General features: G+C 42.8%; 1 protein-coding gene across 2 annotated transcripts; it reads right to left on the bottom strand.

Moving 5' to 3' along the window:
• Positions 1-23730: 23730 nt before the first annotated feature.
• On the bottom strand, positions 23731-63298 carry LRP12 (LDL receptor related protein 12). Of its 2 annotated transcripts, XM_084864552.1 has the most exons (7): positions 63055-63298; positions 45343-45399; positions 33980-34115; positions 29596-29798; positions 27058-28162; positions 25623-25755; positions 23731-24621 (listed from the first exon to the last, which is right to left on the bottom strand). In XM_084864552.1, the coding sequence occupies exons 1-7, from the start codon at positions 63134-63136 to the stop codon at positions 23752-23754; spliced, it is 2586 nt and encodes an 861-aa protein (XP_084720678.1). In that variant the 5' UTR covers positions 63137-63298; the 3' UTR covers positions 23731-23751. The 2 variants fall into 2 exon arrangements, with proteins under 2 accessions (XP_084720678.1, XP_084720677.1); XM_084864551.1 differs by lacking the exon at positions 45343-45399 and having other exon boundaries at positions 63055-63265.
• Between the last annotated feature and the right edge of the window lie 50124 nt (positions 63299-113422).

Below are 113422 nucleotides of genomic sequence, written 5' to 3'. Positions count from 1 at the left end.
CAGGAATTCAAGGATGGTACAATATCCGCAAATCAATAAATGTGATACATCACAGAGATAAAAATCACATAGTCATATCAATTGATGTAGAAAAAGCATTTGACAAAATCCAACACCCTTTCCTGATAAAAATTGTCAACAAGGTGGGAATAAAAGGATCATACCTCAACATAATAAAAGCTATAGATGATAAATCCACAGCAGATATACTCAATGGGCAAAAACTAAAACCATTCCCTCTAAGAGCAGGAACAAGCCAGGGATGTCCACTCTCACCACTCCTGTTTGGCATAGTACTGGAAATATTAGCCATTGCAATTAAACAGGAAGAAGAAATAAAAGGCATCCAAATTGGAAAAGAAGTTGTCCTTATTTACAGATAACATTATAGTGTACATAAAAAACCCAAAAGACTCCATCAAAAAACTAATAGACTTAATACATGAATTCGGCAATGTAGCAGGATACAAATTAATGCCAAGAAATCTATAGCCTTTCTATACACCAATAGTGAACTTACAGAAAGAGAGACTAAAAAAGCAATCCCAATTATCATCACACACACACACACACACACAAAAAAAAAAAAAAAAAAAAAAAAAAAATTAAGATACCTAGGAATAAACTCAACTAAGGAGGTAAAAGACCTATATGCGGAAAACTACAGGACACTGAAAAAAGAGAGGAAGATGTAAACAGATGGAAGAATATACCATGTTTGTGGACTGGTAGAATCAAATCATTAAAATGTCCATACTACCCAAAACAATCTATAGATTCAATGCACTTCCCATTAAAATACCAACAGCATATTTCACAGACCTAGAAAGAACTCTCCAAAAATTCATCTGGAATAAAAAAAGACCCCGAATAGCCACAGTAATCCTGACAAAAGAAGAATAAAGTAGGAGGGATCTCAATACCAGATTTCAAGCTGTATTACAAAGCCACTGTTCTCAAAACAGCATGGTACTGGCACAAGAACAGACATGTAGATCAATGGAATAGAAAAGAGAACCCAGATATCAACCCAAATCAATATGCTCAATTAATATTTGACAAAGGAGGCATGAACATACAATGGAGTCAAGACAGTCTCTTCAATAAATGTTGTTGGGAAAATTAGATACATGAAAAAAAAAAATGAAACTAGACCACCAACTTACATCATACACAAAAATACCTCAAAATGGATACAAGACTTAAACATAAGAGGGGAAACCAAAAATACTAGAGGCATCCACAGGCAGCAAAATCTCAGATATATGCCAAAAGAACTTCTTCACTGATACTGCCCCTAAGGCAATGGAAGCTAAAGAGAAAATAAACAAATGGGACTACATCAAAATAAAAAGCTTCTGTACAGCAAAAGAAACCATCAACAAAAAAGCCCACTGTATGGGAGAACATATTTGCAAATGTTATCACTGTTAAAGGTTTAATCTTTAACATCTACAGGCAGCTTATACAACTTAATAAAAGGAAGATAAATGATCCAATTAAAAAATGTGCACGGGACCTAATTAGAATCTTTTCAAAAGAAGAAGGAAAGCAAGAGACACATGAAAACATACTCAAAGTCACTAATTATCTGAGAGACGCAAATCAAAACGACAATGCAGTACCATCTCACACCTGTCAGAATGGCTATCATCAACAAATCAACAAATGACAAGTGGTGGCAAGGATGCAAACAAAAAAGGAACCCTCGTGCACTGCTGGTGGGAATGCAGCCACAGTGGAGAACAGTATGGCGTTTCCTCAAAAAAACTGAAAATGGAACTCCCATTTGACCCACTGCTAGGAATATACCCTTAGAAACTAGAACCACCAGTCAGAAAGGATATATGCACCCTATGTTCATAGCAGCACAATTTACAATAGCTAAGATTTGGAAACAGCCTAAGTGGCCATCAATCTGCAGATGATTGGGTAAGAATACTGTGGTACATCTACACAATGGAATACTATGCTGCCATAAAAAAGAAGGAATTCTCATCATTTGCAGCAACCTGGATGGAATTGGAGAACATTGTGCTGAGTGAAATAAGACAGTCAATGAAAGAGAAACACTACATGACCTCACTCATTTATGGATAATAAAGAACATTATAAACGGATGAACAAAAAGATAGACAGTGAAGCAACAGACTGTCAAATTACAGCAGGGAGGGTAGGAAGAGGTGAGGGAGATAAGAGATCAACCAAAGCACTTGTATGCATGCATATAATCATAACCAATGGACGCAAAACTCTGGGGGGTGAGGGCATGTATGGGAGTGAGGGAGGGGCAATGGCAAGATATGTACACATATGTACACCTTAATAAAAAAAATGAAAAAAAAATAAAGTTAATAAAGTTAGTGATGACACAGGCACATGTCCCACGGCAGGGACACTGCACAGGCAGAGCCTCAGACCCCCCATCCAACCACAGAAAGGGCGGAGAGGCACAGAGGCCCATGAGCTGATTTATATGAGTGACTGAAGCAGAAACACTGATGTATTTAATTCCCACCTTTAAAAACTGACGGTTCGATAAATGCCATTCCAAAACCATTTTGTGCTTGAAAGGAAGAGACGCGACGTGCTGCATCTTTGGGGGCTGAATCGTGTCCCCCAAATATGCGTGGGAGCCCTGACCCCCACGACCTCAGGGGGAACTGTCGTTGGAAACAGGGTCTCTACAGAGGTCATCCAGTGACAAATTAGGTCGTTAGCATGAGCCCCGAGCCAACAGGACAGGTGTCCTCATACCAACAGGAAATTGGGACGTAGAGACACACACCACAAAGGAGAGATGGTGTGAAGACGCGGGGAGCAGCCAGCGGGCTCCAAGCCGAGGCTCCCTGAAGCCCAGGCCCGGCCCTCAGGAGGGAGGGAGGGAGGGAGGGAGGTGGCCAGCCCTGCCCACACCTGGACCTCAGACCCCTGGCCACCAGGATGTGAGACAATGCATTTCTGATGACGTGTCCCCTGGTGTGGGACTCACTGCAGCCCCCCTTGCAAGCTAACAGGGACTCTGTCTCCTCCGCTCCCAGCAGGGGCCCTGCTCCGCTGGGAAGCATCTGGTGCAGACTTTGCCCTCCCCACCAGTCTGCCGTGAAAGCTGAGAAGCGAGACTCCCCCCCGCCCCCCTCCTCCAGCACCCGGAGACCCGAGCATGGGGCAATTCCGAGGGGATCTTTTTGCCATGAGCAATGGTGGCACATCCCACACACAGTTCTGACGGCTCCAGTAGCTCCACCCGGCGCTTGCCAGGGCCTGGCCATGGCCACAGGGCCAGCCATTTGGTTTCACTTGGTTCCTGTCCCCTCTCCAAGCCTGAACCCCCTCTTCCCACTGGGTCTGCGAGCCCCCCAACAAACAAAAGGAATATTTGCAAACCCACAGAAATCTGAGCATGGCCACTGCACCTTGGCCAGCATTCCCACCCCTGCGTGGCCCCTGCACCCCAAGCCTGCTCCTCTCAGTGTGCTCAGAGGCCCGCTTTGCCTCCCTCTTCTCCCTTTCTGCCTCCTCCGTCCCAAACTTCTGTGAGCAGCATCTCGTGCTCCCTGTGCCCAGGCTGGGCCTCAGGGCGTCTTTAACTCCTCCTGTGGCTGACACCGGCCACTCCACAGTCAGCTCTAACCGGTCTCCCAGCATCCCACACACCCTTTCCCCTCCTCCCAGACCCAGAGCCTCGGCCTTGTCTCAGGTCCTAACCTCCCCCCAGAAATGCTGCCCCGGCTCCCAGGGTCTCTGCCCCCTCAGCTTCCCCTGTGCACTGGGGGCTGAGGCTGGGGAGTCAGCATGGAGAAAAGCCTGGCTCCATCTCTACCTTCCCTGCCTTCCAGCTTCGCCCAGGCTGCAAGTCCTGCCTGCCCATCTCCCAGCCCCTGCTCCCAGGGGACTCTGCACCCCTCCAAGCCCGTCACATGAAGTGATGTATCAGCCAGGCGTGCTTCTTCCTCGGAACCTCTACTTCTGCTTCTGTGCCGCCCTCAGGTTCCTGCACAGTGAGGGCCAGCCACCTGCATGCGCCTCTGACTCCTGGTACGGACCCACGTGCAACTCCGTATTGAACAGGATCGTCCCTGGTCTTGTCTCCACCTCCGCTGCCACCAGCATCGTCCCTCGCTGGGTGATCGCTGTGGCCTTCTAGCCGGTCATGCAGATGTCCCAACATGGCCTGATTGCCACAACCTCTCTGCCCTGAAGGCCCCTCCTCCCTCCTCCTCTCGCTCCCCACCAGCCTCGCTGCTGCCGCCTCCCTCTCTGTAGGCACTGCCTCAGGGCCTTGGCACGAGCTGTTCTCTCTGCCAGGCTAATTCCTGAAACGTCTCCCCGTCTTTGCTCAAAGGGTACCTCCTGGGGAGGCCTACCGACGACTGTATGTGACACTGCAGCCCACACCACCCCCACCCACCACTCTTAGCCCATTGCCTCTCTCTCCCTCCCGTGGCTCCTAACGCTCCGTGTCATCTATGTATTTATGGCGGTCACCGTCCACTGTCTGCCTGTTCGCCCCCACCTGCCACAACGTGAGCCCCTCAAGAACAGGGGTTTCACGTGATCTCACTCATTTATGGATATTAAAGAACATTATAAACTGATGAACCAAAAGACAGATATAAAGACAGTAAAGCAACAAACAGACTGTCAAATCACAGCGGGGAGGGGAGAGAGATCTGGGGGAGATAAGAGATCAACCGAAGGACTTGTATGCATGCATTTAAGCATAACCAATGGACATAAAACTCTGGGGAGGGAGGGCATGTATGGGAGGGGGGGGGTAAGATATGAACACATATAATACCTTATTAAAAAAATGAAAAAAAAAAAGAAGAAGAAGAAGAACAGGGGTCTCTGTCTGTTATGCTTTTAATGTATTCCAGGTGCCTGGTGCATGTCTGAGGATCGGCAAGTCCTTGCTACACAGATGAATTTCTGGATTCTGCACACATACAGCTATGGCAATCACTAGGTTCCCAAATCAGGCTACATTAAAAAAAACAAACAAACAAACAAACAAACAAAAAACCCTAACTGCCTGGTTGCTTAGCTGCTCATCCCAGTGTTGCTATGGAAACCAACAACCCAGGGACAGGTTACCTCTGGTCCAGCCAGGCGGCTGGGACGCCCCCCCTCGGAACACAGGGACATGCGCCCACGCCCTCCACCCCTGGGGGCCGGCCCCGGGGCCAGTCAGCGGAGGCACCCCGGCCGCTGGGGCCATGGGACCAGCACCCTCCCCACCCGGGCGGCCCTGGGGGTTCCCGGAGCCTCCTGCCCTGAGCGGGGACTCCCCGGGGGTCCGCCCCGATGGGCGTGCTCCCACGCGGACACGTCCGCTCTCAGAGCCTCAGCCCCACGCGTCCCCTCTGCCGCTCCGTCCGGGAATAGCACCCCTGGAGCCCGGCGATGGAGACGGCGCTGCACATGGTTATCTCCACGCTCACAACACGCGAAGTAACCATGGTTACCCGCCCTCACGGCGAGGGGCTGAGCTCGGGAGCTCCGATCAGCCTCGGCTTCCTTCACAGAGCCCGCCTGGGTGGGTGCGTTCGAGTCCAGGCATCAGATCGAGCAGCCTTCCACCCTCTGCCCTGCCCTCCCCTGCCCTTCCCACTGCCCCTTCGCAGGCCCTGTGTCCGAGGAGGGGGCGGAGGGAGGGCAGAAATCACCGCAGGGGCCCTGCAACACCCACCTGTCCCACACACACTCACACACACACTCACACTCACCCACACTCACACTCACACCCCCACACACTCACACACACTCACACACACTCACACACACACACACACACACACACACCCACACACCCCCACACACACCCCCACACACACCCCCACACACACTCACACACACTCACACACACACTCACACACACACACTCACACACACACTCACACTCACCCACACTCACACTCACACACACACACACTCACACACACACACACACACACACACACCCACACACTCACACACACACCCCCACACACTCACACACACACACACACTCACACACACTCACACACACACTCACACACACACACACACACACACTCACACACACACTCACACACACACACTCACACTCACCCACACTCACCCACACACCCACACACACACACTCACACAACACACACTCACACAACACACACTCACACACACACACACACACACTCACACTCACACTCACACTCACACTCACACTCACACTCACAGCCAGCAGCCTGAGGCAGCCTAGGGAACATTGTGTCACCAGAGCTGTCCCTGGAGGTCATTAACATGTAGCAACAGATAACAGGTAACAACAGACAAAAGGCAATCCCTTCCCTCAGGAATGACACAGGTGTGGCCTGGCTAACAGCAGGGAGGAGCTGACCCCTGAGCCCCAGCTGGCTTCCTGAGCTTGAGGAGGCCTCACTGGGCAGCAGGCTCCCTGCGGGAGCATCACACCTGTTTTCACTAACATCGCAGCCCAGGACGGAACCTGTGGCCGTGGCCGAGGTGAAGGCCAGCATCACAGCGGGGGCGGAGGCGGGAGAGAGGGGCCTGCCTGGTGCTGAGAGCCACAGCCCAGCTGGGGGGCCGGAGGGCCGGGTCTGGGTCAGGGGAAGCCCCCGGAATAAGGGAATGCCAAGGAGACATGGCAGAGCCGCCGGGGCCACAGCCCAGCGTGGGGACTGCTCAGGAAAGGGGCACAGACACCCGTCATGGGCGTGCACACAGCATGTGTACGTGTGCACCACAGACACACGGAGAGCCCCTGAGATCACAGACTACACCACATGTGTCAAACACAAGGCCCGCGGGCCAAATCCAGCCCGCCAGGCCTTGCAATGTGGCCCGCACCGCGCTGTCATCACTGCACTCCGCTGTCAGTTTATGACTGTTCAGTAAACCATTCGGCCCGCGATTTAGGCTGGATTTTAGATTTTGGCCCCTTCTCTGATTGAGTTTGACACCCCTAGTCACTACACTGTCTTAGGCCACCTACGGGGGGCAGACACCTCGCTGACTCAGACACCGAACTGAAGGCCCACCCCGGCCACAGCTCTGGCAGGAGCTGAAGAAACCAGTCGGGCTGACAGGGGACACCAGGACACAGGACCGCTGTCCCCGAGCTGCCAACCAGGGCACAAGCGTGACCAGAGGAGCAATGGGGGGCAGGCTCTCAGGGGGCAGGGTGGCCGCGGGCCCAGCGCCAGCCTCCCCGGGAATCACGCTGGGTGGCCCCGCCCCCATCACCTCCCCCCTCCCCTTCCCCATCACCTCCCACCCCACCTGTTCCAGTCGGGCAGGAGGACCAGCTGATGGGGAGGGTCCTGAGTGAGCACTCAGACCCTGAGCGCCACGCCCGGGGCCGCTGGGGGCCAGTCCCGGTGCCCCGGTTTTCACAAACTGGAGATGAGGCCGCGGCCCTGCGCCTGCCCAGCACCTGCCCGGGCCCAGCCCAGAGCGCGGACGGGAGACTCACCTGGTGCTCCCACGCGGCTCGGCACGAAGCGATGGGATAGTCCCGGCTCCTCGCGGAGGCGGAGGCGGAGGTGCAGGTGGAGGTCCGGGGCTGGAGCACAGAGACCTGCCGGGCTGCAGCCCTCCCCGAGCCCGGGGCCTAGAAGCACCCCACCGGAGCCCCGGCTGCTGCTTAATGGTTAGAGCGGCGGCCTGCACGCTGGTGGGGCATGGGTTCGATTCCCGATCAAGGGCACACACCAGGGTTGCAGGTTCAATCCCCAGTTCCCGTCGGGGCACATGCAGGAGGTAACCAATTGATATGTCTCTTTCACAACCATATATACTTCACTCTCTCCTCTCCCTCCCTCCTTCCCTCCCTCCCCCTTCCTTCCTCCCTTCCACTGTCCCTAAAAATCCATGGGAAAAGAATCCTCAGGTGAGGACCAACAAAAGTAAAAAATTCACCCCCCAGTGCACCCCCCCCCCCCCCCCGGGAAGGAGGGCTGAAGACCCTACAGGAGCAGATGGGGCTGGAGCTTCAGGTGCCTGTTGCCACCTCCGAGGGGACATTAGGGGCCGGAGACCCCGGAGAGACCTCGGCAGGCCGTCCCCTGCAAGAAAAGGCTCCCCAGCTTACTCAGAGCACCTCCTGCTTCCCCTGGCCCAGCACCTCGGTCTTCTCCCCCCACTACCCCCCCGCCCCCAGCCTCGGTCCCCTCTACCCTTGTGCTGCTCACACCGCCCCACACACACATGGGCTTTGGTGCAAACTCCTGGTGCTCCCGCCTCGGCCCTGCCTGGACATCCTTCCCGGAATCCCAGGGCTCTGGGCCGCTCCCCAACACCAGCGGTGCGGCCGGACACCTCACCCCAGAGGGCTGACCCAGCCGCGCTCCGTACTCCTGGTGCTGGGAAGCCAGCTTATTGACGCCATTACAGCAACCTCTCTCACCTGGCTGGGAGCACCGACGGCTGTGCCGGCTGACCCGGAAAAGCAGTAATGCACCCTCCTCCTGCCTGCAGGTTTCAAACGATCCTATCTTGGTGCAGGTGAAATCTCAAGGCTTTCTTGTGTGGTCTTCCAGGAATCCTGGCAGCTGTCTCCCTCGCTCTCCCACCCCAGGCTGCTGGCTTCTCTGCTTAGGGAGTAAAAGTGCCCTCTCCCTCTCCCCACCTCCTCTACCTGCCTTCCTTTCCGCATTCGTTCATTAGGGAGGTCTTTATTTGCCCCAGGAGCGTCCTCGGCTGGGGGAGAGAGCGGGTTGGGGTCGTGATTGGCAGGCCAGCTGCAGGTGGCTCACAATGCTCGGCCTTGTCCTCATTCTCCTGCCTCGGTTTCCCCTGTTCCTCCTGCCTGGGGTCCTGGAACAACAAGCCCGGCCTCCAGGCTGCCACCTGCTCACAGGAGCACGGCCTGACCTGCAGCCATGGCCCGACACCCTCTCCCTCGTCCTTCTTTCCCCTCATAGCACGTCTCGCCGTCAAACATCCAACTGAGCACGTTGTACCGGTTGGGATTATTGTCTACGCCCCCAACGAGAAAGCAAGTGAAAGATGAAACGGAGAGGGCCGGAGACTGGGATGCCAGGACACTGGCTTGATGGAAGAGAAGAGTACCCTCCCTTCCTCCAACTGATGGACGGAGAATGACACAAACTCCACCTGCAGCCGGACATCCCTGAGCACTGGACCACCCATCAGCACCTGCCAAACACCCTACGCCCCCGATTCCTGAGTCCCCAGGTCCCTAATCATAGGCCTTACCTCAAACCACCAATCAGCGTGTGCTGAGTGTCCTAAGCCCCGTGCCCTCTCTTTCCTCCCCTTAAAGGTGCCTGAACCCAGGCCCTCTCTCTCTCTCCTCTCTCTCTTTCTCCGGAAGGCAGCCGGCAGTGGTACCCTTCTCTTCCATAAAGCCTGTGTCCTGGCCTCCCGGTCTCCGGCCCCCACACTGTTTCCTCTTTCAGTGAGCTCTCTCTCCATTTACTGTCTGCTCGGTCCCTGCTTTGTCTCCAGTGCTCACCACCGGCCTGGAAGCCAGTGCTTACACGTACATAGTGTAGGGGAGGGAGGGAGGAAGGAAGAGGAGGGAGAAGCCACGCAGTCCCTGCCTCCAGCTCCCTTGCCACCAGGTTGAGTAGGTCCTGCTGCTCAGAACCACCCAGGAGCAGCACAGCTCGTCTCTAAGACGCTCTCACATGGCCCAGCAGCCCTGCCCCCACCCCCACCCCCCATCCTGAGCAGGAAAGCCCCTCTCCCTCCGCCCTTCATCCCAACACAGCATGGCCCACGCCGGACTCCGAAGGACTCGGGAGAAGCATGGGTTGCTTTGTGGTCCTTACCCACCAGCCGGGGCCCAGGCAGGGTGCTGAGCACCGGGCAGGAAGGACTGAGAGCCCAGCAGGGCCTGAGGATGCCGGCCGCACCGGGATGCTGCAGGGCAGGGGCTGGGCCACAGCCAGGAGCACATGTGGCAGCAAGATGACCTACCAGCCGAAACCGGTTTGGCTCAGTGGATAGAGCATCGGCCTGCAGACGGAAGGGTTCCCAGGTTTGATTCCAGTCAAGGGCATGTACCTTGGTTGCGGGCACATCCCCAGTGGGGGGTGTGCAGGAGGCAGATGATTGATGTTCCTCTCATCGATGTTTCTAACTCTCTATCCTTCTCCCTTCCTCTCTATAAAAATTAATAATATATATATATATATATATTTTAAAAAACTCATTACTTTAAAAAATAAAAAAAATAAAAATAAAAAAATGACCTCCCAATGCCCCAGGCCACCTGGGGCAGCTCACTCCAGGAAGGGTCTTGATGTGGGAAATGCTACCATTTGAGTCCTGTCTGTAAAACAAGTCACTCGGATTCTTCAGAGCCTCAAACACAGAGAAGCACTGATGGCCGGCCTCATCCTGAGGGCCGGGACGCAGGGTGGTTCGGCGGCAGCTCTGGCACAGGGTGCCACGGGAAGTTCCGGCTGGGCACCAGGTGTGGCGCAGCCTCTACAGGCGGGGCTGGGGCTGGAGGGTCCGTTTCCAAGTCAGCTCACACGACGACCGGAAAACACGCTGGCCGTGGCCAGGCCCTCTGCTCCCACCCGCGGCAGCTCCACAGCACTGCCCTGCCTGCCCCTGGGTGGCCGTGCTTTCCCCCAGAGCACCTGCCGGGACCAGCGCCATCTCACCCCCCGTGGAGGTCACCGCAGTCACCGCCCCGGGTCCCTGCACCCAGGCCAGTCCTGGGTCAGCGTGCTGAGGGCTCCCCAGGGGTACACACCAGAGCTGAGGTTCCCTGGGATCTCTCTCTCTCTCTCTCTCTCTCTCTCTCTCTCTCTCTCTCTCTCTCAGAGGCATGGCTCACAGTGGGCGCTCCGGGGCCTCTGGTGCTGAGCAGTGACACCCACCCCAGGCCTGGTGCCCCAGTGCCTTCGTGTCCCAAACACGGACCCCGCCCCCCCAAGGCAGGGGGTGGGGGGGAGACCCATCAACACCAAGGGCTTACAATCTTTGCCCTTCCTTTTTCCCCTTTAAGGCATGTGTATTGCTGGAATTGGCCCACATGTGTTAGTTCCCACAGAGAGGTGTCGCCTCCAGTCTCCTCGATGTCAGAATGCCACGGGGGAACCGCCCCGAAGTCGCGATTCAGCCATCACCACCCACGTGAGCGGCGAGGCTGTGGGAGTGAGCTCCTCCTTACTCCTCCTCTCTCTCTCTCTATCTCTCTCTCTCTCTCTCTCTCTCTCTCTCTCTCTCTCTCTCTCTCTCTCCCCCTCCGTGCACAATAGGTAGAAGAAATAAAACAGTGCTCTCTGGGCTCAAACCCAGCCTTGCCAACAGGATGTCTTGCTGCTGCCGCTGTACGCCAGCCAGGCAGGCCCGCCTCCAGCCCTGTCATCCTCAGACACAGGAGCATCCTCATCCGAGTCACCCTGGCCCGCCCATCATTATGTTCCCCCCTGAGCATCACGGTCCTATCTAATAAAAGAGTAATATTCAGACTGACCACCACCCCAACACACAAGATGGCTGCCCCCATGTGGTCAAAGATCCTGCCCCCATGTGGACATAGATGGCCGCCACAAGATGACCAGCAGGGGAGGGTAGTTGGGAGGGACCAGGCCTATAAGGGAGGGCAGTTGGGAGTGATCAACCCTGCAGGGGAGGGCGGTTAGGGGTGACCAGGCCGGCAGAGGAGGGAAGTTGGGGGCAAACAAGCTGGCATGGGAGTGGTTAGGGGGTGATCAGGCTGGCAGGCAGAAGCGGTTAGGGGCAATCAGGAAGGCGGGCAGGCGAGCAGTTGGGAGCCAGCCACCCTGGATTATGAGAGGGATGTCCAACTGCCCTTTTAGGCCCGATCCCACCCACTGGGATCAAACATCTCTCGAGGGGTCCCAGATTGGAGAGGGTGCAGGCTGGGCTGAGGGACGCCTGGTCTGTGTGTGACACAGACACACACACACACACACACACACACACACACACAAACACACACCTGTGGACAAGAACCTCATCCGGTTCCCCGGCTTCAGCACTGAACAACGAACCAAAAGCCCCATCCTGAGGTCACATGCTGAGTCTCCCCATAGATTTTCCTACATCCACCCCAAGGAAGCTCCTTCCCAAGGCCTCTGGAAGCCCCTGTCGGTCCACAGCGCCACCACGTGGCGTGTCTGAGAACTGCACCGTCACGGGCTGCACCTGGAGGCCTTCTCTGAGGCCATCGGTTCCCAGGATTTTAAGGAAAGAGGGGATCCTGGCTGGTTAGCCTCAGCCCCTCCTCCTTCCCCTAGGAAGCCTCTGTGAGTGGCCAGGCAATGCTTAGCCCAGGGCTGTTTGACCCCTGTTTTCCAAGAGCCTGTTATTATCTGCACTGTGAGCGCCCAGAAGGCTGGTTAAGGATGTCAACAGATGCGGTGGGCCCCAGCTAGCTGGATGACCAAGGGCAGTAGCCTCACTTCCCTGGGCTTAGTGTCCCTCTCTCTAAAATGCAGACTGTAACACTCACAGAACTATAAAACTCATAGGACTGTTGTGAGGAGGAAAAGACATAATCCATATACAATAAGCTAGGGCTCGCTGAGTGGCCCATAACAAGAGCTCAATCAATCTAAGTACAAAGCACGTTTGCTTCTATAGCCCACCGAGTCTTGCTGCAAGATCCTGAGTGGATTGCCCGGCTCATGTGGCTCCGTGGTTGAGAGCATCAGTCAACCCATGAACCGGGAGCTTACCATTAGATTCCCGGTCAGGGCACATGCCTGGGTTGTGGCATCGGGCCCCAGTGTGTGTGTGTGTGTGTGTGTGTGTGTGTGTGTGTGTGCAGGAGGCAGCCAATCAATGATTCTCTGTCATCGTTGATGTTTCTATCTCTTTCTTCCTCCCCCTTCCTCTCTGAAATCAGTAAAAGTAGTCTCTATATGTTTTAAAGATACTGAGGGGGCATCCAAGTTATTTCCATTTTAGTGGTCAGATCGCCTCAGTGGGCTGCCCAGGGCTGCTCGGCTGGGGAGGGCAGAGTCACCCCCCGGAGAACAGCTGGGGACATAACAGGAATAAAGGAGCTGCCTGCAGAGCTCAAACCCAGCACAGCCACCTGCTCTCTTCCTGGTGGACAGAGACTCTCCCTAAAAAGTGTGTGTTTGTGTTTCCAAAATCAGCCTATGGACTGAAGGGTCCCAGGTTCGATTCCGGTCAAGGGCATGTACCTTGGTTGTGGGCACATCCCCAGTTGCGGGCGTGCAAGAGGCAGCTGATCAATGACTCTCTCTCGTCGATGTTTCTAACCCTCTATCCCTCTCCCTTCCTCTCTGTAAAAAAAAAAAAAATCAATAAAATATATATTTTTAAAAAGTGTGTGTGTTTTGTTTGTTTGTTTGTTTTGAAAGCTGGTCCTGAGCTGCCTGCCTGTCAGGGGAAGCAGCTGTGTGGCCGCGTGGCTGGACTCAGGCCCTTCTCTGGGGCTCAGCTTCCTCCGCAGCAAAAGGAGAGGGGTCAGGCCTTCCAGCCCCAGCCTGTCCCTCACCAGGCTGCCCCTTTCGGACACTGGGTGCGAGAGCTGCCCGCGGTCACCCTGCACAAGTCCCTGCGCGGGGTGTCCCCACGGGCCCCCAGAGGCCTCTGGGGAGGAGGGGCCAGGCCAGAGCTCTGCCTGCGGGGTGGCGGGTGGAAAGAATAACTTGACTCGATCGCATTTGAGCGGGAGATTAGTGCTAATCCTCGCTGGGAAGGGAGGACCGTGCCCAGAGGCCAGGCTCAGCCCAGCGCAGGCTGGGGAGCCAGCCCGCTGACGGATGGGCGAGATTAAAAGCATTAGATGAGCAGGGGCGGGGGGGTTGGAAGAGCCAAAGGGGCACGCGGGAGGAGATGCTGTGCAGTGTGCCCACTGCTGTCTGGGCCGAGGGGCGTCTGTGTGTCTTGCTGTTTTGGTTTGGGCTGATGTTTTATTTATTTATATTTTATTGATTTTTTTTTTTTTTTTTTTTTTTTTTTTTTTTACAGAGAGGAAGAGAGAGGGATAGAGAGTTAGAAACATCATCGATGAGAGAGAAACATCGATCAGCTGCCTCTTGCACACCCCCTACTTGACGGGAATCGAACCTGGGACCTTTCCGTCCGCAGGCCGATGCTCTATCCACTGAGCCAAACCGGTTTCGGCTGGGCTGGTGTTTTAAACACGAAAGGGCCACGTAGGAGACATAATCGTGGCCATTCCTAACACCCGGCGACGGCAAGATGAACAGTTCTGGGTGGTGCTCGCAGGGCGAACAGCAGCGGCCTATCAGGGCCGGGCAGCACCCCGACGAGAGAGAGCCCATGGAGTCCATCGGATGGGGACTCGGGGCCACTTTCCTGGGGAAGCAGCGGGCGGGAAGGAGCCCTGCCCCGGGCCCCAGGCCACATCCTCTGCGTTCTTCCCGTGGCACCAACGCAGCCAGCTGCTGACCTTGAACTGCTCCAGGACAAGGGCATGCCCGATTCGAGCTTGTTTCCGCCCCTCCCGGCCTGCCACAGAGCAGCCCACGCGCCTCCCGTGGCCTGGCGAGACGTGTGTCATGAGCTCAGCCTCAAGCTCCTGCCTAGGATATTCAGCACCAGAAACCAGTTCTGTTTTTATAAAAGAGAGAAAAAAAAAAAAAAAAAAAAAAAAAACCTTAGGCCTCACAGTTACACTCCAAACAGAGTGGCACTCACCTGTGTGAGAAGCCGGTGGTGAAACTATCAGAATTTTAAAAGTAGGAAACAAACCCCAAAGATGCATACTCTTGGTGGTGCTCAGACGCGACCCTGTGAGTGGCCCGGTTTGGAATCACGAAGGGAGGGTAACAGAAGTGACAGGTGTCAGGGCTGCAGAGGCTCAGAGGTGTGTTGTTCGCAAGCTCCCCAGACTCTCCCGCTGGCAACAGGCTCAGAAACCACCGGGGCCCCCTGCTCCTGCCGCTGCCCTCCGGCACGAACCCCCCACCCGCGACCTTGTTCAAATGCACACCCCTCCCGGGAGGGCTGGGGTGCAGCCGGGACCCTGCTTTTCTCACACAGAGGCTGCTGGTCCAGGACCACAGTGTGAGCTGCAAGAAGGCCCCGCCTGCCCTAGCCAGTTTAGCTCAGTGGATAGAGCGTCGGCCTGCGAACTGGGTCCCGGATTCCATTCTGATCAAGAGAACATGCCTGGGATGCAAGCTCGATCCCCAGTAGGGGGCGTGCAGGAGGCAGCCGATCCATGATTCTCTCGCATCATTGATGTTTCTGTCTCTCCTTCCTCTCTGACATCAATAAAAAAATATATATATATTTTTAATATATTTTATTGATTCTTATACAGAGAGGAAGGGAGAGAGATAGAGAGTCAGAAACATAGATGAGAGAGAGTCATCGATCAGCTGCCTCCTGCACACCCCCTACTGGGGATATGCCCGCAACCAAGGTACATGCCCTTGACCGGAATCGAACCCGGGACCCTTCAGTCCCCAAGCCGACGCTCTATCCATTGAGCCAAACCGGTCCCGGAAAAAAAAAAAAAAAAAAAAAAAAAAAAAAAAAAAAAAAAATATATATATATATATATATATATATATATATATATATATATTTTTTTTTTTTTTTTTTTTTTTTTTTTTTTTTAAAGACTGCCCCACTTCACTGAGGAAGCAGGCGACTGAGCTGCAGGCGCAGAGAGGATGGGTGGGGGTGAGCCGGAAGGAGGATGGGAAAGCCAGCCCGGAGCCCCAAGAACATGCCCACGGGGGTGATTTCTGACCAGACAACAGTCTTGGGCCTTGTTTCCTCGTGACGGAGGCGCCACCCAATGGGCAATATTCTCAACTGCACCCGGCAGAGCCCACCAAAGGCAGGACAGAGGCCCTGGCCTGAGAGCTTGCTGGTGCTGGGCCACAGCTGCTCCCCGCTTTGGCAAGATCGCCTTTACACTGTACATGCCAACGGCTGGCACTTACCCCAGAGGTCATCAGGCACCCCTGACACCCCCCCCACACACACACACACACACTCCTGTCCCTAGGGCTCTGTGCTAGACCTCTCGCCTCCCCGTCTCACATTCCCTCCGCCAAACTTTTGTTCAGCCCTAACCTCAGCAACCTGCTGGGAACAGGTGCAGCCCAGCAGCACATTGCCTCAGCTCAGCGGTCGGCAAACCACGGCTCTCGAGCCACACGTGGCTCTTTGGCCCCTTGAGCGTGTGGCTCTTCCACAAAACACCACAGCCTGGGAGAGTCTATGTTGAAGACGTGGCGTTAGAAGAAGTTTAAAAAACGTGGCTCTCCAAAGAAATGTCAATCGTTGTGCTGTTGATATCTGGCTCTGTGGACTGATGAGTTTGCCGACCACTGGCTTAGATCATCGCTTCCTAAAACAAACCACTCGCACATGGCCGTCCAGGGCTGCTGCTGAGGGACACCACGTTCACCCCGGCCCCAAGCAGGAGCAGCAGAGCGAGGGGCGGGAGGCTGGGGACCTCAGAGGGCCCACTGCCTCCCAGCACATCCCAGGCTCTCCCTACACCGGAGGCCCCTACCCGGGCTCACGCAGCCCTGCAGGGCTGTTCTGAGAACAAAGGATGTCTTGTCCGAAAAGGCATTTAAGGTCCTCTGGGAGATGTCGGACAAGAGAAGACAAGCTAAAGAAATGAGGCTTGTTTCTCGGGGGGAAGAGCAAAGCAAAGGCCTCATGACTGGCCTCCTAGGACTCAGAGCTGCTTCTCCCTGTTCGCCCATCGGATGCTGTGCCCCGGGAGAGACGGCAGCCCCGGGCGAGGGGATGAGCTCCCTGTCCTTGGAGGCATGCTGCTCCTGATGGGCGGGCCAGTGAATTGGGGATAGTGTGGGTGGGAATCCTTCATTATAGGAGTTTTAAAAGCTGCTCCTTCTCTAGTCCCCTCTTTAAAAATCGCAGAGCCTTTTCAAATGAGGGTTTGGGTAGGATGGGTCTGCCTCCAAAGAGGGGGTGGTGATGGATCGGTAACCTCGTAAAATCACCCCCCCCCCCCCCCCCATTCCAACCACATAACACACCTGACTTGTATTTCGGTTCTGATCTTTCCCCAGCGCAGGCTGTTTTCTCGTGGGATCTTGGCACCACCTAGTGGCCAATGCATGTATTGCACCACCTGCCTGTGCTTAAAGTCCTATTGTACCTTTTTCATACAAAACACCAGCCAAAGCGATTCGTGCGCCCGCAAACATATATCGAACACAGGTTACGGGGCAGGCACTGCGCTAGACCCTGAGGAACCACGGTGACCACATAAGACACCGTCTCCCCTTCAGACGCTCACAGCCTAACAGAGCGGACAGTAAACAAGTAACAACAAAAGAACGGTGACCTACTGTGATGTCACCGGGAAGTAAGCCCCTGGGGACGGACAAGAATGTAGGCAGGAGGCTCCCTGAGAAACACAAAGCTGAGCTGGGAAGGATGGGGTGGGAGGGGACAGGTGTGCAGGAAGTGGGGGGGGGGCGGGGGGAGCGAGAACATTCCATGGAGGCACCAAAGCCGGCCAGCGTGTCCCAGCACTGGGTGAGGCTGAGAGGGTCCCAATGGGATGGAAGAGGTCCTTAACCGGTTTGGCTCAGTGGATAGAGCCTCAGCCTGCGGACTGAAAGGTCCCAGGTTCGATTCAGGTCAAGGGCATGTACCCTGGTTTCAGGCACCTCCCCAGAAGGAGGTGTGCAGGAGGCTGGGTAATCGATGTTTCTAGCTCTCTATCCCTCTCCCTTCCTCTCTGTAAAAACATCAAAATATATTTTTTAAAAACTAAAAAACACACACACACTTCCTGTAGTGAAAGCACACAGGTAGGTTCTCCCAGAACAGGACCTGGTTGCGTTTTAACTTTTAACAAGACGGAGAGGGGAGATGCCAGTACGTGAACGTGGCTGTTTTTTTCAGACCAGCAGGACCCCGTCTATCCATCAGGGCCAGCGACGTGCCCACGCAAGCAGCCTACATCTGCTCCCGCCCTGCAGGGTGCCCATGACGGATCCGTTTCTGTGTCCTGGCTCATGGCAACGGACCTCACACTCAACACTTGGAGCCGAGGGTCTCACCTCGGGCTGCGAGCCCCCTGGGAGCTCTCACAGCCCTGACCAGTCACTCCATCAGCATCCTGGGCAGGGACGGGGGCACCTGGGCTCCGGGCTGGGAAAGGGCCCAGGGGACCAGCCAAGGTGAGCTGATCCAGAAGGACACCGCCCCGGAGGACACAGACAGGCCTCACTTTGTACTCCTCAGTGGTTGTGTCCTGCCAGAGCTGAGCCAGGCCTCTCCCCAGGTGCAAGTCCCTGCTCTGACCTCTGACCAGCAGTCCCTGCCGCCTGCTCTCATGCAGCGCCCACCTGGCTGTGCCACCACAGCCGGCCGGACAGCACGAGAGTGGCAAGGTTTCCCTGGCCTCCTTATGCATTCACGCTTTCCCGAAGTGCAGCCATCCCCAGCCCAGGCCTCACATCAGAACAGCCTGGAGCTCCTCATACTGCTGCGTGGCCCAGCCCGAGCCTGGGAGAGGCGTGGGCACCAGGGATCCTCCTGTGCAGCCAGGGAAGACCGCCCTGCGGCCTTCGTGTTCGGGGTGACCGGGACCGGGGGTGCGTGGCTGGGACCGCTGGGACCGCTGCTCCCAGTGAGCACAGTTGCGTGTCTTTGCCGCCTTCTGCCATCTGCTGGGCAGCCCGGAGCTGGGCCGGCTTCTGGGCTCCGCGGGCCTCCGATGGGCTGGCCACGGGACACCCATGCAGGCCTCACGGAGGCCGCCCAGCCACCCCTGCCCACCTCACCCCCCGCCCGCCCGGGAGAAGGCACTCACCTGGGCGAGCAGCAGCAGGCAAGACAGCAACGCTCCACGGAGCTCCAGACACGCCTGCCGACTTCCTGTTTCTGCTGAGAGAAGCGTGGACACGAGGGCTCCTCCCGCCAATCAAGCTCCACGAGGACCTGACAACAGGCGCTCACGATGCACCTGTACCGCGTGGGTGTTTATAGGAGCAATGGCTGATGCTGTTTTTCTTAAAAGGAAACTGCGAACCACACCTATCCAAGCCTAGAAGGGTGTGTCCAGGTGAGGACCAGGTCACCCCCTCGGGCCCAGACGTCCCTCCCTGGCCCCAAAGGCCCTCCCAGGACAGAGACCTCCTCCCGGGCCCAGACCTACCTCCTGGTCGCAGACCGTTATGTCGAGGACCAGAAGGCCATTTCCGGGAACCCATACTAGAAGCCAGAGTCTATTCCTTTATTGGAGTCTAAATATCCAGGCTAGTCCTGACCACCATTTCATCATCCATCTGAGGTCCTGCCCTTGCCCCAAACCTCACACCTGGGCCCATCACGCCCTCTAGTGACCACACCGTGCCTAGGCACCCGGGGCTACATCCGGGTCCAGACCTTCATAGCGGGGTCCAGTTGGCCAATCCGGGGCCCAGGCCACAAACCTGGAACACAGAGTTGTATCAGGGGAAGAGATCTCTATGTGTAACCCAAACAACTATTCCACAACCCAGATGCTCAGGTGAGGGACCAGACCACCCCTTAGGCTCAGACTTCCCTCCAGGCCTGAACTGCCCTCACAGGACCCAGAGCTCCACCTGGGGCTCACACCTGCATCTGGGACCCAGACTATCATGGCGGGGCCGAGAAGATTTTCATGGGGCACAGGTTGCAAACACAGATTCCAGACTTGTAACAGGGGTGTAATTCTCAATTTGTAACCAAGACCACCATTTCTGTAACCCAGAGGGCCAGGTGAGGTACCGGACTGCCCCCAGGGGCCCAGACGACCCTCCCTGGGCCCAAAGGCCCTCCCAGGACCCAGACATCCGACTGGGGGGCCCAGACCTACCTCTTGGTCACAGAACATTATGGCCAGGACCAGAAGGCCATTCTGGAGACCCCTAGTAGATGCCAGTGTCTATTCCTTAATTGGAGTCTAAATAACCAGACTAGTCCTGACCACCATTTCATCATCCCTAGGTCCTGCCCTTGCCCCAAACCTCACACCTGGGCCCCTAGCGCCCCTAGTGGCCACACCATGCCTAAGCACCCAGACCTCCGTCTAGCTCTAGCCCTCAGACCTACCTCCTGGTTGCAGACAATTATGGCGAGGAGAAAAGGCATGTGATAAAATTTAACATGCAGCCGAAACCGGTTTGGCTCAATGGATAGAGCATCGGCTTGGGGACTGAAGGGTCCCAGGTTTGATTCCGGTCAAGGGCATGTACCTTGGTTGCAGGCATATCCCCAATAGGGGGTGTGCAAGAGGCAGCTGATCAATGACTCTCATCGATGTTTCTAACTCTCTCTCTCCCCTCCTCTCTGTAAAAAATCAATAAAATATATTAAAAAAAATTTAACATGCATTCTTGGTTAAATTTTAAAAAAAGAAAGAGTTTAATGGATGTTCCTTAACATGACTAAATGTATCTATTTCATCCCAATTCATTATAGCCAATATGTTCAACATTATTTTAGATGTACTAACTAGACAATGCAATTAAGACAAAGAGGTTTGCAAATTGGAAGACATGATTATGTAACTGGAAAACACACAAAAATGAACTGAAATACTATTATAAATTACAAGAAAATGGGAGTTTAGTAGCTGGGTAGAAAATTAACATAGTTAGCCTTCATATATATCAAAATCAGACTAAAATATAAACAGAAAGAACTTCCTTAATAATGGTAACAAAATGATTAAATTCTAAGAATAAACTAAAAAAATGGACAAGATATCTATAAAGTAAAATGTAAAACATATCTGAAGTAAAGAAGAAAAAGACTTAAAGAAATGGGCACCTTTGTAAGATATGGCACCATCATTTAGACAGATTTAACATAGTTATCTCAAATTTCACTAAATTAATATATTAAAAAAAACTGTGTAAAAAATAAATGTACCAGTGGATTTGTTTTGTGGAAATCAGCAAGTTGATTCTATCTAGTTAAGATGAAAAATAAGCAAGAATATTTGAGACATATAAAATTATTAAAACAGTGTAGGACTGGTATAAAATAGAAAGGCAAATCAACTGAAGGGAACAGAATTTGAATTTAAAAGCATAGTCAAATAATGTGGAAATTTACTGTAAGATAAAAAGGTCATTTCAAATAGTAAAGAAAGAATGAATTTATTTGATAAACAGTTTTCGGATAACTAGGATAACTTGGGGGAGGGGGAGGAGGTGACTTAAATTCAGGCTGATCAATGATTTAATATGAAAAACAAATCCAATAATAGAAATACCTAACTTTACTTTTAATATTAAAATTTTAATATGACCTGGCCAGTGTGGTTCAGTTGGTTGTCCCATACACTGAAAGGTCTTGGATTCAATTGTGGTCAGGGCACATACCTGGGTTGCAGGTACAATCCCTAGTGGGGGCACATATAGGAGGCAACCACTGTGTTTCACTCTCAAGTTTCTCTTTCTCTCCTCCTCAATCAATAAAAGCATGTCATCGGATAAGGATTTTAAAAAAGGAAACAAAACCTGCAACTCCAATAGATACCTATTTTTGAAAAAAAATTAAAGAAAAAGTATGCATAGTAAAATACAATTTGATATATGATAAATATCACCTATATATGGATATATTCCTCTATCTGGTATTTTGGAGGGATATAGAAGAATCTGGTATTGGTATCTATTTCTCTGAAAGGAAACTAAAAGATGGATGGCAGGGAGAAGAGAGACTTCTTTTTTTACTGTTCGACCCAGATTCAATAACTAAGAAAAAACTTAAAATATGTGTAGGGTGGAAACCAGTTTGCTCAGTGGATAGGGCGTCAGCCTGCAGACTGAAAGGTCCCAGGTTTGATTCCGGTCAAGGGCATGTACCTTGGTTGTGGGCGCATCTCCAGTGGGGGGTGTGCAAGAGGCAGCTGATCAATGATTCTCTCTCATCGATGTTTCTAACTCCTTATCCCTCTCTCTTCCTCTCTGTAAAAAAAAAAAAAATCAATAAAATATATTTAAAAAACAAAACAAAACAAACAAAAAAAAGCATGTGCTAGGAAAAAAACCAATGCATGGCAGTATATTCTATAGGGGTCTGAAATGCATCCAAACATAATATTAAAAGAGAACTGATTGGGTTACTGCGACTTTGAAGATACATCAACCAGAGGTAGTTTTTCAAAGGCAAAGAACATTCAGGTCCGTAGAGAGTCTTATCCTCCAGTGCTGGTATAAACAACTACTTCACTGTGAAGTAGACAAGGAAAAACTCCCAGCCCCCCGTGTTGTTTCTTCTGGATAGACATATTACATATTTTAAGGCCTGAGTTTGTATATGCACCAAAATGAAACAAAAAAGAGCAAATTTGATTTAAAAAGTACCCCAAAGCAATACAAAAAAAAGTCATTTTAATTTTGATACATATTAAAACATTTCAGTCAGTTTCTCCTGACAGCATAACACGACAAATACACAAGACCTCAAACATGCTTTAAAACGACATTCAGCAAAGTATTTAAAACTTAATAAATAGCAATAATCACACACAAATACATATTTCATACTCATTAAGCTACGAAAACAGACAACTAAAGAATAAATAAACAGGAACTGACAATAAAAATAATATGTGAGATTTGCAAATCACTCTACTTAAAATAGGGGCTGATCTAAATGATTTCTTAATTTGTTTCTTTTCAACATGTAGCATGATCCCCCCTCAAGAATAAAATATAGTGAAAAAGTCACTTTCTTATAATGCAGTCTTTAAATACAACAAATAAATATAAAACCAGCAAAGAAATTTCAAGTTGTAATAAAAATGCCCCCTTCACCTCCCCCCACCCCGAAAGCTATGGAAATATATAGTTATTGTGGTAGCAAATAATAGAATTTAAAGTGATAGTGCTTATGCACTAAACTCATCTGAGATTTTTATATGATTTTAGTGCAAATCCCTAGGGTCCAATGCAAGCATAACCCTATACCAGGGAAAGACATTACCAGTTGGAACTTATCTTGTACCATGTTTGTACATGTTTTATAAAGTTCAAGATTTACTGCATAGTAAGAGTATCTTCATCCGCTCAATCCTGTCCCTAAATAGAGATGAAAAAGAAATGACGTGTAATTTTGCCATTTGGTTTAATACCATATCAGAGTATTAAAGTCAAGAGTAGAAAACCTATAAAAGTTTCATTTTTGCCATTAGTTTACCTAACTCTATCTAAATTTCACATCACTGCATGTTCAACATAAGAGAGAAAAAATTTAGACTAAGTTTTTTTTTTTCCCTTTAAACAAGTTCTTATTATGGTGAAATCCAATAATATTTAGACAAATGATACATAAATAAAAGCACACGTGAGTATAAGAGTCCTCACCCTGCATTGGGAGTACATTAACAACCTTGATTTCTAGTATATTAAGTTGCAAGATGTATTGGCAAAAGCAGCAAGGGTTCAATTAAAGCAAGGTATTTTGTACAAATAATAGTTTTAACATAGGATAAACTGACATCAAATGAGGTTCAGCAGCCATATTTCTAACGTGAACTACAGTACCAGGATAAACACAACGAGAAACAAATGGAGGAACATCGGTGAACAATACGAATACATAATGCATGTGTAGCTGCTAAAAACAGCAAACGCTAAAGTTACAAATCGTTTAATTTAACCATGCAGGCTAACGTACAATAATAGGAAATCACCCTGCATCTTTTTTCTTTTTCTTCTTTTTAAATGAATATTAGTTTAATTGCAAAGTTACAAAAACAAGGACTGGATATTGCTCCAACTTGCGTATCATTCATTTCCTTTATGTGATTCGTACCTAACACAGTAACAAAGCCTCATCATCGCTCGTTTCGCTCTTCAGGGCCGCTTCCAGGCAGGAGTCCGGGACCTGGGCGGTGTGCACCATGCCGCAGCGCCCGCAGGGCCCGTCTCGGCCGCCTGGCCTGGCGCCGGGGCTCGGTGCGGGACGTGGCTGCCTGGCGCCGGGGCCTGGGTCCGAGGCGAGATCCAGAAGAGGTCTAGAGCAGTCGTTCACATCCAGGTCTGAAGCTCCGTCCGAAACCGGGATGAGCATTTCCACATCGTCATCTTCCTCTCTCCCACCGACCCCGTTGTCCAGCTGTCTCAAGGGGCTCTGGTTCTGGCTGGCGGGGCTTGAGCGGCCTAACGTGAACCGCACCCACCGCAGCCCCTGGGTCATGCGGCTGAGCGCGCTGCTGAGCTGCTGCCGGGCCGGGCTCACACCTGGGGGCTCCCCGCCGGCGGCCGCGTCCCTCCCGCTATCCGCGTGGCCTCCCCGGGCGCTCGGAGCGGAGGAACTCCCACCTGCTCCCACGGGGGCTTCCACGGCGGTGCTGGGAGGGACCTTCTGGGGCAAAGGAGCGGCGACCCCCCCAGACGCGCCGGCTGTCTCTCTCCTCTCACTTTCCGTGTCGGTGTCGTCCGACTCCACGGAAAACAAACCTCTGTGAGTATGATTCCGCTCAGGTTCTCTGCTGGCGCCCTGGCCGGGGACAACCTCGTCACCGTCGGCCGAGACCAAGGCCAACGACCCGGAATGGCGCGATCTTGCAAAGCTGAAGATGCGGTTCCAGATGTTGCTGGATCTGCCCGCCATGGGGAGCCTGATGGAAGTAAAGCCCAGCTGGGATCGCACGGCGAGCCTCAGGTTTTCCAGAACGGAAGCCTACAAAAAGGGGAGATCTTTAAGAGAGCGAACACGGAAGTACAAAGATTGAAAACACCCTTCTAATAAGAGTGTGCTGTGGCAGGAAATTCTATTACTTGTATTTTACATATTACATACATTTGTAATGTGGCACAGGAAACAAAAAGCTAAAGAAATTAATTTGTTGATAGCACTTACACAAAGGTATCTGAGACATTTGAATTCCTCCGTTATCTTTAAAGATGAAGCTTTAATTTCCAGTTTAGTATTAAGTTATGCCCTTATTCTTTGCAATTGGTGATTTTTAATTAGTACCTATGGTCCAACTGAAAAGGAAACTCTACTTTTTTTCTAGATGAAGAGTTTACAGATTATGAAAAACAAAAAACAAAACAAAAAACAAGCCTACCGCACAGTCTTTAAGCTCCATCTAGTGGTTATTAAAAAGGAATATTCCAATGTGGGACAAACATGGCTTTATCAATCTGGCATTTAGTACTGGAATTTAGGCATTTCCAGGAAACAACAGTGAACTGGCACACTCCTTCCACACTTCTTTGCAGGTGAGACCAGGAAGAGGTGACAGCACACGTACTCTGTCACCCTTTGTGATGGATTAACATGCTAGTAATATATTAGCAACATGCTGGAATAGCTTAATATATTTAGTATTCCAGCATGTTGCTAATATATTACTAGCATGTTAATTTTCATATTCATTCTTAAGTTGAAGTTGAAAACTATTTGAGAAATTTTACTTTGGGTTTTAATGTATAAAATTAACCAAAAGAGTATCATGCTTAAGACCCATGGAACCAAGTCAGAAGAATGCAAAGTATACTTTTGTATGCTGTGGTTATTTGTTAAGATACAATGAAACGATTATGCTTTCAAATTCTCCATATACAATCCTTGACTTCTCTGCAAAAATGTTGAGAGTCATGGGTCCGTCATCATACATACAAGTACAGGTTTCATTTTAAGAGGCACTGAGACAGAAATCATGAGTTGCAATATACCTGGTTGGGTGAACACACAGGAAAATCCTCGACCGGCGGGATTAAGCCCTGAGCAATCAACTGTCCATATGAGGGAGGAGCTTCTCTTCTGAGCAATTCTGCTTCCACTCTAGACAGCTGTGTTTCAAATGATCTTTGAGAAGAAACAAGAGATTTACAAGGATTAGAGAAAAAGGCAAGTCAATTTTTTTTTGTCACTAGTAATTAAACTATGAATTTTAATATATTTGATAATCTTAAAAGCTTAGTCAACCAACACTTACTGATACCTATGCTACCCCTACGCTGAGAACAGAGATCAAGCAGTGTCCTCAGGGGCTTTACGCTGGCAGCCTGGATCATTGATTTTTTATTTTTATTTTTAATCCTCACCCAAGGATATTTTTCCATTGATTTCCAGAGAGAGAGAGTAGAAGAGAGAGGGAAAGACAGAGAAATACCGATGTGAGAGAAACACATCCATTGGTTGCCTCCTACACAAGCCTGACCAGGGCCTGGGCTGGGGAGGAGCCTGCGATTGAGGTATGTGCCCTTGACCGGAATGGAACCTGGTACCCTTCAGTCTACAGGCCGATGCTCTCTATTCACTGAGCCAAACAGGCTAGGCCATTGAGTTTTCATACATTAAAAATCCCTGTGAAAGGAAAAGGTACTAGATGCCTGCTGCAATGCTCAGCCACTGAGCCACGCCGGCCGGCTCCTATTAGCTCTTTACGTGTAGCTTAGCTGCGGACAAACAGAACTATGCGGCTCTCTGAGCACTGCGGGCATTCCTATGTGTTTTCCCAGGCTGATTTCTTACTATCCCTTTTCCCCATCTACATTCTACTCACAGATTTCAAATGGCACTTGTTCAATGAAAACCTCCCCCATCCTTCTTATCAGACCGGGCATCTCTGCACTTTTGTACCAGTTTGTTGTATAGCTCTTACAACACTTAACATTTTTGCCATCTTATTCTATCCACTTATTCCTTCCTCCTAATTGTAAACTACCTGTGAGACTGTCTTATTCATTTCTCTATTCTTCTGTATAGCGCCTTGAACAGAGTAGGTTCTCAAATATCTGAAATTACCGAATTACTATTGACAAAAATACAGGTTATAAAACACAACTCGGTACTGCAGCTTCTAAAATTCCTACAAAACAGACTAACCTGCAAACGGGAACCGGTAAATACAGATCTACTATTTTCACATCATAATTCTAAGTGCTGATTCACTTTTTTTTTTTTTTTTTTTAAATGGTTAGCCTTTCGAGTCTTCAGCTTTTCACACTAATTTCTTAAACCTTAACAAGATGTATTTATTTTATCTAAAATAAGATGAAGCAAAGACATTTTGCTAACCACGGGAAGGTTACTTGTTGTCAAGTATCTGGGCCATAGTTTTATGGTAGAGGGCGTTCCCAACTGCGGCTTTGTCTTGATACTGACCTCCGCTCAAACATCCTCAGAGAATAGAGCTTACAGGTGCAGCCCAAGGCGATGACGAGCAGCAGGCCGCAGATGAGGCTGCCGATGACGGCCGCGGTGATGACCCGGGTGGGCACGATCACCGGGCAGTCCTCCTCGTCGCTGCCGTCCCCGCAGTCGTCCTGGGAGTCGCACACCCAGCTTTCGAACACGCAGCGGTTGTTCTTGCAGTGGAAGTTCCCGGGCTGGCAGAAAAAGCAGTTCTTCTCGTCCGAGCCATTGGGGCAGTGGTTCTGGTAGTTGCAGCGGTCGGAGCGCGGGTAGCAGACGCCGTTTCGGGAGCACGGGAACTCCTCCTTCTGGCACACGGTGCAGTTGACTTCGTCCCTCCCGTTGGGGCAATGCCAGTACCCGTCGCAGCGCTGCTGCTCGGTGTAGCACCCCCAGTTGCCCCCGCAGGGGATCTCCCAGGGCAAACAGAAGCCGTCCACTTGGTAAGTGGCGTTGAATCCCCTGGCGGCGTTCACTTTATCCGCGCAGAAATGCACCCGGATCTGCCCGGAGGAAGAGACCACTGTCAGGGGCGCGTGCGAATCGAAGGCGGTCAGCACACGCAGAAGCCTGTGCGGGTTCTCCTCCAGTCCGTCGTATATTTTGACGTAGTCACCGTAGCCGGTACCGTCCAGTTTGAAGTCCGTGAAGCGTAAGATGACTTTGCGATGGTCACCCGTATCTATGAGCCAGGTGCAGTTGCTGCCGGGAGGGTAAAAGTCTGGGTAATTGGGAGAACTGAAAGTACCGTAAAAATATTTCAGCCACTGCCCACAAGTGGGCACATCACAGTCTATTTCATCTCCGAGGTCCAGGCAGTCAATGTTGCCATCGCACTTCAAAGACTCAGGGAGGCAGGTGTAAACTTTGGTGAAGCGGGACAGACACTGGAACTGGTTGTAAGCACAGGGCTGGAAAGCAGCGGGTGTGGGAGCACTAGCTTCCTGAGCACAGACCTCCTCGTCGGAGCCGTCTCCACATTCGTCCATGCTGTTGCACTTCCAGGCTTCTGGAATGCACTTTCCATTTCCGCAGCGGAACTGGTCACAAGCACAGTTTGGCTCCTCAGATTTCCCTGGGAGAACGTGGGGAGGGACGGAGGGGGCCGAGAGGTAAGGAGAAAAGAACATAATCTTTAAAATAAAAAATACCTAACAGCGAGTGATATATTTATAATAAATGTTGATTAAGCCCAAGTGACAGGGTTTCATAAATCTTGTTTTAAAAAGTAGGTTAAGCTCTAATGGCAAATTAATATTAGCTCACTAGTTACTCAACAATTTATTAAAAACTTGGGATTTGTTCCATAAAGATCTTTGCAGTTTGACCTTAAAGAGAAGAAACCAATTCTGTTTTTATAGAAAGCTATTTTACTGCAGAACATCTGGTAAAATAATGTAAGACACATAAACCAAGAGGATATATTGCCTTTAAATTTTAAATAACCTATCGCACAAACATCAAAATGATGGTAGACATTTTGAAATAAAGAGAAACTCATTCACAGGATTCACCTTTTCAAATCAATTTTCTCATATTCTTTTTTAGTTGGTTATATAGATAACACAATATTTTACTATCTGTATTATAGTATATTTTGTAGGCCCATTAACTTAAATTTTTGCTAAGATTATATGATCAGCTTTATAATGTTTATAGCATTTCATGTAATTATAATATAGCACTTGCATTAAATAATTTCTATTGTTTTAATCTAACTGCAAAATATTGCATGAATCTGAGCTAAAGGTATAAATTTAATCATCATAATAGGGGGAAGGAGACAGAAAAAAAATGGGAATTGCTCATATAATTCTACCTTAGTGTACCGTCCTGTATATAACACAAGTGAACATTAGATCCCTATAGTCCCAAAACTGACAATACTGGGCCAGTGCTACCCTCTTCACTAACAACTTGTGTATTGGTGAATAGGTGACAGAGAATGTGCTTCAGAACCTAAATAGTACAAAGATAATGTTTTTAAGAAAAACAATAAGTAAAAATGAGCATATGCTTGCTAAAAAAGACCAGGTGCTTTCAGAAGATGTAATATTATTTTCAGCAAAACATATACATTGCTCCAGTGCTGAGTTGTTCACATTTGTATGATCTGGTCACTCTTTTTGGATACAGTTTTAAAATAGCCAATACACTAGAAACCATGAAGGTGAACCTGAGTGTGTCTTTATTTGTAAAGACAATGGTAATTCACAAACAAAAATATATTCGGAAGTTCCGGAAGAAGAAAAAAGTTCTTTTAAACTACATGTATCTAAAATATTTAAAAGAAATTTGGCCTTTGTTTATAAAATTAACCGTTTTATTAGGATGATACAAAACACCTCTCAAAGACCTAGTTCTAAGGACCCTGGACCGTTAGCTGCTAACTGCTCCCTCACAGCCGCCTGAGGCACGGTCTTAGGACATGAACCCTGCCGGAAGACTGGCTCCCAAGTGACTGCTGTCGGATTCCGTTCGGCACCTTTCTCCGGATTAAAAATGCACCTGAAAAGTACGCCAGCCTGAAACCCTTCCGAGAGACACTGTTGTCGGAGTGGAAGCGGATCCAGACGTGGTCTTGGGAAGAGATGTAGGGAGGTGGGATTGTGGAGCCGCAGGCTCGGTAGCTCTCCATATTCTTGTATGTTTCTATTGTCAGCCAGTCCAAACTGCATCGTCTGGACCCCTGGATGTCAAAATCCTGGAAACTACAAAACACACACAAGTGTCAGGAAAGGCTATTCGATAGAGTAATTAGAATACAATGTGTAATCTCCTTGGTTTTCCAGACATACAACCATATCAGCAAATAATAATGCTGCCCACTGTTCCTATATTCATCTCTCTCTCAGATTCCAGAGTAAGGCTTCTTTCTAAGTAATGTCAGATTCCAAAAACAAGTACAGCTGGTACGTTTTCCATCCTCTTCTCTCTGTATGTATGTGATTAGGAAAGACTACTGCTAATCCAGAGTATCCTAAATTATTCTGTGTTTGAACCCAAAACACCTCCCTGTAATCTAACACACACAGAGAAAGCCAGCTGTCCCTTAGATTGCTTCATCTGTTTTGCTTAGTGAAAAGTTTATAGTTTACTATTCAGAAGAGCAAATAGCACAAATCTTAGCAAAGCATAAAGAATTAAAAATGAAGAAAAGTTTCAATGAAAAGTCCCAGAGTTTGAAAATACCCCCTTTTTAACGTAAGTTACTATATAGTTAAATATTATCCTGTAGTTCACAAAATGTGGGCATGAGTAAAGAGCAAAAAGTCAAGTAAATAAAAGCACGAACATAATTAGCCACTGCTATGAAAAAAACCCCCAAAATATCATTTTCTAACAACATACCTCGCCAAAAAGTGAAGATCTGACTTTATCTCCTTGCCTCTGCCTTCAACTAAGTTATAAGAAAGTTAATTATCCAAGATTATTATACCAGGATATTTTCTCTCTACATATTCTGAATAACTATAAGGAAGGCTGGCAGGCAATTTGATTATTTCCACTTTTCACTATTATGAACAATATTTTAAAGAATCCTTATATATGCACCTCTCTCTATACACATGAACAAGTATTTCTCTAGGATGTATTTTTCTGGAAATAGAACTACTAGGTGAAAAGCTTCAATTCCACTTTCAATGACGTATAGACAGTGAGAGAAATCTTTATCCCAACTCACAATTCCATGGAGTGTGTAGGAAAGTACCTTAGACTCCTTAACTCTGGCAAAAGGAGATGTTCTGTTTTTTTTTTTTTTTTTAAACGTGCTGCCAATTAGGAGGAGAAAAGTTTATCACTGCTCTATTTTGCATCTCCTTATTTACTGAGATTGAAACTTTTTTCCTTATGTTCACCAGCTATTTATTTTCCCGTGATTTGCCTTTTTATAGACATTAAATTTTGCTTATTTTTTTTTTAAAGAGCTCTTTATACATGTCCTACTTAGGGTATGCCTGTAATGGAAGATATATGTACATCCACACACGTTCTCTCTTAACAGCTGGTATTGTCAGTCTTATTTCTGTCATCAGTGGGGCAGAAAGTGGCGTCTCTCACTGTAGTTTTATAGACACGTCCCTGAAGACTAAATGACTTTGAACATCTTTTCATCTGTTTAGTGGCCATTCTCATTCCTCTGCAAAGTGTTCAAGACTTTGCCCATTTAAAAAAACTGGGTTTTCTTCTTCAATTATAAAAATTGCTTTTTATAAAAAAGTTCTTTGATAGATGTGTGCATCGCTAATATTTTCTTCTAGCCTGTATGGATTGCCTTTCCATTTTCTTAATGGTATCAAGTTTTGTCTTGTTTTTAAAATATATTTTATTGATTTTTTACAGAGAGGAAGGGAGTGGGACAGAGCTAGAAAAGTCGATGTGAGAGAAACATCGACCAGCTGCCTCCTGCACACCCCCTACTGGGGATATGCCCGCAATCAAGGTATCAAACCTGGGACCTTTTAGTCCGCAGACAGATCTCTATCCACTGAGCCAAACCGGTTTCGGCTTGGTATCAAGTTTTTAATTTCAGTTTTGATCAAGCCAATTTATTATTTTTTTCCTTTATGTTTAGTGCTTTTACTGTCCCCTCTAAGATACCTTTGCTTACCCCAAGGGCCCAAAGATATTCAACAATGTCCTCTTGTAACATTTTAGAGTTTTAGCTTTCATATTCATACTTAGGACTGACCTTAAATTAATGCTTGTGTGTTCTCAGGGATAGGCTGAGATTCTTATACTATTTTTGTTCTATCACGCAATTAAATCACTGTCTGATCACCCTGAGCTTGTGGAGGTTTGGTTTTATATTTGTTAACTGAGTTTATTCAACTTTGTCCTTACTTTATTCAACTTTGTCAATAGTCAGCAAACTGTGGCTATTTAGCCCCTTGAGTTTTTAGCAAAGGCCAGCTTAGGATTACCCTAATTAAGTTAATAATAATGTACCCACCTATATAGTTTAAGTTTAAAAAATTTGGCTCTCAAAAGAAATTTCAATCATACTGTTGATATTTGGCTCTGTTGACTAATGAGTTTGCTGACCACTGTCTCAGGTGAAGTCTTAGTTGAAGTCTTAGTTTTAGGACACTTTCTTTATTTATAAAGTATTTACCAAGCCCCTTGAACTCAGCAGGTTTCAAATTCTAATCTTTTGAACAATTTAAGATTTTACTTCACTACTCACAAGTGACGCTTGATTATATATATGTGCATGGGAAGTTTGGTATTACCATAATAATTTTAGTAAGAACTAGGACGAAAATCACTGTCTGATTCATTAGGCTATGTAAATCCATTCAGTAACTCCTTCCTTTAGATGTGGAGTTCACCTCTAATTTTATTCTGCATTTCAGTATTACGCTTGTTTTCAGGGTAGCTTACTTGTGAAATCTCAAGGATCCAACACATGATCACAACTAGATGGCAGTATTCCATGCAGCAGCTTCTGTGCTGGCAAGAAGTTCCAAATTTTACCTAACTGATCTGGGAGGCTGCAAACTCATTTTGGGACGGGATTTTTAGGTTAAAAAATTAAAATCTCTAAAAATTCAAGTTTTATGTTGAAAAAGATCCAATACTTTGGAACCCCTATGATAAAAATGTTCTTTTATATACACATTTATACTTAGTCATATTACTTGTAGAAAAATAGGCCTATTGCTCAGATTCCAATCTGGGTATTTTTGTAGAAAGATAACTCCATGGCACATCCCACCAAAGCCTGGAGCGGATCACACACTCCTCCCAGAAGGGGAAGACGTGGCCTGGGGCTGAGGGGACTGAAGGAAACACACCATATAGTTGGTCCCTGTTGTATGGCTTCCACAGATCAAAGGGAACAGACCACAGTGTGTGTCTCTGGAGAGAATGGTTTTCTCACTAATAAAAGGATGTAGAAAAGAGGGAAAAAGATACAAAAGGAGGCTACATTGACAATCTCCTTTTAATAAACGTTAAGTGAAGGGATTTAAGTCTATGACCTGCCAAGTTTCTTCTAATTCTAAAATTCCATGCTTCTTACCTACAGAAAGGAGATAATGGAGGGATGTCCAAGGCCCTCTGTGCTGCCTCTGCTCTGTGGCAGGAATGGCACTCATATTTGTGTGTCAGTGCCAGCTACAGTTCTTTGTTTAGGCACACTCTCTCTCCCTGCCCCCCTGCCCCCCCCCACCCGAGAACCTTGATATAATTTCCATAAGCAAGCAATATCTAGTTCTACTAAATATTTTCTCCTGAATATCTTATCCCCACAGTGTTGCTCTGCAATTTTAAATGTTTTTAAAACGAACCTTGATTTTTCTTTATTTATATCCTATTTATTCTCAGAATCATAAACTTCTAGCTATTTTCCCTAGGAAATATCTTTTCAACCTTGTACTCTTAACCACTGTTCTTTTGTTTCAAAGGGAAAGCAGGTTTGTTTTTCTAAACACTACATTTATCCACTATCAGCTTATTTCAAGTTTCGTACATACATATACACACACAGAAATCCCTATTATTGTTTTAACTCATTAAGGTAGAGGATTCTACTAATGAGACTACTCCAAGTGGACGAGTGAGTTTTGTGTATTTGTCCCATGGCCAAAAATTACACTCTTGAACCTAATAAGCTATTTTGCAAATGCGTACCTTTTGTTAAAAAGTGGCCTAGAAAAACATGAATGACTCAGTGCAAATCCATTCCTACCAGTAGGAGATCAAAACACATGTCCTAAGAGTAGGGAAAGGAGGGGCTATTATTCTGACCCTTAAGATGATACTGATAACAATAATTTATGACATTTCCTGAAAATCATCTTTTTGTAAATGTTGAGTGTTGATAACTTGGAAACGGAATTATTTTGTAATAAAAGTGCAGAATAATTCAGCAAGAGGCCAGAACTACCTTATAGTAATAATTTCCCCTGGGTTCGCCCTGATGAGCCAGCTGCAGTTGATCTTGGCGGGATATTCAGAGGGCCAGCCTGGACTGGTGATTATACCACTCGGTGCTCGAATCTGTTCGGGAGTTTCTCCACAAGCTGGAAGACAGCCAAAGCAATCTTAGCTAATTATCATACTTTAAAACAAAACATTAAGGAAATCAGTGCTCATTTTTAAAACACAAACAACAGTTCAGACATTAAATCATATACAGTAAAATATGGTATTAACTTTTAAAAGCTTTTATTATTCTAATGAGATACTTTCCTTTCCTTCCTTTTAGTCAAAGTATCTTAGCCTAATTAAGTACACATTTTGAGGGGGCAGGGAGGTTTTCAAAGTGGGTCTTTGAATAACAGTTTAATAGTCAGAATTGCTAGTTTTAGTCATGGAGATCAATCAATTGGGTGCTCCACCCACCACCCACCCACCCATCTTTTTTCAAAACTCACCTTTTACATTGATTTTCTTTATTATTAACTACCTAAAATTCAATGTTTACTGAACTACTGTGCATAGATCCTTAGGAGTACTACTTTGCTTTTTGGGCACTTTAAATAAAAGACTCTGATGTAAATAGTCTTAGGAATAAAATAATTAAGGGAGAGCATATATAAACATAATAATAAGCTGGACTGTTAAAAAGTTAGTGGATGATTGGATAAAGACAGCCAACATTATTTCAAAATTACTAAAAAGTAGTGAACCTATTCATAATACTTCCCATTGTATTACAGGGTCAAGAATAATTCCTAAATTATTTAAAAATAAAGGTTTGAAATAGTCTGTGATTAAAATATCATTATGTGATTAGATATCTGAATATCATAGAAAAATATAGAGTAAGTTCAAATGACTACCAATACTTTCCTGGATCATTCTCCTGGACTATCTTGAGCTCCCACAGTAATACACTTAACATTTTACCTATTCATCACTCAGCTCACAATCTGAAAACTTATTCTCTTTCAATTTAACAAATAGTCACTGGGCTACCAATATATATAATAAATGTTTCAGCCTTCAGTAAAATTTAATATGCTAGAACCTCTTAGTTGATATAATTAAGACAAATTGGATTATCTGATTTCTAAAGTAACAGATTACAAGTAGCAAATTAGAAGAGTACTGGATAGGGTGAGAGTCATCAGAAGTGATAGGTGGAATGCTCAGGAAAATAAAAAGTGTGTGCTGAACGCAAAAACCATGAGCGCTCAGAGCCTGTTCAATACCGCCTGTCTTCCCCAAGGTAAGAAAACACTCTCCTTATATCATAACTAGAGGCCCAGTGCACAAAATTCATGCATGGGTAGGGCCCCTAGGACTGGCCAGCAATCAGGGCTGATCTGTGGGGCGACTGATGGGGTGGTCAGGGGGCCCCCGCTGGCACCCACCTTGGTTGGCCTGGTGCCGCTTGCTTGCTGGCCCTGCCCCCCACCGCTGCTGCCAGAAGGAGGCGACACTCGGGTGATCAGGGGGCCCCCCGCTGGCACCTGCCTTGGCTGGCCTGGGGCCTGTGGGCTGGTGATAGCTCCTGTGTTGAGCATCTGCCCCTTGGTGGTCAGTGCGCATAATAGCAACAGGTTGCTCCTTCCGTTGTTCTGCCATTGGGTCGATCTGCTTATGAGGCTTTAATTATATAGGATTAGTCATACTTAGTTAAAGGAGTTGAGTGAATAAATGAATCACTGCAAGTAAAGGGCCTGACACAATATGTGGGTTGAAATGTCATGCTTTTTGGTTCTGCTGCTAATTTAAAATTTAGGTAACCCAATTTGTAGAAAGGCAAGTATCCCTATAAAATTATAATTTGAAATAATGACTTTCTTTCTTTCTTTCTTTCCTTCTTTCTTTCTTTCTTTCTTTCTTTCTCTCTCTCTCTCTCTCTCTCTCTCTCTCTCTCTCTCTCTCTCTCTCTCTCTCTCTCATAATAGAGGTTATTACGTAATAGAGGTTATAATCTGTTCCATTTAGGCTAGAATGCCAGGAAGTATACTATGAAGTTTTTATCCACAATGATCAAAATATAGAAAGATATATCGCTCAATTTAGTAATCCTTATTTCTACAGAATAACTCATTCTCTGAAACAAACACACACACATGCAATTAAGGTTTTAAAAGGTCATTTTCCTGCAGAAAAATGTTCATGCCTAAAATGGGTCTGTTCCTGGAGTTAGGGTACATTGCCAAAGGAATCTTGTTTTCAATCACTTTCAGAACAGAAATTCCTGGCACAGAACAAAAGGACATACAAAGAGCCTAGCACAATCTGATTGCCTACCCACAGTCGAAGCTTAGAATGATTTTGTGGTTGTTAGATTTCATTGATTAAAATTTCCCTTATAAAAATTTAATTTTAATATGACCCTTTAGAAAAAGACTAATTTTAAACAAATGCAATTCTATTTTAAGAGCTTAACAACAATGGGATGCTAGCATTTTGTTTCTAACTATGCTCAATGCAGAGATTTTCAACTTTTTTCATATCATGGCACACATTAACTACTTATTAAAATTCTGCAGTACACCAAAAGTACAACATTTTTTTCTGACAAAAGAAATAGGTATAATTTTGACTCATTCACACAAGACAGTGATTGTGTTGGCTGTTGTTGTTTTTTAATGTGGCAATCTAAGGGGAGAGAGGTCAATCTAAGGGATTAAATAGTCAGGTAGTGCATGCTTTAAAAATTCTTGCAGCACCCCGGTTGAAAATTGCTGCTCTAATGAGTTACCATCATAATAATTAATGAAAAGATATCCTAAGTTATTCATAAGACCTTTTTCTTTATATCTCTTGCCAAAGAATTCTGGAATTATATATTAAAGAATTCTTAAATTCATGAAGATACAAACAAGCATACAAATAAACAAGAAAAAAATCATCACCACTTCTCCCCAAGAATGTTGAAAATTGCTCATATTCATTAAATGATTAATTTACATTAAAGATAATAATTAATTCTGGATTCAATTATATTTAACTTAAAATTATAATACAGCACTGAGATATAAGTACACAAATACTTAATAGCTGATTTAACAGCAATGAGATACATCTAAAAACTAGGGGGAAATTTATGACAAAGCAGACAATTGTTAATTTTTAAATAAATGAATAGACAGACTAGTTATAGGGGAAAATGAGAAAATGTTTTATTAGGTTTGTTTAAAAAATTTCCCCCCTGAGAAACCCATAGGTGGTGCTCTTATATAAAAAATTAAAGAATTTATGTTCTGGTATGAATGCTCAAAAATACTGTTATGAATATTTTCACACAGTCGCCCAAGGATAGTAGTAAGAACCATCTCTCATTCTTATTTTATGAATGTAGTATTTTATCTTAAATGTAGTAGGTTATCTTAAAATGTAGTATTTTACATTTCTAATCCAATAAGTACTTTAAAAACAAAACTATATCATAATGTTTCTCCCATACCTGGTTATTCATATAGATTTTGATATGTTAATTTTGCATATCTGCAACATGACTGAATTTGGCATTTGGTTTCAGATCCAGCCAGTGGCTTTTTATCAACACATTTCTGATGTACAATACATTGGAGGCACGTAGATATTCTCTAGTACAGTCATAACTTACTCCCTTTTCTACCTGAGACAGAATAAATTCAAATGTGAAAATATTAAGATTAACATTAGAAACCATTAAAAATACTTCTTCCTCCTTTTTGGGTTAATCGTTTGCACCAATATACAAGTAGATTTAGAATCACAAAACCTAAATTTAGTGGTTTTGTCATAATGTAAACTACTAAATCTTTTTGGGCCTTGGTTTCATGTATCAAAATAAGGAATTGCTACTTGAATATCTCTAAGGTCTATTTCAGACCTTAAATCTTGCCCTCATTCCCGATCATACTGATATATTTCTACTATATTTCTGCTAGCTCATCAGGAGGCATTGATACATTTTTCCTTATTTCCTTACTTTGCATTTTCTCTTTGACCCAATGAAACTGAACTCCAATGACTAACTCTATAAAAAGTCTTGCTAGCAGGCAAAGGCCACTGCTGACCTCACTGCCAAATCCATTGGACCCTTAGCCCTCATGGTACTTGATCTCGCTGGAGCACTTGACAGTGATAATTTTTTCTTTGATATTTTGCTACCTTGACTTTGCTGACATCACCTCTGTTGGTTCTCCTAAATCTTGACCATGTTAGTTCTCTAGCATTAGATCTGCCTTCCTTAGCTCCTCATATGCTGGTGTTCATGGTTCATTCCCAACTTCTGCTCTCCTTATTTTCTATGGAAGATCTCATTCACTCCTATACTTACTGCTATATTTACAGTTCATGGGTTTAAAATCTCTAGCCCAGAGATTGTGCAGTCAAATGCCCACTGGGCATTCCAACTTCAATTCAACATGATCAGAACTGGGTGTTTCTCTAAACCTTATCTTTATATCGTATATATAACAGTTCCTCTCTTAACTGAGGTTTCACTTTCCATTGTTCAGCTATTCATGGTCAACCAGGATTCGTAGTTATTAAATGGAAAAACACAGAAATAAACAATTTATAAGTTTTAAATGTTGCACCATTCTGAATAGCATGATGAAATCTCATGCCACTCTGTTCTGTCCCATGTGGGATATGAATTTGTCCCTGTTTATGCTATCCTCTTGTTAGACATTCAGTAGTTGTTTCTGTTATCAGATCCATTATTAGAGAGAGAGAGGAGAGAGAGAGAGAGAATAAGTCTTATAACTTTTATGACAGTATCCTATATAATAAAAGCCCAATATGCTAAGTATCCGTTCGGCCGTTCAGCATTTCAACCAATCAAAGCATAACATGCTAATGACATGCTAAGGCCACTTAATTGCTCTCTATGACATGCACTGACCACCAAGGAGCAGACACTCTAACTGGTAGGTTAGCTTGCTGCTGGGGTCTGGCTGATCAGGACTGAATGAGACAGGCTGGACACGCCCTGGAGCCCTCCTGTGATCCCTCCACAGATGGCCAACCTTCCCCATTCCTCCCCAGCCCCAATGGTGCACCAGTGGGGTCCCCTGGCCTGGCCTGTGTCCTCTCACAATCCAGGACCCCTTGGGGGATGTCGGAGAGCCAGTTTCAGCCCGATGGCAGAATTGGTTGCTATGATGCGCACTGACCACAAGGGGGCAGATGCTCAATGCAGGAGTCCCGCTCAGCCAGAAGCCCAGCTCACAACTGGTGAGCACAGTGGTGGTGGCAGGAACCTCTCCTGCCTCCGCCTCAGTGCTAAGGATGTCCAACTGATGGCATTGGGAACGGGCCTAAGGTCAGTCGGACATGCCCCATGGGCTCCCGAATTGCAAGAGAGCACAGGATGGACTGAGTGCCCCCTCCCGAGAGCATGAATTTCATGCACTAGGCCTTTAGTACTGTTATAATTGTCCTATTTTATTAGTTATTGTTAATCTTTTACATGCCTAATAAAAATTAAACTTTATCACAGTTATGTATGTATAGATAAAACGGTATATATAGTGTGTAGTACCATCTACTGTTTCAGGCATTCACCAGGAGTCTTGGAATGTACCACCCATAAGGGGGCCTACTGTATTCTTAATCCTTCCTGTCTTAGGCATCATTTAGTTAAATAGTCACTTCATCTAACTCAAATAAAAAGGAAATCTACTTTAAGAATACCACAGGCAATCTCAAAGACTTTTCAAGCACAGGAAGTAAAGCAAAGCCAGGCCCTACAACGACTAAAACTCAAAATTTCCAAGTCAGAAATTGAGACCGCCTTCACCACTCCTTAGGCCTGTTTTATCTTTCACATCTTTGCCCCAATCTTCCAACTGGCTTCCTCTTGAGTCCTCTATTTTTTCGTTATTTCAGTTTTTTATAATAATTCCCAATTTATCATAACACTTTAGCTCCAGCACCTACCGTCAACTGTAATTTCATTTTTCTTAGTGCATTACATTTAACGTTATTTATATGACACCTTTTCATGTAAAAGATTTTTGATGATGCGTTGTATATAGTCAATTTGGTAATACTTAAGACTCCACTGTCTCACTTGTAAATGGGGATTAAAACACTACCTACTGCATAGAGTGCTACCAGGATTAACTGGGGTTATTTTGGTAAAGGACTTAGCACACGGCTTGGATTACAGTAAACTGTCAATGAGTAACACCATCTAAAACGCCAAGTCAGACCGGCTGGCTGGCAGGAGCAGCAGGAGTGTGGTACTGAGGCGGCTGGGAAGGCTGCGTGGGAAAGAACGCAGTGACTGTTCATCCAGCATGTAACTGGGCACCACTCTGCTCTGGGAAGATTGAGAAGCGATGCCGTGATTAACTGGTTCTCTGACATGGGGAGGAGCCAGGGGAAGAATGGGGCTGAGACACATACAAAACCTTGCTTTAGAAAACGAATCTCTTCTGTTCTAAACCACAATGTTGATATGGTTCTGCTAGTTTTGTGAGAGTTTCTCTATGGAACAAACCTCGCCCTGTTCATAAATAAAGGGTAGCAATGCCCTAACCGGTTTGGCTCAGTGGATAGAGCATTGGCCTGCAGACTAAAGGGTTCCAGTCAAGGACTTGTACCTTGTTGTGTGCACATACCCAGTGGGGGGGGAGGTGCAGGAGGCAGGTGATCCATGTTTCTCTCTCATCGATGTTTCTAACTCCCTATCCCTTTCCTTCCTCTCTGTAAAAAATCAATAAAAATATATTAAAAATATATATAAAGGGCAGCATTTACAGTCAATGGTGGCCCCTATCCTTTAGCCATCTTATTTTTCACAATATAGAGTGTTTCAGAAATATTAACTCGATTTTGGCTAATAAATAATTATGAGCACTCTAACAGCAATATTTACTACTCTAAGATAGGAAAGATTTCAATGATCATTTAAAAGGTATAAATGTGGCTCAGTGGTTGAGCATCAACCTACAAACCAGGAGGTCACGGTTGGATTCCCAACCTGTCAGGGCACAAGCCTGGGTTGAGGGCTTGATCCCTGGTAGGGGGCATGCAGGAGGCAGCTGATCAATGATTCTCTCCTATCATTAATGCTTCTGTCTCTCCCTCTCCCTTCCTCTCTGAATATATATATATATATATATATATATATATATATATATATATATATGAATCAGTGCAAGTATATACACTTACATGAATCTATTACTCATACTTAGGATTCTCTCTCATTACTCTCAGACCTGTTAGCAAAACCCACACATCTCTACTGCAAGCAGGGAATCCTATATCCTGCTGCTTAAAATTAAATGCAGATTTAATTATAATAAACTCTACATTAGCACGTTACTAAAAAATAAATGTAGCAACATTTATTTCTACTTTTATTTCTATTATTCTAAGTAATGTTTTTTTAAAGACCCAAATATCGCACTTGATCATTAACTCTAATCAAGGCAGATATTTCCTTGGTTTCTTGAAGGTCACTAAAGAAACAAGAATCAAGGTCTATATGGTAGTAAAATATTTTAAAAAGTCAAAAGGGGCAAAAGTATGGAAAATATGCAAGGGAAAATAGAAAAAAAAAAAAAACAATAACCCTAGTTTTTCTAGTTCCAACAGGGTCACAGCATACTATGAGTAAGATAGAAGAATAGTCTTAATGGAACTATCTAACCAGCTTTATTCTAAGTTTCCAAGGAGTAAGGATAAATTTGAATTTTGCTAGCAAAGCATAAGATAAGAAGAATATGAAGATTCAACCTTTTATACCTTTTTTTTCAGGTTAAAAAGAACAATGTTTTTCACTAAAAGGACATTAAATTATTAATATAATACCTACATTTTCCAATTTTAAGCACTACAAAAGACTAAAATGCTAAACGAGGTACTATTTCTGTTTGTGGAATGGTAAAGATGATTAATTTTAGAGGTTTACTGTGATTCTTGCTGGAAACATAGAAGAGGTAAGGCAGAAATCAGCACCTGAACAGACAGATGGCCTAACGGTGCACAATTTTCTAAGCCACCTCTATCAACTTTGACATAATTTTTAGTATATTCACATCTTGTTCCAAAAGTGTTCCAATCTTAGTGTCTGCCGTCAGGAATAAACACCACTCAGAAATAAACACTACTCAGAATATGTTTAAGGGAGGAGTAAAGAAGAACCATCATCTACTTTTCTGAAATACTGAATTTCTATCACTGCAGCTTAAGATCAAATCACCCCTAACTTCTATGGGGCTAACAGACAACTAAAATCCAAGTCCAGTTTGCTCACCTGCTAAATGACTGGTTTTTGCACAACAGTTTCACAGTACATCCAATTCAAATTCATGCCTTAACCAAGTTACCGGTAATTAAAATGCTACCACACTCAATAAATATTCTTAAAGTGAGAAAGGATTATTCTCAAAGTTACAGAGTGGAAAGTAAAATGTTAAATGTTTAAATACAACTCGTTTTTTATACCTCCGCTGGATCTGGCCCATTCACTCCAGCGGGTGGACTTCACTTTGCCAGCTAAGCACCAAATACTCTGTCACATTATGACCTGCTCTGTCTATGGCCCCAGGACTCACATTTACTGTTCTAATGTTGAATTCATTTACTGTTTGTTATAATAATCTATACTAATGAAAGCCTAGGTGGCCCCTCCCCCAGTGCACAAATTTCATGCACCGGGCCTCTAGTACAATATAAAATTATAATGCATAATAACTACGCTATACATATATAATTGTTCAAGAAATACTTGATAATACTTTAAATATCATCTATAATAATAAAAGTATAATATGCTAATTAGACTGGAGAGCCTAACGACCTTCTGGCCGTCCTTCCGGATAACCTTCTGGCCGAAGCCAGGGCTGCAAGGCCTGAGGCAGCCACTGCAGCTTCGAGGGCCAAGCCCCTTGCATGAATTTCATGCATTGGGCCTCTCGTAATTATGTAACACAGAAATATACTGCACAAAACATACTGAATAAAACATAAATAAGATGTAATAACGTAGCATAAAATATTAAAGTATAATATATGTAAAACTTACAATACAACCATTACTCTTCTTTCTGAAACTTAAAGGGAGCACTCTAAAAGCTTACGTGTCTCATAAATAAACTTTCTGGAGGCAGATAATGCCTTTAAAATCAGTAATATCCTAAACTAATGTGTGTGATCTTTTAAAAAAATGTACTGTTTATATTCTCTACTCACTTTCTTCATTTAAAGGATAGTTTCTTGACTTCATATCTTCTACTTCTATATTCTGAAATCCTAAAATCCTTCACGGATTCATTATCACTCAAAATACAATAAGCTTTCTTTCCCGTCTTCATTGAAACTCGGACAAAAGACACTCTGTGTGATATTGGTCAAAAGAACGGATGAGGAAGATGGCACCGAAAGCTAAGAAGGAAGCCCCTGCCCTTCCCAAAGCCGAAGCTTTGAAGGCAAAGAAAGCGTTGCTGAAAGGCGTGCACAGCCACCAAAAACAAGACCCACACGTCACCCACCTTCCGACGCCAAAGACACCGAAGCTCCAAAGACCCCCTACAATTCCTCGGAAGAGCGCCTCAGGAGAAACAAGCTTGACCACTATGCCATCATCACATGGCCCTGACTATGGAGTCAGCCATGGAGAAGATAGAAGACAACAACACACTGTCTTCATTGTGGATGTCAAGGCCAACAAACACCAGCTCAAACAGGTGGTGAAGAAGCTCTACGACACTGATGTGGCCAAGGTGGACACCCTGATCAGGCTGGATGGTGAGAGGAAGGCATATGTTTGACTGGCTCCTGACTATGATGCTTTGTTTTTTCTTTTCGTTTTTTAATATATTTTTATTGATTTCAGAGAGGATCGGAGAGGGAGAGAGAGTAGAAACATCAATGATGAGAGTGACTGATCAGGGTGTTGACCTTGGCCGCATCATTGATTGGATGCTTTGTGCACATACCCGCCTGGGATCAAGCCCACAACCTGGGCATGTGCCCTGACCGGAAATCAAACTGTGACATCCTGGTTCATAGGTTGATATTCAGCCACTGAGCCATGCCGGCTGGGTCAGTCTATGGTATTTTGTTATGGAAGCCCAAACGGACTAATATAGTTCTCAATATTTTTAAAAGCATAAAAGGGATCCTGAAACCAAAAATTTTGAAAATCACTGAATTAGACAATAACCATTTGGTTGTGTGAATTAAAATGTTGGTAAACAAACTTTTTACTTCACAGGTACAATTTGGAAAAGTAATTACAATTCTCAATAGCTATTTGAAATAGAAAGGAAAAGAATTAAAATCGTCTTTAAAATAACCTTATTTTTACTTGATATATCTAATTATATACCATTTGACAGCATATGAAAATAGTGAAACAAACTAAAGGAATCAATACAGGCTACTAAGGTACTTGCTTTGCTTTTTATTATAAGAAAACCAAGCTTGTTGATGTGTTTAGCTAGTGCACACTAACTCTTAGAGTATTTGTTAAATCTATTAACTTTCTGAATATAAAATCAAACATAAAAGAAACTTTCAGCTTTGCTTCATATGAGAAAAAACAACCAAACAAGTAACAAGATGACAGGAAGGAAACACACTAAATACACTAAGTGCAATTTTTTAAACTACAAAATTTATTAAAAAACATAGGGAAATAATAAAGTAACAGTGAAAAGCTATTTTAATATATGCAAAAATAAAAGATTTTGCTCTCCTAGTAATTGTAGTTGATAGCAAAAATGGTAACAAAACTGTGGAAGTCACTAGGAATGAAAATTTTAATAGTTATAGCCTTTCAGAATTAAATTATAAAAGCTTAGATGAGTGGGAAGATGTATTTACTTCAATAAATTTCTGAATTTCATGGACACAGATATATTGTAGTTACTTTTTAATGGCATATAAATTGTGATTTTTTAATGGCATATAAATTGTGCACTCAAATACAACAGTTTTATGTATAGTAGTAGTCTAATCTAAAAATCAAACCAAGTGCTTAGTTTTTAAGGCCTAATGCTCCATTCAAAATTACATTTTAATAAATCTAATTTCATATAACTTTGTATGTAAAGAAAATACTAATTCATTTTGAGCTAACCTCTCTTGGTTCAACGTTTTTATGAAAAATAATTACGCAGTCCATTTGGAAAAATATAATCAACCCATGGGCATGCAGATATCAATTTTATCTTATAAGAATTTCTCCATGTTCCAGTTACTTCATTCCTTATTACATGCTGCAAAAAGCAGTAATAATTTTTATAGCCAAATATCACTTCATAAGATACCAGGTGGCTTTCAATATTTACCATATAAGTCATGCATGAAATTTAAACATTACAGAAAATGACTTACCAGTTGACACTCCTGAAATATGCACATTTTCAGGATGTTCTGCAAGAGCACCATTTCCTAAAATTAAACATAATGGATAAACTAATTTCCAAAATAAAATTTATAACAATTTTCAGATTCTCCCTTTAAAAGAAACTAACCACATAGAGCTACGTGCAATATTCAGAAACTAAATAAAAGTGTCCTATATATCCTTCAAAACAATACAAAACCTAACATTTTAATGGTAGTAGGGAAAACACAATATTTTTGAATTCACAAAAATACAGTGTAATATATTATATATATATATATATATATATATATATATATATATATATGTCAAATATACACATGAGTAAAACAGAAAGAATTTCCTATCAATTTAATAGTCAAAAGAGAACCTCATATCACTACTAGAAAAGGAAGAATCATGCACTTTAAAAAACATATATTTTTATTGATTATAGAGAGAGCAGGAGAGGGAGAGAGATAGAAACATCAATTAGAGAGAATCATTGATTGGCTGCTTTCTGCACACCCGATTGAGCCAGCAATCCAGCATGTGCCCTGACCTGGAATTGAACTTGACCTTCTGGTTCATAGGTTGACATTCAATCACTGAGCCACGCAGGCTGGGTGAGAAGAATCGAGTTCTTTTAAAAAATCATATTCCTCTAAGACAGTGTTTCCCAAAGTGTGGTACGCGTACCCCCAGGGGTACGGGAAGAGTTTGGTGGGGTATGCGTTGCATCGGAGTTTGGTGGGGATATGCACTGCACCATGCTTAGCTGTGCCTAATTCTACGTTCTCATGAGTATGATGGGTACTCAGCGTTACGAAAATTATAGAAGGGATACACATATGTCAAAAGTTTGGGAAACACTGCTCTAAGAGCATGCTCAATCGGTCAACAGCGTGGCTATTGCTAGGGTCACACATGTTGGCACATTAAAAAAAAAAAAAGCCTTCATTGTCTCTTTCAATCTTATATCAACAACTCTAGTAGTCTTAAGACCATTAGGGGCAAATTTATATCTTATTTTTGGTATTTCCTGATTTTCTATACATCCTATCACAAAGCTGGGGACATGGAACCATTCAAATATACTTCTAGTAATACATGTGACCAGAGAACAGGAAAATTTGAAGGGTAACTATTGCATTGCTAGGAAGATTGTTCAAGTTTATTAGAGGTTCTATAATGGGAGCCAAGGACACAGTAGGTCTACAATCTGAATCCTGGAGTTCTTTATTAGCCCCTCTCTCTGTCCCCTTCATACCTCCCCTTTCTTCTGGTTCCTTTGTCTCCTCCTGATGATATATTCAGGTCTTTCTCTTCCATAAAAGAAAACTTCTTTCTTGCCAGTACACCTACCTGTTTCTGCTTTCCTATCTCGGTCTTTCCCTTCTTAGTTAAAACTCTTTGAAAGAATCTATACTCACTACTGGAGCTTCGTTACATGTCATTTGCTCCTGAACCTGCCTCTTTCTCAGCCTGGTAATAGGCCAGTGCTCTGCCACAAGTTACCTCTTCACTCCTTCCACTCAGCTCAGGAATAGATCTCCATCCACCTCAGGGTGCATTAGGAGTCTTTAATGTTCCCACCATACATCAAATTTATACTGCATCAGGAGCATACTGGAATTGAACCTGGAACCCTTCAGTCCACAGGCTGATGCTCTATCCACTGAGCCAGTGGATAAGGTTATTGTGTAAGGTTATTGTGTATCTTATTCATAATTTTGTGACCTTTTGTTTTAGGTAAATAACTCCCTTGAGTATTTCCTACAGTGGAGACCTTCTGATGATAAATTCCTTTAGCTTCTGTATGTCAGGAAAAATCTTGATTTCTCCTTCATATCTAAAGGACAACTTTGCTGGATATATTATTTCTGGCTGGTAATTTGAATATTTGGTTCCATTCTCTTCTAGCTTGTAGCATTTCTGCTAGGAAATCCAATGATAAAATTAATGAACTTCCATTTATAAGTTACTTTCTTCTGTTTCTTTGGCTGCCTTGAGAATTTTTTTTTTTTTTGTCATTAATTTTTGACAGTTTTAATACAATCTGTCTTGGAAAAGGCCCTTTTGGATTGACATGATTAGGTGTTCTGTTTCTTGGATCTCTTTCCATAGGTTTGGAAAGATCTCATCAATTATTTGTTTGAGAAGCTTCTCCATTCCCTCTCCCTCTTTTCCTCTTCTGGTATGCCTATTATATTTATATTGCTTTTTTTTTTTTTTGATGGAATCAGGTAGTTCTAGTAAAATTCTTTTTTTTTTTTTTTTTTAATGCTCAAATCTCTCTTCTTCCCTCTGTATCATTTCTATCTTGGATATCACTAATTCTGTCTCCATCTGGTTGGCTCTATTTTCTATACTTTTATTTATCCTTAATTATTTTTATTGAGTTCTGTATCTCTGGAATTTGTTTGGTTCTTTTTAAAAGTTTCAATCTCTTTGGTAAAGTACTTGTTTTATCTGCTGACATGTTTTCTGAGATCATTAAATTGCCTGGCTGTATTCTCCTGCATCTTGTTGATTTTTTTTCATAAATGTAATCTTGAATTCTCTGTCATTTATATCACATAATTTTATATCTTTAAGTTTGCTCTCTAGAGAGCTTTCATTTTCTACTTGAGCTGCCTCACTATCTTGGTTATTCATGGTTATGTCTAGGCATCTATGTGTGATACCTCTCTAGAGATTATTATGCAGAACCCTTTCTATTATTTTCCAGTAGGTGGCACTAAATAATAAGTGTTTAGCTATCTTGCACTTCTCTGGCTTTTCAGATCTCTGTGGGGTAGATGGTTTCCTCTACTGTGCACTGGTCCCCCCTGCTGTCTTGGGGAGCTATTCCACAGGGGAATTAGGAATCATGGAACCTCAGTGCTGTCCTCCGCAGCCAGACATTGCTGCGATTATAACAATGCCTGTGGGTGTGGGGGACCTGGCCAGCTTCTTTGCTGTTTTGCCCATCAAGTTATGGTGACCTTGGACTTCCGTGGGGTCTTTCCAGTGCTCAGAAACAGTCGCAGAGTGCACCCTTCACTCAGGGAAAGAATGATTCTGTATTACTAGTTCTCGAATTTGCAGATCATGTGCTACACAACATGACACCAAAGGCAAAGCACGCCTCCACGACGTGGTTTCGGAGTCAGGAATGCTGACTGCCAGGCAACCACAGCAGCATCTCTGACCTGTGTCTCTGCCCAGGTCGCTAGGCTCATCCACAGCTCATCCTGCTCACTCCTGCGGGAATGCCCACTGAATCTCTCTCCAGGCGGAGTGAGTGCCAGCCACAACCTGATACCTCCCCTCTCTGAGCCCCCCTGTGAACGCCCAGCTGTAGGGCTGCATCTCTGGCTCAGCTCAGCTTTTCTCCCCTCCTACCTCCCTACTTTGCTCCTACTTGCCCAGCTTAAGATGTTTCAATGTGCAGATCTTCCAGGAATATTGTGCATTGAGCAGGGAATTCTTTGTTGAGTTATAAGTGTTCAAAATGTTGACACTTCAAGGGGAGAGACCAAAGGAATCTCTCAAGCCACCATTCCTCTGACGCCTCTACTTATTACTTAATCAAAAGGACAATAATAAAAATAAAAATTAATAAAACACATTAATTACAGTATTTATAAATGTGAACATAACTAAAAAATCTAATGTTCAATATTAAAGAACAGTTTATGAAGAGAAAGTGATAGGACAAAGTGCCACGGATATATGCCAAGTAATATCAATAAAACTACCAAAAATTACAATTTCTAGTAGTCAAATATGAATGCTCATTTCATTACCTTCTAAACACATTTTTACTATGTCTTTATTGAAAATTATGAACACTTAATAGAACAGTTTGATTTTTACATATTTACTAAATTAGTATGTGGTATTTATTTGCATTTCTTTAAGTTAATTTTTGTTTCCAATTTTATTAGTCATCCAATTACTGTCCCTATAATTAATTATCTTTTGTTCATCTACTAAGGAAGAAAATTAACATTTTACATAGGAAGTATTTGTATAAGTTATTTAATAGCCTCACAAAAAACCTTGAAGATAGGCAGCAGAAAACCCAATAATCTAGCATCTTGCTATTTAGAAATCTCAAATAGGAAACCAAAATTAATTAAAAAGCATTAATGAGCCGGCATCTATGGCTCATCTATCAGTACCACAAGCAGATGTGTTCTAGTTATGAATTAAAAAAGCAAATGTGTCCTAGCCGGTTGGCTCAGTGGATAGTGTCGGCCTGTGGACTGAGGGGTCCCAGGTTTGATTCTGGTCAAGGGCACATGTTTGGGTTGTGGGCTCGATCCCCAGTGGGGGGCATGCAGGAGGCAGCCAAACAATAATTCTTTCTCATCACTGATATTTCAGTCTCTCCCTCTCCCTTCATCTCTGAAATCAATAAAAATATATATATATTTTTTAAAAAGAGCATATGTATCAGGAATTAAGCAGTGTGCATATAAACTACACTGAATTTAGAAATATCTAAAAATAAAACTACAAAAAAGCAATATACTGTTATGGTTAAGAGAAGAGACCAAACCACCCTTTCTGGGTTCAAATCCTAGCTCTTCTGCTTACTAATTATATAGCCTTAGCTAAGCTACTTAACTTCTCTGGCTTCTTATCTGTAAAGTGAAAATACTAACAGTATCTAGGCTGCCAGGGTTGTTACGAGTGTACATAAACATACAGTGATTAGAACACTGTCTAGCATACAGAAACTACCACCGTGTTTATTATTGTTATGAGTTTATAAAACAGTCCCTCCTTGCCTCTGCTCCTTCATATAGCACAGCTTGCCATTCAAATACAGTTAAACCTAGTTTCTCCAACATCTCCCATCTTGAACAATTTGATTCTTGACCAAGCTGTTCACAGAAAAAAAAAAAAAATGTTTTGGTTGTTGTTGAAGCAAACTTCGGTTTAAAGGACAACGTTTTCAAGCTGATACCTCAGCATGACAAAAATTATCTCTCAGACCACAAACAAAGGAGAGAATGTTTTTGCTGTTGGGGAAGTCACCAATTAGCACAATTTTAAAGCATAAAGAGGCCATCAAGAGTGCTAATGTTGCTTAGGGTGTGAGAGAAACACTGATCACAGCAACTGAAAAGGTAGCAAAACTTCTGCTGCTTGGTATAAAGGGAAAGCAGTTAGCCCAGGCAGGAATAGGTGAAAAATCAAAGAGGCTGCATGCTGACCTGAGACACCCCTGGAAGGAGTGCTGAAAGTGAGTCCTTTAAGGCCAGGAGGGGGTGGTTAGATAAACTTAAGAAGTGTTTATTTACAGAGTGAACAGTCCATTAGACATGTACTGTATGTAAGGAGTTTAAATAGGGAATCATTTGGGGGTCTCGAATGAATTAACTCAATTTACATTTTTTTAATGGGGGAAAAATGATTCAGTTTTTGAACCATTTGCTTCTTGAACAGTTTTCCAGAATGAATTAAGTTCGAGAACTAAAGTTCCACTGTACTGTACTGTACTGTGACTATTTCAAAATATTTGTGTTTTAATCCTAGCCAGGTGGGTCAGTTGGTTGGAGCATCATACTATATATTGGAAAAAAAAAATGTATTCCTATACTTTAGCGATGAAAAATACAAAAAAAAAAGAGAAAATAATTACATTTACAATAGCACACACAAAAAAGTAAATTTAACAAAGGAAATACTCTGAAACTATAAAACATTGTTGAAAGAAATTAAAGAGAGCCAACATAACTGGAAAGCTATCTCATGTTCATGGATCAGAAGGATCTAAATTGATAAGATAGCAATGGTCCTCAAACTGATCAACAGAATCAATTTTATACCTAACAAAATCAAAGCTGCCTCCCCCAATCACCCCAAACTGAGAAACTAATCCTAAAATTCACATAGAAATTCAAGTAACCCAGAATAGTAAAACAATCTTCATAAAAAATAATAAATTTTGAGGATTCACATTCCTGATTTCAAAACTTACTATAAAGTTACAGTAATGAAGGCAGTGTGATAACTGGCATAAGGATAGACAGGCATCCATAACTGTCAATCAAGAAATAAGCCCTTACAGTTAAGTCCACTGATTTTCAACAAGAGTGCCAGGATAATTCAATGGGGAAAGAATAATATTTTCATAAATTGGGATGAGGCAACTGGTTACCCACATGCAAAAAGTGATTTTTGATCTCCTACCTCACACTTTATATAACAACTAGAGGCCCAGTGCACGAATTCGTGCATGGGAGAGGTCCAGTTGGCTGACCCCAGGCCAGTTGGGAAGAACAGATGGTGGAAGATTGGCTGGCCAGCCCCACCCCCTGATCAAGCTGGTTCGCTGGTCGCAGTGGGCATCACAACAACTGGTCATTCTGGTTGTTATGGCGTTCTGGTTGCTGGCTTTTTATATATATAGATTACTCAAAATGGACCACACATTTAATATAAATATTTAAACTATAAAACTCTTAGAAGAAAACATAAGAATTAATCTTCATGACCTTGGATTAGGAAATGGATATTTAGATATAACACCAAAAGCACAAGCAACAAAAGTAAAAACAGGTAAATTGAACCGCCTCAAATCAAAGAAATACTTGTGCTTCAAAGGTCACCAGCAAGAAAGTGAAAAGTCAAACTACAGGATGGGGGAAAATATTTGTGAATCACATATCTGACAAAGGATTAATATCCACAATACACAAAGAACTCTTACAGCTCAACAACATCAAGACAAATAATCCAACAACTTAGAAATGAGCAAAGACTTTAAATAGACATTTCCAAAAACATAGACAAATGGTCAAAAATACATGAAAAGAAGAGCATATCATAACTCATTAGGGCAATGAAAATCAAAACTACAATGTGATACCACTTCATATGTGCTACATGCATGAACCATAACACTGTGTTATGTTAAGGAAGCCAGTCACAATAGATCAGTATGATTTCCATTTATATAAAATGTCCAAAATAGACAAATCCTTAATGATACAAAGTTCCTCAGTGGTTGCCAGGGAGTAGGGCAAAGGGAAAAGGGACAGCAATTGTTAATAGGTACAGGATTTCCTTTTGGGTTGAAAGAGTTTGCAATTAGATAGTGGCGATATTTGGAAGGCCCTCTGAGCATATTCAAACAACTGAAATGTATACTTAAAAAGACTGAACTTCGTTTATAAAAGTGTTATTTTTTAAAAAGCATAATAAATACACTATGACCAAGTGGTTTATCCTCCAAATAAAAGGCTAAATATTAAAAAAAAAAAAAATCAATGTAATCCATTATACTAACAAGTTTGATTCCTGACAAGGGCATGCGCCTAGGTTACATTCTAGATCCCTGGCTCCAGTGCGCAAGGCAACCAATCAGCGTGTCTCTCTCATATAGATGTTTCTCTCGCTCCATCCCACTCTCTCTAAAAATCAATGGAAAGGTATCCTCAGGTGAGGATTAACAACAACAAAAAGGAATAGAATATAACCAGCACCCCAAAAGCTACTCTGCACCCCTCTCAATTACTACCCCCCCATAGGCAATGATTCTTCTGTATTCTAACTTCTTTGATTGTAATCATACAGCACCTATAATTGAGTGACTGACTTCATTTGACCAACATGTGAAATTCACCCACACTATATCAGTCGTTCTGGGGGGTTATTTTCCCCCTTCCCATTATTGTGCCGCAAGTTATTCTCAAACCTGGTCAGTGGACTCCTTGGAATCCACAAAACCCTTTCAGAGTTTAAGAGAATACAGAAAGTTCACTGATACAGTTTCAGGTTCCATGTTGTAACTAAACTTTTTTAAAAAGAAGTATTACTTGTCAAGTTCTGGTATAGCATCAAAGAATACTCGTTTATCTGAAAAAGGCTACTTTACAATTACATATCTAATTGAAGCCAGATTTTCTTCCAAAACTTCAACCAAAACTTGTCACAAAGACTGACTGCAGAAGCAGGAATGAGAAATAGCTGTTTTCTGTTAAGCCAAACATTACAGTCATTTACAAAAACACATAGCAATGACACTCTTCTCGGTCAATTTTTTGTTTCGTTTTGAAAAATTTATCATCATTTGCCATTTTACATAACTTTTTAATGTATGTTATCTACGGTCACATGTAATGGGTTTCTTATGTCATTTTAAAGGAGTTAAATATTTTCACAATTCCTCAATTTTAATTTCTGTTATTTAAAAACATATACATCTCTCATATAAAGAGAGTCTTCTTCGGATTCCTCATAATTGTTGAGTCCTGAGACCCAAAAGTTTGAGAACTACTGCTATACACTTATCCTAGTTAATTCATCTATTCCGTTGCTGATGGACATATGGGCTGTGTCTAGTCAGGAACTATAACGAGTAAGGATGCTCTGAATCTTCTTGCGGATGTCTTTTGGCGAACATTATGTTCCCACTTGCAGGAGTAGAACTGCTAGATCACAGGGCCTGTTTATATTCAGCTGAACTAGACACTGTTGCCCAAAGTGGTTATTAAGCATTTGAAATGTGGTTACTCTAATTAAGATGGGCTATCAGTACATAAAATTCACACTGGATTTTGAAGACTTGGGGTGAAACATTATTTTCTATTGATTACATGTCAAAATGATATATGTTAGAGATACCGGGTTAAAAATATTATTAACACTAATGTCACCTGTTTCTTTTTGTATATACATAACTTACGTTTGAGGCACACATTACAGTATTCTTTCCAAGACCCCCAGTGGATGCCTAAAACTGCAGATAGTACCGAAACCGCTATATACTATGTTTTTCCCTACACATGCATACCTTTTCACTTAGAGGAAGAACGGTACAGCTCCTCATTAGCATATTCAAATCGCCAGCACCACTACTCTTGTGCTTGGGGCCATTAAGTAAAATAAGGATTACTTGAACAGTCACTCTGATAACCGAGATAGCTGCTAAGTGACTAGTGGGCGAGTAGCACGCACAGTGGAGATTTGCAGGACTAAGGGAAGAGTCCTGTCCTGGGCAGGATGGAGTGGGACAGCACGAGATGTCATTATGCTACTTAGACTGGCGCACAATTTAAAACTCATGAATTGTTTATTTCTGGAAAATTTTACTTAATATTTTCACACCATGGCTAACCATGGGTAACTGAAGCTGCAGAAGCAAAAATAACTGTGGAAAAGGAGAGAGGGCTAGTGTCTATATCTACTAGACAGCACTGCTCCAGAGGGGAGCAGAGAAGTGAAACGGGCCAATGCCAACACTGTATATAAGCACAGACTCACATGTTTATGAGAAGGGCACCTGGTTTTGATGAACCAGGAAGACTTCCCAAAAAAGGTAACATCTAGAGAAGAGCCAAAGAACAGGCAGGACTTAGCCTAGTTGAGAAAGTGTTGGAGGAAGGAAGATAGGGCTTAGTGAGTTATGCTTATATTTTTAAAATAGGGAACTACTGTAGGGTTTTAAGCAAGAAAATTACATCATATCTGTACTCAGAAAAGTCACTCTGGCTGCTACTGTATGTGGTCTGACTCAATCAGGATAAAACTAGAGTCAAAAGTAGGTGGGGGGTGTAACAACAATGTGGACAAAAAAATAGCACACCTCTACAAGAAATAAACAGCAGGAGAGGGCTGTGAATCTTGGGCAAAACCACGACCCTCAGCCTCAGCTTCCTGTAATAACACCTACCTCACCGAGTTCCATCAAAGGATGGGCATGGTCATTGGCACTAATTCAACAGCAATAGGAATCCCCAATGTGGGTGGATGAGGAAGGACACTTTATTCAGTTCAACAGCTCAACTGTGATATGGCAGGGCGAAGAGAGGGTCGTGGGGCAAGCCCCTCTCTGGGTACACGGCTCTGCTCTGCTCCATGTTGGTCTGCTTTGCCCTGCACTGGTCTGCTCCCCTTTACTCCGCTCCAGGGAGACATCGCCCAGGTTTCCGCTCCAGCTGGGAAAATAATCTTTGGTGGCTCTCAGAGCCAGAGGGAAGCTGGCTTAGACAGACAGAAGTCCCTGCTTCTGGTCCCGGACTGGTCTGTCCTCATACACATGAGGACTCCCCATCCTCACAGTTTGATGGATCCAAAAGGGACTGTCATCCTGATTGGTCGGAATGGAGCGGTTCTGACTGGTGGGTGGATGGGGGAAGTAGCTGTGTGGTTCCAACTGGATGTGGAGAGCCTCAGTGCTCTTGGCTGACACAGGATTCCAGGAACTCCTCTAGAAGGAATGGCTCAGATGGCAGAAACACACTGCACGTGTGCAGGCTTCTCCCTGCGTGCAGTTTGCAGGAGAGGCCCCTGTGTAGAATGGCCGCCAAGCTCTGGTTTGTTGTTTTAACTTGAGCCCAGTCAGCCACCAGGAACTTTTTTTAGTAGGTATATTCCTTCTCAGAACCACAGTTATTTTGAGGATTTAAGCCAAGCATTTCTGTTTGTTTGTTTTGTTAATCCTCACCAGAGGATTTTCCCCCCTCACTATTTTGGAGAGTGGAAGTTGGGGGAGAGAAACATCGATGTGAGAGAGACACATCGATTGGTTGCCTCCCACACTGAGTGCGGCCGGGGATTGAACCTGTAACCCCAAAAACAAAACAAAACACTTGTTGTTGTTGTAAAAGTTTAGTTACAACATGGAATCTGGAATTGACCTGGAATTGAACACCTGACCCTTCCGTGCTCAGAGCTGACTCTCCAACCACTGAGACACACCAGCCAGGGTAGCCAGGCATTTTTTTTTTTTTGTAAAGGAGTTCTGTATTCTAACTCTTGGTAAAAGGTTTTAGTGTTACTAGAACAAGCAATTATAATGTCAAGAAATTGAATTCTATTTCATAATATACCAGATACAAAGATTCATCTTTTCTCTACTCTAATTCACTAACGTAAAACCTAAATGATGCTTTAACAATCAATGAAATTAAGTCAATTAAGAACTTACCTTTTATTTGAAAGGCAAATTCCAATCACTAAATATATTGCTATGCTACATTTAATTTCAATAGTGAAGGATTAGTACCACTTTCCCTTTTTTTAAAAAAACTGAAATGTAAGTGAATTAAAGGTAGGTATCAAGTTACTCTCATTCAATGGTCAGAAACTGAGTGTAAAGCAGTTTCATTTCTTCACCAAACCAACAGGGCAGTGAATCATCAAACACTTTAGAAAACTGTTTTGTCAACTTCACTTATTTTAAAGTTTCAGGACTGTCTAAAGTGATATATTCTATAAATAAGCTATACAATCCAAGAGGAAAAGGTAAAAGGTCACTTTTATTTTTCCAAAATTTCTGAAGTTCTCCAATCCACCAATGCATTCTTGACTCTTCTGAGACATAAATCTTTAATTGATCACTTTGAACCAGGCATTTAACTTGGACAAAACGTCCTTACCATCTCTTTTGTCCCACCCTTTACCCCCTGCCCGAAGCACTATTGAACACTCTTGAAATACAGTAAAGTTATGTCCTGTACTTATTTCACTAACAAAAAATGGCAGTCCTTAGAACTGAGCTCTCCAGAGAGAACCTATGTCTCTCCCTTTGTAACTTAAACCCTCACCCTTCTTGTCACATGCTGTACAACTATTCATCGCGGTGCCCTTCTCGCACCGAGTGTTCTCCGGCTTCTCCTTGTCAGATTAAATAGAAGCTTAACTTCCTAAGGGCCTGAGCTGTTCTCCCGAAATGTGGCAACAGAAATCACGCCCGATCTCTCATGCCTCCTCTTCACTCTTTCCTGATGATCTCATGTCGTGTTACTCAGATCTCATGTCATGCCATCTTCCCACTCCAAAATCTACGGACCTACGTTCACCAATATGAACTCCTTCCCCTCTGTGACGAGAGAGAAAGTATCCTTTGCATCCCTACCAAAGGGGCATTCCGTACTCTTCTGTCTCCCCTATTACTACCTTGGTCCAAGCTCCTGCGTCTCTCACCTGGACTACAGCCAAAACCTAACCATCCTATCTCTACTCTTGCCTACTTCAGAATATCCTCCACACCCTGGTGAAAGTGACTGTTTTCAAAACATGAGTCACATTGTGTCACTTAAACTTCTTTATTAATTGCACTTAAACCCAAACTCTTTCCCATGGTTTTTCAAGACCCTTCTTCCTGCCTAAGATCCCAACGTTATATGTCCCTCTCCCTATGACCACTGTGCCCCAGCTACAATGACTTTATTCATTTACCTGCAACATGCCAGCTGTTATGCGCCAACTCTTTCGTGATTCTGGGGCTTCCCCATGTGTTTCCCGTGAGCAAAAAAGCTCTCTTATTCCAACCATAACATGGTTAGTTATCCTTTAGGTCTTATGTCTCCTTGGCAAATAAGCCTTCCTCTAATTATCCTGTGTCTGTTATTCTCTATTGCTGCCCCTTGTTTCTGTTACAGAGCTTATTACAACTTACTCACTAGCCTGTGAGTGTATGAGGGCAGAAACCATGCCCATTAGGTTGTGCCAGACATAATATGTGCTCAACGAGTATTTGCTAAATGAATGAATGAGGGAAGAACCAGACAGGATTAGGTTGCAATTTTGGCTCCACTACCTCCTAGTGATTTGATCTTAGTTAAGCCTCAATTTTCTCTTCTATTGAAAAAATAGTGCAAAAAAAAAAAAAACAAAACAAAAACCAAACCCTCAAATATAGGATTGCTAAGTGAGACCTAATGAAGAATAACTGACAGTGAATAAAGACCAAGCACCGTATCTGAATTTAAGGTTATAAACTTACACACACACACACACACTGTTGTTGGCATCCACATAAAAAGACTGATGACATGCATCTGAACGGTTTGTATTTGCGACTTGTGTCTGCAGGATCTAATCCTATAACTTAGAAAACGGTAATAAGTAGTGTACATCCTATTTCTCACCCCTCCCAAAAAGAGGCACGGGGCAGGTGGTGAGGAGAAAGAGAGGAGGAACAGGAGGAAAAGGTGACCTTAGAAACTGGAGATGATTAACTCAACTTTGATTCCTAAGTTTCGAACAACCTTCATTTACCTAGAAAGATCTGCAGCAAGCACAGGATTAATACTCATTCTAAAATTCTGAAATAAAACACTTTCTAATTGTTTAAATTTATATAAATCTCATCTATATTAAATGTTTACCTCCTTTTTTATCTTTTGTTCTTTAGACTGTAATAGCATTTATAAAATGTAAAACAAAACAAACCCCAACCACGAAAATACCTCAGATCAAAAACACACAGAGGTCTGTGTTCCCTTATTTTATTGATAAGTTTTAACTATTCTAATCACAAAAGTCAGTCTTTTCTTTCTAAACATTTTTTTTTTAACTGGTGCTCACTTTTCAGCCTGACATTACTTTTATGGTTTCTTTTGAGATTTTACTTTCTAGGTACCTTCTAAATCATTTACCATACTTCACCCAAATCTCCTCCATACTCTTCCTGGGACACAGTTACCTCTCTGAAAGTGGTCACTTAAAATTTCTGCCCCATAGCCACCTAGATTTTGTAGAATGTGCTGCATACTTTCATATTCTCCCTAGGCCATAGATATAACTTAGATTATAAACCCAAGGCAGAATTTATGCTGAGCAATTCAGTTTTATTCAACATATTTTACATAATCAAGCTTGACTCTTTTTTTAAAAGAATTGGAATCTGGTTTAGGTTTTTCTTTCTCATGTTCCAGTTATTCCTACAATCTTTCTAACTTTGGAACTGTTAGTCTATCCTTAAACTGAAAAAAAATATATAATGCTACAGAATGGTCCATAAAATTCATGGGAAAAGATTTACCCATTAGATATCAAATGCAAGAATAAAAAGAAATATTTTGTGGTACACAACATCTAGAATAGTACTGTGTACAGCAAAGACTTTTGACGATAATAAGCTGAAATGCAGCTTGAAGACTTTATCACAGGCCAGTCAGTGTATGCCAGGAAGAGTTCTTACTGCCACCAAATACTCTGGCACCAAGGAACCAACACTAAGCATCTCCAAGGCTATTGTAAAGGATACACAAGTACAACCAACATTTTAAATTACATGTTAAGGCTTCATCTAGGGCAGTGTTTTTCAAATTGCAGTTATGCATTTTAATCTATCAGTGGGCCCCAAATCATTTAGTCAGCCCACACCAGGAAAGGAAGAGTGAGAGAAGGAACAGTCACAGAATATAAAGTGTCAGGGTACATCGCAAGTAGTAAAGGTGTTATTTCATGACCTTTGTTCCGTATACTGGGGGTAACAGAATATGTATTTTGGGGGGGGAAAGTGAGAATATACTGATGTGGGAGACAAAACAAAAGTGGAAAAGGATAAAGCGACGAAACTGTTAACACTTACCAAATGATTGCTCTGCTAAAGAAAATCTTCTATTGACTAGGCAAACTCATTAGTCAACAGAGCCAAATATCAACAGTACAACGATTGAAATTTCTTTGGAGAGCCAAATTTTTACAACTTAAACTTCTTCTAACGCCACTTCTTCAAAATAGACTCCCCCAGGCCATGGTATTTTGTGGAAGAGCCACACTCAAGGGGCCAAAGAGCGGCATGTGGCTCGCGAGCCGCAGTTTGCCGACCACGGGCCTAGGAGACAGTTCTGAAAACCTCCATACATTTATAAAAGCCAGACTTCCCTCTGTGAATAATGAAGCAGCACATTCTTCCTTTTCAGCAGGCCTAAAACAACGCCAGGCAAAGCTCACGGTTGCCCCACTGATGTTTCAGCCTTCAAACTCCCAAATGAACCTTCACTCTCCACTACCTCTCAGGAGCATTCAAAGCAGCAGCTCCTGAGAGATAATTATTGGTCCTTGAACAACTACTTCTAGAGAACATATCACAATTTAGAGTTTCAAATTAGACTTTGGTATTCAGAAAAGTAAATTGGAGTATAATGGTCACATTATTCCACTAAAATGGTCACATTTAATAGTCACCTAGTCCATTAAAATGGCCATGGGAAGAGACTAAACATCAAAATAAAGAGATTACACACACACACACACACACACACACACACACAAACTGTTTCAAAGATTCAAGGTGTAATTTGTAGCCATTTAATAGTGTAGTTAACAGGTAATCACTCTGAAGAGTTGGTATTGAAATTGCCTAACTACTGACCAATCAACCTGCTTTTCCTTACTGGGTCTATGTTAAGAGTTACTCAGAACACTTGGTTGTTTTAACAGATCTTACTATTTTTGAAGCCACTTAAAACACACACACACACACACACACACACAACACTCTTTGATGTCTAAGGGACCGTTTTTATAAATTATAGCTAATATTTATTTGTATTTAATAGTATATATAGCTAATATTTAATAGCATTTCTCAGGATGAATCCACTACTCATTACAGCTAGTGCATATGCAAGTTCAACACACCCCACCCAATACTACCGCTGCAGCTTTTCTCTCTATATAAACTCACATCTGGTGGAAGAGACAGGGGAGGACAAAAGCTGTGTTATAAAGAGGATGTCCCCAGTTGCGGGGTAAAAGGTTTCTTTAATCTCTGCTCACACAGTTTTAATATTCCGCCTGGCTCACCACCTCCTTTGTTTCATTTACTTTGAAACTTGCTGTGGCTTGAGACATCAACCCTTGGCATGATCCCTTGCTAGTTTCATAAAAAGAAAGTTTCTGTCTTTGCCCCCTCACACTTCCTCCACTAAACACCAATTCCAAAGACATCAATCTTTGATCAGCACCTACCAGAAAGTTGCGCTGTGCACAAAAGAATGCACCGAGGCAAATTATGGGGTTGGCAGCCTCTTACGCCTGGAGTCACAAAGACTTGTAGTTCAAACACTAACGACATAGGTTTTAATGAGAGGAGAGCCGAAGAGCCTGTTTGTTTATCCACTCGAATCAGACACCACTACATTTCAAGTCTGATTATAGCAGAGGATAAAGCTGGACACTCCTAATCACCTTAGATGAAAGATCCCTCTCACTTTCTTCTCTCTCCTACACCAAACCGAGGGCAGAACTATATACACCACCTTCAGGCCAGAAAGAACAACATAATAGCTTATTGATCTCTGGTGTGGACTCACCCCCACAAGTCATCAGGCAAGGAGAGAGCTCAGAGCCGCTAGTTGCAACTCACAAGCAAAAGGCACGCCCTGGGGTTTTTCTGGTCACACACAGGCACACACAGCAATGAACACGTCAGCGGTGGACCCAACCTCTCCCCTCCCCAAACAAAAATAACCTGTGAATCGAGTCAGGCAGCAATACATTCTGCATCACGCCGGGAAACCATGTCTTTGGCTGTCAATATCAGTGTAAGTGCATTCAACTCTTCCCGTGCAAATCCCCGGGTTCCCAAAGTGACCACCCCACAGGCCAGCGCTTTCAAAGGAGTGAATACTGGCCCAGGAATGACATGTGGATGGAACTCCATCACCACCGCCATCCGTGTGACGTGTGTGTGTGTGTGTGTGTGTGTGTGTGTGTGTGTGTGGCCAATGGCTCAGACTCTTAAATGGTAACATTTCACTGCGGGATGGTAACTTTCTAACCATTTCCTTCTCAAGAAACCATGCCCCGCTCCTCCCCAAAAAGTCCAGGTTAATGAATGAACTGTGTTCTCTGAAAGCACCCGTGTGACCAACATGCTTAACGGAGACACTCCACCCGGTGAAGCCCGTGGTGGAACTTAAGATTCTCAAGCAATGCATGTTCTTTCCAATGAATTCCTCCGCCCGGGTCCGACCCCAACAAGCAATCTGCAGCTTGGTTCTCACCCCACATGGCCTCCTGCCTCCTCGGAGCCTCCAGGGAGTACAAAACCCGCAATCCTCAGATTGGAATAAAGACACAGTGACCATAGAAGCGCACCGCGATGGATAAAGGGGCAAAGGAGCCCGGAGTACGAGCAGATACGCGGTCCCGGAGAGGGGGAAACTGAGGCAGGGGCTGGGAACTCTGTCCCGGCCGTCTCCCGCGTGGCTCCAGGGGCAGGAGCAGGAAAGGACCCGGGGGCAGGAGCAGGCAGGGCCCCGCAGGCAGCGCTGGGGGGAACGCGGGGGGCTTGCTTTCCCGCGGAGGGGGCGGTGGGGCCGGAGCAGCGGGCATTTCCCGGGAAGAGAACTCCCTAAGCCCGGGGAGGGGTCCCGGGGCTGCAGGGGCATCCTGCCAGCGGCGGGGCGACTTCCCCTGCTGTTCACAGTCAGACATCGTGTGTGAGTGTGTGTGTGTGTGTGTTAGTGTGAGTGTGTGCGTGTGTGTGTGTGTGTGTGTGTGTGTGTGAGTTAGTGTGAGAGTGTGTGTATGTGTGTGTGAGTGTGTGTATGAGTGTGTTAGTGTGAGTGTGTGTGTTAGTGTGTGTGTGTGTATGAGTGTGTGAGTGTGTGTGTTAGTGTGTGAGTGTGTGTGTGTTAGTGTGTGTGTGTGTGTGTGTGTATGTGTGAGAGTGTGTGTGTGTGGATTGTGCAAGGGGCCCTCCAGCCCAGGTCGGGAAGTCCGCCCGCCACCTCCCCGGCTCCATCGGGGCTCCGGGCCGGGACCCCCAGGCCCCTCTCCAGCCGCCCGAGGGTCTGGGGGTGAGGGGGGCGCAGGGCGAGTGGGTGGAGGCGTCTCCGTGCGGGGCCACCCCCGCCCACGCCTCTGCCCCCCTGGCCGGGTCTTTGTCCCGCCGGCCCCGGAGCCTCCCCCGGCTCCCCGGAGAGGAGCCCGTCCCGGAGGCCTGGGGCCGGCGGGCGCGGGGCGCGGACACTCACCGGACACCCCGGCGAGGAGCAGCAGGAGCCACGCACACCTCCCCCGCGGCCGAGACTCTTTTGTGCTCCGGCGGCGGGCCATCCCCGCGGCAGATGGAGGGAGCGAGGAGATGGAGGAGGAGGAGGGGACGCGGGAGGAGGAGGAGCCGGGGCCAGACGCCGCCGCCGAGCCCCCGGCTGCTCCCTGCGCTCCCCGCGGCGGGAGGAGGCGGGGAGGGGCCGCCGCCGCCGCGCTCCCTCCCTCCGTCCGTCCCTCCCTCCGCCGCTGCCCCGCTCCCACCCCGGCGGCGGCGGCGGCGGCGGCGGCGGCGGCGAGAGAACCAGCCCTACGGCGGGCGGCCCTCCGCGGGGCCGAGGCGGGCAGCGCGCGCGGGCGCCAGGCGAGGGGGCGGCGGGCGCGCGGCTCGGGCCTCGCGCCTCCCAGGCTGGCACCGCCACCCGCCAGACGGAACGCGAGCCGCCGCCGCCGCCGCCGCCGCCGCGCGCATCCGTGCGATCGGCGATCCCCGGCCCGCCTGCCTGGGCGCCCGCCCCGCGAGCCGCCCGGCCCCGCCCCCCCACAGTTCCGGGCGGGCTTCCCCGCGGCTGCAGCCGGGAGCCAGGCGGCGCCAATCGATGGCCGAGCGCGCGAACGCCGGCCGCGGCTCCCCCGGGGTCCCGCGTGGGGCCGGCTGCGGAGCGGAGCGGAGCGGCGGGCAGTCCCGGCCCCGTGCTGCCCGCGCTGGGGGGCTGGGAAGCCAGTGGGGGGACTGAGGCGGACGGCGGACAAGGAGAGAGTAGGGGGGTGGGGCGGGGAAGAGGGTCGGAGGCTGGGAACTTGGGAGTTTGCGCTTTCCTCCCCCTGCGCCTCGCTCGGGGTCGCGCGGGGCTCGGGGCGCGGGTTAGCGGGCCGCACGGCCGCGGGGAGCTGGGGCTGCACCCCGCGCTCGCGGTGCCCCGGTCGGTCGGGCCCCGGTCGGTCGGTCGGGCGCGGGCTGGAGGGCGGAGCCTTTCCGTCCGGCGTGGACCCCGCGGGGGGCGGGCGGTGATGCTGGGCTGGAGGTGAAGTCATAAGCTTGCGGGGTTCATCCGATATCTCCTAATTTCCCTAAACAAATGCCCGGGATCCCATCCAAGTGTGACCCCTTCTTACCTGGGACCTCCTTTGCACTTTCTATTTGCACGTGTAGTGGTGACCTCCCGACAGGTATTTTTAAAGAGTTTGTCTCCGCTCCCCACCTCCCTTCCTGGATTTATCCCGGGCTCTTGCACCTCTTCTCCCCGTTGATGCACTGGAGACCTACCATGCACTACGCTGTCCTAATGACATAGGGTCACTCTTTAATCCCTAACAACTTTTTGAGATAAATACTAGTATCCACATTTTATAGATAAAAGAAAATGAGGCTCAGAGAGATTACCCCAAATGATGGAGCAGCTAAATTATTTGAAACAGTTTTTTTCTCATTCTAAATTCAAGACTGTTTTCCTGATACATGGCATGCTTTGTTAGTGCAATGCTTAGTGAATCACAGGTAAATGTTAAATTAAGACACTTTTTGAAGGTCCTTCTTCTCTAGCCCCTACCCCAGCGATTTTCAACCTTTTTTATCTCGTGGCACACATAATTACTGAAGTTCTGCAGCATACCAAAAAATACATTTTTTTGCTGATCTGACCAAAAACAAAAAGGTATAATTTGACCCATTTGCATCGGATGGCTATCGTGTTGGCTGTTGTCATTTTTTTTATTTTTGACAGTCTAAGGCAGTGGTCGGCAAACTCATTAGTCAACAGAGCCAAATATCAACAGTACTACGATTGAAATTTCTTTTGAGAGCCACATTTTTTAAACTTAATCTTCTTCTAATGCCACTACTTCAAAATAGACTCCCCAGGTCGTAGTATTTTGTGGAAGAGCCACATTCAAAGGGCCAAAGAACGGCATGTGGCTCGCGAGCCACAGTTTGCCGACCAAGAGTTTAAGGGAAGAGAGGTCAGTGTCCCTGACTGAATAGATACTGCATGGTTTAAAAATTCTTGTAGCATGCCAATATGTTCTTTGCGTGTGCCAGGGCACACAGGTTGAAAATTGCTTCCCTACCAACTTGTCCCAGGAAATGGTATTCCAAAAGGTTAAAGAATGTGTCAGCAAACAGTACAAAACCCAGTAATTAAATCTTGTTTCATCTGGGAAAGAACCACCCCCACCCCCAAACAACAATAAAAACTCAGAATTCCCAAAATATTTTCCACTCTCAGGAGCAATTTCTGTGTTCTTCATTCAATAACCCGTGGCCGTCTTTCTCTAGTTTTAGGATTCTAAAATGTATTCGCTTCTTTCTTGAGATCTTTTCTAGACGTGTGGCTGGCATAGGGTTGTTTTTGGGACATACCGCACACAAAATGGAAGGAGACTGGACTGCACCTCCTCTTACTGTGTTCCATTCAGGGACCCCGTCCCCAAGACACGACACCCAGGGTCCTTAGCAGTCCTTTGACCCCTTCATTCATGCCCCTCCCACACCTACACTTGGTGTCTTTTGGGACTTACCAAGTTCTCAAGCGTTTTGGTCTCTTGGCCCCTTTAAAAACACAATTTGGGAGGACTCTACAGAGCCTTTGTTTATGTGGGTCATATCTATTGATAGTTAGAAATTAAAACAGAATCTTAATACATTTGTAAATTTATTTAAAACAAAAAATGCAATTCAAGTTAACTCTGCTTTCCAAAATTACAAACAAACAAACAAACAAACAAACAAAAAAAGTGTGGCATTGTTTCCAGCTTTGTAAGTCTCCTGATGCCTGGCTTAATAGAAGGCAACTGGATTCTCATATGAGTTCTGCATCCAATCTGTTGCAATATGTTGTTTTGGTTGGAGTATGTGGAGAAAATCCAGGCTCAGACAGATATGTAATTGGCATAGGGAAGATCTTGTACCTAAGCAGGGTTCTCAGGCAAAACGTTGAGAACTGTTGATCAAGGTGTCTTTCTTTTTAAAAAATTTTTTTATTGAATTTATGGGGGTGACAATAGTTAGTAAAGTTATATACGTGTTAAGTGTGCAATTCTACAATACATCATCCATAGATTGTAGTGTATGACCCAAAGTCAAGTCTCCTTCCATCACCATTTATCCGCCCTTTGCCCTCTTTTAACTCCCCAACCCCATTTCCCTCTGGTAATCACTGGACTGTATTTATGAATTTTTTTCAAGGTTGTTTATCTCCTTCAAAATCCAGGTATTTTGTTTTTCGTTGGAAAGAATCTAATAAATATCCATTCGAATGTATTAACAGCTGAGCCATTCAGTGTTCACCAGCCAAGGATATTTATGTTTCATGAGGGAACGTTTTTATTTATACAAAATCTGATTCTAATGGAATGTCAGACATTGGTAAGCAACACGGTACAGATTAGGTATTCATTACTGTCCTTTTTCTTACCTCATGTGTCTAGCTGAGTACCTACATGTCTACTTCTGGGCTGATGTATCATAAAATAACTCATATGAGAAAGCACTTAGAAATCTATAAAACTATATAAAGAGGTTAGTATTGGTAACAGTGCTATTGCAGTTGGACTGCTGATTTAATGTGACCAGCCCTCTGAGCTGCAACCTAGAAAGCATAAAGAATGCTCCTGACCCAGCTGGGCGTGGCTCAGTGGTTGAGCTTCCACCTATGAACCAGGAGGTCACTGTTCTGATTCCCGGTCAGGGCACATGCCTGGGTTGTGAGCTTGATCCCTGATGTGGGAGGTACAGGTGGCAGGCGATCAGTGATTCTCTGTTGTCATTGATGTTTCTCTCCCTCTCTGAAATCAATAAAAAAATATTTTTAAGAAATGCTCCTGAGACTCGTGTGGTTCTCAATCTCGGTTCCTGGGTCGATAGATGGTTTTCAAGGAGTCTCTTCAGCCTCCTGAAATTATGTGAAAAATTGGTGCTCATGTATTTTTATAAGCAGAAGATTCATATTTTCAGCAAATTCCTGAAGGGATGTGTCAACCATAAAAAAAAAAAAAAGTTTAGGAATTCCTAGCCAGTTTGGCTCAGTGTATAGAGCATTAGCCTATGGACTCAAGGGTTCCGGGTTCGATTCTGGTCAAGGGCACATGCCTGGGTTGTGGGCTTGGTCCCCAGTAGGGAGTGTGCAGGAGGCAGCCAATCAATGATTCCCTCTCATCATTGATGTTTCTATCTCTTCCTCTCCCTTCAACCCTGAAATCAATTAAAAAAAAAAATTATTTTTAAAAAGTTGATGAAAAATGAGGCAACTATTTGAGTTGTTTCTTAATATTTTCCCCAAATAGTTCTCAAACTCCTCAAATGCATGTATTTGGGAGTGGGAGAAAGACATGGACTATTTCTTTTTTCCTTGACACATTGTGAAAGGGGCCACAGTCCTCCACTCTATGGAGACATGCCCTTAAATAATCCATTTGTTTTGATTTTAAACTTATTTTTCCTCCTTGTTTGGTTATCACCACATATAAATGGTTTAATTTTTACCCTTGTCACCCATAAAAAATCCCTTCCTGGTATTGACCCTGCTCCATATGGCATCATGTGAGAATCTCATTAAAACTGAGGTCAGACTGGGAATTGAAGTCGACCAGTCTGAGCGTCATTTTTTTTCTTGAAAAGAAAATTGATGATAGTGGTTTTACTGCTTGGCAAGCTGCCAGGCAAAGCTAAATCTTTTAACTTCCTCTCAAAGGAATACCATGTTTAAACAAGAAAAACAAACTTGGGAAACACATAGAAATAATTAAGAGATTTTTTTTTTAAAAAAAGACTGAAGTTAAAAATATCTTTGTAAGCAAATTGTAATTTCCATTGGAATGGAGTAATATAGTGTAGCATATGATATTCATCAATCCAGGGGATTTCTATATCAGTTCCCTAGCACATTTACTGTGGTTATTATTTATTATGTTCTGTGCTTGGTCAGCATACCTAGCATTGTACTAAGTAGTCAAAGACATAGTCTTGACCTCCATTAAATGGCCCCAATTCAAAACTAATCACATAGATTTAGTTTTGATCTCATAAACTCAACTTTTAATTGCAAAACCCAACTGTAGAGCATGTATGAATTTATAGTACTAAAAACATCTCTTGCGGACATGAATTATGTGCACCTACCAAGAAAGAAGGAGAGAGATATTCTCAGTGTCTTTGTTGTTTAATTTCTAGGTTTCAAAATGCACATAACTTTTTTTTTTTATTTCTTCCTATGAATGATTGAGGCTATGAACTGGTAATGCTCACAGGATAGAATCTCAAAAGAGCCTATTAGAAGTAAATTTGGCAACTGTGATGGCAACACAATGGCTCTTTATAGGAAAATATGGCTAATTTCTGGCATATATAACTTATTTATTTGTATTCTGCCCAAGTCCAAAACGGATTTGAGGTTCTCTGGTATATTTGGCAATATAGTAGACAAAAGTTGTTAACAGTATAGGACTTAAGATTTTAACAGGGCTGAGTATGACCTAGGTCATTAACCTTGGTCAAATAACCTAAAGTGTTGGACCTCATATTCCCACTTACAAAGTGGAGGGGAAAATGAGGCACTCATTAAATTATTTACGTGCCTTAAAAGAGATAATAATTGCTAATATAGCGTGCTTATAGTATGCTACCCATTTAATCCTCAAACAATCCTATAAAGTCAATACTATTATTACCCCATTTTTTTCAAATGAACAAACAGGCATAGAGAGGCTTAGTAATTTTTTCAGGGTCACACAGACAGTAAATGGTCAGCATTTAAACTCAGTCAGTCTGACTCCCAATCATGTACACATAATCATTCTACCATATTGTATATAGCACTTCATACAATGCCAGGCACTTAGTAGGCACACAGTACATGGAAGCTGCTATTATTAATCACATAAATGACACAGGCAAAACTGTGCTTATTCTCTAATATCATACAAAATTAAAAAAATGTATGATTAGCTTCTGTCTTTTGTTTTCTGGAAGTAAGTGATACTACCTTGAGTCTGGTTTAAGGAAGACATAAGCACCTTTACATTTCTTTTAAAAAATAAAAGCCATTTTTAAGGTTTTATTTTCCTGGATTTTGGAAAACATCAAGTGGGGTTCATTTAGCTGAAGCATGCTACGTCTGGCTTTCTGCTGCTTAAACCGGTTACCTGGCAGTCATTATTTATAGTTTCCTTTGAAGATCAGAGAGCATAGGTTTCTGATTGCCCTAATCTTTAGCAAAGACCTATGACAAATTTTTCTGATCCCCCAAAATACATCAAGTCATATGACACTGCTCCGTTATCAGCCCATGAATACAGAGGTCATTTCCACTAAAGAATAGATGACTCCAGCTTGATCATGAAAAAAATTCTCCTCCTTGGAAAAACCCAGGCAGGTTTGCATTTTGAGTATGTACCGGCTGTGGTGGGAAGGAAACAGTCTGATCCTTTTAGCTCCCGGAGACCATTGCTTCATTTGCACAGCAGGGGACGGGAAAGAAACGGTGTCAATATCCTCATACTTAAAAGAAAGTAATGAAGTCACTGAAAAGAGGTAACCACTTCAAGCACTACAGTTGGTTCGAGTCACCAGGGTACTTAACTCTCGTCACCACTACTTTTTTTTTTCACGTGATTACCACCTTTGCTTAAGTATAGGCTCTTCTGAGATGGAAACCCCAATTTATAAATACTCAAGCATACAAAATGTCATTCAATAGTTTCAGCCCTTTCAATGCATGATGTAAAGACACTAAATGGCAAGTCGTAGGCTGAGACCTAGCTACACGGAGGCTGCCTCAGTGGGCTCGAGAATGGGAAAAAGGGCACAGCTCCTGCATTGAGCGGGATTGGGCTGAAATTTGCTCTCCAACATTCCCAGAGGGGTCCTGGATTGCAAGAGGGCACAGGCCAGGATGAGGGACGCCACAGATGCACGATTGGGGCTGGGGAGGGACCACGGGAGGTTGGCCAGCTGGGGAGGGACCACTGGGGGGGGGGGGGGTGGCAGGATGTGTCTGGCCTTTCTCACTCAATCCTGATCAGCTGGACCCCAGTAGCAAGTTGACCTAATGGTCAGAGTGTCTGCCCCCGGGTGGTCAGTGCATGTCATAGCAACTGGTTGACTGGTCGACTGTCTTCCCCCTGGTGGTCAGTGCACATCATAGTGAGTGGTTGAGCGGCCTTAGCTTCTCATTAGCATATTATGCTTTGGTTGAACGGACGACTGGATACTTAGAATATTGGGCTTTTATCATATAGGATTGTATTCATCAGCCTATTGCCTATTAAATTATCAGTAAAGCCCTGGAGAGTGTTGCTCAGTTGTTGGAGAATCATCTAGTTCACCAAAGGCTATGGGTTGATTCCCAGTCAGGGCACATACCTAGGTTGTTGGTTCGATCCCTGTCAGGGTGCACGCAGGAGGCAATTGATCCATGTTTTCTCTCACATCGATGTTTCTCTCTCTGTGTCTCTCCCTTCCCTTATCTGAAAATCAATGGTCATGTCCATTTTGAGGATAAAAAAGGAATTCTCAGTAAACATTCATGGAGTGAATCAGGGTCCCCTGGAGGGAGAGAAGCAGCAAAGCTCTTGGTCAGGGTAACACAGGGAACAGAGGGCCCATGCCTGTGCCTATGTTAGTGCCCAGGTTGCCTGCAGATAATGCTGCTCCCTTTGGAGTCCAGGTACAACAGGACTTTTTTAGTGTGAGCCAGTGAAACTTCCTACAGGATATAACCCATGCAACCTTATGTGCTGATATGCAAGATATTGCTTAATGAGGTTTAACAACAACAAAAAATCTTCTGGTGTCGAAGTCATAGCTTTCTACAACTTTGTTGCTAATGTTTTAATATTTCTAGTGTAGTATAGATGAGATGGGATTTTTATGGTCTCAAGTGGCCTTAAATGACCTAAAAGCTGGGCACTACTTGTTTTATTGACTGTTAAAATAAACAGGTCCTTTGTTCTCTAACCCAGCAGGAACGCTTAGAAAAGAAAGCTTTCAAAATGTTCCTTGGAAAGCCATGAACCAAGCAACATCTTGCTTCAGGTGTGCAGAGAGATATTCTAATTCTGTGGTCTACAAAGTGAAGTTGTTCCTTAGCATCAGTCTAAGAGGTAATGAAATCAGTGCCCCGTGGGAAATAAGGAGTGGAGGGCAGAAAGGGTAACCAGATGGCCGGACCTTGGCAGTCTGAATTTAAGGCTTGTTCAATGTGTCATGAATTTCCGGGTCATCAGTTACTTACACATTAAAATGCAAATACAAAGAGCACCTTCCTACTTTCCAATTCCAAAGTAAATTATCCTGATTATGTATCATTTGTTATTATCAATATTGTCCCCTCTCCATTAATATGTATTTGCTAACATTGATTGTTCAGCAAAGTCAAGTCAAATTTCTAAAAAATTATCCATTATATTGTTGAGATTTTAATAATGATTCACTTTATATTTTTGAATACTTGAAATAGGTTAAAGATTGTAAAGTGAAGACGTTCACATTACCCGGCCCAATCACTTAAAGGTGTAGGTTCCATACTTCCAGGCGAGTCATTGCTGATACAAAGAAGCTGATAATCTAGCGGAGAAACAGATATACCAATAAATATAAGCAACGCTCATCATTCAACAAATATTTATTGAGCATTTACTCTGCACCAGTCATTTTTAACAGAAGCTGGGGTTGCTCAGTGAACAAATGTGGTAATTCCATGGTAGAGGTATATGCACATAAGATGCACTTCAGGAGAGAACTGGATATTTTGAGATAGAATGAGAGACCATATTCACACAACTTTTATTATACTATATTAGTTTAATTGTTCTATTTTATAATTAATTATTGTTGTTAATCTCTTACTGTGCCTGATTTATAAATTAAGCTTTATTATATGTATGTATGTATGTATGTATAGGAAAAAACATAATATAGATAGGGTTTGGTACCACCCAAGTTCCAGGCATCCACTGTAGGTCTTGGCAAGAATCCCCTGGAGTGAATGAGGCGGGACTCCTGAAGACAGAGAAAATGATGAGCTTAACTTTGAGCAACACACATAGGTAGAGAAGCCCAATAGGCAGTTGGATATACTATATATATCCAGAGGAGAAAAATGCTCGAGGGATTGAAAACTACTGGCATTAATAAGATTATCTTTGGAGAGGATGGGTTTTCCCTTGGAGAGCGAGGAAAGCCTCCCGCATGCCCCACAGGGGGGACCCATTCTGGTATTTCAGGGAGTGAGGTGGGAGAGGGAGAGGAACCAACAATACGCGTGAAAAGGACTGGCCAGTGGGTAGGAGGAGATGCAGAAAAGCCTGGTATCACAGCAACCAGGCGAAGAGAATTTTAAGAAGAAAGGCGAGGCAAAGAGTGCCAGAGCCGAAGAGAGCTCAAGCAATTCAAGGTCAGGATGTGAAGAGGAAGTAATACAATTGGCTACGAGAAAGTCGAATGTGCTTATCGGAAGGTTTCTGGAGATATCTGGCTGGCCTTTCCTTTAGTTCAAAGCTGAATTCTAGCACTCTGTCTAGTGTCTCATTTCATCCAGCATTTTACCTTTCTCTTTCTCGACCTATGAGGTCCCAACATTAGCCATTCTGAATTTAAACTTAAGGATTTCTAAATTCAGCATGGACCCTGGCCATGGATATGGAAGCACATAAAGTTTGTCCTCACCATTCGATATTTCCTTCTCCTCTCCCCAGCCTTGTTTACATTCTTTTCCTTTGACTTCAGACTCTTGACATGGTCATGCTTTGTCACCCCAACCTCTCTCCATAGAAATGCTTCTCAGGAAAGAACTTTATACGTGAATTTATCTTGAAGCCGAATATGGTTTCTCTCTCAGTACAGGGGAGAAAGTGTTAAGCATCCTTAGTGGGTTGGATGTTTGGGAGTGGAATGTCAGTGGATGCAAAGCAATTTTGGGCCAAGAAGTTTTTACCAAAGCCGATCAACGGTGACTTCTTACCGCAAGGCAATCCTTGCCTTCAGAAGGAGGTAAGGCAGTGCAAGAATGCCCATTTTCCCTTCCTAAACCATACTAAGCCTTTGGAAGGCTTAAAGGTCATAAACATTTATTACAGCCGTAATGTTCTTTTTGAAAATTATATTTTTGGCTTATAGTATTTCAATGTACTTAGTTGCTCACATAATAGCCAAGGAACACGTATCTTTTATCTTGTTTAATGCCAGTTACCCTGCCACTGTTTTGCTCGAAGCTATTGGAATGACTTCAAATATGGTTTGGGACAGACAAGTTCAACTCTACAGAGGCCATATATCCATGTCCATTGAAGCAGCTGTTTCCTATTGGATTTTTTAAAGCAATATTAATGACTGACTTCTGTACAGCCAAGTAGCTTGATGGTGCCTCTAATTTAATTCAGTTGTTTAGGAAAGGGAAACAATTTCATTAATCATTTTTTAAGAGCCAGTTTATGCCTGCAGTATAGACACCATATTTCCTGAAACAGTCTTTGCTGAAGTTCTTTGGGAAAAAAAGAGTATCTCCATAAGACAAAAATTTTATTGTTATGAATTTAATTTTTAAAAGTAAAGGTAAATGACAAGAGTATTTGCCTATTCTCACATGCAATGAAAAATGATGTTAATTTTTACTCAGTACATTATTTCAAATGTGTTATGCTTTCATGCATAGGTTTGTATTTTATAAATTAGTTTTGCTTTTTTTAAAAAATATATTTTTTATTGATTTCAGAGAGGAAGGAAAGGGGAGAGAGAGATAGGCACATCCATGATGAGAGAGAGTCACTGATTGGCTCTCTCCTGCATGCCCCATGGTGGGGATCCATCCCGAAACGTGGGAATCAAACCGTGACCTCCTGGTTCAAAGGTCGATGCTCAACCACTGAGCTATGCTGGCTGAGCAATTAGTTTTGCTCTTAATATTCCATTTTCAAGCCTCATGGAACAAGGGTCCTAATAAGTGTATTGTGTAAAAATATTCTTCTACCGAAAGAGAGGAGGAAGGGGAGAGACCCTAATATCTCACCAGCAAAGGCCCAGTACCGAAGGCATGGACGGGCCCTGGCCAGAAAGCTCAGCAGCAAGCTTCGGAGGGGTAGGAAGTCGTAATCATCAATGCTTGCTGTTCATGTACGATTCGTGTTGTGTAGGAAATGCAGAGGGGAGATCTTTAGCACATCCCTTTACAGCCTGGCTAGAATAGAATCATTGGGTGAACTGATGTTAACTATCGTATTTAGAAAAAAAGTACTCTCTTAAGAAATGGAAGCATTATTCCAAAAGAACGGTGAGAAATAAATCATCAGAAAAGAGAGATAGGCATAGAAATGTAGGTACAGAAATAATCTACCCAGGACCTGGTGCGATTTTTATTTCCCCTGAGGTGCTGTCAAGGACCATTAAATAGAAGAGCCATTTACTAGGATAGAATCATAAGACTGTCAGAGCCGAAAGGGTCATCTCTAGTCCAATCTCCCAATTTTACGGTGAGAAAACCCAGGATCATTTATACAGGTGCAATGCTCTGTGAATTCTGCTACAGGACAGGCATTCTGGGAGAAATGGGGGCCTTGAACTAGACCTTATGCCCTTGGATGGACATGGGGGAGTTAAGAGGGACTGGCTTGCAGGGCGGTGGCCTGATCTCATGGAAAGAGCGTGGTCTATGAAGGGTACAGCAATAGAGGAAAGGTCATATCCTGGAAGAAAAAAAGTAGCCTTGGCTGGAAGGGCTGAGGCAGCAGGAGTATCCTGACAGACAGATGGCACAGGGCTATTTTGGGGAGGCCAGCAGTTGGGACTGGGACATTCAAGGAGGTAGTGGGCCCTGAACAGGTAACTTTCATCTTCCTGATTCATCGTCAATCTAGAGCACAGGTGAGAAGTGATAGGTGCAAAGTAGACAAATGGTGTATTCTAAGAGGCGAGGCTATAACTTCCTAAATTCCTCTTAAAGGAAAGGGCTTTTCTAAGAAACTGTAGGAGGTGGAAATCCAGCTGTGAGGAGAAGAGGTTTTTTAAGTCCCGTGAAAATACATTTATTCTCTCCTAATATTGCAGACCCAGCTCCATTTAGAACACTTTTGTGCATTATCAGGCTACTTTTCAGTTTAATGGATGAACCTAATCTAGGGATTTTGCCCTAGCAATTTTCAAATATGACTTATATTAGCATCACAGGGATAGAGAAATAGAAGAAAATTTGCCCTTTCCTTCCTCATTAATAATACGGATTGTTCTCATGCTTGGATTTAATAATAGAACTTTGAATTGTGGGTCTTGCTTTTGTTTCCAGAAGGAAAAAAAAAAAAAAGAAAAAGAAAAAAAGACACCTGAAAGTGGAGAATAATGTAATTGGAATATCATGCAAAATTTCAGATGAGTGGGATAATCTTGCTGGTTGAGAATTAATATTATTCAGGTCAGCATTTACTGAGACCTTACCATGTGAAGGAGCTTTGAATTGAAGGATACTATAGTACAACGATTACCATTATATGTCAAGTTGGCTAGGTTATGGTGTCAAAATGTTTGGTCAAATACCAGCTTAGCTATTGCTGTGAGGAGAACTTGAGAATTTCCATTTTTGTATGTAATTAACACTTAAATTATTGATAGTAGACTTTGAATAAAGCAGATTACCCTTCATACCTGGATAGGTCTTGTTCAATCAGTCGAAGGTAAACAACAAAGATTGCGATTTCCTGAAGAAGGTACTCTGAGTTTTCTGCAACATCAACCTTTGCGTGAATTTTCAGCCTGTAGGCCTGCTCTACAAATTTCATACTTGCCAATCCCCATAATCACTCAGACATTTCCTTAAAACATATATCTATCTATCTATCTATCTATCTATCTATCTATTTAAATATCTATCTATCTATCTATCTATCTATCTATCTATCTATCTATCTATCATCTATTTATCTATCAGTTCTGTTTCTCTGGAGAACCCTGACTAACACATGGTCTCCTCTCACACTGAGAATAAATCAAGCACAGAAAAATCTTCAATATCTGAGGTAGCTTGGTCCGGTTAGGCCAGTAGCATTTGCATTTTTTAAAAAGTGTTATGAGGAAAGTAACACTTCTCAACACATTGCACTTCTGTTTCTCCTTCCAAGACTTAATTAGTTTTGTCTAAATTTGAATCACAATAAATCTTGCATCTGCTGAGTGTCTGCCATTTTTCCTATGAGGAGCTCTTCAAGCCAAGTTTCGGTGGGGACACGTGGAAGTCCCTGTGAGGCCATCGCAAATAGGAGAACTTGAGAATTTGAAGGGCACTTTGATGAGCAGTCCAATTCATCATATGTTGCCAAGCATTTATTTAAAATAGTGTCATGTTAAGCAATTGATTTATTGCTTGTTGTCAATCACGAAACACTGAACTAAACCAGGAATTAAAAAAACAACACAAAAAACAACCTTTCCTACTCACATTTTTATGATTTCTTAAAAGTTGATTCAACCTAAAAGGATCTCTAATCTTTGCAAAAGAGCAGAAAAATTAAATGATTTTGAATAGTGATCTATTTTCAATTAGCAGGCAGTGTGAATTTGTAAAACCATGTCAGATTATGTTATACCTACTCAAAAATCTTTAAGGATGTCCCAACTTACTTTGAGAAAAAGCTAAAGTCCTTTCAAGTTTACAAGTGGCTACTTTCTCTGCATCTTCCTTCTGTGCCCCTTGCTTACCATTTTGGCCTCATCCCCTACCATCATCTTCCTGGCTCGATCGGCACCAGCCAACCTCCCTGGCCACCTTGATGTTCTCTGAGCAGACGGTGAGTTCTCTCACTCCAGGACATGGGTAGGTAATGTTAATAAGATGTTCAGAAGAGCCCACTTATGCACAAAAGGGGTACACAATGGTGTGCTCCAAGAGGCAGGCAATTAAGTAGTTGAAATGGCAGAAGCATGTTCAGAATTAGGAAGTCTATCAGCATATTTGGAAGATCCCAACTTGTAGGAAAACTGAGCAAGGAATCTTTGTTTCCACATCGCAGGGAAACAAAGCTGCACACAACCTTTATTCAGCAAGCATACTGAGCACCTACAATGTGCCAAATGCTTCAGGCTCTTAGGGCATAAAGCTAGAGGCAAAGAGGACCCCTATCCCTGTCCTAATGGAATGTATCTTTCAGTGGAAGAGGACACACTGCAAAACAAACAAGTAAGTGTGAGAGCATGTCAATGTTATAAAGAATACTAATGTAGGAGAGAAGGGAGAGATAAGAATTATCAGAGATGGGTAGAGGGGCAAGTGGGAGGGGAAGGTTCCATTTTATATAGTGAAAGCTCTACTGAGGAGATACTTAAATCGTGACTGAGAAGAGGTGAGAGAGTGAGCCATGTGGGTATCTTGGAGAAGAGTGGAGAGGGCTGGAGCTATAAATCTGTGGCTGAATGAAATTGCCAAGAAAGAGAAGACCAATGAGGAAGAAAGGGAGCCTTATACTCGGGGCCCATCTCATTTTGGAGAACAGGAGGAATCAGCAAAAGAAAACTGAGAAGGAGCACTGAGAGGAAGAAGACTGAGAAGATGCTGGTGTCCTGAAAACCAAGAGAATGTGTTCAAGTTGGAGAGAACAATGAACTGTAACATAGGCTGCTAGTAAGTCAGGTTACACTGAGTATTAGATCTGCAACATGGAGGTCTTCGGTAACCTGGTCAAAGTTAGATTCAATGCAGCAGAGAGAGTAAGAAACAGAAGGGAGCAGATCAAAAAAGGAGAAAAGGAAAGGAATTGGAAATAGCAAGTTCAGACAACTCTTTTTTTTTTTTTTTTTTAAAGGCACTTTGTTTTATTCATTTGGCATGTATTTATCTGTTACTCCTGAAACAACTTCATAATGTAGGTAGTTTTATAAACTTATTTTGAAATGGAGGCATAGAGAAGTTAAGTCATATGCTCAAATCAAACAACTAGTTACTGGTAGAGGTTGGGTAAGTAAGGGAGATGTCATTTTATGAGTCCCATTTTACAGATGAAGAAACTGAGACTCAGAGAGATTAATGATTCATTCATATCGACAAAGCTGGTAAGTGGCAAAATTGGGGCTCACAGGTCCAAATTTCATGAAAATTATCTTTAAAAAAAGTAGAGTTCTTAATGGCCCTTGAAATATATGAATTTCAAATAATTGGTTCCATATAGAAAATGAAGGATCAGCAATTTTAAAATATACCCCATGTCACATATGTTGTCACTCAATAATATTCAGCATAAACTTAGCAACGCAGAATCCTTCAGATGGGTAACTGCAGTAATATTTTACCAGACTGATATTCCCTTTTTTAAAAAAATAGCTATACAATTTGGAGAGTTTTAAAATTGAAATCTGAATTCAATTTGTAAACTCTAAGCATTTACTGTATATAAAAAATTAAATGAAGTGAATGCAAATAAGGGATGCAGAGGAAATACATTAAAAACACTGAAGTATCATTTAACACTATGAAGGATAACTGTGGACCATTGAGAAACAGTTATAAAAGACTGAAGAAGTCAGAAATTGGATTGCTCTTTGGAAGCAAATGTCACTAATAATTGCAAAGATATTTTTTAATCTATGAAATAGTATAAAATTTTGAGTCTACATCTTTCTTGTTCTCTTTTCTCCATGTTTAATAGCTAATTCACTTTGATCAGTTTTTTTTCAACATTAAAAATATATATTTCATTGATTTTTTTAGAGAGGAAGAGAGAGTTAGAAACATCTATCAGCTGCCTCCTGCACACTCCCCACTGGGGAAGTGTTCACAACCAAGGTACATGCCCTTGACCGGAATCGAACTTGGGACCCTTCAAGTCCATAGGCCGACGCTCTATCCCCTGAGCCAAACCGGTTAGGGCTTTGTTCAACATTTGAATTGGAAGCAATTACAACTTCATCCACATGATGCTGTGAAGTTTGTAACCCCAAATTTAAAAACCTAAAAGAGTCCATTTTTGAACTCCTAATTCTTCCTAGTTCTTTCCTTTTAAGGAATGAGTGTAACTATTTACTACTAAGAATAAGTTTAGGCAGATCTTAGTTCTGATTATCCGGGTACTATGCTACTATTTCCATTAGCCATGGTTGGTCCAGGCTAGCAGAAGCTCTGTACTCATTCAGGCACATGTCATGTGGAGCAATAACAACAAAATTTGGAGCTCATCAAGGAAAAATAATAAAGTTATACTCTAATGGGAATTCAGATTTCAATTTTAAAACTCTCCAAATTGTATAGCTATTTTTTTTTTAAAGGGAATATCAGTCTGGTAAAATATTACTGCAGTTACTCATCTGAAGGATTCTGCGTTGCTAAATTTATGCCGAATATTATTGAGTGACAACATATGTGACATGGGGTATATTTTAAAGTTGCTGATTCTTCATTTTCTATATGGAACCAATTATTTAAAATTCAAAATATAAGATTGACAAAAGTGAACCAAGTTCCTCTTGCGGATCTCTTCCAAGCTTCTTTGCACTGTACATATGTATTTTTTTGTGTATGACAACATTTTAAAGGCTGTTTGGCTTCTTTATGTGGTCCTCATGACAGGACACTTATTTTTAGTAAGGTTATTTATGCTATAAATGTATCTTTTGATTTTATAGGATATTCTAATAAAAAATATTTTACGTGAGATTTTTGTGTGTATGTTTGGAGGGAACAAAGCATAGCTACCACTTCATCAGCATGTGAAACAGAAAATGTTGGAACGGATCCATTCTGAAGCCTTTGACCAGATATCATATTCTGACTCTGTTCAGAGTGTAAGGAGTATCAAGGTTGGGATTCTAAGAGTTAAAATGGAGGAAGATAGGCCCACTGAGGACACGGAGGTGTGTCCAGAGAGAGTACTGTAACTTATCATCAAAACAAAGCAAATAGTGTCACTGTATATTTAAATATATTGGAGAAAGGCTGAGTGTACCAGAATATTCTCTGCACAGAGAAAGGTTCTCAATGGAATTCTCTAGGAAAAGAGTGACAGCAATCCATTAACATCTTTAAAAAAATCCCTAAGGGAGATGAGCATGATGAAGTTGCAGCATTTGAAGAGTTTGCAAAGCTTCTTCACATAGTAAATGTTGAACCAATTAAGATAAATCTCAAAGGCTTGGCTGGTGTGGCTCAGTGGTTGAGCATAGACCTATGAACCAGGAGGTTTCTGGCTGGATCCCCAGTAGGAGGTATGCAGGAGGTAGCTGATCAATGATTCTCTCTCATTATTGATGTTTCTATCTCTCTATCTTTCTCCCTTCCTCTCTGAAATCAATTAAATATATATATTTTAAAAAAGAAGATAAATCTCAAGGGAAAAAGTGGCTGATGACCTTAGGGGTCAAGTGAGATAATAATGATAGAATGAACAATAACCACATCCTACATACCAGGGGCTGAGCAAGGTGTTTTAAGTACGTACCTTAGCTTTGATTTTTACCAACACCTTGAGGGCTCAGGGGACTCACCTAATGAGCAGTCTTCAGAATCCGACAGTGGTGTTCCTGTTATGACCCCCCTCCCATACCTTATTGTGGATTAGGCCAATTCCTGAAATGTCTTCCTGGCTCTGATTCTGACAGGTCTATTCTCCCCATCTCGACTTCTGAGGTTCTATCCAGCGAATTCCCCCATGGATCAGGCAATCTTCCATCTTAAGGAACCAGCTCTGAGACTTGACTATATCTCCATGTAGTTCCTTATAAATGGTGGCCACTGGGGATTACATTTCTGGCTCTGTTCTTGTTATTCCTGCCAAATTCCACTGAATTCCCTTTTAATTGCTTTCTCCCTCTGCTTGTAGGATACAGAGCACGTCCTCTTGGAAATTAACTCATAAAATATCTAAAGGTCAGAGCAAGAAATGGGTCAGATTCAGGTGGTCAAACTAGATTCAGGAAGGAGGAGAAAGTCAAGTAAGGCAAGATTATGAATGCTGGATTGCATCTTCAGTAGAATCCTAGTGTGAATTTGGCTTCAGACCAAGGCAGCTTTCAAAATCACAGTGTCACTGTAAAATAATGCTGTTTCTGCTCTTTGCTCTCTGCACTCTGATGCAGAGCAGTACATGGTTGGCCAGGGCCCAACCATGTTTCCCTGAGAAAACTCATTCTATACGGGGCAGGAGCAGGGGTATTGCAATGAATGAAAGGGTCTTACTTCATGCACCCAAAGGTTACCAGTTGATTCCTGGTCAAGGCACATGCCCGGGTTTTAGGGTCCATGCCTGGTAGGGAGCATGCAGGAAGCAGCCTATCAATGTTTTGCTCTTTTATTGATGTTTCTCTCTCTCCCTTTCCATTCTGCTCTCTCTAAAATTCAATAAAAAATATTTTTTTAAAAAATATGCAGGCAATCATGAGAACCTATGCTTTCCATTTGCCTTGGAAAATATTATTCAACAGACATTTAATATTTCATCATTATTATAGTTAGGATTGTATTTTAAAGGGAGAACCTCCTTTTTGAGATAGAGATGAGTGTGGATATAGTGAATTTTTAATGTGCTAAGTTATTAACATTTTTAGACCCAAGGGACTGCCTTTTGTGATAATGTTTTTATTCATCTGACAGTGTAAGGGACAGTCACTCACACAGCAAACTTATGTTGTTGTCAATTATATGCTGCATGCTGTGCTTGTACGGGGAATAGAAAGATGAATAAGTTCCAGTTCTGACATCAAGGAACCTAAAATAGAGTTAGGAGAACTTAGAATACAGTCAAATTATTTTTAGGTTCAATGAAGTCTTTGAGGTGTCTTGACAGGTGTCAGCATATGGGGGTGTAAGGGTGAGTCATCAATTTTACAGGGTTGGAAGGGTTAAGACACGTCAGGCCAAAGAATGTGGGTAAGTAGACACAGAAGTATAAAGAAGTGGGGCATATGGAAGGAACTTGCAGTTTTGTGAAAAACAATTTCTGACTACAGCACGGTAGATGGTAGCACGAGATGTTAGATTGAAGGCAGAGAAAGGCTTAGGATGGCTTGGATAATGGGATAGATCAGTGGTTGGCAAACTCATTAGTCAACAGAGCCAAATATCAACGGTACAACGATTGAAATTTCTTTTGAAAGCCACATTTTTAAAATTTAAACTTCTTCTAACACCACTTCTTCAAAATAGACTCTCCGAGGTCATGGTATTTTGTGGAAGAGCCACACTCAAGGGGCCAAAGAGCCGCATGTGGCTTGCCAGCCGTGGTCTGCCGACAACTGGATTAGTGTGACCTTCACCAGAGCAGGGTGTTAGTAGAGTGGTAAGAACAGAATCTTGACTACAGTTCACTGCAGAGCTGTGAGAGTGTGCTGAGAAGGGACAGAATTGCCAGTGGGGAACTAAAAGCCAAAAGTATATATTTTAAAATAGAGGAACTTGAGCTTGTTTGGGCTTCTGAAAGGAGCCTATTGAAAGAGCAAGATGTTGAAATATAGAAGAAAGAAGAAGTAACCTTTTCAGCAAGTTACCAGAGGTGGTGGGAAAATGGATTCAAGAACTCAAGTCGAGGAGAAGGATTTTGGCACAACCACAATCCTCCCGAGCACGCTCCGAAGCATCCAGCACAGTCCCTCGTGCACATCTCCCTTATTGTTTTGGTAGGATATCCTGAATCACTGAATCGCTTTCTTTAGGTTGTTAGTCTTCTTCTGATATTTAATCAAACATTGGTGCTTGTTTATTAGTTGTTTTCGTGTTTTTTGAAGATGCAGTCTTTCTGGCACAAGCATTTACAAATTAAGGGTTATTAAACCCACAAGAGCTGAAAAACCCTGATTGCCAGCCTTAATTGCCAGTTTTAGTTCTCCCCGTTGTGTGAGTGTTGCTGTCACAAGCAAATCCCCAATGTCTGCTTACAGGAGTTCTTCTGTTACGTCTTTGAGAACTTTAAAATCTGAAGCTACTCTCTTTGTGTAATTTGCTCTGACGTTTCCCTGAGAATCAAACCATTAGTTTCTGGTTACCTATAGCCTGTCTTCCCTTCCTTCCTTTCCTTTCCCCCCCTCCTTCTTCCCTTCTGCCATTCTCTCTGTCCTTCCCTCCTTCCCTCCTTCCAGCAGTCTTTTAAAAAAATATTTATTTTTTTATTGACTTTAGAGAGGAAGAGAGAGATAGACACATCAATGATGAGAGAGAATCATTGATGGGCTGCCTCCTGTACACCCCCCACTAGGAATTGAGCTCACAACCCAAGCATGTGCCTTTGAATGGAATCAAACCCAGGGCCCTTCAGTCCACAGACTGACGCTCTATCCACTGAGCCAAACAAGCTCGGGCCTTCCAGCAGTCTTTTATTGGGTGCCACCAAGTGCCAAGCACTGTACTTAGTCCTGGGACCCAGCAGTGGACAGTCAGACATGGCTTCTGTCCCTGTGGAGGTTACTTTCTAATGGAGGAAAGGAAGAATAAAAAGTAAATACAACATGAACATTATTTGTGTCATGAAGTGCTGTAGAAGACACAAAGAAGGTTCTGTGATAGAGAATGAGATGTGTGTAAGGGGAAGGCTTTGTTAGATATGGTGACGGGGGAATATCTCTTTAAGAAAGTGACATTTACTATCCAAATAAAAGATGAGGCAGCAACCATGTGAAGACTGAAGGAGAGAGTGTTTCTGGAAGAGGGAACAAGAGAGTCCAGCAGGGTCTGGGAATCACAGAAAGGTCAATGTGGCTGCAGTCCAGGGAGTGGGAGGCTGGATGGGCTGAGAGAAGAGGTTGGAGTGAGATTATGTGAGGCCTTGCAGAGTTTCAATTATATTCCAAATGCTCCGGAGATAGAGCTTTGTTTTTAAACAAGGCATTATGTAAATCCTCATAGATATTTTGAAAGTACTTTGACAGCTGGATGAACACTAGATTGGAGAGGGACACATTAGAAGCAGGGAGCTCAGTCAGATGGTGATGGATTAGTCTAGGTGAGAGATGGTGGTGGCTTTGATTAGGGTGGCAGTGGTGGAGATAGAAATGGAAAGCATTCAAAATAGATTTTTGAGGGAGAACTGACCAATGGACTGAATGCAGAAGGGATGTGGGATCAGGAAAGGATCAAAGTTGACCTGGACTAGTACATTTCTGGCTGTACCACTGAGTGTCCCTTACCATGATCAGGAATGATGTGAAACAGCAGTTTCAGGAAGAGAAGATGGGGAGGAAGCAAGTCTGTCTTGTACCCACCACATCCTTATGCTCCATTTTCCTGAAATGCCTCTCATCTTCTTTCTACATTAAAAAACACCCTACTGATTTTTTAGGGCCTTCTCTGTGCTCCCATCGCCTATTGTAATTTTCATCCTGTTGTGTTGTGGTTATAGAAGGTACCAATTGCTACTTCAAAGAAAATGAAATATGTTAGGAGGAGGGATATCTGGGTTTCTATCCTGCCTTATTCTCCAGATAAAAACTTTTGCTGACTCCATCTGCAGGAAGCCAGGGATGACCTCAGGGTTTCATTGTAGTTGTTGACTTGTCTGCTTCTCCTGCTATGTCTGAGCAGCTTAACGGCAGGGTGGGTGTGAATTTTTGTATTCCTTGCACTTAGCTCATAGAACACAGAAACAGATGTAGAAGAAACAACATTTAACTGCATAAACAGGTGGTCCCTAAGGATTATCTTTGTTCATGTGTGGTAAGAGAGAAAAAGGAGGAGCTGAATAGATGAGCTAACTCTAATAAGCACTGTTGTGTAGCTATAATTTGAAAAGCAAGTTGCACTAGCTTTTATAGTAAAAGCGAGATGTTTAGTAATATGCAGAAGCGAGTGGTTTCTCACACTAGTCAGAAGTCAGCTCTGACCTAGTTTTTACTGATGTGCTAATTTTTACTATAGTTTTAGGGCTCTCAACTCAAGTTCAGCTCAGCAATTTTGGAAACTGAAGCAGAGTCATATAAAAGACTGCGGGTCTTTGCTTAATCAAAAGGAGACTCGTGTACACAGACAACTGTATGGTGATTGCCAGCGGGAAGAGGTCTGGGGGAGGTAAAAGAAGGGGAGGTGGATATAAGTGGTGATGGAAGGACACTTGAGTTGAGGTGGTAAACACATAATATAATATACAGATGGTGTATTATATAGTTCTATATAGGAAACCTGTATTATTTCATTAACCAATACCACTTCAATAAATTCAATTTAAAAATATTGTAGTTCTGTTGATCTTATTATGAATAAGATCCATTCTCTTAATCATACATTTCAAAGTCTTTTAAAACAGATACTGCTTAGCGGAGCGCATGGTGTGTTTGTATAGGGGATGCTAGGAATAATTTTGTTCACTACAAGAAGGTTGGCTACAATTCTTGAATTTGTTTTTGTGTTTTTAACTAGCAAAATGAAAAAGAAAACAAACAAACAAACTACTCTACATAGCACTGAAAACACATAAACAAAAAATGTTTTTTTCTTGAAGTTATTCTTTAGCAGTACAATTAATAAGCACTTATCATGGGTCTACCTACTGTTGTGGCAAAAACTATAGAATAATTCTGTTTTACAAGAAGATAAAATTAAAAAATAATTTTTGAAAAGTTACTGAATGGTTAAAAATGTAAAGAAACACTTCAAAATAAGAAAATGGATGGGGATGAGACCTACCATATTTGAAAACAAATTTCAAAATGCAATATTTAAAACTCTGTGACACCGATGTGATAATAGACAGAATAGAGAAGCACAATAATAGAGACCTGAAGCACAAGCCACTGTGTTCATGAATTTAATTCATGACAAAAGAGGCATCACAGAGCGGTGGAGAGCAAACCAATTTCAACACAGGGTGCAGCAATTAGCCCTGTTGTAATGTAAAAGCAATCAATTTAGTTATCCACTCTGTACCACACACAGAAATAAATTTCAAGCAGAGAAAAGGGCTAAATACAAAATTGACCCATAGATAATATAAAAGAAAGTGGGACTTACTTTTTTATCAGGCTTCTAGAAGGGAAGGGGGACTTTCTAAGCTTAGAAATGATAGAAGAAAGCAACAAGAAACATTTTTGGCTTATCACGTAGATACAAGTTTTGTACAGTACCTTAAAAAAAAACACCCAAAACCCCAAATCTCAATCCAACTTAAATAAACTGGAAAATGATAGAGGAAGAGTTTTTTTATTTTTATTTTAGCAAATTTAAGAAATAGAAGTTTAATGTGTTTACTATAAGAAGAATATAGACAGATTTCTCTAAAAAATAACTTTAAACACATACCAAAGAAATAAAGCTGATAAGCAACTGGAAAAATATTTGTCATCATTAGCATCCAAAGAAGTGCAAATGAGATGTCTGTGAGTAATTTAAGCAAGATTCAAAGAATGCTTTTGCATTCAAATTAATGAAAATGTTTAGTGATGGAAAGTGTATGATGAATATATATCCTCTTACACTATTAGTGTTTATATAAATTGTTTTTTATATCAATTTAGTAATCTTTATTGAGTCTCAACCATGCTCATATATTTTGGTCTAAAATTCCACTTTTAGGAATCTACCCAAAGGAATTCGTTTCTAAAAGCAACACCCGAACATTCCAAGGAGAAAAGATATGCACCAGTGTTTGTATTCGTATAGGTGGCTGCTGTAACAAGTTACCACAAATTTGGTGGCTTAACACAACACAAATTTATTTTCTCACAGCTTTGGAGGCTGGAAGTCCAAAATCCTTATCACTGGGCTGAAATCAAGGTGTCAACAAAACTATGCTCCCTCCACAATCTCAGTGAAAAATCTACTCCTTGCCTCTTCCCTCTTTTGATAGCTACTGGTCTTCCTTGGCTTGTGGCCTCATTACTTCAATTTCTACCTCTGTGGTCACATGGCTTTTTCTCTCTTCTGTCGGTAGTCAAATCCCCCACTGCATCTTTCAGATAAGAACACTTTTGATTGTTCACCTAGATCAATGGTCGGCAAACTGCGGCTTTCCAGCCACATGTGGCTCTTTGGCCCCTTGAGTGTGGTTCTTCCACAAAATACCAAGGCCTGAGCGAGTCTATTTTGAAGAAGTGGCGTTAGAAGAAGGTTAAGTTTTAAAAATTTGGCTCTCAAAAGAAATCTTAATCGTTGTACTGTGGATATTTGGCTCTGTTGACTAATGAGTTTGCTCACCACTGACCTAGATAATCCAGGATAATTTCTGCCCCTCAAGATCCTTACTTGATTCACATCTGCAAAGACCGCTCCCCCCCCTCTCCCCATAAGGTAACAATTACAGGCTTCAGGGAGTAGGACTTGGATAACTTTGGGGGATGGTGTTCAGGCAACCACGATGTACATGCATTCACCCTCACAAACACTTGTGTAAGACACTATACCCGATATGGAAGATGCAACAGTGAGCTAGAACATTGGAGCTGCCCTCAAGGAGCTTACAGTTTGGTGGGAAAGACAGATAATAAATCAGCAACTAGTCTGCGATGAGAAGAAGGACGTGGTGCTAAGGGGACCTGGTGGTGAGGATCCCAGGGGAGGGAGGCGGCAACATGCCATTGGCAACCTACAAGATAAGTGGGCGTTGGCTAAGGGGTAACATGGGAGAAAGGATGCCCACCTTACTTTCACACTTTATATGTACTTTCAAATAGAACATATTTTAGTTCTCCCTGTGCACACTGCACTTTCTTATTTTTGGGTTTTTGTATACTTTTTGGCCTCTACGTGTGCTCTTACCTCTTCATGGGGCACCTTGCCAACTCGTTTTCAACCTCCAGGTTACTCTCTGCAGTAAAGTTTCTGCCAAGTATGCATTGCTTCCATAGCACTCCTACATCCCCTGCGACAACACAGAAACCGGATTCCAACTGCCCGTTTACTTATACTAGATATCCCACACTAATTAGTTACTTCTGAGAGATCCTAGTGTATGTCTGTCTCGGTCACTATGGCAATGCTAGTTTCCTATTTCCTCATATAGTACTTGGCACATAGTTGGTGCCCATAGGTATTTGTTGAGTAAGTGAGTAAGTGAACGAGTGAATGAATAAACACAACTGGTGGGGAACTTCCAATTAAGCAAGATTTACTTACCAATCCTTTTGGCATTGAATTTTGACTAAATATGTGAACTATCGAGGTAGGCTAAGCACTAGATTTCACATAAGTCAGACAGAGGCAGGTTCAAGATTTGTATTTCTGGTTGTAGTTGTGTGGCCTAGCATCCCCTGGCCTCGTTTTTGTTTGTTGGTTGATAACATTCAGAGCTTAAACAGTATACCTAAGGTCTCTTCCTGTCTTGCATCTCCTTGCCATTTCTCAGTCAAACCACGTCTTTGTTTATGTATCTCTCTTCCATTGAAATGTCTTTTCTCCTCTTCTCTCCGTTGGAGAATTCCTAATAACTCCTTCAGGCATAGCTCAGATATCTGCTTCTAAAGTTTGCAGGACCCCTCACTTTTCTTTTCAGAACACTTTTTAGAGTATATGCACATAATTTCTCATGTGTTTCCTATCATGTACAATGTTACACATTGCACATAATTTCTCATGTGTTTCCTATCCCACTCGCCTCCCCACCTCTTCACCCTCAACCAAGATGGCAGTTCCATGAAGCAGGTATGATATTTTCAGGTTTTAAATCTCTTTGTATGCCTCCTGAGTGCAGTTCCAGTATCATCTAACAGCAAGTGCAACTGAATTAATTCTTTTTCCTCCTCTCCCATGGTACACATGAGCATCTTAGAATATGGAGTAAGAAGAAGGGAGGAGTGATGTTAATATGATAGTAAATCAATAGCAACTGGGTACCAGCAGTGACTGCAGACCTACAGTTTACAGGTCTGCGTTGTTCAGCCCTGTAAGTTCAGTCCAGATGGTTACTCTGAGTAAATGTAATTATCATTCTAGTATAAGCAATAGGTGGACTTGGCTGGGGTTGCTCAGTGCAAGGAAAGGCGGCCTAGTTTAGATATTAGATAAGAGTAATAGGAATTACCCTTTCTGAGCTACCTGGATCCCTTTAGTAATTTATTTGTAAATTGCTTAAATAGAACCTCAGTGGCCCTAGAAAGCTAGCACATATGCCTAAGACGAAGCAACTTACTCTTCTCTCAGTTATAGGATGAGTCCTCAATGGCTCCTTTAAATCTTAATAACTTTCTTAGATTGTGAAATGGTATAGTCTTCTGTGGTATTCCAACTTGAGCATTTCAAATCAAATCACATATTTATTGAGCTCTGTGAAAAGCTTGATGCTTAGCTAAGGGGCATACGAAGATGAATAAGATATAATTGCTATCACCTAGGAGGGTACTGTCTTACCCAGGATGTCTTACTGGGTTCACAAGGCAGATGTGTGATAAATTAAATAATAATACACCATTTAAAGGACAATTTGAGAGACTCGTTGCAAAGATTCCATGAGGCAGTAAATGAGTAATTGGTAGATTAATTATTCAGACTACATATACTTGGCATTCCAGAGAGTGGAGAAAACCCTTTAGGTTATGTAAGGCTAATATATCCCGAATAAGGAAATATTTCAGTTAATCCTTCAACAGTTTTTGGGAAAGGGGAAGGAATGTGTACTGTCTGGAGGTGTGAGTGGGAATGACCTGTTACCTGGGGCACAGGCAACACTGTCAATCAGGAAGTAGTAGGGAGTGGTTTGTCTTAGTCCATTTGAGCTGCTATAACAAAATACCTCAGACGGTAGCTTATAAGCAACAAACATTTATTTCTCACAGTTCTGGAGGCTGGAAATTCTGGGACTGGTGCGCCGGCATGGTGAGTTGACAGCCCCCTTCTGGGTTGCAGATTTTCCATTGTATTCTCAAATAGTGGAAGGGGAGAAGTGCTCTCTTGGGTCTCTTTTATAAGGGCATTAATCTTATTCCTGAGGGCTCTGCCATCGTGATCTAATCACCTTAAAGGCTCCTTCTCCAAATATCATTACGATGGCCATGAACTTTGGTGGGACACAAACTTTCAGACTATAGTATGGGTCAAGCACCAGGATCAGACAGTGAAATTGCTGAGAGGAAGCACAGTCTGTAATACAGTATCTAGAGGGAAACTGATCTTAGCAAGCAGTCAATATAAAGAGGTCCAGCATAAAGGAGAGAGATGTCAAGATAAATGATTGTACATAGATAATAGTTAATTACAGCAACAACGGCAATTAAAAAATAACAGTGACAGCAGTAGTAATCAACAATTTTCTGGTGCTTGCTAAGTATATTTTTCTTTCTAGTTTCAAGGAATATATACAACCTCAGGATGCCTTCAATTAACATTTCTTCAGGGGTGGTTCATCAAGCTCAGATATATAAAATGAAAATTTCTAGGTGATGTCCTGGATCTACTAGATCAGAAACTCTTTGGGTTCGGAGTTAGTAGATTTTTAATTCACATCTCAGGTGATAGTTGTGCACACCATGGTTTTAATAAGAGGAAGACCAATAATCATTACAGCCACACAGTCAGACTTCAAAGAAAACGGTAAGAACTTTTGTGAAATAGTATGATATAGTGATAGTTTTGTATCCTTAGCAATATTGTTACTTATCTTAGTATTTCACCATTATGACTCTGCTTTTTTATTCCCAGTCCAACCTCTTTAGCTCTTACAACTGGCATTCTCTACTCTCCTACTTCTCTGATTTTTTGCTTACTTATGGTTTCTACTATCTGATGGCTTATGCTTCCTGCTCTTTCTTTGGATTTTTGTCTGCTCTGCCTTTCCTCTCAACTGGTGATGTTGTCATTGTCTAAGCAGAATTTGATGGACAAGGTCTTAAATCAGAGATCAGTAGATTTCTGAAGGAGATAGGGCTCATAGTTTTTTATTTATTTTCTATCCTCATGAATAATTTAATACCTGCAGGATTATAGAAGAAATAAAACTATGATTTATATTTCCCAAGTTATATAATTAAAATCACATCTTCTATCATGTTCTCCCATCTCCCTGTAATGCTACACATGCCCTGCATGTAAACTCTCCAAGAGAGACAACATGAATTATTTAGCTTCTTTCTTTCCCAAGTAGCGTGGCCCTGCTGGCAGAGGTGCCATGCCATTTCACAGGTCCCTGGCCAGCCTTGAGTCAGGCACCCATCCCTGGTGCGAGAGTAGTAAGGTCACATGGTCAGCTTTTCTTAAAATCATCAGCCCCAAACTGTGGACTAGTGAAGAACTTAAAATATAAGCCTATCTCTCAAATATGAGGCCACATTCGTATTTGACGAGTTAGAGCTTTTGGGATACACTAGCGCAGTGGTTGGAAAACTCATTGGTCAACAAAGCCAATTATCAATAGTACGACGATTGAAATTTCTTTTGAGAGCCAGATTTTTAAAACTTAAACTTCTTCTAATGCCATTTTTTTTCAAAATAGACTTGCCCAGGCCATGGTATTTTGTGGAAGAGCCACACTCAAGGGGCCAAAGAGCCATATGTGGCTCGAGAGCCGCAGTTTGCTGACCACGGGACTAGTGTATTGAGTTTTCTTTAAGGGTATTGTGAAAATATAGTCTAATACATCATCACTTCCTTCAAGTATTTGGATTCCCTTGGGCATGACTCTGGACACACAAATTGCTCACAATAGGCTACCTCAGTGAGTACTGGTCACTACAGACTTCTAGTAACAATGTTAAGATAGGGATGAACATATTCCAAGAATCACACCTATTACTTGTGTATTTCAGAGAGACCAGATGCGCAATAGAGATTCATGAAACCTTATTTCAAGCATTAACTAAAAACAAGACAATGAAGTTGGTTGAGGGATTCCATAGATATAAAAAGAAATCACAGGCCTATAGCTTCTTCAAACCAAGGAATCAATTAACTTGTCAGGTTCCTTGAGAAACCATGCATTATTACCTATCGCAGGCATATCAATTGATTATTATGGGCTGTACTTAAAAAAATGAAGAAGCCTTGATTGGTAGGCATCTGTTTTCTCACACTAGCTATGAAATGCTGGTGCCCTTACACGGGAAAATGTGGGAAAAATGATTCAACACATGTCATGATGGTCATACTACAGGGAAATGTAAATGGATAATCATTTTCCTGAATACTAGCTATTATACATATTACATGGAACATGAAACTCCTATTCAAAAAGTATTGTTCCTTGCAGAGAGGAGATTCAAAGTTTATATTCTGTAAAGTCTTTTCTACTGACATAATTGTGAATATTTACGATGTATAGGAAGTTCCCAACTATCCACTCAAATATTTATCAAGAGACTATTATGTTCTAGCCATTATGTGCCAACCGTGAACAAGATAAAGTCCCTCTCCCATGAAGCTTACTTCCCAGTGGAGGACAGCAGAGACAAACCTGATGATTTCAGATAGCGGCAAGTGGCTCGGAGCAAATAAATTAGAGTAATGGGCTAAAGAGTAAGCGGATGGGTAGCAGGTGAAGTACTTTTACCAGAATGGCCAGGAAATGATGCTCGAAGGAGATAAAATTTGAACTGAGATCTGGATGAAGAGCAGCAGAAGCACCTATTTAATGCTGGTGAAAGTGCAGATTAACAATACTTTAGCATAACCTGTATAAAGTTGAAGGCACACGTGTCCTATGACTCGGGATTTTTTCACCTAGATACATACACACAACAGAACTGCCAGAATGTCTGGGCCAAGAGTTACGTGTAATACTTACTTGACTACTTATATGCTTAGTAATGATGCTCACGTCTGTGCCCGCCACACCATGCTCGACACTGAGAGCCTGGAGTTGGTAGGTGTTGCATACCATTTCTGACTGCTATTCATTTGCTAAAAAAATGTATTGCTCCAAACACCTACAGTGTTCCACATTTCATCATCTCAAGCTGAAAACAAACCAAATGTCCATACATAATAGAATGATTAAATAAACTGTATTACTTCTACAATGGAATAGTGTCCGGCAATGGAAATGGATTACATGTACATACTCATTATGAATGAATTTCCCAGATGTAATATTAAATGAAAGAGGCCAGACACAAAATATGGTGTGTAATTCCATTTATACGAAGCTCCAAAAGGGAGGCAAATTGAAAGACTAAGGTTTAGGGGATATGAGCCCAGGTGGTAAATCTGAAACCAGGCAAGGAGGTTATTACTGTGTGGGTGAGGTGATTACTGTGTGGGTGAGGACAGTAGGACCTCTGTGGGGTGGTTAGTGCTCTGGAAGTGGCCAGGTGGGAGGCTATTAGGCTACTGACAGCGTCTATTGCAGATTATGTTTAGATGGATCTTCCCCTTGGTCTATTTTATTGAACTCTAAATTGTTATTTTGTGCATATAGCTATGTGTTATATTTCACGGAAGAAAAACGTTAATAAAAGCACAACTGATACATAATTTGAGTACTACTTGTACAATAGAATGAGAACCTAGTCAAAGCTTACTTTTTAAAATATAAAAAAATAAAGAAAAATATAGGAAGATAAAAATTATTAATATTTTTGTGTTTCTATTGTTTACATTATTAAACATGATTAGTATCTGCAATAGAAACATTTTTTAATTTTTATTTGCTACCACATTGCTGTTTATCTATGAAAGATGCTAATGAGCGATTTATTCTTACCTTAAGCCATACCAGAAGGTATTCTAGCTATTAGATTGCAATAGGAATGGAAAAAATATTTTAAATTTTATGTAATACCCTTTATGTTGAGAATGCCTTATGGCATTTTACAGAGTAAACACGAGTAGTGAATAATAAATAACAAGTTTTGCCATTGTTATGCATTTAAAACTCTATACATATTAAATACGGAAATGTTGGCCAGAATGCAAGAATTTTGCTATTATTAATATTTATTTCCGAGCCTACTAGGAGAGCATATAGAATGAAATACCACCTATAATAATAAAAGCGTAATATGCAAATCGGCAGAATGGCCAAACAGCCAAACAGCTGAATAGCAGAACGACCATCAGGACGACCACACTATGACACGCACTGGCGCCAGGCCAACATGTGATTAGTTGGGGGCCCCGCCAAAGCCCCATGATTGCCCCACAGAAGAAGGCTCAGGCCACTGGCTAGCAGGATGATCAATTGGGGTGCTCCACAATCGCCCCAAAGAGGGAGGCCCAGGCCACCCTCTTTGGAGAGATCAATGTGGGGGATGAAGGGGAGGGAGCGGGGTGTGTGTGTGGTGGTGGATGTGAGCAGCGCCGGGCAAGGTGGGTGTGGGCAGGGGCTGGGCCATGAGGCAGCTGGGAGTGCCAGGGCCCTGACAGTCTGGGCCAGGACTGCGAAGGCCTACCCTTGCACAAATTTCATGCATCGGGCCTCTCTAGTGTTGAAATAATGAAGGTCAACAATTATAAAAAAAGGTTTAGCTGCCTACTTATCTACATTGTAGATGCTCACATTTGTGTTTACCATTGTGATGCTTACTACTACTGATAGGAGTTGGGCTGTGTTATATACAATGTTACAGACAATACTGATTCCTGGATAATTTAATGCTCAATCTGCCATGTGGCATGGCACTGACAGGGTGTGTAGCAGGATTGCCACAAAGGAAAACCTTGCATGCTTTTTATTTGCTGTAATTTCTTTATTCGTGTGTGTGTGTGTGTGTGTGTGTATGCACACACACACACACTTGACTGTCTTCACACACAAAAAGTACCGTATCTACAGTTTGTCACCCAAAGTGATAAAATCTATTACTAGTTCTTAGTCACACTTGGTGTATTTCAGGCACCTTAAACTTGGAGCTTGAGGGTTGCTAAGACAGGAGTGAAGTACATAGCAATAGGAACCCAGGGACCCTCAGGCAGGGGAGATGGAGATGACACAAAAGTCAATGCTAGAGAAACCTATGGAGGCAGCCTTCCTGGTCATGTGTAAGGTCAGCGGCAGAGTAGGCATAAAAACTTCACAGGGAAAAGATTTGGAAATGAAATTACTACAAAAGGTAAAAAGACTTAAACCCACAGTATTTGCTTGGGCAAAACAAGACAGGTGGTTAAAGAACAGTGATTTTCCTGGACCCTGTGAGGCACTAGATACCAGAACCTATCCATACCTATCTACAGGTGGCAGGCTTGGTGACTGGTTGTACCAACTGCAATGCAAGGAAGCCAGGCCAGAGAAGGATTGTCTGCACCTTGAAGAAGAACTAGTGTAGCTTGACCAAGAGTCTCCCTCATGGAGGTGGCCCAGACTGGCACTATTTCTCTGGGATGGACCAACAAAGATTCATGTCCTTAGAGAAGTGGCAGTGGGCACACATGGAGAATTTTTTCAGTCTGTCTTGGGCAGGGCCTTCTCCAGGGCTGCTGCACTCGGGCGATGAGATCCCTGGAACAGCAGCATGAGCATTGCCTGGAAACTTTCTAGAAACGCACGCCCTTAGTCCTACTCTGGACCTATTTCATCCAAGTTCCCAAGAGCGGGGACCAGCCTTTTGTGTGTTAACAAGTCCTCCTGGTCCCTCTGATACCAGTAAGGATTGAGAACCACCATCCCAGAGCAAGCCTCTTCCTGTAGAGACAATAGGATCCTCCAATGTCAAGGCTCTCACAACCGGGGGAGAATCGCCAGGAGTGGCCCTGGCAGTCACTAAGGGGGTGACCCTGAGTTCTGGTACAAGCGACAGTATCCACAGTTAGTGATAGCGCCGGTGGCCTAGGTGCGATGGTGGCCAAAGCAGCGTTGTGTGGACTCTGGGGAAACCCAACCTTCTTTCCTGCGGGGTTTCTCCCAGCTTCCAGGGAGTCTCTGTGCAGTCCGTGTGATCTGAGAGCAGGTCAGCTGGCACGCTGGCCTCCAGAAAGCAGTCTGGGGTGCTTATGTACACTCAAAGGAGAGGGTCCAGGAGGAGGAGAGACCCAACACTTTGTCTGTGATGAGTGTCACGTGGTGCAGGGTCACGTGGTGCAGCTCTGGAGGCTGCCTTTTACACCCACAAGGAGGATCTTCATCTATTAATTTACATCTTTAGTCCGTTTGTTTAAAATGTTACAAGTTGAAAGGTTTTTAGTGATGAATCAAGGATCAGCGTCCTGATTTAGGGCACTCCTGACCACACTGGCATCAAGGAGGTGGCCTTCGGTAAGATGGCAGCAAGGAAGGAGCTGCTGCTCCCTCCTGGAAGCAGCCACCGGGGAGCTGCCTTCCTTCTCTCGGGAAAATGGAGCTAAAGTCCATCTCGTCCTCAGGAAGACACACAGGACTCACCACAAGAAAGATCACAGGACCTCTGTCTCATCTATGGCTCATGTTATAAGATTTAACATTTTAAAAAATATATTTCATTGATTTTTTTACAGAGAGGAAGGGAGAGGGATAGATAGCTAGATACATTGATGAGAGAGAAACATCAATGAGAGAGAAACGTCAACCAGCTGCCTCCTGCACACCCCCAACTGGGATTGTGCCCGCAACCAAGGTACATGCCCTTGACTGGAATAGAACCTGGGACTCTTTAGTCTGCAGGCCAACATTCTATCCACTGAGCCAAACCAGTCAGGGCAAGACTTAACATTTTATCTGGCGTTTTTAAAAATATATTTTTATTGATTTCAGAGAGGAAAGGGGAGAGAGAAAGAGAGAGAGAGAGAGAGAGAGAGAGAGAGAGAGAGAGAGAGAGAGAATATCAGTGATGAGAATCATTGATTAGCTGCCTCCTGCAGGCCCCCTTCTGGGGATCGATCCTGCAACCCGGGCATGTGCCCTGACATGAAATTGAATTGTGACTTCCTGGTTCATAGATTGATGCTCAACCACTGGCCCACACTGGCAGAACTAAGATTTAACATTTTTTAAAATGTGCAACAGTGTGAGGACATTATTAAGATCTAGTATAAAACAGTGAAAAGTTGAGACCAGAGAAGATTGAGGAAACTAAATATATTTATGGAAAGGCTCCTCTGCCTTGCAATTTCTTTCTCCTTTAAGGAAGATTGGGGGGGGGGAATTAATTCTCATACCTTAATTATAAAGCCACATCTCATGTGAACAAAATGTTGTTATGGCTAAGCTCAGCAGCCCCTTAAATATTTTTTTAATATTTGACATCCTCATTAATTTCTCTCATGTCCCCCGCCCCCACTGAAGAATACATCACATCATTTCCATTTGAAAGGGCTGCAGACTTTTCTGCAAAGTTTTTGAAATGGTCGAAACAGCCATACTCATAAATCCATGGTGCTTAAATGGCCATGAGCTGTAGAAATCTTACTTTAATGGTTTTTAGCATATAAATGAGTGCAGAATTTGTTGGAAGCAAGTTATTGCTATACTGGCACTTCCTCGTGGGATTCTCTGACTACATATTATTGGCTATATTTATGGTGTGGAATACCTTAATAGCATATTTCTTTTTTTTAAAAAATATATTTTATTGATTTTACACAGAGAGGAATTGAGAGGGACAGAGAGTTAGAAACGTTGATGAGAGAGAAACATCAACCAGCTGCCCCTTGCACACCCCCCACTGGGGATGTGCCCGCAACCAAGGTACATGCCCTTGACCAGAATCGAACCCGGGACCCTTCAGTCCACAGGCCGATGCTCTATCCACTGAGCCAAACCGGTCCTGGCAGTATATTTCTTTATCAGGTCAAAATCTTGATAGTCTCACAAGTAGTAATATTAACTTTTTTATTTTTTTTACAGAATCATCAACACACAGCAGATCACTAGGAATAATTGAGATTTGAAATGTGATGGGCCCCAAACCTAGCTACCTTCAGAATAATGAAGAAGTTGTCATATATGCATGCAAGAGTATTTAGGTATTATAAATTACACAATTGTAACCTACTTGTTTAGCTGTGCAGATTTCAAATATTCCTCAGCTTATCAAGTAGATGTGCAAAGTATATCACACCTGGGCAGAAATAAAAGTTGTTAGGAGAAATTTCTTTTAGGGAAGCTTCTTATCTAGTTATATTCACCCTGGGGGCCAAGCATCTATACCCAAAGCAGCTAGTGGTGTTCTTTTTCACCTCTGTGAAGGTGATAAGTGGAATTTTTGGAGTTTTATTCAACCCCTAATCTATAGTGGCAACTATTTGCAACTTGCTAAACATATGGATGTATCTCAATGCAAAAAGATTCTGCTTTTAGTCTTCAGATTCTTCTCACTTTGCAAGTTGAATTGGCCCGTCTCCCATAGTGCGGAGGAACAGCTTGGTTCTGTTCTCACTGCCCTTAAGATGTTTGCTTCTTGAGAGGTTATCTGATGACCTGGTCTAAGCTTTTGCTTTTAGTCCAATCTCTGGAGACCCTAATCTCTAGCAGAGGGCAAAAATGGGAAGTCTTGCTCTCTTTCCATACAGTCTCGAAATTGTTGGTTATGGTTATATTTTGCCACTTCCTGCTTGGTGTGCCAAAATGAAGATGTGTATCGCCTGCAGTGGTCAAAACCACGAAAGTGATTGTGATGGTTTTCAAGCATGGCTGCAAGTCCTTGGACATCTCTCCCATTGAGAGGTGGACTCTACCAGGAATTCTCCTCTCCTGGTATATGGAGAAGCCACCTCGACTCCTTCCACGGAATAGAATGTGGCAGGGTGATTCGATGTAAAAAACGAGGCATGCCATTTATACAACTTTGCCAGAAAGCTACAGTTTAACTGGTAGGTCTGATCAAATAATTGAATCAATATCTTCCACTTCCCTAATCCAATCACCAATGGATTTCATGCAATCCACTTACGTCTCCCTCTTTGATGGAAATTTATAAAACAAAGTGAAAAGCTGCCATTTTTTTTTTTGGAGCATTGTCTCAATTCGTTGAGATTTTTTCTGCTTCCCGACAATTGTGGACAGTTTGGCTCCAATACACTCACAAACCTTCTTTACAGGTGTGACTACTTCCTTATGTTAACATCTTAAAGGCCCAGATCATCTTTTTCAGAACCAGGGTAAGGGACATGGGTCTTTACAACTTGAGGAATGTAACTCCACAAAAATAAAGTATTTTCCAATGAGAAAATGAATGAATGAATGAATGAATAGATGTGACTTGGGAGCTGCAGGGAACTCAGAGGAAATGGTGATGGAAGAAGAGTTGATTCCTGGGCCGTGGGCATGGTCCCAGTAGGTAGACATTCACCTTCTTCTTTAACCACTCCAATCCAGCATCCTCACTATGGCCGGGATAATCTTTCTAAGGCATTCATCTAGTCACTCACCCACTTAAAAGCCTTCAGTGCTCCCTGATGCACTGTCTTCAGTATAAAAGCCAAGTTCCTTTGGTGACACACAAGGTTCTCTATGAACCCTGCCTCCCACATTCTGTTCCAATTACGTCCATCAAGACTGCACCTTCCCCCCACACAATCTGCACTTCCTCGTCCTTCTCCTTGCAGTGATTTCCCCCTTTCTCCATAGTCGATCCACTCTTTAAGCCAACACCTTCAGGGTTGGCGTCTGCAATGTTGGTGGTATTACATACACATCTGGGTCTTCCTCAGGCCCCGGTGGTTATCTCCTAGTACTTCCTGCCAAGAATTGTCCTGGTCCATCTCCTCACTAAGCTGTGAAGTCCTTGAAGCCAGGGCTTGTGTCTACTGAACCATCAGAGCTCATCTGTCCAGTAGGCAGCCCATGGACAGCACTCAGGTATTCTCCTGAATGAATGAATTACACTGGGGTTGGGCGGCAGAGAACAGCAAACTACTGTCAGTGTTGTTTGGATCTGAGAGCTCCTATGTCGGTTGTTTGGTTCAGCAAAGCCACTGCCTCCAGTTAGCTACTGTGCTTTTCAGTTCAACTTCTGATAGAATAACAACTGACAAGCTATTTAAAGGATGTGCAGGAGGATGGCCATTCATGGTTAAAAATTGGAAATAGCCTGAGTCCTGCCATGAAAGAAACAAGGAATCTGCTAATACCATAAGCAACTGGAAGCCCTACAAATGAGATGCCATCACGAGTCTACACAGGATGGAAAGTAAACATAATTGTTGACTAACCTAATTGGCCTTGAAAGCTTTATATAATGTTTGATGCTTCTTATCACAGATAAAGCACGGACGAGTGGTAAAATGCAACAATTCAACGTTCAGGCCACAAAAGTGTGAATACTCAGCTTTCCTGATGTCAACTTTAGACAAAACTATCCAAATGAAAAATGCAACTTGAATCACTATGAAAAGGCATTAATGTAAGTTATATCCTTGGAGAACCACTTAAGTGAAAGATCATTTGCCTTCTGTTATATAAGTTTAGGTTATACTGACTATAAACTGGCTGCTTCTTGTCTTAATCCCACTTATCAAATTACACAGAGCAGATGGTCGTCTTAATGCAGCCCGTTTCACCCCGCATCAACAACAAATAATCAACACCACTAGTTTGGCATGTGGGGAAATTAATGTGCCGATGACTCATCTTTAGGTTTGCAACTGCAGCTTATTAGTTTTAATTTGTATGATTATTACACATGTTACCAGGGGAGCAGGGTGATTGCTTTCATGAACAGTGTCCGTCCCGTTCTCACCCGAACGAAAACATTATTAGTGCTGCTACATTTCCTTTTCCCCAAGTAGAGAGACGTAAAATATTGGGATTTAAAAAATAGGTCATGTCTGAAGATAAGTAATGTAAACAGTTTGCGATGCTGATGGTTTGCGTGTGATACGATGAGATGAGATGCTTGCTTAGAAATGTGTCTAGTCTTGCACAGGCATGACATCTATAAATGAACTGAGCTGGATGAAAGATTTTTCAAATGTGATGAATTAGCCTCTTTAAAAAATAGTTCCATTCAGGCTTTATAGATGGGAAACTGCTAAGTAGTATTTGTCCACGGGTTGGTTGGTTGGTTGGTCACAACATAGGCTGGTGCCTAAGAGTGTAACCCAGCAACTGAGGTTCTGCCATGGCTCTGGGACAGTGGAGGTACTTATCAGGTAGTACTCAATCTGAGTAAGGCATGGGAAGGAACGAGGGAGGGAGAAATGCAGAGAGGGAGGTGAGAGGAGGCAGGGGAGAGAATTCCTAGATAACAGGCTGCAGCAGCAGCAACTTTGGAGAACAAATGTTGCAGGAGAGAGAAGCCAGTTGAAATTCCACACTGTCTAGACTTGCGTAGTAGCAGACAGAGATATAGACAAAGCTATGAAAATAATATCAGAGCTAATAAACCGCCATGCATAAAGGAGCCAAACAAACAACATAAATGTAGACAGGGACCAGGAGGGCCCAATAAAACTGTGAAGAAGGCGGAAAGTAAGATATTCATGTCTTTATTGCCACCAAGAACAACACCCATCAAGTTATTATGCCTTTTAAGATGCTATTTGAGCTAAAAGAAAAATGACCCTATAAAAACTCCGAGGTTGATTTGTGACTCCTAAGATATTGTGCTTAGAGTCTGAACTTGAGCAATTTCATGCAGTGAGAGAATTTTCTACAATGACTGTAAAAGCCCCGAAACCAGAAATTGTTCCTTCTAGTGGAGGCAAGAAAAAGAAGAATATTTCAAAATCATACTTTAAAAGCATGAGTGACTAAGATGTTTTCCCCCCCAATAATATCCCAAGTGTGGAGGGATTAGAGCTAATACCAAAAGTTCATTTTATGCTATTTATTCTATGTGTGCCTGTAGTATATATTTGCCTAAGTTAGCACTTCAGTAAACTTTTCACAATTCATTTCTTAGCTGAGAATTAGTCATTGTCAATTCAGCTCTTCTGTTGTGTGATGTTATATTTCTCAGTTTAGTTTATTCACCATTGTCTCTGGTCTGAATTCTTGTGGTCTTACTCTCTGAGTTTTTCTGATTGTTTTGCCTCCAGTTTCTACCTCTCATTATTTCCAGGATATAGTCAGTGTATATCCTATATATTGTAATAAAAGGCTAATATGCAAATTGTCCCCTCAACCAGGAGTTTGACCAGCAGGCCGGCCGGCCAATTACCTATGTCCCCTCCCCCTGGACAGGCTGGCTGGACCCCACCCATGCACAAATTCATGCAGTAGGCCTCTAACACACACACACACACACACACACACACACACACACACACACACACACATATATATATACTGAGTGGCCAGATTATTATGCGTTCAGAGATCATAATAATCTGGCCACTTAGTGTATATTGATATATCCACTGTTGTTCAAGGGGGACTTTCTAAAACGTGAATTGCATAACTCCTTTTCTGACATACATGTTTAGGATTCTGCTCAGAGCCCTGCAACTTGCCCTAATGAATGCTCCCTGATGTGGAGTCACAACATCCCGGTGTGTTGAAATCAGTTAGGTGTGTGCAGTCACATTTAGGTGTGTCACATGTAATCTGTTGCTTGTAATAAAGTGCTGGAGTTTGTGAAGCATTTTTTTCCCCAGTATAAATTAGATATTAATTCTCCAATTCATATTTTGTCAGTCTCTCCTACATCTGCGTGTTTTTTTCCTTAATGGAAATGAAAGGCCCAGTGTTACATGTGGGACTTGGGGGGTTGCCCATAACCTGAGGCCCATTTTAGGAATGACGAAAATTTGCTAACTACTACCTTTCTTAATGTGCTGAGAGTTCTTACCAAAAGGCAAGTTTAAATTATGGTAATCCTGGGCTTCATCAAACTGCGGTGTGGCAATAGGCATGTGTTGTGAACAAGAATGTTATCTGTCATGTCTCTTTGGAGAAAAACATATAGAAACCCACTATCAAAATCCAAGTTTAGGCCTGGCTGGTGTGGCTCAGTGGTTGAGCATTGACCTATGAACCAGGAGGTCATAGTTCGATTCCTGGTTAGGGCACATGCCCAGGTTATAGGCTTGATCCCTAGTAGGGATCAGGCAGGAGACAGCCCATCGATGATTTTCTCTCTTCATTTATGTTTCTACATCTCTCTCTCTCTCTCCCTCTCCCTTCCTCTCTGAAATCCATAAAAATATATTTATATATTTTTTGTGCTGTCCTTATAGTCTCATGTTTCCCTCCCATCTGTAGGTGTACCAGACTCACCACACTGCTTACAGAGTCACCTCCTCATGAGTTTCAGTTGCCCTTCCTTTTGCCTGAAATGACTAACCTGGGCTGCTGTGTTGCCTAATTCCAGAAAGCACCATTTCCTTTATATTCTGGAGATGTCCTCTGGGAGGGGGTGGCATTCCAAAAGGTAAACTGGTGTCCCTGAAGTTGAACAAGGGGTGCTCTTTGCTATGGTTCCCTTTCCTAACAGGTACTATTTATTTAGACTTTTGTCCCCTTAACACGTGGTTATTAGCGTCTTCTTTCAAAATTGTCATATTACTTTTATGTGCTCACTTAACTTTTGAAATAAATTTAACTTATTTAAGGTTTATGTGCTCAAAATTAACTTTTTCTAAATTTCAGAAAACACAGTAATGTACCCACATCACATTTTCATTCCCATTCTCACCATCTGAGATTGTCAATTAAAACAATCCAATGCAAAAAAAAATTTTTTTAAACAACTTTTTTTCAAACTCATACAAATACCTAAATGTGAATGTCTACATCTACTATAGTATTTTTTTGGATATTGTTTTTTCCAAAAATGAGATCTGATAATATAACTTCTCTACCATACTCTAGACTTTTCTATAGCTCTATATTAATAGATACTCTCTTAAAGGGCTGCATTTAGAGTCATTGGGGGAACATTGAGAGTTAAATGTTAGGATGAACAAGTACCAGTGGGAAAAGGTCCAATGACAGGTTCAAAGTAGGACGATGAGCCAGGAATTTAGAGGCGGGGAGAGAGCTCTGTCAGGGTGAGATCAGATGAGGAACATACAAGAATGGACAATGGCTTGGGTCTATTGGTCTGTGGGTATGTATGTGGTGACTGGAGTGTCAGGCTAGTTAAGGGGCCCGACATTCCTACAGCTAAATAGTCACTGGTCTAGCTCACTATTTTAAAGGGCCCATAGCTTGAATGTGACATGATTTATTCAACTCTTCCCCTACGTAGGTTGCTGTAAGTTTTTGCCAACTTCTCCAGCTCTGTAACAAATATCCTCGTTATGTATCCGTGGGCTCTGCGGCTTTTGTCTCTGTGAGATGCAGCAGCAGGACTGAGAGGTGAAAGGCCGTGCGGATATCAAATTTCTTTCTGTTGCCAGGCTATTCTACAGAGTAGCTGCCATAATTCTCATTCCTTGGATATTTTCTCAATATCAGAAAATACTTTTCCATAGGTCCCAATCTTATCATTTTACACTTGCGCTCATGCTTTGAATTTGTGGATCAAAAGCCTAAAATTGAGGCTTTTTACTAGAAAGAAAGCATAACAACCTATTTTTCTACCGACAAAAATTATCCCATTTATTTATTTATTCATTCATTCATTCATTCATTCATTCATTCTACTGTTTCCATTACCTGAGGAGGGGACATATCAGAAAAAAACATATTGCTAAGAGAAATGCCCAAGATTTTACTCTCTATGTTTTCTTCTGGGAGTTTCATGGCCACAAATCTTACATTTAAGTCTTCAATCCACTTAGAGTTAATTCTTATATATGGTGTAAGGAGGTGTATAACCAAGTACTTCTTGAACTGGTTAGACTGAATTGATTCCAATGTTTGGAGAACAAGAAGGTATTTCGCAGGAGAGTATTTTTTATGAATGTCTATGATTGGTTATGTTAGCAGCAAACAAAAAAATCAATACAATGAAAAGTGCACACACCTGCTATTGCTGCCTGCTCAGAATACATTTTCTGTTCTCCAGGCTACTGTATCTCAATGTTTCTTTGAGATACAGTAGCCTGGAGAACAGAAAATGTTCTCTAAGTCCATGACATAAACAGGTAACTTAATTGTAGCCAATCAACGTATGATGGCATTAGCTCAACAGTGAACTGATCCCATGAGATTTGAAACCAAAACTTTCACTGGTGCCATTAGGAAAGAGACTCTCCTTTTGCTATGGCATTTGAGCTGGTAGGACACAAGCCTGAAGGTACTGTTGGTCGCCTTGCCAAGATATGGGAGGAGTCTATGTAAGCTGTGCCTAAAGCCACATTGCCTCTGGACTACTTAGTTGCACGAGCCATCCAATTCATTGCTTCACGTAAGCCAGTTTCTGCTGTATTCCTGTTTCTTGCAATCAAAAGGTTGCTGACTTTTAAATGGGCTCCTGATGTTTTTGAAATCCAAAGCTAAGGTTAATACTATTGAAATGAAGACTTTTCCAAATTGTTATAAATACAAATAATAAATCTGAGGGATGAATGTGGTTCCTGCCCATCATTGAGAACAAAAGAATTCTGAACCAAAAGCATAACACCTCTTCCAGCATCAAAAGTTGACATTCTATGTAGCAAAAAGAACCTGCCAGATTGTAAATTTCAGTGCTATTACTAGCACCTTGGAGCATTGCAAGTAAATGCTATAAATGCCTCTGAGATCAGGTGTTTAATCAGATATTTCTAGAGTCCCTTCCAATTCTTTATTTGTATACAGACCATGTAGACAATAGGGTGCGATTTGGTTTGTACCAGTGTAGTCACGTGGGGAAGGCTGAAAGAAGCCCTGGACAATCGGGGTAACCTGATATTGTACACACTACATAGCTTTTGGGACCAGCAGACATGGATTTGAATTCTGGCTACATGACTTGGGAAATTTACTTAACCTCAGCGTTTCAGTTTTGTCGTTTGTAAAATGGGGATAGCAAACTTACTTCTCTGTTAAACTATTAAAGACTGAGAAAAATACCATGTGCTAAATCTATGTTGATGTGTAGAATTTTGGTGCTTATTTTAAAGTTCTATGAAAATGACTTAGTTATACATAAAGGTTCTTGAATGACCTGATAGGCTTCTGGGTCAATGACTCTTTCATTCAAACCCAGAATGAATCTTTTTGTTACATGTTTTTGCACACAAGATTTCCTTTCTTCCCAAAGTTGTATATTTTTGAATGTTTTGCGTTTAGATTTATTTAAGGAAAGTAAGTGGCAATGATGGCAAATTGAGGTCTACCAAAGACTCATTTGGGGGAAAAATGCATAACTTTGGCTCAGTTTGAGAAAACAACCATTTAAAATACAGACACTAAGACCACTGGGAAGAAAGCTGAGGTATTTCTAATGCATCATGTTGAAATGCCCTATGTATGCTCTATCGATTTCACTACTGAGGGCATGTTTTGCTCTGTGATACGCTCTGTGTTTTTTTTTAAAGGTTCTGTACTATGAATTATAGATGATACCAAAGTATGTGCTAAGCCCCAACAGTGTTTCTTTTCCCCCACTTGATTTTTATTTTTGTTGGCAATGCGTGTTTTGATGCTGCTGAAACCACACATCTTCCTTCACGGGGCCCTGTTGGTTTTACTAAGTAGGAGCCAGAGCTGGCTCCCACTGCCCATTCCTGAATGTTAAACAGCGTTGGAAAATGTTAAGTTGTTCGATAATGGTCTAGTTTTCCCAAAGCTCCTCTGGGAGGCCGAGAATGAACCAGGCTTCCCCTCCTTTTCGCACTCTGAAGGGAATATGCTAATGAACTATTAACTTTACAGCAATGGCTTACTTAACATCCTGTTACTTCTAATTCACAGGTCACTCAGGAACCTGCGCACAAGCCCTGTGAAACTGATTTCTTTCCATCGGGAATGCTCACCCAGGAGCACGGCCCTGACATGGTGAGAGTGACATCAGGTGCCTGGTGCATTCCAGGGCCTGAAGGGATGATTGTAGGATCAATGGAAAATAACCACCACAATTCTATGCCATAATGTGTATGCTCACAATACATCCAAATTGATTTACACCCAGGGAGATGGAAAGTAAGGTTGTGTCTGGGAAAATGTGAATCTGGGCCTGTTAGTTTTTCTAGAAAAGCCCCGGGATGTATATCTTTCAGGGGCAAGTCCCAGGAGGCTATGAGTCAGGAACATGGCGCTTTTCCTGGATGGCAAGGCAGCACCAAGTTCCTTCTGAGACTTGCATTTTATTCCCCCTGGGAGCTTGATGTCACTATTTTTTTATTCTTCCCAGTCATTCCTGACCCTCTAATGCTCATCTGTTTTTTTAAAAAATATTTTATGATTTCTGAGAGGAATGGAGAGGGAGAGAGAGATAGAAACATCAATAAGAGAGAGTCATGAATCAGCTGTCTCCTGCACACCCCACACTGGGGATCAAACCCACAGTCCAGACATGTGCTCTGACCAGGAATCGAACTGTGGCCTCCTAGGTCATAGGTCAATCTCAACCACTGAGCCATGCCGACTGGTCTGTTCCTTTGTTGTTGTTTTTTAAATTTGGACTTATGATCTTTATATTTATGTTAATATAAATATTTCAGGTATTTGGTCTTTTATTTTTAATAAATCCTGCTCAGATACATTAAAAAATGTCACTATAAGCTTCTAGCATGACTATTCGGAGCCACACAAATTTGTCCTTTTGTTCAGGTGGACTGGAAGCATCTGTTCTGTAGATGGCTGCTGTGGTTGGCCAGCTTCCTCTGGGCTGGGCATTTGTGTACATTTTCTGTTTTAGTCCTTCTCACAAGCCCACGGAACAGCTCTGAGACTTCATCTTCCATTTGTAGATGAGAACAGGAGGCTTTAGATGTAAAAGGTCTTTTCCGTTAAGAACAGGATTTTGGTCTTTAACAGAGATGAAAGAAAATAGAAGCCGATAGAATGATATGTCTGGACAATACAGAACTAATCATATCTTATTGTTAATTTTTTTGTTAATCCTCACCCAAGGATATTTTTTTCATTAATTTTTAGAGAGAGTGGGAGGGAGGGGGAGAGAAACATCCATGCAAGAGGGACACATCGATTGGTTGCCTCCTGCAGGGTCCCGACAGGGGATGGATCCTGCAACCAAGATTTATGCCCTTGACCGGGATCAAACCCAGGACCCTTCAGCCATGGCCAATGCTCTATCCTCTGAGCCAAACTGACAAGGGCTATGGTTAATTTTTTATTTATGATTACTATATTTCATTATGAGTGTATTTAAATGCATTTATTTTACAATCCTATAAATATTTCTGAGCCACCCCAGATCTTTGTAGTGGTGTTTATGTCATTTGATGTTGTAATGCGCTTCTCCTTCCTTCCTATGCTACCACTTACTTTCTAAAATATTTGGGTCTCAGCTCAGATGTCACCCTTCAGACATACCTTCTAAGATTATTGTAAACCCTACCATGGCTCTCTGTTCCAATGTCCTATTTAATTCCCTTCACAACTTTCATTGCTATTTCAATTCATACTTTTTATATGTTTATATCCCTAATGAGAATAGGAGCTGCTTACTTGTCTTAATTCAACTCCGCCTCCCCAGGCCCTACAACAGTGCCTGGATGAAGAAAGGTATGTTCTGCAAGACGCAGACTGAGGTAAATGGCATGACTCTGAACTTGACATAGAGATTGGACTGGCAAGGGCAAGGCACAGTCACGATAGATGGAAGGTGCATGGCACCACTCCCTTTTTGCCAGCTGCTATGTCATTCTTCCAGTTCAGCCCACTAACGTGGGTATAATTAGCTTTTATGGTCTGTCTTAAACCAGTGCCCAAGACTCAACATGAAGCGATCTTTATCTAGGTCCCTACAGGCATGGCTGGTTTTGATGAAACCAGAGCAGCCTCGGTAGGCTCTCCTCACTCCTGCGACATTAAGTCAACCCGAACTGATCCTAGGGATTTCTGTTTCCATCGAGGCTTGTAGATTGCTTAGAAATGACCTAACTCCCTGCAAATGACTATATGTCCTTAAGCTGATTAAACCCTGCTGTTCACAGAGCACTAGACTAATAGTTTTAATATCGTGTAAGTTCATCTTCAAACACATCTAGAAATAGATGCTATTATTATTATCATTTTCCAGATGATGAAGTTGAAGATTATGAGAAAACATGAATGAGTGCTGACAGTCTGAGGATGAGCTTAATGGACATTGGCAGGACCTTGGTTTAGAAATTAAGAAAGAAGTCAAGTTGAATAATATTTAAGTTGTGATAAATGGAAGTTTGATGCAAATCAATTTTTGGAAGGAGTTCATCTTTATTGATTTGAATTATGTATGTACTTTGGAGACAGACAGACATGGATTCAAAGTCCAGCAGATACTTAATAGCTATGTAGCTGTCTGGGTTTTTTTTTTTTATGTTTTTAAGAGTTAATGTGGATTTTAATACCTATCGCACACAATTTTGCAAGGAGAACAGATAATTCGGTGGCTGGCACATAGGATGGAAAACAAAACGTGATTTCCTCTTCTTTAGGTATTATGGTTGAGAATTTTTTTTTTTGGTCATAAAGCTGTTTCTCCCTCCCTCCCCTATAGTTTAGGTTCTTTGAGTAGTTATGTTAAAATTATTTCTCTTCTTTTTATTTCTGACCTCAAGTAGAATTCATTTCCTAAGATTTGTGTATCGCCGAAACCGGTTTGGCTCAGTGGTAGAGCGTTGGTCTGCGGACTGGAAGGTCCCGGGTTCGATTCCGGTCAGGGGCATGTATGTTGGTTGCGGGCACATCCCCAGTGGGGGGTGTGCAAGAGGCAGCTGGTCGATGTTTCTCTCTCATCGACGTTTCTAGCTCTCTATCTCTCTCCTTTCCTCTCTGTGAAAAATCAATAAAATATATTAAAAAAAAAAAAAAAGATTTGTGTATCACAACTCTGGAAAAAAATCTCTTAGCCATCGAAGTAGCAGTTAAAGTTCACTTTTGCCTTCCACTGAATCTTCCTGGATCCCATTTCTGACCATAGTCTTTGTGGAATGGCTTACCTCTCCCCACTCTTAACTTTTCATGAGACTGTGTGATGGCTTTCTTTGATGTTACCCTACAAGAGTTTCTCTCAAACCATATTTTTGAAAAGTTGGGGCATAAGAGTTTGAGAGAATTACTTCAGGAAGTTTGGATTGCTTTGGAATCATTTTTATAGTCATTGTATAGAAAAATTTGTGGCAAGAAGTAAAAAATACAAACATGAAGTGACTTAGTCATGGCTTATATCAATAATGAACACGAGGGCCATTAACTTGGTTGGAACATTTGAATCTGAGACTGAAACTATTCAGATAAAAAAAAAATAGCTAGCTCTATGAGTACAAACAGGACAAGAAGCTACCTCAAATATGAGAGACAAGGAAAAGGCAATAACATGTGAATTGTCTGTAACATTTCTCTTGGAATGAGATCACTTTCTTTACACTTGACAGGCTACATCTAATGAAATTACCCACAATGTGTATTGTTTGAAAGGCAAAACAAGCTGGATAGCTTGCATATTTGTCACAGATATTTCAGAACATAGCTGCAGAATCATAATTAGCTTACTCCTCTTTTTTGCAAACTTTGTCTTTCCCTTATTTTTGAAAGCGTGGCTTCCAGGCCATTTCTGTATGGCCCGAATCACCTCTGATTTAAGAGGGGTGCAAAAGGCTGCCATGGGAACTAGAACCCAAGTCCTCTTACCCTTCCGACTCCATACCTCCTAAAGCTGCATTCTTCAACCAGGGCCCTGCATTCTGCGCTTGGGTGATATTGTGACTCCAGTTGGCTCTGAGGCAAACCCTGGCATCTGTGCAGGAAGAGAACTGCTAAAAAGCACTAATGATCTCCTTTCATTGGTGGTGGGTAAGCGCTATGATTCCCATTTTACAGATGAGAAGCACATAGGTGTTGAGTAAATCACTCGGAGATGTTAAAAAAAAAAAATAGGTCACACTGTTGGTAAGCTGCAAGCTAATGTCTCAAACTCAGGGTGACCAACTGTCCCAGTTTGCTCAGAACTGGGGGCTTCCTGGGATGCAGGAATATCTGGACTGAAACAGGCAGTCCTAGGCCAACCAGAATGGTTGGTCACTCCAGTCTCTGAATTTAGACACTCTGGACTCTTCATCTTTTTGCTTAAGACGTTAAAATATTTAGCTCTCCCTAAAATACATAGCTTGCCACATTCCTCTGTAATACCCACTCACCCACTACCTTCCTTCTCCTACTAGCTGAATGGGCAGACTTGTGCTCACTGTTGCATTTGCTTGTGAGACCGTTTATCCTCTTTCCTGAGCCTCAGACAATTGAACGCCTTACAGCTCAGTTTCTCTGTGGTTTCCTGGGCCTCTAACCTTATTGGATTTCCAAGCAGAAAACAGTTATCCTCATCCTTGGTGAGCATTGTTGAGAAACTCAACAATTGCCCTGATTTCAAAGATGACAAGGTCTATGAAGATCGCTGAGCATTCAAATCCCTCCATCCAGAGTCTCTGATGTTTTAACGATGGTTTCTGTTGACCTCAAATCAGGCTGCCTCAGCTGCTCTTGGTGATTTCTCTCATCAGAGGAGCATCCTGAGGGTAAAGGCTTCAGGCACTTGCTCTTACTGGCCATACTCTTCTTACCTAGGACTTCTCCCTTTTGTTGATCTTATTATCTATCTTTGGCAGCTTGAGAGAGAGAGAGCGAGCAATTGCTTTTAGTGGCTTCTTTGGCTGATAGTGACAATCTTCCCAACATCAGCTTTTCTAAGGGTTTGCTGGAGTCTTTTGCTTCTTTAGAAAGTTCCATGCTTCTACTATAGCTTATAACTGAGTTTGATCCTTAGTAGGTGATGGAGTTCTTGTTAGATTCTCTAGTGAAAATCATGGTGCTTTACCATGGTCCCAGGCAGTGTTATGCACCGCCGGTCATTACTCATTACTCATTAGTGGGTCATAAATACTGTAGTGTGTTAAGACCAGTCATTTTGAAAAAGAGAAATGTAAAAAAAAGCTAGAGAGGGAAAATAGGAAATACATTGTATGTGGTAAGAATTACTATTGTTTTGTAAAATTTTACATCATTATTCTATGTTTATTTGTGTGCGCCTACACACACACACACTTACACACACATGTGAAAATAAATGCTTGCCATAAAAAGTATATTCCTTAATGACTTAGATTACAATCAGTAAAAAGCTTCCAGAATTTTTTTTTTTTTTTTTGTAGAAAAACATCACACAGTTTCTTATTGAACAACACTGCAAACAAACAAAATGTTCAGCCAGAGGAGATTATAAACTCCATGCGTATCATATCTACAACATTGATTGTTGGATCCTCCAAAGCTGGGCACTGAAGCCTCATACAGAGTCAATAACTACTGTTGGCTATTATCCTAGCTGTGAGATTAAATTCCTTCTGAAGCATCCACATGGTAGAATTTACTGCCGCTCTTCAAATGGTTTCCAATAATTTTGTAAACATAGGAGAAATGCTCATAACATAATGCTAAGAGAAAATATGTTATATAAGCTTAAATATAGTTGTGTGTACACATACATATAAAAGATGGCAAGGAAAAACTCCAAAATGTTCATGTTGATTAGTAAGATTATTTGTGGTTTAAAAATTCATTATTCTTAATTTTTCTACAATAAACACGCCTTACTTTTTATAATTAAAGCAAGTCTTGATTCCTTTGATATTGCAAATTTACTCAAAACCACATGGTAACCTAGATTTCACCGCCCCACATGTCCTTTTTTGGGGCCTATGGGGAAGAAAAATTCCACTGACTCACCCTTGTTGGAGGAGAATCTGAAATACAGAGTCTACAAAGGGACCTCTTTAGGGCATGTTCACTCAGCCAGCAAAGATGTATTAAACTCCATCTTTGTGGGAACCATTTAGCCAGGCTCAAGGGATTCAGAGATTAATGGAACATGGTCTCTAGTCCAGGATTTCACAGCCTAATGGGGAAGAAATCTAGGAAGTAACTAATTCTTGTACTCTTCGTGTTAAGATACAGATATGACTCTGTGCTATGGACAATGAGTTCTGAGCTCATCTCTTTGTAAGATCCTAAACCCCACTAATTTAGGGACTTGAAAAGCATTCTAAGTTTCTCTTCCCATGTTTCTCCTTGTATGCCTAAGGCCTGGGGTAAGCCTTGCAAATCAAGTCCCAGTAGCAAAGGTGGTCCGTCATCTCATAGTCCCTCAAGTGGAGCTAGATGCAATAAATAGTGGAGTGGTTAAAAACATCAGTTTGGGATTTAGCATATGGTGATGTAGCTTATAATTTCACTGCTCTATGACTCAGGCAAGCCACTCACTTTATCTAAGTCTTTCTTTCTTTCTTTTTTTTTTAATGCCTGTACAATGGGATAAGGTTATTAACCTCTTAATGCTATTGGGATGAAAGTACTCAGCATGGTCCCTGGCACACAGTAGGACTCATTTTATGATAACAATTGCACTTCTGGGTTCTGATGTTTCCAAACAAAGCTAAGCTGACGTCTCTCTTCTGAGCATTTACTGGATAATACAGGCACCCCAAAAATTCAGGTTTCCTATAAATTACTTTGTAATACAGTGTATAAATTTTGCCTAAGAGGTTGTATAGATTAATAGATGGAGAATTAGAAATATCTTGAGAAACTGACAACTGGGAAAGTCTCGTGCATATTTTAATTAAGTTTCAGGTAAGATTTTGGTCGAAGTTGACTACCCATGAGTATTTG

Source organism: Pipistrellus hanaki (genome assembly GCF_964339955.1).
Source record: "Pipistrellus hanaki genome assembly, chromosome: 17".
NCBI classification, from domain to species: Eukaryota; Metazoa; Chordata; class Mammalia; order Chiroptera; family Vespertilionidae; genus Pipistrellus; species Pipistrellus hanaki.
This window is presented reverse-complemented; position numbering and strand designations above follow the sequence as displayed.

Bases quoted from the DNA above. Each gene is read 5' to 3' on its own strand.
- LRP12 (XM_084864552.1), bottom strand. From the start codon at position 63,136: ATGGCCCGCCGCCGGAGCACAAAAGAGTCTCGGCCGCGGGGGAGGTGT. The intron at 34,116-45,342 runs GTAAGTCATTTT...GCTGTCTTCCAG, and splicing joins TATTTCAGGAGTGTCAACTG to CTTGTGGAGAAACTCCCGAA. The intron at 28,163-29,595 runs GTGCATTTTTAA...ACGTTCTCCCAG, and splicing joins CAGGCTGGCGTACTTTTCAG to GGAAATCTGAGGAGCCAAAC.